Source organism: Haliotis rufescens, unplaced genomic scaffold (assembly GCF_023055435.1).
Source record: "Haliotis rufescens isolate VD_foot unplaced genomic scaffold, xgHalRufe1.0.p SCAF_30, whole genome shotgun sequence".
NCBI lineage: Eukaryota > Metazoa > Mollusca > Gastropoda > Lepetellida > Haliotidae > Haliotis > Haliotis rufescens.
The window spans coordinates 4,452,974-4,597,152 of NW_025964002.1; the positions used below are offsets into that span (position 1 = coordinate 4,452,974).

At 42.9% G+C, this 144,179-nt stretch overlaps 2 protein-coding genes across 2 annotated transcripts; one reads left to right on the top strand and one right to left on the bottom strand.

The window, feature by feature from the left end:
* Nucleotides 1–6,441: 6,441 nt before the first annotated feature.
* LOC124116295 (extensin-like) lies at nucleotides 6,442–67,953 on the bottom strand. The gene is made up of 2 exons (XM_048403998.1): nucleotides 67,660–67,953; nucleotides 6,442–8,970 (listed from the first exon to the last, which is right to left on the bottom strand). The coding sequence occupies exons 1-2, from the start codon at nucleotides 67,951–67,953 to the stop codon at nucleotides 6,442–6,444; spliced, it is 2,823 nt and encodes a 940-aa protein (XP_048259955.1).
* Nucleotides 67,954–67,986: 33 nt separating this feature from the next.
* On the top strand, nucleotides 67,987–71,001 carry LOC125384514 (serine-aspartate repeat-containing protein I-like). Its single transcript, XM_048403999.1, has one exon. The coding sequence runs from the start codon at nucleotides 67,987–67,989 to the stop codon at nucleotides 70,999–71,001; it is 3,015 nt and encodes a 1,004-aa protein (XP_048259956.1).
* Nucleotides 71,002–144,179: the final 73,178 nt, after the last annotated feature.

Below are 144,179 nucleotides of genomic sequence, written 5' to 3' on the forward strand. Positions count from 1 at the left end.
TCTGAGACACTGTGTGTAATTAGTGACTTGTGTCCATCTGGGACACTGTCTGTGTGTAATTAGTGGCTTGTGTCCATCTGAGACACTGTGTGTAATTAGTGACTTGTGTCCATCTGAGACACTGTCTGTGTGTAATTAGTGACTAATGTCCATCTGGGACACTGTGTCTAACCAGTGGCTTGTGTCCATCTGAGACACTGTCTGTGTGTAATTAGTGGCTTGTGTCCATCTGAGACACTGTGTGTAATTAGTGGCTTGTGTCCATCTGAGACACTGTCTGTGTGTAATTAGTGGCTTGTGTCCATCTGAGACACTGTGTGTAATTAGTGACTTGTGTCCATCTGAGACACTGTGTGTAATTAGTGGCTTGTGTCCATCTGAGACACTCTCTGTGTGTAATTAGTGGCTTGTGTCCACCTCAGACACTGTCTGTGTGTAATTAGTGACGTATGTCCACCTGAGACACTGTGTGTTATTAGTGGCTTGTGTCCACCTGAGACACTGTCTGTGTGGAATTAGTGACTTGTGTCCACCTCAGACACTGTGTGTAATTAGTGTCTTGTGTCCATCTGAGACACTGTCTGTGTGTAATTAGTGGCTTGTGTCCACCTCAGACACTGTCTGTGTGTAATTAGTGACGTATGTCCACCTGAGACACTGTGTGTTATTAGTGGCTTGTGTCCACCTGAGACACTGTCTGTGTGTAATTAGTGACTTGTGTCCACCTCAGACACTGTTTGTAATTAGTGGCTTGTGTCCATCTGAGACACTGTCTGTGTGTAATTAGTGGCTTGTGTCCACCTGAGACACTGTCTGTGTGTAATTAATAACTTGTGTATACCTGAGAAACTGTCTGTCTGTTACTAGTCACGTATGTCCACCTGAGACACTGTCTGTGTGTAATTAGTGACTTGTGTACACCTGAGACACTGTCTGAGTTATTAGTGACGTATGTCCACCTGAGACACTGTCTGTCTGTTATTAGTGACTTGTGTACACCTGAGACACTTCTGTGTTATTAGTGACGTATGTCCACCTGAGACACTGTCTGTCTGTTACTAGTGACGTATGTCCACCTGAGACACTGTCTGTAATTAGTGACGTGTGTACACCTGATATACTGTCTGTGTTATGAGTGACGTATGTCCACCTGAGACACTGTCTGTGTGTAATCAGTGGCTTGTGTCCATCTGAGACACTGTCTGTGTGTAATTAGTGGCTTGTGTCCATCTGAGACACTGTGTGTAATTAGTGGCTTGTGTCCATCTGAGACACTGTCTGTGTGTAATTAGTGACTTGTGTCCATCTGAGACACTGTGTGTAATTAGTGACTTGTGTCCATCTGAGACACTGTCTGTGTGTAATTAGTGGCTTGTGTCCACCTCAGACACTGTCTGTGTGTAATTAGTGACGTATGTCCACCTGAGACACTGTGTGTTATTAGTGGCTTGTGTCCACCTGAGACACTGTCTGTGTGTAATTAGTGACTTGTGTCCACCTCAGACACTGTTTGTAATTAGTGGCTTGTGTCCATCTGAGACACTGTCTGTGTGTAATTAGTGTCTTGTGTCCACCTGAGACACTGTCTGTGTGTAATTAATAACTTGTGTATACCTGAGAAACTGTCTGTCTGTTACTAGTCACGTATGTCCACCTGAGACACTGTCTGTGTGTAATGAGGGACTTGTGTACACCTGAGACACTGTCTGAGTTATGAGTGACGTATGTCCACCTGAGACACTGTCTGTCTGTTATTAGTGACTTGTGTACACCTGAGACACTTCTGTGTTATTAGTGACGTATGTCCACCTGAGACACTGTCTGTCTGTTACTAGTGACGTATGTCCACCTGAGACACTGTCTGTAATTAGTGACGTGTGTACACCTGATATACTGTCTGTGTTATGAGTGACGTATGTCCACCTGAGACACTGTCTGTCTGTAATTAGTGACTTGTGTACACCTGAGACACTGTCTGTGTATAATTAGAGCATTCATCAACTACCGAATTGATTCCACCCTAGAATACGAGTAAACTAGCAAGTCGTGAATCAAACTTGCTGGGGCTGACAATTGATCCCTCGTCTCGGTTTGAATATTTACCACAATATCAAGTTTAATGATACTTGAAGGTGTCAGCAGGATCTGTGAAACCAAATCGAGTATTAAGGTCTCACTTGTTTAGCCAAGTGTTCTTTATGTTAAACGCATGTTAAGAAAGGTTATATATTTCAGCGAACCTTTGTCTATTCAGAACGTATACAGGCTCGCTCAGGAATTTGCAAGACAGAGGCAAGTCCAAATACCTGCCGTGTTCGTGTTTCTACCGTACAGACAAGAACAGTAGTTTAATGTTTCATCATTGACATGTACATGACATGTATTCATAGACTCGGAATCAGTAGCACACGTGAAACTGACATCTTTTGAAATGTACAAGTGTCCGTGTATGTATATATCCAGTCAAACGGTGCAGTGATCTGTTCAAATAGACAAAATCCATCGGTTATGTGTTGGGACTTGACAGAACAAATATTGAACCAAATGCGATTGAAATAATTTGAAGCTATTTACCTCCATCAATAGAAAAAAACTGACATTATTTAGAATAGGTTTGTTGACACAACGCTATTGACATGCGTGGTATAAGGTGTACAGCTGTTTGACTGATAGCGCTATTGACGCACGTATCGCAGATGTTGCGGAGGACATTCCTGGCGCGTTTCACCTGCGCTGGTCAAAGCCAGTGACCATGTATCGGACAATAGGCCGTCGTGTCACAGTTGTTGGATGTTGGAGTGTGGTTCAGCATCCGCACACTCAGAGGGCTGACGTGTATGTCGTTTGATTGAACAGGGCTATGAATAAAATCACTCTCTGGAAAATAGTGTTGTGTAGGTGAAGAAATACAATGGTGTTGATCTATTAAGCTTCGACCTTATGTTGTCGTATGAAGTATTGAATCAATCGGCTGACAGTTTTGGTTAGAAACGAAAGTGATGAAATAGAGTCAAGTCGATAACTGGAGCTCTGAAATAGGTTACGGAGAAAACCATGTTTAAACAGGTAGTGGTTAGATTTATTTATAGATCTTGAAATAAAGCGTATCGATACGATAAAGCGTGTCGGGTTTTAGTTAGGTAGCGCGAGTAATGGTTACAAAGTTTAAATGAGGAAATATATGCTGATTTTAAAACCTGCTTAAACTTTATCAATACGTACATGAGTCTGAACTTCTCGGGGTGATCTGTTATCAGAGGTGTGTGTGTGTGTGTGTGTGTGTGTGTGTGTGTGTGTGTGTGTGTGTGTGTGTGTGTACTAGTCCGGAGTAATTCCGATTATATAGTGCTAGCCCACTGAGATATCATGCCGCAGTTTACCATGAATACCCCACTCAGACACAGTACACTGTCTCCGAGCCGACCACTCCTTGTTTTAGCCCCTTAATGTCGATCGCCAGAGAGGGTAACAACAAGTACCATCTTATAACGTCTTTTGGTATGACGCGACCGGTGATCGAACCCCGGACCTTCCGCTCTCCGGGCGGACGCTCTACCACTAGACCACGGAAGTTGTCTTGTTATCTGTTCAGCGGACAGAGTGATGGTGACACCTCGCCATTGTGGTTCGTGTTAGTGCGTACGTGATGGTGGTTATACATCTTATCGTGTATGTGTTTTGTTTGTTTGTTGTTTTACACCAATGTCAACCACATTCTGGCCACATCACGGCGCCATGTAGATTATCGAGTCTTGATCAGTCCAACCAGTGATTGGTATTATAAGCAACTTCCCACACCGTTGGGTTAAGGTGACGCGCTATTAATCAAGGCACCACTCGATCCATCCCGTCGCCTGTTAACGACAAGGACAGTTTGCTGGGTGTATATTCTAATATGTATTCCATCACGGGTCTCCGTCATTTCATGATCAGCTGTTTAGTATACAGAATAACGGTGAAATATATCCGATAGGTAATTTGTTGCAGTTGATTCTTTTGTCTGTTTGTGATTTCCCTCGTTATGTGTTCTTCCCTCGTAATGTGTTCTTCCCTCGTTCATGTGTTCTTCCCTCGTTCATGTGTTCTTCCCTCGTTATGTGTTCTTCCCTCGTAATGTGTTCTTCCCTCGTTATGTGTTCTTCCCACGTTCATGTGTTCTTCCCTCGTAATGTGTTCTTCCCTCGTTATGTGTTCTTCCCTCGTTATGTGTTCTTCCCTCGTTATGTGTTCTTCCCTCGTTATGTGTTCTTCCCTCGTTATGTGTTCTTCCCTCGTTCTGTGTTCTTCCCTCGTTATGTGTTCTTCCCTCGTTCTGTGTTCTTCCCTCGTTCATGTGTTCTTCCCTCGTAATGTGTTCTTCCCTCGTTATGTGTTCTTCCCTCGTTATGTGTTCTTCCCACGTTCATGTGTTCTTCCCTCGTAATGTGTTCTTCCCTCGTTATGTGTTCTTCCCTCGTTATGTGTTCTTCCCTCGTTATGTGTTCTTCCCACGTTCATGTGTTCTTCCCTCGTTATGTGTTCTTCCCTCGTAATGTGTTCTTCCCTCGTTATGTGTTCTTCCCACGTTCATGTGTTCTTCCCTCGTAATGTGTTCTTCCCTCGTTATGTGTTCTTCCCTCGTTATGTGTTCTTCCCTCGTTATGTGTTCTTCCCTCGTTATGTGTTCTTCCCTCGTAATGTGTTCTGCCCTCGTTCATGTGTTCTTCCCTCGTTATGTGTTCTTCCCTCGTTATGTGTTCTTCCCTCGTTATGTGTTCTTCCCTCGTTCATGTGTTCTTCCCTCGTAATGTGTTCTTCCCTCGTTATGTGTTCTTCCCTCGTTATGTGTTCTTCCCTCGTTATGTGTTCTTCCCTCGTTATGTGTTCTTCCCTCGTAATGTGTTCTGCCCTCGTTCATGTGTTCTTCCCTCGTTATGTGTTCTTCCCTCGTTATGTGTTCTTCCCTCGTTCTGTGTTCTTCCCTCGTTCATGTGTTCTTCCCTCGTTCATGTGTTCTTCCCTCGTTCATGTGTTCTGCCCTCGTTCATGTGTTCTTCCCTCGTTCTGTGTTCTTCTCTCCTTCATGTGTTCTTCCCTCGTTATGTGTTCTTCCCTCGTTATGTGTTCTTCCCTCGTTATGTGTTCTTCCCTCGTTATGTGTTCTTCCCTCGTAATGTGTTCTTCCCTCGTTATGTGTTCTTCCCTCGTTATGTGTTCTTCCCTCGTAATGTGTTCTTCCCTCGTTATGTGTTCTTCTCAAGTTCATGTGTTCTTGCCCCGTTCATGTATATCCATATCCATGTATATCCATAGATGTATTTCCCTCGATTCATGTGTTTCCCTGACCTGTGAAGATCCGGGGTAGAATAGGTCATCAGCAACCCATGCTTGCCGTAAAAGCCGACTATGCTTGTCGCAAAAGGCGACTAACGGGATCGGGTGGTCAGGCTCGCTGACTTGGTTGATGCATGTCATCGTATCCAAATTTCATGGATTGATGCTTATGATACGGGTACGTTAATGTAGTGAACTGAGGCCTTACTCAAGTTATCTCCCTTGGATACTTTGAATCACAGGATTGTCTGGTCAGACTCGATTAGTTGCAGTCCGTCGTCATATAGCTGGAATACTGTTGAGTGAGGAGTTAAACAACAAACAAACAAACTTTCACTGATTTGAATAACTCCCCTGTGTATTTTCTTAATATGTTACTGTATTAGTTTAGATGTGTCTACCCCGACGACCTGGGTCACTGCTCACAATATCAATCACTGGTTCGTCCGCTCCAGATTTGATTAACTACAGGCCGACATAATTTTGACTGGAATAAATTCAAGTTCACCGCTTAAACATTACCAAACAGACCCTCCTGTCTATTTCTTCTCGCCAACTGAGTTTTATCATGAGCCCCATTAATGCCGGTCCTCGCAGTAGTATTGGGGAGAAAACCGCACTCACTCACTCACTCAACTAGAGAGCGTTGGACGCGTGCAACATCGACCTTGTGTGCCTCTGGTGTAGGCCTGGTTTACATTAAGCAGGTGTACCGCAAGTCTATCGACAACCTCGAAGTGAGATGCCACACTGGGATGTGTTTTGTAATGAACAGAGGCCGCAGTTAACACAATACCATCACCGTTGGAAACAACAAACAACTTCAACGCTGCTAGTGTCATAACAAGGGATAGATAGCACCCATGGAATTGCACTGCGCACATCCATTGTCCAACGATCCTTGGCGAGGAGCTTTGCGTGGATAAACCCTCTAAACCCTCCCGCCGTTAGCGCATACCTCGACGACGAAATCGCATGTTAACAAGGCCAAACATTTTAGCGATGCGTTTTATTGTTGTAATAAAAATGAAGTCGGTTCGGTTAGACAAAGTGGGTGGTCGAATGACCTTTGTCTCTGTCCCGACAAACACAATGACCAGTGTTAGTTCAAAGGGCACGGCTTATAGATTATGGAGAGGGGATATTACGGACAATTAAAGGGATTTCGAGATGCCATTTTTCCAGACTTTCACGGCGAAAGAAAGGTAGGGCAATCCGGGTAGGTGGATAACGGTAGTGTTTAAGATGGGGATGAGGCGGGGTGCAGGGTGGTGGGGGTGTAGGGTTGTGGGGGTGTAGGGGTGTAGGGGGTGGGGGTGTAGAGGGGTGGGGATGTTGGGTGGTGGGCGTGCGGGGTGATGGTGCTGTAGGGCGGTGGGGGTGTAGGGCGGTGGGGGTGTAGGGTGGTGGGGTGTAGGGATGTTGGGGTGTAGGGCGGTGGGGGTGTAGGGCGGTGGGGATGTAGGGTGGTGGGGTGTAGGGATGTTGGGGTGTAGGGCGGTGGGGGTGTAGGGCGGTGGGGATGTAGGGTGGTGGGGTGTAGGGATGTTGGGGTGTAGGGCGGTGGGGGTGTAGGGCGGTGGGGGTGTAGGGTGGTGGGGGTGTAGGGCGGTGGGGATGTAGGGTGGTGGGGTGTAGGGATGTTGGGGTGTAGGGCGGTGGGGGTGTAGGGCGGTGGGGATGTAGGGTGGTGGGGGTGTAGGGCGGTGGGGATGTAGGGTGGTGGGGTGTAGGGATGTTGGGGTGTAGGGCGGTGGGGGTGTAGGGCGGTGGGGATGTAGGGTGGTGGGGGTGTAGGGCGGTGGGGGTGTAGGGTGGTGGGGATGTAGGGTGGTTGGGGTGTAGGGCGGTGGGGGTGTAGGGTGGTGGGGGTGTAGGGCGGTGGGCGTGTAGGGTGGTGGGGGTGTAGGGTGGTGGGGGTGTAGGGCGGTGGGGGTGTAGGGCGGTGGGGGTGTAGGGTGGTGGGGTGTAGGGCGGTGGGGGTGTAGGGCGATGGGGGTCTAGGGTGGTGTGCGTGTAGGGCGGTGGGGATGTAGGGTGGTGGGGTCTAGGGTCGTGGGGTGTAGGGCGGTGGGGGTGTAGGGCGATGGGGGTGTAGGGTGGTGGGGTGTAGGGATGTTGGGGTGTAGGGCGGTGGGGATGTAGGGCGGTGGGGGTGTAGGGTGGTGGGGGTGTAGGGCGGTGGGGGTGTAGGGTGGTGGGGTGTAGGGCGGTGGGGGTGTAGGGCGATGGGGGTCTAGGGTGGTGGGCGTGTAGGGCGGTGGGGATGTAGGGTGGTGGGGTGTAGGGATGTTGGGGTGTAGGGCGGTGGGGGTGTAGGGCGATGGGGGTGTAGGGTGGTGGGGTGTAGGGATGTTGGGGTGTAGGGCGGTGGGGGTGTAGGGCGGTGGGGATGTAGGGTGGTGGGGGTGTAGGGCGGTGGGGGTGTAGGGCGGTGGGGGTGTAGGGATGTTGGGATGTAGGGTGGTGGGGATGTAGGGCGGTGGGGGTGTAGGGTGGTGGGGGTGTAGGGCGGTGGGGGTGTAGGGTGGTGGGGTGTAGGGCGGTGGGGGTGTAGGGCGATGGGGGTCTAGGGTGGTGGGCGTGTAGGGCGGTGGGGTTGTAGGGCGGTGGAGTGTGTAGGGTGATGGGGGTGTAGGGTGGTGGGCGTGTAGGGTGTGGGGATGTAGGGTGGTGGGGGTGTAGGGGGGTACAGGGTGGGGGGGTGAAGGGCGGTTGGGATGTAGGGTGGTGGGCGTATAGGGCGGTGGGGTTGTAGGGCGGTGGTGTGTGTAGGGTGATGGGGGTGTAGGGTGATGGGGTGTAGGGTGGTGGGCGTGTAGGGTGTGGGGATGTAGGGTGGTTGGGGTGCAGGGTGGTGGGGGTGTAGGGTGGTTGGGGTGTAGAGTGGTGGGGGTGTAGGGTGGTGGGAGTGCAGGGTGGTGGAGTGCAGGGCGGTGGGCGTGTAGGGTGGTGGGGGTGTAGAGTGGTGGGCGTGTAGGGTGGTGGGGGTGCAGGGTGGTGGGGGTGTAGGGTGGTGGGAGTGCAGGGTGGTGGAGTGCAGGGCGGTGGGCGTGTAGGGTGGTGGGGGTGTAGAGTGGTGGGCGTGTAGGGTGGTGGGGGTGTAGAGTGGTGGGCGTGTAGAGTGGTGGGGGTGTAGGGTGGTGGGGGTGCAGGGTGGTGGAGTGCAGGGCGGTGGGCGTGTAGAGTGGTGGGCGTGTAGGGTGGAGGGGGTGTAGAGTGGTGGGCGTGTAGGGTGGTGGGGGTGTAGAGTGGTGGGCGTGTAGGGTGGTGGGGGTGTAGAGTGGTGGAGTGCAGGGCGGTGGGCGTGTAGAGTGGTGGGCGTGTAGGGTGGTGGGGGTGTAGAGTGGTGGGCGTGTAGGGTGGTGGGGGTGTAGGGTGGTGGGCGTGTAGGGTGGTGGGGGTGCAGGGTGGTGGGGTGCAGGGCGGTGGGGTGCAGGGCGATGGGCGTGTAGGGTGGTGGGGGTGTAGGGTGGTGGGGGTGCAGGATGGTGGGTGCAGGGCGGTGGGCGTGTAGGGTGGTGGGGGTGTAGGGTGATTGGGGTGCAGGGTGGTGGGGGTGTAGGGTGATGGGGGTGCAGGGTGGTGGGGGTGTAGGGTGGTGGGGGTGTAGGGTGATGGGGGTGTAGGGTGGTGGGGGTGTAGGAGGGGGCTGAGCTAAAGATGGAATGTAAGAGCGTGAGGGATAACCCTGAGACAATGATCCTTCTGCACGTATGTACCATTCAACATTCTGTGTCAAACATGAAAGGTAGGCGGACTGTGGAATGTTTTGTTCTTTGTTCCGAAAAGTAAAAAAATGGACATATATATGTTTAATATTTCATAAAACGTTTGTGTATTTACTGTCTGAAATTCTTTTTCAACAATTCTGTCCTTTTTTTCTTCGGTTTGCAGCAAAGAAGAGTATAATAATAGGATGGCAGCCGAGTTTTCATTTTCAACAATTGAACATCAATCCTAGAACAGTAATAGTATTATTAATATTTTTGGCTTATTTAACTCGAACAATGACAAAGACTTTTTTATATGTAATAAGTGATGAAATACTGTATAAGCTATAATAATCTGGATAGATGAAGGTATAAATATATACTCACCATAGTGAATCTAAGTTTAAGCTCTTCGAAAATCCTACGACTTTACATACTCGTGGTGTTTATTATTATTTAACAAAAATATAATTATGTAAGCGGAAAATATAAAAAATAAAATAAAGTTTCCTAAAAATAAATTCCATCCGCGCAACACGCCTTTATCGCTATGCTGTGTCCTAGCCGCGGTAAACGAATGTTTGTTTTACGGCTGTACAGCAGTGGGTCGACTAGGGCTGTTTGGCTGATTGGTAGATATGAATATTAAAGGGGCGCCGAAACCTGTTTGGGCATACACAGCCTTTAATAACACATGGCTTACTGGCGCGCGGGTGCGTGTGTGTGGTGTGTGGAGGGCAGGGGGCTTGCATGTGTCGGGAGAAGATGGTGTTGGGGGCAGTGCGGTGTAGAGTGCTAGGGGTATTTCAGAGATATAATTAACGTTGGTAACGAATGTTATGTGTTTGGCTTACAAATGAAATTACTGCTTTGAGTGTTGGTTGACAACGTGAATACATTTTTACATCCTTTATTAATATTTTTAAAATGTTGTGGACTTGTAAAATGTGTCAACACAACTATCTGTGTGATATTGTAAGATCACCGAATCACTGTCTGATGACGCAATCATAAAGACATGTTGAGTTTACTTATTACGTAACGTTGTATCTTATCCTTATGTGGCATTTTCAGAAACTGCAGTTTCAGTGAGTGAGTGAGTTTGATTTTACGCCGCTTTTAGCAATATTCCAGCAATATCACGGCAGGGGAAACCAGAAATGGGCCTCACAAATTTTACCCATGTCGGGAATCGAACCTGGGTCTTCGGTGAGACGAGCGAACGCTTTAACCACTAGGCTACCCGACCGCCCCAGAGTTTCAGTTAAGACAGTTTCAACTTCTTTCTTCTTTGGATACGATGATTCTGTATATGATAGATCCTTTATCAAGTACACTTGTTTATGGTACACACATCTCTACCGAAGCCTCACAATGAAAGAGTATAGATTGTGAAATCCAATTCACTTGTCTTGGTCAACATAAAAGCTAGTTTTCCTTCCTCGCTTTTTTTTTGAAAACTAAAAAAGACACGATTTTACAGTTAGAATTACAGTACATTGCCGCGTGGTGGGGCTTAGGGTAAATGGTGTCATACAGTTCAGTACAAGATATTTTTATGCACAAGTTTTAACAGTATCATACTTTAAAATTCTATCATAACAAACCATGAGACTACAAAGGTTACAACATATTCCTATCATTGTGCTATCTGTATTGGTGTATTACTGCCAGTTAACAAAGCATAGCATAAGACTCCTTATTTAACGATATAGCTGTTTATATTTTAATGTTGTAATTTTCCGAGTGTCCCGGCTAGTTCTTTTCATCGTTAGAGTCATTTAAAACCAATACTCTAATCAAGATTGAAAAATAATGTTTCACTATATTTTAATGTCAAATTATGATACAAACATTAAACGATTCTCATATGTTTATTTCAAAGACTGTTAAACATTTGCTCTCTAAAAATATAATGATGTGGAATTATTCAGAAATGATTTAAGCTCTGTACATAGTGTAGATTATGAGAAGAATACTCAACAAGCGATAAATGTCGAAAAGTACAAGATCTCAAATTTTAGCAGTAAACATAAAAAAAACGAGTCCTTGTCACGTTGTGACCCCTGAATAACTTCGGTAAAACAACCCAGCATATCTGCAGCCTAGAATGCCCCGAGAAACCACAGGCTGAACACATAGGGACTTGTTGAAGGTAACTCGCCAAGTCGACCATAGTGTATATCCCTCTCATCGCTCTAAGTAAAGAAATACCTCAAAGGTTTCCCACAACCGTTTTATCTGAAAGCCAATCTCTATTTATACAGTTTCTGTCTCCAAACCACAATCATTCTTGGGTTCGCCCAACCTCCGCCCAAAGTTCGTATTAATACAGTCTTGTGGTATCATTGTGTGCCCATCTTTTCATGTCGGCCTCAGTGTGGTGAAGAAAAAATCCTTAAAGACGCGAGTTTTCGTAAACAAACCCCCAAGCAACGGACTCCGCCATCGTGTTCTTTTCTTTTAATTACGAAACCTGATTACGACTTTGCGGTCGGAGTACATCTCCGCCGTCTGCGATATAGTTCTCGCATTTCAGGCTTCTCCTAAGTTGGTTGCACTGTAGACAGGCCACTGCGTCTGAAGTGATCGAATTCTTCCAACATGGCATTCTGTATCTGCACCGCTTAACCTAACCCCATCCGCCGAGTGCAAATAGATCCATACTGGCCTGCGGAGTGATTTCTCGCATGAAGCACGCGCTTTTTCCAAGGATATCGCCGACGCTTACTTTATACAGGTGGTTTTAACATGACAGAGGTTTAAATTAAATCAGGAACAGAAATCTTTAAATTGTGTGGGCGCAACCAGGAAAAAATGCAATGAATCTAAACATACGCTTCTCTCTGTGGGGCGCAGATAAGACGGGCGCAGCCTTATTCAACAGGTGTCGAGAGAAGATGGTGTTTGTGGGAATGTTGTGCGCGATGCTGGGTTATTTCAAGCAAATGATTAATGTTGGTAACGAAAATAATGTGTTTGGCTTTCAAATGAAATCACTTCCTGGCAATGTTATGTGTTTCGGAGCATGTACACACTTTACACCAAGAGTTAGTTTTTTAAAGATTTATATTCATGTAAACTGTTTTTTTTCACAACTATGTGTATAATATTGTTATATCAGAATCAATCTTTAATATCATTGAAATATTACTGATTTGGAGAATATTCGAACCTAACATTTTTTTTTCAGAGTGGTTGAATTATTTACGAAACGGTTATTAAACTGTTTGAACAAGTACATTAACGTAGCCAATTTACCTCTGACTCCGATGACGTGGATCAATGCTCGTGGTATCAATCACTGGATTGTCTGGTCCAGACCCGAATACTCACAGACCGACGTCATATATAGCTGGAATATTGCGGAGTGCGGCGTTAAACAACAAACCAACCAACAACCTCTGATTCCAGCGTCGAGTTCTTGTGTATGTTTCATTAAACTCCTGAACCTGGAATCCTTCTCACTAATTAGCTCGCGCATCATATTACCCAAACATGATCATTAAAAACAAACTGAAATATTGAACAGAGCATCCATCAGTTTAAAATGCCACCAAAAATTCTTTAACATAAAATAAGCAATTATATATCTGCAATTAGCTGAGGGGACCAAAAAAATACAACGAAATAGACAGCAGCATATGCTGCGGGGATCACGTGATCTCAATCAGTGATCCCCGAACTCATCACGTGACTCACCAAACTCACCACGTGACTCACCAATAGGGAAGGGACGAGCGACGGGGGTTGTACTGTCGCCACCACAGAAGCGCCCACAACGGGAGACTTTTGAAAAGTTATATCTGCTGAGTGAGTGAGTGAGTGAGTGAGTGAGTGAGTGAGTGAGTGAGTGAGTGAGTGAGTGAGTGAGTGAGTGAGTGAGTGAGTGAGTGAGTGAGTGAGTGAGTGAGTGAGTGAGTGAGTGAGTGAGTGAGGTTTAACGCCGTTTCGCACAGTATTTCAGCTACGTCACGGCGTGTCAGGTTGATGTTGGGAAGTGTGATGCAGGTCTCAGGTAACTGAGTGAAGAAGAGAGGACTGGATGTAGACTGTTTCTCTCCGTTGCATGTAAGGAATAGGACAACTGCAACAGATACTCGGTGGGTTTGTGAAGGGATTGACGCCGTGTTGTGTTGGCCTGGCGTGGGAGGCAGCGTTGCACGTGCTACATGTAAATATGTAACAGATGGGGACAAGTAAACAGACAGGACCGCTTCATAACTTGTGTCCGAGATACCTGCCTCCACAACAACTTTTACATAATAAACCATGTTTTCATAAGTATTGGGTGTTCACATGGGAGGGGCGGGGACGAAGTGGCTTCATTTAGTGTTGGGGTGAAATGGGGGCGGGGGGGGGGGGTGAACGAGAATCAATTCAGGGTGATGAAAGTAAGGACGAGTGAAAGGGTGGGTGTTCAAAGTGAGGACGAGGGAGGGGGTGGGTGTTCAAAGTGAGGACGAGGGAGGGGGTGGTGGTGAAAGTGAGGACAGGGAGGGGGTGGGTTGTGAAAGTGAGGACGAGGGAGGGGGTGGGTGTTGAAAGTGAGGACGAGGGAGGGGGTGGGTGTTGAAAGTGAGGACGAGGGAGGGGGTGGGTTGTGAAAGTGAGGACAGGGAGGGGTGGGTGGTGAAAGTGAGGACGAGGGAGGGGGTGGGTGGTGAAAGTGAGGACGAGGGAGGGGGTGGGTTGTGAAAGTGAGGACGAGGGAGGGGGTGGGTTGTGAAAGTGAGGACAGGGAGGGGGTGGGTGGTGAAAGTGAGGACGAGGGAGGGGGTGGGTGGTGAAAGTGAGGACGAGGGAGGGGGTGGGTGTTGAAAGTGAGGACAGGGAGGGGGTGGTGGTGAAAGTGAGGACGAGGGAGGGGGTGGGTGGTGAAAGTGAGGACGAGGGAGGGGGTGGGTTGTGAAAGTGAGGACAGGGAGGGGGTGGTGGTGAAAGTGAGGACGAGGGAGGGGGTGGGTTGTGAAAGTGAGGACAGGGAGGGGGTGGGTGGTGAAAGTGAGGACGAGGGAGGGGGTGGGTGTTGAAAGTGAGGACGAGGGAGGGGGTGGGTGTTGAAAGTGAGGACGAGGGAGGGGGTGGGTGGTGAAAGTGAGGACGAGGGAGGGGGTGGGTTGTGAAAGTGAGGACAGGGAGGGGGTGGTGGTGAAAGTGAGGACGAGGGAGGGGGTGGGTGTTGAAAGTGAGGACGAGGGAGGGGTGGTGGTGAAAGGGAGGACGAGGGAGGGGTGGGTTGTGAAAGTGAGGACGAGGGAGGGGTGGTGGTGAAAGTGAGGACGAGGGAGGGGGTGGGTGTTGAAAGTGAGGACGAGGGAGGGGGTGGGTGTTGAAAGTGAGGACAGGGAGGGGGTGGGTGTTGAAAGTGAGGACAGGGAGGGGGTGGGTGGTGAAAGTGAGGACAGGGAGGGGGTGGGTGGTGAAAGTGAGGACGAGGGAGGGGGTGGGTGGTGAAAGTGAGGACAGGGAGGGGGTGGGTGGTGAAAGTGAGGACAGGGAGGGGGTGGGTGTTGAAAGTGAGGACAGGGAGGGGGTGGGTGGTGAAAGTGAGGACAGGGAGGGGGTGGGTGTTGAAAGTGAGGACAGGGAGGGGGTGGGTGTTGAAAGTGAGGACAGGGAGGGGGTGGGTGGTGAAAGTGAGGACAGGGAGGGGGTGGGTGGTGAAAGTGAGGACGAGGGAGGGGTTGGGTTGTGAAAGTGAGGACGGGGGAGGGGGTGGGTTGTGAAAGTGAGGACGAGGGAGGGGGTGGGTGTTGAAAGTGAGGACAGGGAGGGGTGGGTGGTGAAAGTGAGGACGAGGGAGGGGGTGGGTGGTGAAAGTGAGGACAGGGAGGGGTGGGTCGTGAAAGTGAGGACGAGGGAGGGGTGGGTGTTGAAAGTGAGGACAGGGATGGGGTGGTGGTGAAAGTGAGGACAGGGAGGGGGTGGTGGTGAAAGTGAGGACAGGGAGGGGGTGGGTGTTGAAAGTGAGGACGGGTGAGGGGGTGGGTTGTGAAAGTGAGGACAGGGAGGGGTGGTGGTGAAAGTGAGGACGAGGGAGGGGTGGTGGTGAAAGTGAGGACAGGGAGGGGTGGTGGTGAAAGTGAGGACGAGGGAGGGGTGGTGGTGAAAGTGAGGACAGGGAGGGGGTGGTGGTGAAAGTGAGGACGAGGGAGGGAGTGGTGGTGGTGAAAGTGAGGACGAGGGAGGGGTGGTGGTGAAAGTGAGGACGAGGGAGGGGGTGGGTGTTGAAAGTGAGGACGAGGAAGGGGGTGGGTGGTGAAAGTGAGGACGGGGAAGGGGGTGGTGGTGAAAGTGAGGACAGGGAGGGGGTGGTGGTGAAAGTGAGGACAGGGAGGGGGTGGGTGGTGAAAGTGAGGACGAGGAAGGGGGTGGGTGTTGAAAGTGAGGACAGGGAGGGGGTGGTGGTGAAAGTGAGGACGAGGAAGGGGGTGGGTGTTGAAAGTGAGGACGGGGAAGGGGGTGGTGGTGAAAGTGAGGACGAGGAAGGGGGTGGGTGTTGAAAGTGAGGACGAGGGAGGGGTGGGTGTTAAAAGTGAGGACGAGGGAGGGGTGGGTGTTAAAAGTGAGGACAACGATGGGGTGTGTGTGTGTGTGAAAGTGAGGATAACTTAGGGGTGGGTGGTGAATGTGAGGACGGGGGTGTGTGAATGTGAGGACGGGGGTGAATGTGAGGACGGGGGGTGAATGTGAGGACGGGGGGGTGAATGTGAGGACGAGGGAGGGGTGAATGTGAGGATGAGGGAGGGGTGAATGTTAGGACGGGGGGTGAATGTGAGGACGAGGGAGGGGGTGAATGTGAGGACGGGGGGGGTGAATGTGAGGACGAGGGAGGGGGGGTGAAAGTGAGGACGAGGGAGGTCGTGGGTTGTGAAAGTGAGTACGGAGGGGGGGGGGGGTGAATGTGAGGACGAGGGAGGGGGTGGTGGTGAAAGTGAGGACGGGTGGGGGTGGGGGGGGTTGAATGTGAGGACGAGGGAGGGGGTGGGTGGTGAAAATGAGGACGGGGGGGGGGGAGAATGTGAGGACGAGGGAGGGGGTTGGTGGTGAAGGTGAAGATCGATGAAGTATGATGCGAGTGGTCAAAGTGAGGGGGAGTTAGTTTTTCAGTTGATGTTTTGATAATCGCTCGGCCATCTTGTGGAGAACTTAGTATGTTTTCTATGAGTATTCTTCAAATCGTCTGATACACAAATTACAACCACGGAGGGCTGCGCGGAACAGAAAAAAAGACGTTCTTGTTGGTGGGGAGATGTAGGGTAACCTCTTCCGAGTTCAAGAGGACACCATTTAAAATCCGGGCATACCTTCGTGTCGTATTTTTTTGTTACCATGGTGATAGATTTGCCTGTAAATGGCTCCTACGTATGTATAAATTACGCGGTCAGTAAACTTTATATGGGTTAGTGGTGCATCGACGGAGAAGTTATAAAACAACTCTGAACATACCGGGTTATAAAAAATGCAGCAATAAACTGTTTCAATTGGTAAATAAATGTTATCAGGAATGCCGTTACGACACCATAGGAGTGTCCGTTTATAGTCCTCTGCGAGGCACCGACGATGCTCCAGTTGAAGCGTCTCAAGAGCGTTACCGTTATGGCATGCATCTGTAGAGGGATGTTTAGGAGAGCTTTGAGACTGACGTGCTTCTATCTCCTGCCATAAGAACCTTCCTGTCAAGTAAATTTTATTTATGACCTGACTGACAGTCCACGAGGCGAACTCACGCCATCTTTCTATACGACATCCGTCGCTATTTTACTTTTATATTTTCAGCAGTCAAAACATTAATGACGTCGGACAGAAGCCTTGGATTCGCTCCACAGAGCGATAGTTGCGCTCCGAAAATTATGACTGTGTTAAGGACACCCGTTGTGCTGAGATCGTTTTGCGGAACCAAACCCTGTATAGTGGGTGGGTTGGGTGGAACTGGACGTGGTAGGAGAGCCCGAAGTGGTGCAGGTCTGAGACTCGTTGTCGTTGTCCACTCGTTCTAACCTGGAAACATCACCAAGGCGACTATGGGACTGGAACAATCTCATTAAAATCAGATTTTAGTTCTCACTACCGCTAAACAAAGATCTGAAGAACTTTGACCGACCAATGGAATGACCAATCAGAAGGCAGCTTTCTAGTGCTTTACCGCACTAATTTCAAATTGGCTACTACGCTTCGAAACATATTTTGACAAAATTCTCGATTACAAATTTGAAACCTGAACAAAAGCACATTCTGGAATGGCTTATAGATGGTCTAGATTGTATGGATTCAGTCGTTAAACCCGTAACTATCGTTCGGAATACCTCGTGTTAAAGTTTTCGAGGTTGCATGATTAGAAATCACATTCCGACTGCCTATTTCATGATCTTGTAAGCGACGCTCTGATTGGTCGGATGAGCGGTCGTTCTGACGTGACCCCTAATGGGATGTCTTAAGATCTTTGTTTAGCGGTAGCGAGAACTGAAGTCTGATTTTAATGAGATTGGGATTGGAACCAACGATCATCGTTACCTGATGCGTCCAAGGGACGCAAATCTGTACAGAGAATTGTGATGCCTTGGACAACTAGGCCATCCGTGCCCCTTCTTTAGGAGGTGTTTGAGTCTGGTTGGTGAGCTGTTTAAACGTTACTGCAGATTTCTTACGATTGGTATCCAATGGGAATGAGCGTCAAAAGCATGTCCTCTGTGTGGCCAGAGAATACGTGCTTGACTTGTTCGGACACATAAGAAAATTAGTTTTTATAAGATAGGCTACAGACCCCAAGTACTATATCACATGTAGAACAGCGATAAACCTTTTCCACAGACTAACATCTTTTCTCAGGAAATGAACATATCGTACAGAAAAAAAACAGTTGTTAAATTATCTTAGTAAAAAGGATCCCAGAGACTCTCTGCAGTAATCTAGACTTGCCAAACATTTTAGACCTGCATGGGCTGTTTTTGATATATTTGTATCAGGGTCTGTAAGACAGACTGACATTTCCATAACTACGAAATTAGAAGTGAGAGTCCATTGTACGATTCCGTCTTCATCCACAGCATCAGCATGTGTATCTTCATCATCTTCACCCAACGGCGCAATTATGTAATCTGTTAGGTTATAGCTTTTCGTGTGGAAAGATAAGTTTCACGAATTATATATGTTTTGCCAGAATGTGTTACATTTCTTCTTACATGTATCAACCGCTTTATCACTGGAGACCGTTTTAGATTAAACTGCACTTTAAGAATAGTCTCTCACATTTGCTTTGGGCAAAATAAGCACTCGGTGTTGGTTCTTGTCATGATAGAAATAATCATGTTTCAACTACTATTCCTTGACCCGACAACGTGTGTTATTTACAAGGACATCTTATGTGCAAGAGTGGTTGAGTTAAAAACTAACGTCGCACCAGCAATGTTTCATCTGTGCCCCACGCCATACAGCATCGCTACAACAGTCCCATGAACAGAGACAACGATCGTCGCTACACTAAAATCGCATTGGGAAACAAACAAAACCGGGATTCGAATCCACAACCGTAGGTTTTGGGTGTGCCCAAGGGACGCAACTCTGCACAGCGAATTGCGGCGCCTCAGACAACTGGCCCACCCGTGCTCCCTACTGCAGTCAGACAGGAGTACGGATCACCGTAATCTATACCGATGCACCAAGGAAGCTTTTGCTGAACTGGGTTTGTGCAAGCTTCACAGAATTACGATGCGCTACGGTGGTCATGTGATGGGGTTATCCGGGCAAACCCTCCTTTGCTTGATTTATAAAACACTCCTATCAGATTACAAAGAACAGCTTACCTTCGCACACTTACGGATAGAATGTTGGTAAATATCATAATCCCCACTAAAGCTACGCACCACTTTCAATGAAAACGTTCCCAAAATACTTTGTGGTATGAAACGTTCATGGTGAGAGTAATGCTTGAAAACAATATTGTGGTTAGATAAGTACTGTGGAATTTGCCCTCAAGTTGTGTATAATGTACATGGTAATTATGTAGTAATTTGTAGAAACAACAATATTAGCAGCAGGAGATACACTTCGTTCCCTACAACCCGGGGTCGGGCGGGGATCACCAGTTACCAAGGACTTTAGCAGTTAAGGGACGGTTCAGTCCGTCTGTATCCTCAACATAATGGGGCGGTCGGGTAGCCTAGTGGTTAAAGCGTTCGCTCGTCACGCCGAAGATCCGGGCTCGATTCCCGACATGGGTACAATGTGTGAAGCCCATTTCTGGTGTCCCTCGCGGTGATATTGCTGGAATATTGCTAAAAGCGGCGTAAAACCATACTCACTCACTCACTCCTCAACATAATCGTTGGCTTGGTGAAACTGTCAAACTGTACTTTCACGCATCCCACCTTAGTAGGCGTGTAGATTTTAATGTGTTGGTGTTTGACATGGACCTTGGCAATTTGTGCTCCAAGACGTAATTCACGTACAAAACTATAGTTTCAATCACAAATATGTAACTTGTATTTAGTTAGTTTCACCCGTTATATACTATGGATGGACGGCAGGGTACGTCCGTCTCCAAACCTGTTTTCTAACCGAAATGATACGGAGATCTCTAATATGCTTTCTAATCGTGTGACAATTTGGGTTGAAATCAATCTCATTAAAATCAGATATCAGTTCTCCCCATCGCTAAACAATGATCTGAGGTCATTAGGGTTCACGTCAGAACGACCTTCAGCGACCTTTGACCGACCAATGAAATGACTAACAAGAAGTCGGCGTTAGCCAATCAGAAAGCAGCTTTCTCGGGCATTACGGCGCTTGTTTCAAGCTGGCGGCTTCCATTCCAGACTTCGCTTTGAAAAATATTAAATTTTGAAAACTAAACAAAAGAAAATTCTGGAATGTCTGATAGATTGTCGATATTGTATGGCAGTACTTCCCACTAGCTATGGAAAATCTCTTCCGTTTCAGCATGTTTATCTCATTGAAGCGAGAGAGAGACGCACAGCCCGTGACTGTCGTTCGGAATACTCCGTGTTCACCTTTTCGAGCTTGCATGATAAGAATACACACGACTGTCACTTTCCCCGATCTGGTAAGCGACGCTCTGATTGGTCGGATGAAGGCAGCAGCATGCAGTTCCCCGATGTTTATCCAGATGATGTATACTCGAGGAAAAAAGTAACTGTGGTTCTTATGAAGTGCTGTACATGTTATGTTATTGAAAATAACAGCAATATTTGGTCATTCGTCTGATCAATGTTCTATCATAACAAATTCCCACTACACGCCCTTAAAGAGGGACGGTGTAACAAATCAATTAATGTCAATATCGGATGTGACTACCAATTGCGTTGATACGGGCGAGGAAGCGGCGGTGCATTGAAGCCAGCAGGCAATTGAAAACAGCCTATGGGTTGTTGAGCTTGCATTACCGGCTAGTTCTGGTCCTGTCGTAGACGTCGTTCCTTCTCATCCCAGACAGGTTCTGTGGGGGAGGGGTTGGAGAAACAGCCGGTCTTGGCAGTACAGCAATGCTATGCTGACTCAAACAGCCCGTTCCAACACGCTCAAGATGTGGGCGGACATTGTCATGCTGCAACGTGACGTTACGTCCCTGCATTTTCACAAAGTTTGATCTCGAACGATGTCGTCCCGGTTGCGTACGCCATTCAAATTGCAATTAACTAGTGAGTGAGTGAGTGAGTGAGTATGGTTTTTACGCCTCTTTTAGCAATATTCCAGCAATATCACGGCGGGGGACACCAGAAATGGGCTTCACACATTGTACCCATGTCGGGAATCGAGCCCGGGTCTTCGGCGTGACGAGCGAACGCTTTAACCACTAGGCTACCCGACCGCCCTGCCATTAACTAGGATGAGTTGTGCTCTCCCATGAGTTGTGCAATCCCATACCATCACACCTCGACCGCCAAACTGATAACTTTGGGCAACTCAAGCGTCGCTAAAACGATGTCAGATGAAACGTGGACTCAACAAGGAACAGTATAATGTCCCCGTCTTGTCGTCTGGGCCTCAGATGCTGTCTATACCAAGCTAGGTGTACCTGACGGTGACATGAAAGCAAAACTGGGCGTTTCGCTTGTCTGCCACTCACTGGTCTCCATCTCGGAATTGTCCGAGCTATCAATATGGCAGTTTGATTAGGTAGATGCACCAACCGAATATGGTTGTCTTGATGTGACGTCACACATGGCCGATCCGTCCGTGGCAAATCATGAGTTGCCCTGTCGTAGATTACGTCTCTAGAGGGAAAGTATTGTGTGTGTTTCATTGATTTTGCAAGTCGTGGCTTTGCTTAAGCGTTTTTTGTTCCTGTGAAACAAAAGTGTTATTATTAGCACCTGATAGCTAAACAATCGGTGTGTTGTTCATATTCGTAAATTCCACATGTGTGAGTATCATGCTCCCAACAAACACGCAAACATATTTGAATTGGGCGCCATGCATCAACATGCACGTGCAAACTGTCAATCACGGCCTAAAGGTCAAGGAGATGTCTTCGTAAATATGTTTTAAAAGATGCATTGTGTAACTGTAGAATGTATTTATTTTTCTTGAACTTTATATGAAGCAGGCGACTATGCTTGTCGTAAGAGGCGACTAACGGGTGGTCAGGCTCGCTGATTTGGTTGATGCATGTCATCGATCCCAATTGCGTGGATCGATGCTCATGATATCAATCACTGGATTGTCTGGTCCAGACTCGATTATTTACAGACCGCCGTCATATAGCTGGAATATTGCTGAGTGCGGCGTTAAACAAACAAACAAACAAACCAATTATATGAAGCACGGTCACTTTCTTACTTTAGTATGTGTCACGAAAATAATATGACAGCTGAATTAGTCACGTGACACCTGACACATAAACGTGTGACACTGGAAAGACTGCCTTCGATTTTTCCTCCTGCTAAGATGTGTCAGCAATACACGCCTACAACACAAGAGAAGTGTGACAGTAATCCCGCTATGCTTGATCAGTATACCAGGGGCGATATCCCACTATTCCTGACACCCTCCCACCATTTGCTTGTTTGTTTGTTGTTTACTCGTGCACTCAGACATATTCCAGCTGTATGTCGGCGGTCTGTAAATAATCGAATCTGGACCAGACAATCCAGTGGTTGAAATCATGAGCATCGATCCACGCAATTGAGATACGATAACATGCATCAACCAAGTCAGCGAGCCTGACCACCCGATCTCGTTGTCGCCTCCTACGACAATCATAGTCGCCTCATACGACAGGCACGGGTTGCTGAAGACCTATTCTAGCACGGATCTTCACGGATGCCATCCCACCATTCCGGATGGGTATGTCTGGCACTGTCCCACTATACCTAACCCCACTATTCTTGATTAGGAAGGTTTACACTTTCTCGCTATTCCGGATCAGTATGTCTGACAATAGCATCACTAATCCAAACCGGCATGGCATCACTTGTCTTTGTGACGGTGCCACCGTGATCACCTGGTATCGTCACTATTTGATAGTGATTCATAAACACATGCTCGTGATATAGTCGAAATCGCACAATCGACTCTGCTTTTTGCAGAGATTTCTATTTAACATGTTACGGGTTTTGTCGAAGTTATTTAAACAATTCCCGAGAAGAAGTGAGTTAGTGAGTGAGTATGGTTTTACGCCGCTCTTAGCAATATTCCAGCAATATCACGGCGGGGGACACCAGAAATGGGCTTCACACATTGTACCCACCCGAGAAGGACCAAAGTGACCAAGAGCGACCAAAGTGACACTAGCCCCACATAAATGGTCAGCGCTAACTACGAGATGGTGCTGTGTGACAGAACAAAACTTTACTCGCTCAAGATTACATGAGAGCATCATAGTGACGTAGGACTCAGAGATCAATACACAATGCACACGTATACGGCGACAGTTTGCACATCACTTAAATTTATTGATTATTTGACAGCAACATCTAGAAAGTTTCTTTGATAAAACAGTATTTATACTTTTAAATAAATTCATCATATTGACCATAGAGGGCGTAACGGTACATTGACCGGGTACATCTGTTCACGCAGCACCGTCACGCACGAGCCCATATACAGCACTTCCACGCTTAGGGGTCATCGTCTCCTTATGGGTGTGCATTCTTTGGCCAACATGGCACTACTCGGGAACTACAACATCAGAACACAACACATTGCATCATATTATAACGAACCCTTTTTTCCCTGTGTTTACGGACCTGCTGTACATGTGGACTACCACATCACTTCCTCCTCGCTTTGATTATCAACCACAGGAGCTGTACTAACAAGTGGCATTTAGTAGGCCCTCGCGCTATGCAAACGTCTGTACCAATAGCTCGCAGAAGGTGCTATTTGACGAACGCTAAATAATGTTTTCTTTGTAAATTGCTCTTCGGGCTAACTAGTTATCAAACGTTTTCTCAAATAAAACGATAAAACGTTTTTTTACTTGAGCAGGAATCTCGACAGGTTCATCGTTGATGGCCGGGGATAGTGCAAAGCAAGTCGAACACTTCCAATTAAAGCTAGATTTGCACTAGCCCACTGTTGTCTTAAACGTGTAAGGTTGAACGTTTCAGTATATCTATTTTTATATTCAACATTTTTCATAGAGCGTCAATACGGGAACCACGAATGCACTCATTTATATCATAAAACTTGCCGGCTCAGGACAAGATGAAACCAATGCCTACAGTTCAGCAGTCGTTTACGTGTTTTGACAAACTTTATTGTGAACCCAAAGCACTCGGTTCAACTTGTTATATATACAAAGAGATAGCATACCTTTCCACCTATACTGTGAAAGACGTATTCAACACAAACACACAGGTGAGAGTCCCTGTTGGGGATAATTTCTTTATACTTTTTCTTTAAAGTGCCTATGATGAAATGACAAAACGGCTCACATCAAAGGCAGGGGAAATGTCCTCTTTGGTGTACCTATCGCGTTGGGGTTCTAAAGCGAAACAAGTTGAAGAACAAAAGGTATCCCTTAGCGGTGTGGAACCTCTATCAGTCTAATTGTCTGGTTGAGAGAGGAGCAAGGTGTTTGTTTACACTTGGAATAGCCCATACCATTCTTTATAGCACGTGCTGCACGTGTCTCGAGCTCATTTGAGGGACCTGTTCGGTAAGAAATCGGGCGGCAAGGAATTGAACAGGTTTGGGTAAATCAGTGACCATATTTGACGTAATAATATACAAATCATTTTGCATTGTTGAATGTGATGAGTTTGTTTTTGTAATGACGCGCACACGCACGCACACACACATAAACATACATACATATATGTAGGAAAGAATGCATTGGTGTTAAACGTATTTATTCTTACGGGTAATTCGACGTTAAACTGGCGGTCAATAGAATGAGCACCGAATAACTGCTTCTAGTATTTTAACATATTGTGGATCGTAAGCCGTATTCTTCAACTCGTTTATATTTAGTTAAGTTTCAAACTGTTAGTTTGTTGTTTAACGCCGCACTCAACAATATTCCAGCTATATGACGACGATCTGTAAATAATGAAGTCTGGACATGACAGTCCAGTGATTGACATCATGAGCATCGATCCACGCAATTGGTATACATGTACCATGACATGCGAGTCATGATCAACCAAGTCAGCGAGCCTGACCACCCAATCCCGTAAGTCGCCTTTTATGGCAAGCATGGGTTGCTGAAGACCTATTCTACTCCGGATCTTCACGGGTCAAGTTTCAAACTAAAGTTCTATACAGGAGCACACTACAGTGGAGGATGCAGAGGTGGGATGCGGTTATGGGGTTGGCCACACACGCCTCGTGAATGCAAAAATAAATTTAAAAATGTTACCTACCACGATAACATGTTCATTTGGTTCATAAAGTAAAATTAATAATGGTTCGCATATCATGTTTGTGATTTTTGGGATGAATTCCTCGACGCCTCCCTAACCCCCAAGTGAACTTTTTTTTTAAATCCTGGATCCGCCCTACTACTATTCCACGTGCGACATTTTAAGACGCCTACAAGTATTCTAATGCTGTGTTTATAATGAGGTGCAAGTACATATGCACCGATCCCCCGACTGCTCGTTATCTTTACATGGTGTCTCAAATGCCAAGTCTCAAGTGGTCAGTACTTATGGACGAGGGTCCGAGGAGCCGATAGCACCCCTGGGCACACTCTGCCACTTGTCTTGTAGACGGTCAAGCGCCGGTCAGCTTGTCCCCTCCGGCTGTCCGCCTAACAACATCAAAGACCAACCACGCCTTTGTTCAATAGATAGAATCGTAAAAGGCGACTGTGCTTGTCGTAAGAGGCGACTAACGGGATCGGGTGGTCAGGCTTGCTGACTTGGTTGATGCACGTATTCGTATCCCAGTTGGATCGATGCTCAGTCACTGGATTGTCTGGTCCAGACTCGATTATTTACAGACCGCCGTCATATAGCTGGAATATTGCTGAGTGCGGCGTTAACACACAAAGACAGAGTGAGTAAGTATTGTTTTGCGCCGCTTTTAGCAATATTACAGCAATATCACGGCGGGGAACACCAGAAAATGGGCTTCACACATTGTACCCATGCCGGGAATCGAACCCGGGTACAAAGACAATGACAATAGCTTGTATCGAGTATATGTGAGATCAGACTAAAGATGAACTGATATTCGCCTTAAAATAGTACATTTCATATTAGATTGCAATGTGTAGATTCATTGTGTAAATACCTTTAATACACATGGTCAGTTTGTTTGTTTTTAATTAAATTTATTTAATTGTTCGTTCGTTTTATCCATTTCTATTCTTATTCATATTTAAAACGTCCAGGGATATATATTTTACTTAATATACTTTTTATTCCACCTTTCCTTCTTACCTAATTGATTTATTTTGTTAACTTTTATTTATGGGTATAACAATATTTCTACACCATCAGAATGTGTTGCGCGCGTTGTTTAGCATGCTTAGCTGAACATTCGCACTTTAAGTGTTAACAGGTATGTGAAAAAGGCAGAATGCTAAGTATTGTGGGATACGCCAGCTCCCATGCATAAACAGTCGAACTTGTTAAAGACATTCCATGACTGCTTCTAAACAAAACCTTTTTGACACACAAGTTATTTCAAGAATGTTTAAAATTGCGCGAAAATCCCCTCGAACACGTGTCATAGAATTACTTACTGGCAAAACCTTTGGCGCCGTGCACTTTCCAGCGCTAAGTATGTTGAAGTGTGTTTCTCCAGCACAACAGAGAAACGCAGGACAGATTTAACAACTGTTAGAGCTCTCAAAGAAACAAGTGTATGCATTTTAAAGCTATCGTGAAAAGATTGCGGGGGTTAAATAGGTAGGAGTCAAAACAGCGGTCACATCTTCACATGGAATTCTAACCACTGGGCTCGCTTGGTAGATAGTCAAGTAAAACACACAAGCGAGAAAACATGCCTCGCACGAGCTGCACGGGCCAGGCATTTAGCACGTGCTGGATAAAGCGCCGACTTAACGCGCAAATCAACGGCATTAAGAGGCGTGTAAATCATGCTCACTAGGTAAGATCTACTTAAGTGTATATAAGAAATGAATAACGTGATATCCAAGTTCATAGAACGAGCAACGGGGTAATCAAACAAATTCTATGCACGTGCAAACACTATGGTAACACTCAAACAAAGTGCGTAAGAATCACATCATACTATCTACAACCCCGAGTAAAAGCAAATCTAGGAGGTTTTTAGTGTAAGCATTATTTTTGCCAATTATTGAGGATGTGTTTTTTAACGCGAGAACATGCCAAAAAAATTCTTAGCTGACGACAAAAATAGCACTATTCATGTGGCTTCATTTAGAGCAAGGATGCACGTGTTGCAGTGGTTAAACTGAAATATTTGTCGTTTTAGTCCCTCTAATATAATATGTAACATTAACATGTAATATTAACAAACCACCACTCAAGTTTCGCAGTGATCGTTTTTCTCACATTAAGTTATCATGCCGTGGTATAGCGGGGCACACTGTGAAAAACGGCAACAAGCCCCTCACTTGGAGATGGCCTCCCTAGTCTAGTAGATCGGGCGTCTGTCCGGAGAACAGACGGTCCGTGGGTCGATCCCTGGTTCGTCATACCAAAAGACGTTGAAAGATTGTACTTGTTATTTCCTTGTTTGGCGCTTCGCATTAAGAGGATAAAACAAGGACTAGTAGGCTCGCAGTCAGTAGATTTTGTGTCTGAGTTGGGTATTCATGTTTACCCGCGGCATGGTAACACACACACACGCACGCACGCACGCACGCACGCACGCACACACGCACGCACGCACGCACGCACGCACACACGCACGCGCGCACACACACGACTATGCCGTAAGAGGCGGCTGAGCTTGTAAGTGAGTGAGTGAGTGAGTATGGTTTTACGCCGCTTTTAGCAATATTCCAGCAATATCACGGCGGGGGACACCAGAAATGGGCTTCACACATTGTACCCATGTCGGGATTCGAACCCGGGTCTTCGGCGTGACGAGCGAACGCTTTAACCACTAGGCTACCCGACCGCCCCTGAGCTTGTAAGAGGCGACTAACGAAATCGAGTGGTCAGGCTCGCTGACTTGGTTGATGCATGTCATCATATCCCAATAGCGTGGATCGATGCTCATGATATCTATCACTGGATTGTCTGGTCCAGACTTTATTATTTACAGACCGCCGTTATATAGATGGAATATTGCTGAGTGCGGCGTTAAACAGCAAACAAACAAACAAACAAACAAACAAACGTAGCTTTATAAGTGAACTAACGATATTGAACACGACGTTAAATCCCACTTCGCCTGACTTCACTCTTGACTTTGATTGTGTTCAATGTTGACGAATCCATAAAGAAATGTCTTTCTAAAGCATTCTTGGAATAAAAATATCAATTATAAATTTAAATAATGAACTGTTAAATCCGAAATTTCAATGAGCACATTGATAACTGAAAATTAAATTATGGAAATTATGGTGATCTGTAGTCAGTTAGTTTGACCTTGGGCTGTTCTTGTAGCATGTGACCCCGGAAAGTCTGACATTCTCACCTGTTTCAAGGCCTCAGTAAAGCCTTAAAAAGGTTTTATGGGAAACATTTGGGGAACATTTCCAAATTTGACGCGTCAGTGACAAAAATGCACTCCGGTGCAATTCCATATTTCGACGTGTTTTTTCCCATGAACAATTGACTTGCCTTTGCATGTGTTTGTGACGGGTTCCACCGGTGGTTCAGGATACGCTCACCATATCGCGAACACCTGGTATCATTACTATTTGATAGTGATTCATAAACACATGCTCATGATAAAGTCGGAATCGTACAATCGACTGTGCTTTATGCAGAGATTTCTATTGGATATGGAAAGGGTTTTGTCCCTTTGTTCACACCAATTCAACACCCCCTACTGTTTCCTTAACCTGTTGGACCGCCTCCGTGGTCTAGTGGTAGAGCGTCCGCCCGGAGAGCAGAAGGTCCGGGGTTCGATCCCCTGCCGCGTCATGCCAAAAGACGTTAACCAATAGTACGTGTTGTTACCCTGTCTGGCGCTCGGCAATAAGGGGCTAAAACAAGGATTGGTCGGCTCGGAGTCAGTATACTGTGTCTGAGTGGGGTATTCATGTTAAACTGCGGCATGGTATCTCAGTGAGCTAGCACTATAAATCGGCATCAGTCCGGACTGATACAAGCAGCCACACAAACACACACACGTACATGCACGTCGCAATAATCCTGGACGCGACGTTAAACCCCATTTTACCTCACCTCACCTTAACCTGTTGTTACCGTTAGAACTGGTGGATTGTGTCGTCACGATGCCCAAATGGAGAGGCTCGACCATTGCGCGGAATGTCAACACGGCTTTGATTGGTCCCAGTTCTAGACTTCCGTGATAAAGCTGGCTTATCTCTCACTGCGGCCTAAAACTACATTTGCTCATCCTGCCTGTTAACCGACATTCCAATTGCGCACTTAGGTTGACGTGTAATTGGAATTTTCCCCCGTAATGGTTCAAACTGAGTTACCCGCAGAAATCGGTAATTGTCTTTCCGAAATTTCGATGGAACCACTAATATGGCACCATGGGGTTGAAGAAGAATGTGGCTGCATTTGCACTAGATAGCTGCACGCTACCCCAGGGGCAACAGAATGATCGTACATACACTTCAGCCAGGAATGCACATGCGTCAACTGCAAGTATTTCAGTAAATGCTCCTCGGGTTTTTTGTGGGACCTCATATTTGTTGGAAATGAATTTCATGACCTTTTCGTATGCCCGAGGCCCAACTCAGGCCTGTCAAGTTTGGGTACAGGTTTCCATGATGGCGGCGTTGGCAACGTGGCCAATAACAGGCTGTTCTCGTAGTGCCAAATTAAACCAGTTCTTGGAAAATGAAAAGGTCTGTGTGTTTAATTACAACCAGCTCAGGTGATTTAGTTTTTGTGGCATGTACTGACTTCAGAACGATGTTTAAACGATAATTCAGATATATGTATCCGTCAGTGGTCCATATCAGTATACTAGTCGATAGAGTGAGTTTACGTCAATAGAGTGAGTTTACGTCGAAAGAGTGGGTTAACGTCGAAAGAGTGGGTTAACGTCGAAAGAGTGGGTTAACGTCGAAAGGGTAGGTTAATGTTGAAAGGGCGGTGTGAATTGAGGCGATCTACGTGTCTGTAGAGGTTTGTCAAATGAGGATTGGGTGGTTATTATGGCGGATTGTGCATAATCACACCCTGATGACGTGGATTGTGTCTTGTGCTATCAACTCATGTTTTGTCCGTCAGGGCTCTATGAGGCCATCGTCGAAGGTCGATCTGAAATTCTGCTCCTGAAGGTGCGGTCGGGTAGCCGCGGTAGGTGGTTAAAGCGTTCGCTCGTCACGCCGAAGATCCGGGTTCGATTCCCGACATGGGTACAATGTGTTAAGCCCATTTCTGGTGTCCCCCACCGTGATATTGCTGGAATATTGCTAAAGGCGGCGTAAAACCATACTCACTCACTCACTCACTCTGCTCCTGTATATTGAACTGGCGCGCCGTACATACCTTGAATACTGTTCAAGATGCCGTTTTCTCTGTGCCAGAATTTCTGTTCAAGATGTTGTTAACGAACGTACCGAAAGAGCCGACTAACGGGATCTGGTGGTCAAGCTCGCTGACTTGGTTGATGCATGTCGTCGTATTCCAATTGCGTGGATCGATGCTCATGATGCCAATCACTGGATTGTCTGGTAGAAACTCGATTATTTACAGACCGCCGTCATATGGCTTGAATATTGCTGAGTTCGGCGATAAACAACAAATAAACAAACAAACAAATAATGAACATTGAACATCCTCAGCATTAAACTGGCGCTGACGGAAATTCTGTTCAAGGTGCCGTTAACCAACACGCTCCCCACACTGAACGGACGCGTCGTAATTATCAGAAATACTGTCCAAGATACCGTTAAACCAAACCCAGTGCCACAGTTGACTAAAGGTAACCTCGAATCCCTAATTTTTCCCAACAAATAATTCTGTAACATAGTTACCCGAAATCCGGCAAAAGCTATTCCGTGTACACACTTAACGATTTTCATGCATGTGCTTTTATCATCATTTAATTCAGTTTGTTTATGGTAAAGTAATTAATTCCAATGAGCATATGATCGCAGCGTGAGGCACCTTACGACTATGTACTGTGTAACCTAAAAATATATTTGATATACCTGCTAATACACTTTAACCAAAATATTTTCACGTGTCTATAATTAATTACCAACGTCCGCATCTTTGTACTGAGCCCTTAATGACACACTTGAACGATCCATTTTGGCACCATTAGTCAATTTCGAATTAAAATAACACTTAGACGCCAGGACATCAAAGCCGTTGGAACCTGCTACAAGACATGCTACAGGTTTTTGGCCCTTCCAAGACATTCCAACGACGACATTCTGTGAATACCGACCAATTCCAAGCGGGAGAACACCTGTGGAGGTAGAAAGCGCCATCCACGGGAAACTTATTAACCCATATCAGACTAATTACATCCTTGGCTCAAGAACAGGGCTACAAAACAAACAATAAGTTTCAATGACTTTGGCGGCAAATGTTAAGTTTTCCAGCGACGTGAATGATTTATTTTACCTGGGTATACTTTGTTTCGGTATGTGCACGTTAACATGGGTATTATGAGAGAAAAACATGGCCTTGTTCGCTTCATTTGAGATGAATTCCAACTGGTTTGGTAGTCATTGGTTGAGAAAGCTATACAGATTGAAATATTTACAAAACGATTTACTGACTTGGATGTACGTGAGGTTTATTTGTAGGTAATGAATGACCAACTTTTGGGGATTTTATGTTGAATTTATCTGAGTTAGCAGCAAAAAAGATTCTTAAACGTTTTACAGAATGTTTGAAATTGTTCCTGGAGCTTATATAATTCTCCTTGAATGATTTTCCTTCCTTGGGAAGCATAAAGTTCCCGTTATGACCCCGATGAAGCTGCACGTGGGAATTCGTGGCTCGGGGATCACAACGGTAAAATGTAGCCAGTCGATTTTCTTACAACACAAGTGACTTCATATCTCTTTAACATCTTCTTTTTTAAATGTCTGAGAAATGGGACAGCGGGTCTTTTTATAAACGCATGATCAGTGTTGCTGAATATAAAAGCCTCACGCCTACAGATCACATAGGGCCTCCCAGCGATACCAGACAATGACAATAAATACAGTGACACACACTCATTATACCAAGCAACTGTCCTTCTGTGCTCATAAGTTGGTCAATTTTCAGGGACAATGTTGATACAAATATCAACCTATAACAATTTTCGTCGAAATATGTTTTGACTTAATGGTTGAAAAACGCACAAATGCTTGCAAATCTTGGTTGCTAAAAACATTAATGACAGAACACCTTAGTTGATGAACACATGAATGTAAGATAATCTTGGTTGGTGAACACATGAATGTAAGAACACCATGGTTGATGAACGCATGAATGTAAGAACATCTTGGTTGATGAACACATAAATGTAAGAACATCTTGGTTGATGAACACATGAATGTAAGAACATCTTGGTTGATGAACACATAAATGTAAGAACATCTTGGTTGATGAACACATAAATGTAAGAACACCATGGTTGATGAACACATAAATGTAAGAACACCATGGTTGATGAACACATAAATGTAAGAACACCATGGTTGATGAACACATAAATGTAAGAACACCATGGTTGATGAACACATGAATGTAAGATAATCTTGGTTGATGAACACATGAATGTAAGGTAATCTTGGTTGATGAACACATAAATGTAAGATAATCTTGGTTGATGAACACATGAATGTAAGAACACCATGGTTGATGAATACATGAATGTAAGATAATCTTGGTTGATAAACACATGAATGTAAGATAATCTTGGTTGATGAACACATGAATGTAAGAACACCATGGTTGATGAACACATGAATGTAAGATAATCTTGGTTGATGAACATATGAATGTAAGAACACCATGGTTGATGAACACATGAATGTAAGATAATCTTGGTTGATGAACACATGAATGTAAGAACACCATGGTTGATGAATACATGAATGTAAGATAATCTTGGTTGATGAACACATGAATGTAAGATAATTTTGGTTGATGAACACATGAATGTAAGAACACCATGGTTGATGAACACATGAATGTAAGATAATCTTGGTTGATGAACATATGAATGTAAGAACACCATGGTTGATGAACACATGAATGTAAGATAATCTTGGTTGATGAACACATGAATGTAAGAACACCATGGTTGATGAATACATGAATGTAAGATAATCTTGGTTGATGAACACATGAATGTAAGATAATCTTGGTTGATGACCACATGAATGTAAGAACACCATGGTTGATGAACACATGAATGTAAGAACATCTTGGTTGATGAACACATGAATGTAAGAACACCATGGTTGATGAACACATGAATGTAAGATAATCTTGGTTGATGAACATATGAATGTAAGAACACCATGGTTGATGAACACATGAATGTAAGATAATCTTGGTTGATGAACATATGAATGTAAGATAATCTTGGTTGATGAACACATGAATGTAAGAACACATTGGTTGATGAACACATGAATGTTAGATAATCTTGGTTGATGAACACATGAATGTAAGAACACCATGGTTGATGAACACATGAATGTAAGAACACCATGGTTGATGAACACATGAATGTAAGATAATCTTGGTTGATGAACACATGAATGTAAGAACATCTTGGTTGATGAACACATGAATGTAAGATAATCTTGGTTGATGAACACATGAATGTAAGAACACCATGGTTGATGAACACATGAATGTAAGATAATCTTGGTTGATCAACACATGAATGTAAGAACACCATGGTTGATGAACACATGAATGTAAGATAATCTTGGTTGATGAACACATGAATGTAAGAACACCATGGTTGATGAACACATGAATGTAAGATAATCTTGGTTGATGAACATATGAATGTAAGATAATCTTGGTTGATGAACACATGAATGTAAGAACACCATGGTTGATGAACACATGAATGTAAGAACATCTTGGTTGATGAACACATGAATGTAAGAACACCATGGTTGATGAACACATGAATGTAAGCTGATCTTGGTTGATTCCACCTGTGAAGATCCGGGTAAGAATATGCCTTCAGCAACCCATGCTTGCTGTAAAAGGGGACTACCCTTGTCGTAAGAGTCGACTTACGGGATCGACTTGGTTGATTGCGTTGATCGATGCTTATGATGCCCATCACTGGATTGTCTGGTCCAGACTCGACTGATTACAGACCGCCGTCATATACTGAAACATACGGCGAAAAACAACAAAGAAACAAAAAAAGCTTGTTCATGGTGTGTCAGTATATAGCTATTAGCCATTTGGATTGGTTATATGTCACTACTACTTAATGAAAGAGCACAAATGCTTGATCGTCTCCTCGCACGACGTGTGTCAGTCGACATACGATCAACTCCTGACAGATCTCATATTAACATACAAGGCTTAGTGTTGTCCGGTAAGAGGTATCGACACGTTCAGTGGTGTGTCTGTGTACGTTTAACTATCAACGCTGTCAATACCTGCTTTATCAGCTCAATGAACCAACAAAACGATGATGTCTTAAGACATGCAAATCTCCTCACCAGAAGGTATTGACAATCTAATCAACCGCCAGTTAAGCCCTGACATAACGCTAACTAATACCCTGATATAACGCTAACTAATACCCTCATACATGGCGCTGACTAATGCCCTCATACATGGCGCTGACTGATGCCCTGGACGTTGGTGCATGCCAGGGTGTCATATGGGCAGTGTACAAGGCTGGCTGAAGACGGGAGAGTTCCCTGTGACCTTTCCTTGATCATTGTATGACATGAAATCTACATGGACCTAATTTGTCCATTCCATGTCAAACGGTATTATGTATGTAATGTAAGTACAGCGATATAATGAAATATTGCATGGAATAGGTTCGGTGGGAATGTTGGTGTCAGCATTTCTAGTTTGACAAGTTTCTGAGGTGAGGTGAAATGGGGTTTAACGTCGCGTCCAAGATTATTGCACTTATATAGCGACGTACATGTACGTGTGTGTGTTTGTGTGGCTGCTTGTACTAGTCCGGACTGATGCCGATTTATGGTGCTAGCTCACTGAGATACCATGCCGCAGTTTAACATGAATACCCCACTCAGACACAGTATACTGACTCCGAGCCTACCAGTCCTTGTTTTAGCCCCTTAATGCCGAGCGCCAGACAGGGTAACAACAAGTACCATCTTTTAACGTCTTTTGGTATGACGCGGCCGGAGATCGAACTCCAGACCTTCCGCTCTCCGGGCGGACGCTCTACCACTCGACCACGGAGGCGGTCTGACAAGTTTCTGATGTACTGGGCAAAATAGCACCTTTATCGCATCATACACAGAACCTGAGGTATATGAGTGTGTGCGTGAACGTGTCTGAATGTGGGTCTCTGTGTTTCTGTGTCTGTGTTTGTGTATCTGAGTGTGTATGTGTGTGCGCGCGCGCGTGCGTGCGTGCGCGCGTGTGTGTGTGTGTGTCTTTTTGTCTGCCTGTGCTGGGTGGGGCGGTGAGCCCCCTCCTGTTCTTGAAACATACTGATCGTTTATGCATTTCGACTGTTAACTTTGTATATGATGGAGTACATTTGCTTCCGTCGCTAATATCTTCATTTATGGTCATAAATTGCATCCCTCCTTTTCGAAAAGGCTGTGTCCGCGCTTGATCATGTTGACGTCCTCGTTTGAAGCGGAATATTTAAAGGAACTCAATTAACATCACACTAAACATTTTGGAGGTCTTTTACCAGCCACCTCACATGCAACTGTTAAAGGCTAACGGAGCAAACTAGTCAAGGCTATCGGAGCAAAGTAGTCAAGCCTATCGGAGCAAACAAGTCAAGGCTATCGGAGTAAACTAGTCAAGGCTATCGGAGCAAAGTAGTCAAGGCTATCGGAGCAAACAAGTCAAGGCTATCGGAGTAAACTAGTCAAGGCTATTGGAGCACACTAGTCAAGGCTATCGGAGCACACTAGTCAAGGCTATCGGAGCAAACTAGTCAAGGCTAACGTAGCAAACTAGCCAAGGCTAACGTAGCAAACTAGTCAAGGCTATCGGAGCAAAGTAGTCAAGGCTATCGGAGCAAACAAGTCAAGGCTATCGGAGTAAACTAGTCAAGGCTATTGGAGCACACTAGTCAAGGCTATCGGAGCACACTAGTCAAGGCTATCGGAGCAAACTAGTCAAGGCTAACGTAGCAAACTAGCCAAGGCTAACGTAGCAAACTAGTCAAGGCTATCGGAGCAAACTAGTCAAGGCTATCGGAACAAACTAGTCAAGGCTAACGGAGCAAACTAGTCAAGGCTATCGGAGTACACTAGTCAAGGCTATCGGAGCAAACTAGTCAAGGCTATCGGAGTACACTAGTCAAGGCTATCGGAGCAAACTAGTCAAGGCTATCGGAGTACAGTAATCAAGGCTATCGGAGCAAACAAGTCAAGGCTATCGGAGCAAACTAGTCAAGGCTATCGGAGCACACTAGTCAAGGCTATCGGAGCACACTAGTCAAGGCTATCGGAGCACACTAGTCAAGGCTATCGGAGCACACTAGTCAAGGCTATCGGAGCAAACAAGTCAAGGCTATCGGAGTAAACTAGTCAAGGCTATCGGAGTAAACTAGTCAAGGCTATCGGAGCACACTAGTCAAGGCTATCGGAGCACACCAGTCAAGGTTATCGGAGCACACTAGTCAAGGTTATCGGAGCACACTAGTCAAGGTTATCGGAGTAAACTAGTCAAGGTTATCGGAGCACACTAGTCAAGGCTATCGGAGCACACTAGTCAAGGCTATCGGAGCACACTAGTCAAGGTTATCGGAGCACACTAGTCAAGGTTATCGGAGTACAGTAATCAAGGCTATCGGAGCAAACAAGTCAAGGCTATCGGAGCAAACTAGTCAAGGCTATCGGAGCACACTAGTCAAGGCTATCGGAGCACACTAGTCAAGGCTATCGGAGCACACTAGTCAAGGCTATCGGAGCACACTAGTCAAGGCTATCGGAGCACACCAGTCAAGGCTATAGGAGCACACTAGTCAAGGCTATCGGAGCAAACTAGTCAAGGCTATCGGAGTACAGTAATCAAGGCTATCGGAGCAAACATGTCAAGGCTATCGGAGTAAACTAGTCAAGGCTATCGGAGCAAACCAGTCAAGGCTATTGGAGCACATTAGTCAAGGCTATCGGAGCAAACAAGTCAAGGCTATCGGAGTAAACTAGTCAAGGCTATCGGAGTAAACTAGTCAAGGCTATCGGAGCACACTAGTCAAGACTATCGGAGCACACTAGTCAAGGCTATCGGAGCACACCAGTCAAGGCTATCGGAGCACACCAGTCAAGGTTATCGGAGCACACCAGTCAAGGTTATCGGAGCACACCAGTCAAGGCTATAGGAGCACATCAGTCAAGGCTATCAGAGCATACTAGTCAAGGTAATTCACAGCCCAAGTATCGGTAGTTAATCAGCACCACTTGTGCTTGTTGGCCAGTGTGTACTTTCATCATACATTAAGCTGACGCTTAACTGACATATTGCTGTTTGTAATCATTCAGTAATACTTCCTCTCGATTGTTATTACCCTTCGATGTGATTCGAATCTGACTCTGTTTCCTTCTTCGTTTATCACAACGACGTATTTCTACATCACGGCTTGCATATGACAATGCCTTGGATTGATAGATTTGTTCAGATCTTCAGCGACCTGTCCTATCTAGAACTTGCCACTTGCGCGCTGCTGTCATGTATTGTCTCGCTGTGCTGACTATCGTAGCAACACATTCTCAGGAGTAAGCAGTAATTCCTTCCAGGCGTCATTGAATGTAACCACTATATAAAATCTTTATTCTCACGAACCCCTTCTTTTCCTAAGGGACGGTGGGGTAGCCTAGTGATCAAAGCGTTCGCTCGTCATGCCGAAGACCCGGGTTCGATTCCCCACATGGGTACAAAGTGTGAAGCCCATTTCTGGTGTCCCCCCGCCGTGATATTGCTGGAATATTGCTAAAAGCGGCAAAAAGAAACATACTGACTCAATTTTTATCTAAGAGTGGGTACATAACAAAAGCCAAATAAAAAATAAATCAAAAGATACCTGTATATGTTAGTTTCTGAACAAAGCTATGACACATAAAATACATTTTATTGTCCACTTATCAAAGACGTCTCACGTGTGCTTGACGCTAGTTGTTCCTACCCGTGGTTCTCACATCGTGGCCGACGGATGACAACAGCGGTAACGGAACTCGTGGGTATCCGACTCTACTCGGCTGTTTCCGTTACCAGCAACGAAGTCGTGACACTGCAAGAAATCCCTGTAATCTATATAACGCCAGACACGGCTAAATACACACAACCCGTTCTGTAAAGTTTCTGGATTAAGTATACATCATGGTATAGAATAGCATATTAATAGTGTCCGTGTCTGCTGCAAGAGGGTGGCGAGAAATGTGATAGTCACGCGAACTAGTAAAACTAGTTAATGCATATACTTATTGATATCGGAGTCAACAGATGCGGGCGATTCCTCGGAATTACACTATGCTATGATTAAAATAGAATTTCTCTATAATTTCACACAATCACCTATAGTTAAAATACGTCAGTTCTACTTGATTTAACTGCACGTTCAGAATGGCCAGTGAATTCCTGGGTCAGAATCAACTACAACAACAATAGCGTGACGTCATCACAATGGTTTATCTGTTGGAGGGGTGGAGTTGTTGGTTCCATGAAACCGACGTCCCGTGTATGTTAATGTACTGAACTGAGGTTTTGCTCAAGTTATCTCCCTTTAATACTTTGAATCACAGGATTGTCTGGTCCAGATTCGATTATTTACAGACTACCGTCATATAGCTTGAATATAGCCGAGCGCGGCTTTAAACACCAAACAAACAAACAAACTTTCACTGATTTGAATAACTCCCCTGTGTATTTTCTTCATGTGTTACAGTATTAGTTTAGATGAGCCTACCCCGACGACCTGGGTCGCTGCTCACAATATCAATCACTGGTTCGTCCGCTCCAGATCATAGTATTAGTGTAGGTGTACCTGCGATGGAAACGCTACACTTTACACAGCAAGAGTTTTGTATCACTAGCATAATATTGGGTTTGGATAAAACTGAAATGGTTTTCTGTGCCGCTTTACACGCGGTGACTGTAATGTTAACGTAATTGCATTCTATAGAGCCTTGGCCATGACTCTATTACATCTAATCAGATGGCAAGTCTATCTTTATGCTTATTTCTGATAACAATTTGAAAACAATATTGGAAAAGATCCTTTATCTAATATCAAAATCAATCATAGTTCCTAAAATATTTGTGAAGCATATAATGTAAAATAATGAAATACACACTTAAACCCACACAAAGAAAACTCTATTGATGCATGGGAAATACATTTGGCTCGTAACTACAAATCCCAGCAAAGAAAAAGTTTGGAAGTTAATTTTCGAGTGCATCCTCTCTTAAAATACAAGTATATTGCTCTTCATCACCTCTAAACCAGGCAAACTGAAACACCGTTTGCAATAAACTTCTCCAAACTTTGAAAGTTTGAAGAAAAACTAAGCGATGAGCACCGAGTGTCCTCGTCACAGAATTGATGCATGTTCAAGTGTTAAATTGATGTCAACACAGAAGAGGCCATCGCCGTGTTTCTGTATCTAATGGACCAAATCTTCACTTTCAGGAAAGATATTTCATGCTTATTTTAAGATGCTACAAATCCGTGACTTAATTGACAAAAAGTGAGCTGCACAGCGCACCGTTTAACACCCTAGGTAATAAACACGTCCATGTAATGCTCCATACTTCTGTTTATGTCTGTACCTCTTTAACCTTCTTGTCCGTTTAATAGTTTTATTAACCCTAAAAGCATTCTATCAAATATATATGACAATTAATTCCACTTTTCAAAAAGTTCTTTTTCTCGAGGTGTTACATGTTCTTATGTGGATCGGAGTCTGTGATTATTTCTCTTTTAAACGAATGGTTGCTCGTGCATCATTATTTCATGATATTGTGAACATTCAAACTCAAACAATGTTGAAGTTGTGTTAAGTATGGGTATCCTTGCATAGTTAGAGTTAAAAGTCAAACGTACCGTGGTCAAACCAACTGACACTTGGAAGCACTCTATGAATTCTCATTTCTTAAAGAATCTGTCAAAACTTTTTCGTGAGGAGAGTGTTGGCGTGTGCAGCGTTATTTCCAATGGTTGGTTAATGTAATGTGACGCAGAGATTGGAAAGGGGTTCGGGGTGAAAAACGTTACTTTTTGATGAATGTCGTCTGAATTCTGGCGTGGCTGGTTCAATCCCGCCATGGCCGTATAATCCGAAGTACAATCATATCAATTGTCTTGTATTCCGTCTTGCCCGGCTAACCGCGTTTTCAAACCATAATGTGCGAGAACACGCGTTGTATCTGCCAATCCCAACACATCAAGCGAAACCCTTAACCCTCATCTGTTCGAACGGCCGTGTCAAAATGAACAGTGGAAAAATACAACAGGGAGAAGACGGATGGCTTCGTCCTCGAAACCTCGTGGCCGATCGGAGTTCGCGGGTGTCTGATTGGTCCATTCCCAACTTAGTTACCGCATCCCCGTGGTCAATGAAGTAACAACCTCGGGATGAGGGTTGCTGAGTTCGGCCAGTGCCTTTCACACATTCCCCTGTGATTGATGAAGGAGTGAGGCGTCTTTAATGCATCTGGGATGCCGAGCCGGTGCAGGATACGGACACTGGAGGTTCATTTAGGTTCGGAACAAATGGAGTGAAGTGTGGATCTCTAGCCAACTCTGACCAACCTATAAGACAGGACACCCTCCCTCGTTCCGCCGTTTAATTGGCTGTGAACGATGATAAAATAATGGTTTATGGAGACAAAGAAACATCCACTGACAGTTCTCCTCTCTGGCCATGGCGGTATGAAAGGGTTAGTCGGTACGAGGCGGGTTGGACGAGTTTAATGTATTCTTTCAACTGTGCCCCGTTGCCAAAAGTTAGTAAACTTTTTCACGGTCCCTCCTTTGGGAACAAACGCTCGACTCCGCCCGAGAAGGCTAAGTTACCAATCAGAAAGATTTGATCACAAGTAGCGAGGGTGCTGTCGGCATTGGACGTGATAACAGAACGACTGTCTCTAGCAAAGCAGAGGTTGTACCTTACTAACAGGAACACGCGGTCTGGACGACGCCTGAAGTTGAAGCTAAGACCATATCACGCAATGGAAAATGCTTATATCTATATTGTCAGTCCTTTGATAGTGTTCTAACAATGCCAGGGCCGTTACGTGGGTGGGATGCATGGTTTTCAAACGATAATGTTCCGGAGACGAACCCGCTTTAAGACAGATACAAATTGATATTTTTATTTTCCTTTGGGCTTATGTGTGGGTGTGAGTGTGCGAGTGCGTGAAGGTTGATCGGGTACGAGGGGTTGTGGGTGGGTTATATCTATGTAAGCGTCAATGTAGTAATATGAAAGTACAAACTTTGAAAAACATGAGTTATTTAGAATAGTTATTAATACCTGATTATCACTCACTCACTCACTCGCCAATCTTCTCTCATTCCCTCACTCAAACCCACAGACCTATCCTCTCTCTCTCTCACTCACTCACTCACTCACACATCATCTCTCACTTACTCAAACCCACCCACCCACCCACTCTCTTTCTCTCTCACTCACTCAATCACTCACTCACTCACTCACCCATCCCCTCACTCACTTCCACCCACCCGGCTGGCTGGCTACAATATGTCTGATTGTAGAATGCACCTACTATCAACTCCTGGTTTGTCTGCTCCAACATTACAAGTCGCCTGGATATCTCTGTCTGTCAAGCCCTGGTTTGCCTGCTCCAACATTACAAGTCGCCTGGATATCTCTGTCTACCAAACCCTGGTTTGCCTGCTCCAATATTACAAGTCGCCTGGATATCTCTGTCTGTCAAGCCCTGGTTTGCCTGCTCAAATATTACAAGTCGCCTGGATATCTCTGTCTGTCAAGCCCTGGTTTGCCTGCTCCAATATTACAAGTCGCCTGGATATCTCTGTCTGTCAAGCCCTGGTTTGCCTGCTCAAATATTACAAGTCGCCTGGATATCTCTGTCTGTCAAGCCCTGGTTTGCCCGCTCCAACATTACAGGTCGCCTGGATATCTCTGTCTGTCAAGCCCTGGTTTGCCTGCTCCAACATTACAAGTCGCCTGGATATCTCTGTCTGTCAAGCCCTGGTTTTCCTGCTCCAACATTACAAGTCGCCTGGATATCTCTGTCTGTCAAGCCCTGGTTTGTCTGCTCCAACATTACAAGTCGCCTGGATATCTGTGACTGTCAAGCCCTGGTTTGCCTGCTCCAACATTACAAGTCGCCTGGGTATCTCTGTCCGTCAAGCCCTGGTTTGCCTGCTCCAACATTACACGTCGCCTGGATATCTCTGTCTGTCAAGCCCTGGTTTGTCTGCTCCAACATTACAAGTCGCCTGGATATCTCTGTCTGTCAAGCCCTGGTTTGCCTGCTCCAACATTACAAGTCGCCTGGATATCTCTGTCTGTCAAGCCCTGGTTTTCCTGCTCCAATATTACAAGTCGCCTGGATATCTCTGTCTGTCAAGCCCTGGTTTGCCTGCTCCAACATTACAGGTCGCCTGGATATCTCTGTCTGTCAAGCCCTGGTTTGCCTGCTCCAACATTACAAGTCGCCTGGATATCTCTGTCTATCAAGCCTTGTTTGCCTGCTCCAACATTACAAGTCGCCTGGATATCTGTGTCTGTCAAGCCCTGGTTTGCCTGCTCCAACATTACAAGTCGCCTGGGTATCTCTGTCCGTCAAGCCCTGGTTTGCCTGCTCCAACATTACAAGTCGCCTGGATATCTCTGTCTATCAAGCCTTGTTTGCCTGCTCCAACATTACAAGTCGCCTGGATATCTCTGTCTGTCAAGCCCTGGTTTGTCTGCTCCAACATTACAAGTCGCCTGGATATCTCTGTCTATCAAGCCTTGTTTGCCTGCTCGAACATTACAAGTCGCCTGGATATCTCTGTCTGTCAAGCCCTGGTTTGCCTGCTCCAACATTACAAGTCGCCTGGATATCTCTGTCTGTCAAGCCCTGGTTTGCCTGCTCCAACATTACAAGTCGCCTGGATATCTCTGTCTGTCAAGCCCTGGTTTGCGTGCTCGCCAGAAAGCGAGCCAGAATTTCCTTCATCGTTTCCCAGATCAGCTGACAAGCACTTACCTACCTTTGAAAACGAGTTATGCCTTCTGCCATCCCGACAGATATGCTGTAATTGATGAATATGCCCAGGTTCACGGGTAGTAGACAGTTCCCGTTTCTTTTCAAAGAATTAGTGGAATATGAATACCAGGTAGACATATTAACGAGTACAGACGGGAAAGCAAGGATAGCGTGTACTTGGTATTGAAAGGTTACAACAAGATGGAACGATAAGGTTGTAAACACTCTGACTCTAAATCACTAATTGTCTGCCGTGTTACCTTCTGCACAAACATCATCAGTGTGTGGGTTGTTCGTCAACTCTGTTGTGGGTTTCAGTGCACCTGTTTACGCTCCGCATGTAGTACCATGTAGTGCGAACAGAATTGTGTCCAGTCTGGTTTCCTGAGTATGCTGCGCTGGCGCTAAATTGAGTCAGCGCAGCATGCCAAGGGAACCAGTCTGAATAACGTATTGCGTCAGCGGTAATTTGAGTTTACGCCGATTAATCATTAGTCCAGCCATACCAAGAAATGAGCTTCACACATTGTACACATGTAGGGAATCGAACCCGGTCCTTCCACGTGACCAGCGAAAGCTTTAGCCACTAGGCCACACGCCGTCGCTTCGCTTCTTGACACTGACTGTATATCATGACACTAATGGGGTGGTGGTGGTGTAGCCTATGGCGAGATGGCCTGTTACACCGATACGTCTGCGTTATCCCCAACATGGGTAGGGTTTGGCTACTTGTAGATTTGGGGCGGTGGGGTAGCCTAGTGGTTAAAGTGTTCGCCAAATGGGTACAATGTGTGAAGCTAATTTCAGGTGTTCCCCGCCCTGATATTGCTAGAATATTTCTAAAAGCTCACTCACTCACTCACTCACTCACTCACTCACTCACTCACTCACTCACTCAGCGAATCGGCGAATCGGGGTTCGAACCCAGATCATTACGGTACTCACACGCCTTGGGGATGTAACTTTGCACGGCGGACATATAATATGTATAAGATATGTATAAAATTGTAGCAAATAATGCCGATGTGTATCGTCCCTAAGAGAATGAGTTATAGTAGAGTTAAAGCAGTCATGTTATAACGCGATCCTGACACGCCTAAGGGAAGCAACTCTGAATAGCGAGATTGCACTATCTGGAACAGCGCTCACGCCATGCACTTTATAACTCGAGCATTATCGAAAGTATGCGCGTTCTTAAATTCCGTAACGGTTATAAACATTATTTTCTCTTAAAACCTCTTAACTTGAAAGCTCATTTAACAATGGTATATCACTTGTTTTCGGGGCACATGAGTGGAGTCAACGTTGCAAGGATGACGTTATCCCCTGGAATGCAATTTGTGCTACTAATCTTGAAGTGTGCATGTTTGTTTGTCTCTTTAACAGTCTTAAAACACCAAAACCTGACCTTTTTCGGAAAATTAAATTGTCTAAGTATATTTAAGGAACCAACAATTGCTCAGGATAATGTATAAATCGCGTTTGTCATTCCGTCATGTTGTGTTTATGTCTATTGCTGTGTGTCGCTGTGGGTGGCTAATGAGAACGTGAAGATTGATTGATACTATTAATATGAAGTAGGCTCAAGAGCGTTCGAGGCATCGTGAGTTGGAGATGAGTGATGGAGGAATACCAAGTGATGCAGCCCGTCCGTGCTAACCAACCAGGAATCATAATCAAGGTCAATCTGGGATTCGAACCATGTTCTTCGGCTTCTGGGTCGACGGCGGGGTCACACTCCTCACAGCTAACTACGACCCCTCAGACGACGGGACACCCGTGCCAACAGGGACAACGAACAATCACATCTCTTTGAATATTCTCCAGATTGCACAGTCTATGTATAGAATGCTCATACTAATCTTTGATTGTGAGAGGTGAGGTGAGGTGAGGTGAGGTGAGGTGAGGTGAGGTGAGGTGAAATTGGATTTAACGTCGCGTTCCAGCTTATTTCACTTACATAGCGACGTACATGCACGCGCACGCGCGCGTGTGTGTGTATGTGTGGATGCCGGTTTTATAGTGCTAGCTCACTGAGACACCATGCCGCAGTTTAACATGAATACCCCACTCAGACACAGTATACTGACTCTGAGCCGACCAGTCCCTGTTTTAGCCCCTTCATGCCGAGCGCCAGACATCTAAGAATCCTTAAAATTTGCTGTACAGAGTTGCGCCCCTTAGGTGTGCCAGAAACCTAGGATAGTGGGTTCGATACCCAGGGGTATGTAGGTTTCTAAGCACCACACCCGTCCACCCATGCAAAGTGGTAGATGTCGAAGACCTTCAATTTCATCGTGATAAAACTGGAAACAAAACTCGCCACACATTAAGTAATACAAACATATCTGATTTTCCAGCATTCCTATAGTTATGAACACACAATACCATTTAGAAAGGGGCAAATGAGTGAGTGAGTGAGTGAGTGAATATGGTTTAACGCCGCTTTTAGCAATATTCCAGCGATATCACGGCGGGGGACACCAGAAATGAGCTTCACACATTGTTCCCATGTCGGAAATCGAACCCGGGTCTTTGGCGTGACGAGTGAACGCTTTGACCACTAGGCTACCCAACCGCCCCTGGTCAAATGTAATAAATGTTATAATTGTGATAACACTTTGTGTGCTGGAGATTTGGTGCCTCACTCTGGCAGTGTGGGTTCGAATCCCGGAGGCTGATAAACTTCACAAGAAGGAAATAACAAAATGTAAAAAAAACACAAAGACATTTATCATTCTTACGGTGAAATATTTGTAGGTAAAAATGACGGTATATTTCGTGTTGCAAAACAGTTGGTCGCGTTTCAGTTAATTACAATTGAAATCAAGAACCAGTGATCTCAAAACGCCATCAAACTCACTTCAAAATGAAACTGCGCGTAAAATTTCAGCTTTAGTCGGGAATAGTTAAACCGATATACTTGACGCCCCCGGTATCAGGCACATCTCACAGTTATAGTTTTAGTGGAAGAAACGTTTTATAGATGCCGCTAGTATATACCGCCAAACGTGATAGAGTTTATCGTTTCACCTGAAAACCTCGTACCAGTTGAACTCCCTGTGGCACTGACTGCTGAGGTTATCGCGTCGTTTTCTATGAATCTACGGTGAAAATGTTTAGGTTATTGTAAGTTCTGTCTGTGATGCTATCACCGTATCAGCCGTAAATTCACGTCAATGTCATCAATTGAGGGGATTTATTTGAATTTTGCCTGAAAGCTCGCTGAAATAATTGTGAAATTACTTGCATTTCATTGCTGCTGATGTCCGCCACTCATGGCACCCTTTCAACTTTATTGCCAATCACCTTTGATGGCTAAGATTTTTAATTCATATTTTTTTATTGGATTTGTGCAATATGACCTCCCTAGCTGTCGCACTGGGTGCACAATTCACATCGCTTTCATTGACACTGTGAGAAGATAATAGTAGACCCCGGGGAGGGATGGAGCGAGGAGTACGATTATTGCACCAGAACCACTTCCTTGACTGGTAAAAAAACAACTGATGTTTTTCCAGAGATTACTTTTAGGAGGACAAAGCAATAAATTTTTGCTTCTGTTATTCCAGTGTTGAAATTAGTTGGTTAATATTTCTGAATAATTACTATGCGTGCTTGTCGTGAGGACATTCACATAACGCGGGGCTGAGACAGAGAGTGAATGTTATTTAACGCCGCAGTAATTCAGCTTTCTATCACGGCGGTCTGTAAATATTCAAGTATGGACCAGACAAACCAGTGACTGTAATAAGAGCAACGATTCACGCCATCAGGGCATGATGATACACTATCACCGAGCCGGACCATCCAATCCCATTTAGTCGACTCTTGCTGGGATCTATCCTGTCAACCATTTTACAGCTTTATTTATAACCGACTTTTGATCAGACACACGAGTTCATGATATCATCAGCATCGACCGACACAAGGGAAGACATTCTTACCACCCGATCCACGCGAGGCAAATGGCACTGTGTCCCATTCCACAAAGCGGTCTTTTCACTACGACTGTGATAAGTCCATGTTAACGTATTGGAGTTACGATGCTCTGAGCGCTGCAACTGTCGTAAGTCTATGTTAACGTATGGGAGTTACGATGCTCTTAGCGGTACGACTGTCATAAGTCTATGTTAACGTATGAGAGTTACGATGCTCTTAGCTGTACGGCTGTCATAAGTCTATGTTAACGTATGAGAGTTACGATGCTCTTAGCGGTACGACTGTCATAAGTCTATGTTAACGTATGAGAGTTACGATGCTCTTAGCGGTACGACTGTCATAAGTCTATGTTAACGTATGGGACTTACGATTATCTGTTCACTACGGCTGTCATAAGTCTATGTTAACGTATGAGAGTTACGATGCTCTTAGCGGTACGACTGTCATAAGTCTATGTTAACGTATGAGAGTTACGATGCTCTAAGCGGTACGACTGTCATAAGTCTATGTTAACGTATGAGAGTTACGATGCTCTTAGCGGTACGACTGTCATAAGTCTATGTTAACGTATGAGAGTTACGATGCTCTAAGCGGTACGACTGTCATAAGTCTATGTTAACGTATGGGACTTACGATTATCTGTTCACTACGGCTGTCATAAGTCTATGTTAACGTATGAGAGTTACGATGCTCTTAGCGGTACGACTGTCATAAGTCTATGTTAACGTATGAGAGTTACGATGCTCTTAGCGGTACGACTGTCATAAGCCTATGTTAACGTATGAGAGTTACGATGCTCTTAGTGGTACGACTGTCATAAGTCTATGTTAACGTATGGGACTTACGATGCTCTTAGCGCTGCGACTGTCGTAAGTACATGTTAGCGTATGAGAATTACGATGGTCTTAGCGCTAAGATCTCTTTGTGAAACGAGGCCTGGGTACTAAGATGAGTACCATCCTGTTACATAGTAGACTTCCGATAGATCGCAGGCACTGGACCCTGGTTTCCCGGTTCACAAAGCGATCTTAACACTACGATTGTCGTAAGTCTATGATAAAGTATTGGAGTTACGATCGTCTTTGTGGAACAAGGACCAGCTCAGACCCTGATTCTGTCCAAACAACCAGTCCTGGGGTCGAATCCATTCATGGCTCCTTTTAACCCAGAATTTTCTTGGGTTCCTTTGAAGGTGATGTGGTACATTAAACAATTAGTGAATATATTTATTAAATTTCTCTAATTACAAATCGTATGTCCATATATCTAATGGTCTATACTTTCTGATGGAACTGTATTAATTGGTAATACGTAATAATTAGATTTAACGCATAGTTATCGGGTTGAGTAATATATGCTCTTACAAAAATATTTGCTCAACACAACGTGTCCCTGTGTGCATGACTTGTGTTTTACCATTGCAAGCGCAGCGACTTGATCAAAGAGATTATACAGAAGGAACTTTGGAAAGTATCCTTGTCTTGGGTGAATCCGGTGCAGTTCCGTGCACTGCGAACATGAAATGACATACGACTTTAATTTGAAATTCAATTTAAAAAGGCTCCAAGCAATTGTTCCAATCCGAGCGTTTGGTCTCACTCGGTTAGTACTCGAGTGCAATTGCACTTTAGACCTCGCAAGGTCACAGACAGCTCACACTATAAAAGAATTTATCGCAATTAACGGAAGAAAAGATTAATCCCTAAAAAAGCGATTCTGATTGCAGGCATCACGATGTTCTGAGCGTAAAGACCAAGAGATTCACAAGTTCGGCCGAATTAGTAATCAAGTGATGCCAATAGAATCACGTATGTCCTCGCTAACCCTACTCGGGGCACGCGTTATCATTGATTCAGAGGTTGAATGTGAATCGTGTCAATCAGTTTCACACCCGAGGAGGCACACGTCAATACAAGCACCGGCCATCTGTTCTTGAAACAATCATGTACCACATTGCTCAGAGCTATCCAGCTAGGCCACCTGGAGACTGGGTGCAAGTTCTTGGGGTCGTTTCTTACGAATTCCCTTTAATTCCGATCGGTCCCGACATCTTTGGTTCTGTTCGGGTGTGTGTGTGTGTGTGTGTGTGGGGGGGGGGGGGGGGGGGTTTGAAAAACCAAACAATGGCAGTGGTTGCTACACTAGATACCCACGAGAAGAGTTCTCCGAGATGTCTGAGAGCGGCAATGGGTTCGGTTTCGGCCCTGGCATTTAGGCCCGGGATTGGAGTAAAGGTTCTTCGTTGTAATGCGTAATTCCATTAACGAGTTCTTTCTTTCGCTGCTTCATGAAGCGTTCAGTGCAGATGATGGTAATCGGCATCTGTGTCCCATTGACCACAAATTGTCAGCCATTGTTCTAATCAATTGTATTTGCACCCAAATGCAGTTTTATAATTAACATAATAAATTTTCACTGATATCGCCCGGCATTTTCATATACTAATATTTCAAACAGGGTGGCCTAGTGGTTAAAGCGTTTTCGTGTCACGTTGAACACCCAGGGTCGATTCCCACATGGGTACAGTGCGTGAAGCCCCTTTCTGGTGTTTATGCTTTTAATCACTGGTTTGTCTGGCCGAGATTCGATTACTTACAGACCGGGGGCGGTCGGGTAGCCTAGTGGTTAACGCGTTCGCTCGTCACGCCGAAGACCCGGGTTCGATTCCCGACATGGGTACAATGTGTGAAGCCCATTTCTGGTGTCCCCCGCCGTGACATTGCTGGAATATTGCTAAAAGCGGCGTAAAACCATACTCACTCACTCACTTACAGACCGGCGTGATACAGGTTGGGCAATGCTAGCCTTGCTCCCAGGCTCTACTGAAAGAAAAGTCCATATATGTGTAGTAATTCTATCCTCCTATGAGTCAAGTCTAGATATTTGGACGGTACAAGGACTCCAGTCTCTTATAGGACATCTTGTTCTTATCATGTACATAATCTAGAAAGTATGATTCAGACTAACAATTATTGCTTAGAGACTTGTGCAAGTCTAGGACAATGCTTAATGTATCGATATTGAACACCCACCTCTTCCCACTTTAGTCAGACGTCGCTGTTCTATCTCGTTTGTGTCAACCTCTGCATAGGTCCCCGGAGAAGAAGAACAGCGGTCATTTTGAGAGGTTTTCATGCAATCAACCACTGTTTTTTCTCGATAACTTACAGGGTGCCGTAAAATAGCTCTTTCCGGATTTTCAAAACCTGGACACGCCGGGGGGGATTCAGGGTCAAAAGTGGTCCCAGTAACCAATGCTAGTCATTCATAGGAAGCGAACAACTGGATCAGGTGGTCAGGCTCGGCGACATGTTGGATGTCGTGTCATCGTACCCCGACGGCTTGGGTCATTGCTCATAATATCAATCACTGGGTTGTCGACTCCAGACTCCATTATTTACAGGCGGTCGCCGTATATTCGAAAAATGTGTTTAGATCCGAAACCTTAACCTAAACATTTTCCTTTTCCCATGATATAGGTCTAAATATGTTTAGGGTTGTTTTTAACAGCTTAATGACATGAACTTACTGAAACACGTTTTGACGATTAGGATAATTTTTATTGTTTTGCATTTTGTCGTAAACATGTTTAAATTCAAAGCAGTAAATCAAATCAGATTCAAGGGCACTTAAACAAGGGAAAATTAGAGGTGTTTACAATATAGGGATGTTGGGTTTAGGTGTTGTTTAGGCTGTTAGACGAAATCTCATTTCATGTGTTTAGACCCATCAACATGTTTAGATAGACCACACCAAATGTGTACTCCGCTTAGGGTTTAAACTCATCCCTAAACATGTTTAGATCTAAACATGTCTTGTATGTGTTGGCATTCTAAACACATTTTTACAGAGTAGCTGGAATATTGATGAGTGAGGCGTTCAACAACAAACAAAACCTGCACACGTGATCGAGTGTTAGACCACCATCCTGTTCCGTTAAATGATGAAAGTCCTCAGTTATAACGGATTAAGAGTGTGGTTATAATTTTGAACATATCATATTTCCCATAATTATTGAGTATCTTTGAATTATCATTTTATAATGGCATAACATCTCTACGACAGCACGCAGCTTGCAGATGCTTATCGCGACATCTGCTACAAACGCGCGAATATATGCAATTAACACATTTCTGCTTTCAGGGGGATCTAGGTCTGTTAAAATCATTAACTGTATGTGATCCATGTATTGCTCCATGCTACGGCTTGATGAATGCAGAGGTTCATTTAACTACACATATGTGCCACGGATGTCCTTAATTCTTCAAATAAGTTCGAAAATCAAACTCATTACACGCTAAATACACCAAGCTAAATTCCAGTATATACTACACAAAATAAGTTAAGGAACACCCACAATTGAAGGCTGTGTGTTGCGCTACCCACTGGCCATGCATCTTAACTATCATGTGGAAACGCGAGTGTTCCTTTCCTTATTTTGAGCAGTATATAAACGGCAATAACTACAATTAAAACTGCCAACAAGAAGACAGATGAGACTGTTGAGCACGCAATGGTCTCAAATATGTGAGAGAGAAAGCAGGCATCGACATGTGCCCAATCAGCACTGGTCATGTAAAACTATGTATGCATATTCCTGGTTCATGTGTGTGAACAAAATGCCCCGAACAAGAATAGGTGCACCGATGGTAGATAGAACTGTGTATGAAGTCTCGGTGTTGTGATCAGTGCGTTTCACTATAATACAATGCAAATAAAGTAGTCCTATTATCAAATAACAGATATCTTTGTTCGTCAGGCTAACGTGCCAAATATTATCCAAGTTTCATCAAACCCCCCATTGGTTGTTTCACAGATCGTCTCGGCAGGTGAGAAAACATGATACCTATCGCTAGTTTCACAATAGACCGAGATTGTATCGAAAACAGTTTCGAATCTCTCAAGAGACTGTTTGCGCGGACTGATCCACGTTTACAGTTTTCACTCGCTTTCATCATCATAATCATTCTCATTAATATTAATGTTGATATTATCCATCAGCATTATTGTTGATATCGTTCTTCTTCTTCATCTTTCCTTCTTCATCATCTTCATCTTTCCTTCTTCTTCTTTTTCTTCTTCTTCTTCATCATCTTTTCCTCTTCTTCATCATCTTCATCTTTTCTTCTTCCTCTTCTTCTTATACGAGAGTTCCTAACCATGGCTGATATTAATAAAATTGCCATACCAGATGAAACCCCCCGCAAAACCAAAACTGATTAATTTGGGAAAAAACTCTCAAAACATGATTGCTATTTACTGCTGCAAGAGACACGGTACTCTAGGCGATGTTCCGGGTTAATGAGGTTTCACTGGCCATTGAATTACTTCTTAGAACCCGTTAAGATCCGGGATAGAATAGGTCTTCAGCAACCCATGTTGGGTGGTCAGGCTCTCTGACTTGGCTGAGGCATGCCATCGTATTCCAATTGCGTGGATCGATGCTCATGATATCAATCACTGGATTGTCTGGTCCAGACTCGATTAGTTGCACTCCGCCGTCATACATTTGGAATATTGCTGAGTGAGGCGTTAAACAACTCGGATTTCCAGACATGTATTTTGATTTCCATTCAACAGATTGAGATGAAACTTGGGGCGCAGGCATATTATAATTCGCGTCGGTTCGTTGTATGACTGATGTAGAACAGGTACATGTCATAGGTTACAATATGTGTGCTTACCTGTTAAATTGGTCATCCCACTAATCCATCAGTTTATTTGGCCTGCGTAGGAGTGAAAGACGTTACAAGCGATTAAGTGTCATAGAGAGCTATCGAAGCGCTCATAAAAGTCCCATCCAGAAACTTTAAGCTTCACTCGACTTGACAATCGATACCTCGGCACACTCGGCAAACATTTCCGCCAACAGCACTCATGAAGTAATCGACACGTGTGGTTTAATTCACAAATAGATTATTTACAATATAGATCATCTGCTTCTACAAACATAGCTCACAAATTTAACAATTGACTGAAAAAACCCAACTGTTAACACGCCGCGAGATGACGAATTGATCTTTGAGGGATAACCCTTCAGCCATCCAATAGAATTAGCCGTATTTGAACCATATGTCACCCCCCACGTGGTTGTCGATTGCATCAATACATCTAACATACTTTCACGTGTAAGTTTCCCTGTCAACGAGTTCAAGAGAAAGATGAACCAACGCCGATCGACGCGAAGGTAGCAATGGATGAATAAGCTTGTTTGCACCTCTGATCGCCATAACAAATGTATACACTTTTCTACTCCAGTACCTTAGGATATATTGACGTAAAATGAATTGAGCTGGCTTGTGTCAACTTTTAAAAAAATGTATCGAACAAATGGTTGGAACGGTGGCACATGTGTTTACAGCTTATCATTGATTGATGACTTTTAAAACACGAATCTGCCAGTGCATTGTGGGATAACATTAATCGTGATTAATTTCACATAAAAAACCCAGTCCTTGAGAGTTGTGTAATGCATTGTTGGTATTTCTTAACATCGAATTATTTGGAGAGACTACTTTGAAAAAAATAATTAATAACAGATAGTTATTAACGTAGCTATATGTTGTAACAAATGTTATATTTTGGATAACACTTAGTAAAGTACAGATTCTTGTACTTTTTGGGGTTGAGTCCCGTCCGGGATTCGAACCCACACCTGCCAGGGTGAGGCACCTAATCGCCAGCACACAAAGTCAGCGATCTAATTAACCCACTCAGCCACCGAACCTTCCACTGTTATCCCAAATATAACATTTGTTACATTTGACCACTTTCTAAATGTCATTGTGTATTCATAGCTATATGTTAATTATTCTGCTAATTGAACCAAAATAATTAAAATTCCGAAAAAAGGTAACACGGGAACATTTGGCACTGCTTTAAATCAAAAGCAGTGTAAGGATGATACGTGTCTTATTATTGAATCTCAGTCGTGTGTCTCTTGTGTATGTGAAATGTACATGTATTCGCAACACCTGTGCTCATTCGTAATGACTTAACAAAATTCAGCCCCGCTGTCAACAAATTCACAACTTAAACTAATACCATAACGCAGTCGCCTCACGATCCAAACTGATACTAATATGTGACAATCAAGTACTACCGAAGGACGGCAGGGGCTTCGCGGAATTGTTCTGCTGGTCGACCGAGTCTCCGCGCTTGACGGCTTCTGGGTATCGCATTAAGCCCTACGTGGTATGTTTACCTTTATATACCCCGCGGATCTGTTCCAACCTTTTGTTGTGGTTTGTCATGTTTGTAAGACACCTCTTTCCAGCGCACGTGACGATCTGCAAATTACATAGTACGCCCATGAAGAGAATATAGATTAACGATACTTTTGAGCACAGGGTAATCGGGGAACATAGATATGTATACAAGCTTATATTGTTAGCATATGCTTGCATTGGGTTCTCATGCTTGTAGTCAGTGCTGGAGAACCTTTATATATGGAAATGTTTGTAAATGTACGTTTAGGATATTATGGAGATTTTTGCCGATCGGGTCACCCAGTACAGAATATTTTCAAATGTGACCGATTAACCGATCTGATTCGCGATCGTTGACCATTTACCATAAAATATGTGTGCTAAGGGGACTGTGATACAGATATAGTCATAACACCAGCCTTGTGTGTTTCGGTTGTTATTTACGTTACAGGGTGACGTCAATGAAGTACTTTAAAATGGGGTTTGACAGGGGCAGGACAACAAATTATCTCCACCGTCATCCCCGTATCGTATTTAAAGGGGGTATCCCCACCACCCCGTGTCTCTTGAAGATATTGTACTTAGTGACACGTGTGAAATAAGAAAAGTGACTCTGAGTAGAGTATAATTAACTGTTAGATTGGTATGTATGAAACAGAATTATTGAAGACAAGGGAAGTAGAGTTGAATCAAAATGGGACTACTAAATACCTGTTTAATTTTATATAATTTCAACATTTGAACTTCGTGAACTGTCATTATGTACTGTTACATATTTATGAGTAAGGCATAGGAATTTATCCATTCTGTGGGATCCATCTGTGGTGCTCATCTCTACGTTAGTTATTGACTCGGTATGCCCCATGGGCCGATGAACAATGGGTAAATAAATATGTAAGAGCAGGTGAATGTGTACGTTTAGACCACCACGGCTACGACAACGTTTACATCTACTCCACCACGACGATTGTTGTTGTGAAAGTAATCGACTAAAGTCATTAGGAGTCTTTGTTATTTCAAGATGGCCCAATTCAATGAAGTGGTGTCACTCTCCGCAGATAACGTGAAGACAATAGGGGGAAACAGAGAACCCTGCAGGAGTCCACTGCTTTATGATCGAGTACTACGTGAACCGTGACCCACCAAAAGCATATTTGTGAAACGTTAGAAAGACAGTGCTCATCTCCAAATGTTTATAGCTTAAGCCGAAGATTACAGTGCTGGGGACTTTTTTCTTTCAGTGCTCATCTTTTCATTAGCAACAAGTTACACCTCCCATGAATAGGATCTCTTAACACCAGGTTTATGACAAAACACGCAGTATTCCATTAAAGGGGGCGCTGTAGTCCTCCCGATTGACCGAATTTCGCAAGCTACTGAGATTTACCTGCCTGAGATGGCTACAGGTGCAAGCTGGTTGATCGCGGGGATAGGGAGATACCCCAAGCTTGTGACTGACAGTCAGGTTCCTTTTTGCTGCAAGGCAACCAATTCTATATACGCTATCTAGCTGCAAGAGTTTTAATATAAGCACCTTAATTTGGACTTGTATTAACATTCAGTTAGATTAGTAACTGTATTTAAATTACAAGAATATGTGATAGTGGAGCTAAGACTCTCTAATGCTGTGAAGTAGTTATGGCAGGGGTTAAACTACCAGTACCCAAACTGTTCGTTTTTAATGAAGTGAAACAACATTCTCATTATTAAAAAACAGCAATATATCACACTTATGTTTATCTCCAGAATAATAGCTGTTGGGTTCCTTCTAGTACAACTCTATGCCGATATAATATGTGCAGCTGACAAAACGTTCAAAACATTATTTATGGGGCTGAAACAATTGCGATGACCAACATAGGACACACAGGCTATGCGAGACAATATCAAGTGCTTCGTGTCATGTTTATCTTCCCTCAAGATGTTAAAATGTCAAGACTAGTTCTGTAAATATAAACAGCTGTACCATCCTCTTTACAGTGGTGTGAAATCGACACGGAAATGTCTCAACAATAGGCCTATTAATCAACATAAATAGATAAATTCATATGAATGAAGTTTGAAAATGGTTATGTTGGAAAGATATATGGCGTTTTTAACGAACAAGTGCTCTTCAAGTAATAGCCGTGTTCATATACGACCACCTTGCTGTACATCTCTACCGTGGTGTTTTGCATTCATGGCCTCAGTGATTATGTTTTTCTATCAAACGGCCCGTAGGAGTGAATGTACACTTATATTTTGTAGATGGATTTTAGCACAAATGAATATCAGAAGCGAGTTTGAGCTAAATGGTGTAAAAAAAATCATTTTATAAGTGAATGACTTATTTCCGTCAGTCCCGCAGGGCCACATGCCCGTAGTACAATGATATTGAAGTGGTAGGCTTTTAGCACTTGGACACTAATACCTAATGTGAACAGATGGCAAAAGGCATGTAAGTTGATCTAAAGTAGGAATTACCCAACCTGCCGACTAATATAGTAACTGCTAATAGTCATATTCATCACCAACTATGAAAAAATGGTAATAATTCCCAACTGCATTAAGTTACATTGTTCACAAATTCCCATTCCTCTTGGTTTGTCTGCATGCCTCGTGAGTATATCAAGGATATATGCCAGCGATATCGAAAGCGTATGCATTTCTACCTCCTGGCCGGCGATATTTATTGCAACGTTTAAAACAAATAGAGCTCTCAGATCGTTTGTCCCATCAAGCACCGTTCCCTTAAATGATTGTTAAGTCCTGCACTGGTTTAGTTTTGTCATGTCTACAAACTGTCAGCACTGTTCTGTGTACAGTGAATCCCCTTGCGGGTAATACAGTATTGCTGTTGTCAAATTGTGCGAGAGCCGTTCTTCACTTTGTGAAATAAATGTAAAGAAAGGTATCAGTCTTGTATTAAGACTGAATCCTTTGATAAATATCAACATGTGTTTGACAAGGAATGGGCAGTGACAACTTATTAGAGTGAAAACACGGGGGAAAAGTAATAACGAGGGAGACAGAGTGATAACAAGAGAAAAAAGAGTAATAACAAGGGAAGTGATAACAAGGTAGGCAGGGATAACAAGATAACATGATAGGTGATAGCAAGTTGACAAAGGATGAAAAGTGATAACAAGGAAATCAAAATGATACCAGGGGAAGGCGAAGATAGCAAGGAAGGAGGGTGATAACAAGGGAAGGAGAGTGATAGCAAGTGAATGGGGTGATAACATGGGAAGGCGGGTGATAACAAGGGAAGGAGAGTGATAACAAGTGCAGGAGAGTGATAACAAGGGAAGGAGAGGGATGACAAGTGAAGGGGAGTGATAACAAGTGAAGGAGGGTGATAACAAGTGAAGGGGAGTGATAACAAGGAAAGGAGAGTGATAACAAGTGAAGGAGAGTGATAACAAGTGAAGGGGGGTGATACCAAGGGAAGCAGAGTGATGGCAAGTGAAGGAAAGGATTCACAAGAGGAGAGTGCTAACAAGTGAAGGGGAGTGATAACAAGGAAATGAGGTGATGGAAAGTGAGGGAGGGAGATAACAAGGGAAGGAGGGTGATAACAAGGACAGGAGAGTGATAACAAGTGAAGGGGAGTGATAGCAAGTGAAGGGGGTGAGAACAAGGGAAGGAGGGTGATAACAAGGAATGGAGAGTGATAACAAGGGAAATAGGGTGTTAATAAGAGAAGGGGTGATAACAAGAGAAGCAGAGTGATGGCAAGTGAAGGGGGTGAGAACAAGGGAAGGAGAGTGCTAACAAGGGAAGGAGAGTGCTAACAAGGGAAGGAGAGTTGCTAACAAGGGAAGGAGAGTGCTAACAAGGGAAGGAGGGTGATAACAAGGAATGGAGAGTGATAACAAGGGAAATAGGGTGAGAACAAGGGAAGGAGAGTGATAACAAGGGAAACAGGGTGATAACAAGGGAAGGAGAGTGATAACAAGTGAAGGAGACTGATAACAAAGCTACTTGGTTGGTTGTTTGGTTGTTTAACGCCGCACTCAGCAATATTCCAGCTATATGACGGCGGTCTGTAAATAATCGAGCCTGGACCAGACAATCCATTGATTGATAGCATGAGCATCGATCCACGCAATTGGGAATGAGAGTGATAACAAAGGAAACAGAGTGATGACAAAGGACGGAGGGTGATAACAAGGGAACGAGAGTGATAGCAAGGAAAGGAAGTGATAATAACAAAGGAAGGAGAGTTATAACAAGAGAAGGATATTGACATCGAGTTAAGGCGTGTGATAACAAGGGAAAGATAGTGATACCAAGGTAAGGAAAAGGGTAACAAGTGAAGGAGAGTGATAACACGTGAAGGAGGTGATAACAAGGGAACAAAGGTCATAACAAGGGGATGAGATGATAACAAGAGAAGAAGTGATAACAAGTGAATGAGTGTGATAACGAGGGAAATAGAGGAATAACAAGCGAAGGAGTGTGATAACAAGGGAAGGAGAGAGGTATGAAAGTGTAGATATAAGTGATGGCCGACAAAGTCACTCTCGAACATTACACTGCAAAATCCACAGACGAACTTCCAAGCTCACGCAAATGGCTTAACAGATGAGGTTGTCATTTGAACCTGTTCTATCGATATCCGAAAATAACAGATGCTTGACAATTATTTTCAAAGAAAACTTGTATTTATTTCTTGAAATTCAACTTTATAAAAGTTGATAGGTAAGAGCGCAAGTCGGGACACGGAACAACCCCGGGTGGTCACATTCAGGGAAACCGTTCTCGGTGGTACTTTGCATAAAGACTTTTGCCCATAGGCCCGTGTCTCCTCAGATGCTGGTCTTATCAGCGAGAAGCTGATTATCACAGCCTATTATTCAAGTTGACCGAATTCCGAAGCAACTCTATTGACTGTGAGCACCGCTCTATAATTGCCACGTTAACTGTTGTCCCTTCCTTTAAGGAATAACAGATTAACTGTAATAATGCCATTGAGGTACTTCTTTATATTAGAGTAAGCCTCACCTTAGCACACCGCGTATGGAAATAGATTTTTTCTTATAATTGAAAGTTCAAACTAGTTTAAACCACTTAGCGAAACGCAACGAAAAAGAATCTACCTCAAAGTTCATGTCAGATGTTGTCAAGGTCACTATGACATTCTTTTTCACCTGAAAGGTAAAATGCGTGATCGATCATTTTACGACTTTAACCTGTTTCGGTAATTTACGAGTATGTCCAGCTTTTAAAGTTATGACAGGCATTCTACACATAGCGTCGTAAATTCACAAACAGTAAACGGCAAACGGCTTTTAATGTTTATCAAATTGTGTACCCGGAAAGTCAACGCGTGCATTGACATTCAATAGAATGATTTATTTGCAATCTTGTTTTGTATGCATTATATCTGCCCGACGTATGAATTCAAATGTGAGTTCTTCCTTTTATTGCGCCGATTGGTAACTGGAGCGAAGTCGGTCGGAGTTGTGTCAAAGAGTATATGCTACACTCCACCATACCGCGTCGTTGACGAAGATGTAACAGTCCACCACTTCGCGCCGTTCACCGACCTCCGTCGTTCACGAAGATGCTACACCCCACCACACCGTCGACGTGAACACACTCCCTTTTCTGTAGGGTTGGTATACGCCAAGGTCAATTGTTCCTAGCATTGGGAGATTTTATCCTAATGTAGTCCCGTGCTGGGATTCGAAACACGGACCTTCTGATCAGAGGTCGGACGCCTTGTCCATATGACCAAAAAGGTTAACCCCGTCAGCAAGCTGACAAGGTAAGGATGTCATCTGTGGATGACTCCACGCCCTGCTTCACTAACATTACGAAGTTGCTTTTGATGTAATGATAAAATTGTATGGAAAAGTATACTTATAACGGCCAAAGTGTTCATAGCAAACTACAGCAATGAAAAACTGATACTAAAGGGAAAACAATCAGGACATTTTAATGCACAACACAACGCAGCACAACACAACGCAGCACAGCACAACGTAGCACAGCACATCGCAACTCAAAGCAGCAATGTTCAATAGAGCAAAGCACAACATCTGCACAAGAACTGCACAGCAAGGCACAGCACAGCACAAAAAACCGCACAGCACACCTCAACGCAGTAAAGCTCAACGCAACGCAGCACTGCACAGCACGGCGCAAAGTAACGCAGCACAACACAGCACGGCGCAAAGTAACACAGCACAACACAGCACGGCGCAAAGTAACACAGCACAACACAACACGGCGTAAAGTAACACAGCACAACACAGCACGGCGCAAAGTAACACAGCACAACACAACACGGCGTAAAGTAACACAGCACTGCACAACACGGCGTAAAGTAACACAGCACAACACAGCACGGCGTAAAGTAACACAGCGCGGCGTAAAGTAACACAGCACTGCACAGCACGGCGCAAAGTAACACAGCACTGCACAACACGGCGTAAAGTAACACAGCACAACACAGCACGGCGTAAAGTAACACAGCACAACACAGCACGGCGTAAAGTAACACAGCACAACACAGCACGGCGTAAAGTAACACAGCACAACACAGCACGGCGTAAAGTAACACAGCACTGCACAGCACGGCGCAAAGTAACACAGCACAACACAGCACGGCGCAAAGTAACACAGCACAACACAGCACGGCGTAAAGTAACACAGCACAACACAGCACGGCGCAAAGTAACACAGCATAACACAGCACGGCGTAAAGTAACACAGCACAACACAGCACGGCGTAAAGTAACACAGCACAACACAGCACGGCGAAAAGGAACACAGCACAACACAGCACGGCGTAAAGTAACACAGCACAACACAGCACGGCGTAAAGTAACACAGCACAACACAGCACGGCGTAAAGTAACACAGCACAACACAGCACGGCGTAAAGTAACACAGCACAACACAGCACGGCGTAAAGTAACACAGCATAACACAGCACGGCGTAAAGTAACCCAGCATAACACAGCACGGCGTAAAGTAACACAGCACAGCAAAGCGGGGAAAAGAAATGCAATAAACCTGACGACTAGATCCTACGGGCAATCCAATCCTGATACCAAATTACCAATGCATAAACCTCACCGTACATTTTACATTTTACAGCGATTTTTGTCAAAATTCCTTGTGTGAAGATTGCAATTTCCAACTGACCCACACATAATCACACGTGCTCCTCCCACGTGACTAAGAAGGATTCCTTCGCCAGCCCAGGATGAACCAGTTGCAATTAATGTGACTGTTCACAACCTACATAAGGATCACTCAGAGACAGTTTAAAAAATAAACATTAGTGTACAGTTATATATATCCATAATGACATTAACATTCCAGGATATTAAACATGTAGATATGCCCATGCCATTAGCGACTATCTAAATATACAGGCATATAGCTTCTGACCGACTTAGAGACAAACACCAATCCCAGAGTCTCACCTTATTTCGGGTGCCAGTCTCGATAGCGATGTACGTAAATATGGATATCGAAATAAACACCACCTCCCACACTCAACACAAAAATACACGCAGTCTAGTTTTAAGAAGCAGGGTAATCAAATTCCACTATTTCTTAAATCTTAACGCTTGTGCCAAAATGAGATCCTCCTTCGTATCATTGCCGCATGTGGCGTCGGCAACACGATGTGAGCAGGTTGTTGGAACATTTATTTTAGAACAGCGCTGCCAGTGAATCAGTGACACAAGGTGTCCACGATCATGACACGCTCGTCTGTTGTCATTTCTGAATTACAGAAGATTCATTCTATGTCTTGCAAAGAGGATAAGGGCGTCATTGTCTCACTCACTGTCACACACACACACACACACTCTCTCTCTCTCTCTCTCTCGCTCTCTCTCTCTCTCTCTCTCACGCACACGCACGCACGCCCTCACGCACACACACGCACGCACTCACGCACGCATACACACACCACATACACACACACTCTCTCTCTCACGCACACGCTCGCACGCACGCACGCACGCACGCACGCACGCACGCACACATGTGAAGTCGCCGACCGAGTATGAACTGCCGGGCAAAAGTACATCACCATCGAATAACCCTTTCTTGTTTGTTTCAGTTTTAGCCATCATCAAACATGAATGTATGCTTATTTTTGTTTATATCAATACGCTCTGGAACAAAAAAATAACCAGTTTTCAGTTTCTTTATACAACGGTTGTATTGTATCTCCGGGATATTCGAAGAATTGAAGTGACTAACTAAAGCTTTTCCCGTCTCTCAACGCCAGCGACTGTTGCACTACGCATACAGCACAGTAACGCTGCCGTAACATGGTAAACAATTACACCCGTGGAGAATGCGTAACCTGAGGTCGTACGTTCCGAGGAACGAATGGGATCGGGTGGTCAGACTATTTTTCTAGCAATAACATGTTGATCGGGGTAGAATAGGTCTTCAGCAACCCAAAAATGCGACTATGATTGTCGAAGGAGGCGACAAACGGGATCGGGTGGTCAGGCTCGCCGACTTGGTTGATGCATGTTGTTATATCCCAACTACGTGGATCGATGCTCATGATGTCAATCACTGAATTGTCTGGTTCAGACTCGATTATTTACTGACCGCCGTCAAATTGCAGCGTTTAACAACAAACAACTAAGTACATATTGCAAGTATTTCAATTCATTTGTTTTAAGTTACTTTTTTCCTATTTTTTCAGCTGTACGCTCCCTCTGAAGCTGAACATGGAGATGAGAAATTAAACAGGTAATTGGTTAGCCCAAGCGTCACTGCTACTGATGTGCTGGTTTCGATTCTCCACATGGTACGTGTTATGTAGAATGAGCCGAGTGTAAAGTTAATGAAAATGCTAAGTTGGTTAACATGTCACGTCTATTTTATCCTTCACTAAGACAACACTGAATATGCTTCACCACCCACCTGTGCTGTGTATGACTGCCTAGAGAACAGCCAGGGACATGGCGGGTGTGACGTGGTATGACGTGGTGTGACGGGTGTGACGTGGTGTGACGGGTGTGACGTGGTATGACGGGGTGTGACGGGTGTGACGTGGTATGACGGGTGTGACGTGGTATGACGGGGTGTGACGTGGTATGACGGGGTGTGACGGGGTGTGACGTGGTGTGACGTGGTATGACGGAGTGTGACGTGGTGTGACGGGTGTGACGGGTGTGACGTGGTATGACGGGTGTGACGGGTGTGACGTGGTATGACGGGTGTGACGGGTGTGACGTGGTGTGACGTGGTATGACGGGTGTGACGGGTGTGACGTGGTATGACGGGTGCGACGGGTGTGACGTGGTATGACGGGTGTGACGGGTGTGACGTGGTGTGACGTGGTGTGACGGGGTGTGACGGGTGTGACGTGGTGTGACGGGGTGTGACGGGTGTTACGAGGCATGACGGGTGTGACGGGGTGTGCCGTAGTGTGACGTGTTGTGACGTGGCATGAGGGGTATAACGGGATACGACAGGATACACGTCTCCATATCCTACGCGTGGTCTCCGTCTGATCAAACGCATGTTGTGAGAGCCTGCAGCCTGACGGATGTCCACACCTGCTGCAATAAACAGACACATGAAACAAACTGCAATAATTTTGTTTTTGATTGATATGTTTTTGCATTTCAAACGACATAAACATATTGTTTACCATATCTTAATATAACTGACATTATTCTAATAAAATGACCACAATTGTACCACACAGGATTAATGAATAGAGATTATTACCCGAATGTGTTTCCGTATAATAAATATCCCACATTAGGAATACGAAGTGTATTATGCGAGCCTTGTTTCCCTAAATGATACTGAAGATACGGAAACACAGGAGGGCAATGAGTTCTTTATTATATATGTAAACCGATGTTTAAGACGTAATTCCAAAGGAAGTGACTTCAGAGTGTGAATACACTGTGTGAGTGAACCACCCAATTGATCATACACGATGCCTTTTAGAAAGTGGACAAATGTAACACATATTATGTTTGGGATAACACTTTCTCAGTAAAGTATAAATTCTAGTACTTTGGGGGTTGAGTTCCAAGCGGGATTGAGGGGTCTGTCCATCAGATCCACAGTTGGTATTCCTGTCTGGAATCACGTGACCGTAGAGGTGCTGGATATTGTGCTCAGGCGTTTATCCCCTCAATTCACAGGCCACAGATGCTGGGGCTATACCAGACAGAAAGACGGACAGACGGACAGACAGACAGACAGATTGTTTAATTTAGTCTCACCTAAAACAAATACATTAAGTATACAGTAAAAATGTCAAAAACATTTAAGCCACTCCTATATGGAGTTATGAGAGACTATTATATAAATTATAATAAACAATGATATTGGTCATGCATACATTCAGTTAAATAAAACTTATACATAGATACAAAAACATTATTAACGGCTATATATATATAGAGAGAGAGAGAGAGAGAGATAGAGAGAGAGAGAGAGAGAGAGAGAGAGAGAGAGAGAGAGAGAGAGAGAGAGAGAGAGAGAGAGAGAGAGATTTTCGCTTTATATAATATTATGATAAATGGTATGGCAGGTTTTCGGCAGTATTCGAAGGCAAACATCGGGGTAGGATAATACATAACTTAACTTTTGTAGGTCATCCAACTGTTTAAAATTATCACATTCTTCATCACTTTTAATGAGTGACAGAATTTTTTCTCTGGCAAACAACGGACAGTTTAATAGGATATCAGATTTATCCTCAACACCATTTTTACAAAACAGAGAGACTACCATTACATGGCGGTTACTGCACTTATTGCCATGTTTTGTCTGTATAAAGATAACCACTATTGTCATTCAAACTATAATCATCACGAATCGATGGTTGCGAAGTACATGACCGATATGTTTAAAAGAAAGATCGTGCATTCTGTATTTTTTTATTTCTAACTTTTAACGTCAAAACTTTATGTACGTGATTAATAAATGTCTCTTCATGGCGGGATCGGTCGCCTTTAGCATCATCAACAACGACAAACCAGAATGTCATACAACTCCATCACGTTGTCATTGTCACCGCCCTCACACCCGGATCTGTGTAGGAGACACCATATTCTGTCAGTCAAGTTGACTTCAGCAACAGCAGGGATGCTCATCAAGATTGCTCACCATATCCGGGAGTCAGTCACGCAGCCGCGTTGCTGGGTCAGTCCACGGTGTACCGGAATCATCCCAACGCCTACTGTTGAATCTAGGTGCTACATCCATATAATATCAGTGAAGCGTCTCCTGTTAATGAATGAGCATCCTCGCAAGATCGAATGATAAGTAGGATATTGGGGCATTTGCATCTGTCCGTATTTAAAACCCGTGTCGGTATCCGCTAAAATCTCTTTTGTGGAAAATACACTGAGGCACACAGACACACAGACACAGACACAGACACAGACACACAGACACAGACACACAAACTCACGCACACAGGCAGGCAGATGGATATATCTACATGTGTGTGTGTGTGTGTGTCTGTTGTGTGTGTGTGTGTGTGTGTGTGTGTGTGTGTGTGTGTGTGTGTGTGTGTGTGTGTGTGTGTGTGTGTGTGTGTGTGTGTGTGTGTGTGTGGTAAGCTGTGTTAATGCAAATATGAACGTCACTGTAGAATATTTAGATAATCAAACAAGATTATAATCGTCCAATATATAGTGTCAAAATAACACTCATCCGTATAACCTTAACGTCAATTAACCTTTCCGCATGTAAGCCACATACATACATACACACACACACACACACACACACACACACACACACACACACACACACACACACACACACACACACACACATACACGAGCGTCGGTTCACACAACATACACGTATGTTCGTGTGTGCATCAAGTCAATCTAATATCTCTTGAATATGAGTAATTCTTCAAATATCCGTACATTTTGGGTATGTGTGCCGCATCCGTTGTTTCCAATACCAGCTTGTTTGTGCGCATATGGATGGACCTGCGGGTGGAATAGCTCATGTTGTGACAGCATTATGCATAATGACTGGATTAAAGTATATGCATGACTGTGTGACATGGTGTGACTTGGGGCGTATATGGGTGTGTGCTAGGAAGGGTTGGGCAGATTGAATAAAGAATGGTTGAATGACACGGTTGAACTTGTGCATGATTGAATGCGTGTGGGTCATAATGAATAATGAGTGTGATTGAGTGACCGAGTTGAATTTTGGGGACTCGCTGATCTGGGACATGTATATGGGGGAAGGAGGGGGGTTGGAGGGGGGTGCTAAGGTGTGTGAACTGGTGACTAGGTTGAACTTGCGTGAGAGTATCATAGTGTGTCTGTGGAGTGGGGCGGGGGGAGGGGGGAGAGGGGAGGGGGGATTGCTGTATACATATGAAGATATTATTAGTTATGATGTTTTATTTATGTATTTTATTGATTGTATAATTTTAGGCCAGTAATGGCCAGGTGTATTATGTACACATGACACATTAATAAACTATATTATTATTATTATTATTATTAGTAGAAGTAGTAGTAGTAGTAGTAGTAGTATGGACATGGACATGGACTACGTGTGGTAATAACTGCGGACATGTGTACCCGGATACGGGGTGAAACAAACCGACAGTTGTGATTCCGGCTGAAATCTAATTCTATGTTAAGTTGACTCTCTGTATACAAGGGCGACGTTGAGGAAATGACTAACCCCATAGTGGACGATTGTTGTATTATTTCCGCTGTTGTCGGATTTGGTTTCCAATTCTCAGGAATACCAGTACAAATGCAAACGTATGTGATTTCGCGAAAACAGGATTTCAAATCAATAATCTAACCTGTTACATGTAGACATGTCCCCTTTTAACTACTGGTGTTGACTTGGAAACAGGTGTTTCCACCGAGATCCTTGCTCCCCTTGACAAGGGGGGCACGGGTGGCCCAGTCATCTGAGGCGCCGCGATTCGCTGTGCAGAGTTGCGTCCCTTGGACACGCCAGAAACCTATGATTGTGGGTTCGAATTCTGGTTCGCCCCGATTAAGTTTCTAGGTTTGTCAGCACCATACCCGTGCTCGTGGGTTTCACCGAAGTGGTAAACGTCTGAGACCTGCATCACTTCGGGCTTTCCTCCAACATTTAGCTGACACTCCGTGATATAACTAGAATTATGTTAAAAGCGGCGTTAAACCCAACTCAATCACTCACTTCTTTTGTCAGTGGTGAAGATAGTTGGAATATATAGGTGTTACATGGCTTTATATTTGTTAAATTACTTTGTATGTGTTATATGACTCTATAAATGTTATATTTAACTTTATATATGTTATATGACTTTATATGTGTTATTATTTACAAATAAATGACTCGCGGTCGTTGTTTATCGTACAATAAAAAACACTGCAGGGAGAATAAACCATGAGGGGCGCAGCTACCACGAGCTGTTTATTTTCTTTACGATTATATCAACATTTTGTACAGCTTGTTTAAGGATGTCATTAAATTGTACACGCTTAAAAAACATTTACCCGTATTTACATAATGATGACTCCCCGAATACATCCGGACAATTTCGGACAAGTCCATTTTTTGTGCAGGGGCCTAAAGTTTGGTATTCCAACAATCCTCACGTCGATTCACGGACACGGACACGGGCCACGACACGGACACGGATAATGACATGGACACGGACACGGATAGTGACATGGACACGGACACGGATAATGACATGGACACGGACACGGATAATGACATGGACACGGACACGGATAATGACATGGACACGGACACGGATAATGACATGGACACGGACACGGATAATGACATGGACACGGACACGGATAATGACATGGACACAGACACGGACAATGACATGGACACATACACGGACAATGATACGAACACGGACACGGACAATGACATGGACATAGACATGGACAATAAACGAACACGGACACGGACAATGACATGGACACGGACAATGACACGGACAACGACATGAACACGGACACGGACAATGACATGGACACGGACAATGACATGGACACGGACAATGACATGGACACGGACAATGACATGGACACGGACACGGACAAGGACACGAACAATGACATGGACACGGACAAGGACATGGACACGGACAATGACACAAACACGGACAATGACATGGACACGGACAAGGACATGGACACGGACAATGACACAAACACGGACAATGACATGGACACGGACAAGGACATGGACACGGACAATGACACAAACACGGACACGGACAATGACATGGACACAGACACAGACACGGACAATGACATGGAGAAAGACACGGACAATGACATGGACACAGACACAGACACGGACAATGACATGGAGAAAGACACGGACACGGACAATGACATGGACACGGACACGGACAAGGACACGAACAATGACATGGACACGGACAAGGACATGGACACGGACAATGACACAAACACGGACAATGACATGGACACGGACAAGGACATGGACACGGACAATGACACAAACACGGACAACGACATGGACACGGACAAGGACATGGACACGGACAATGACACAAACACGGACACGGACAATGACATGGACACAGACACAGACACGGACAATGACATGCAGAAAGACACGGACAATGACATGGACACAGACACAGACACGGACAATGACATGGAGAAAGACACGGACACGGACAATGACATGGACACAGACACAGACACGGACAATGACAAGGAGAAAGACACGGACACGGACAATGACATGGACACAGACACAGACACGGACAATGACATGGAGAAAGACAAGTACACGGACAATGACATGGACACAGACACAGACACAGACACGGACAATGACATGGAGAAAGACACGGACAATGACATGGACACAGACACAGACACGGACAATGACATGGAGAAAGACACGGACACGGACAATGACATGGACACAGACACAGACACGGACAATGACAAGGAGAAAGACACGGACATGGACAATGACATGGACACAGACACAGACACGGACAATGACATGGAGAAAGACAAGTACACGGACAATGACATGGACACAGACACAGACACGGACAATGACATGGAGAAAGACACGGACACGGACAATGACATGGACACAGACACGGACACGGACAATGACACGGACAATGACAAGGACACGGATAATGACAAGGACACGGACAATAACAAGGACACGGACACGATGATGGACATGGACACGGACACGAACACGGACAATAGCAAGGACACGGACGAGGACAAGGACACGTACACTGACACGAATACGGACAATGTTAAGGACTCGGACATGACGAATACGGACAATGACATGGACACGGACAATGACACGAACACGGACAATGACATGGACACGGACAATGACATGGACACGGACAAGGACAAGGACACGGACAATGACACGAATACGGACAATGACAAGGACACGGACAATGACAAGGACTCGGACAATAACACGAATACGGAAAATGACATGGACACGGACAATGACACGAACACGGACAATGACATGGACACGGACAATGACACGAATACGGACAATGACAAGGACACGGACAATGACATGGACACGGACAATGACACGAATACGGACAATGACAAGGACACGGGCAATGACATGGACTCGGACAATAACACGAATACGGAAAATGACATGGACACGGACAATGACACGAATACGGACAATGACAAGGACACGGACAATGACAAGGACTCGGACAATAACACGAATACGGAAAATGACATGGACACGGACAATGACATGGACACGGACAATGACACGAATACGGACAATGACATGGACACGGACAATGACACGAATACGGACAATGACATGGACACGGACAATGACATGGACACGGACAATGACATGGACACGGACAATGACACGAATACGGACAATGACATGGACACGGACAATGACACGAATACGGACAATGACATGGACACGGACAATGACATGGACACGGACAATGACACGAATACGGACAATGACATGGACACGGACAATGACATGGACACGGACAATGACATGGACACGGACAATGACACGAATACGGACAATGACATGGACACGGACAATGACACGGACAATGACAAGGACACGGACAATGACAAGGACACGGAGACGATGATGGACATGGACACGGACACGAACACGGACAAGGACAAGGACACGTACACTGACACGAATACGGACAATGACAAGGACACGGACAATGACACGAATACGGACAATGACATGGACACGGACAATGACACGAACACGGACAATGACATGGACACGGACAATGACATGGACACGGACAATGACACGAATACGGACAATGACATGGACACGGACAATGACACGAACACGGACAATGACACGAATACGGACAATGACATGGACACGGACAATGACATGGACACGGACAATGACACGAATACGGACAATGACATGGACACGGACAATGACATGGACACGGACAATGACATGGACACGGACAATGACAAGGACACGGACAATGACACGGACAATGACAAGGACACGGACAATGACAAGGACACGGAGACGATGATGGACATGGACACGGACACGAACACGGACAATGGCAAGGACACGGACAAGGACAAGGACACGTACACTGACACGAATACGGACAATGACAAGGACACGGACAATGACATGGACACGGACAATGACAAGAATACGGACAATGACATGGACACGGACAATGACACGAACACGGACAATGACACGGACACGGACACGGACACGGACACGGACACGGACAATGACACGAATACGGACAATGACAAGGACACGGACAATGACACGAATACGGACAATGACATGGACACGGACACGGACAATGATATAGACACGGACAATGGCAAGGACACGGACACGGACACGGACAATGATATAGACACGGACACTGACAAGGATCACAATTTCTGAAATCTAGGATTCACACCCAGGACCAGCGGATCCTGTTCCATGTTTCTCTATAATCTGGATCACCATGATACATCAGGATTCCACGTGCAGCGCCCAAGGTTGGCCTGACTTGACTGTGACCACCACGTACTGCATGTAGATGGGGGAAGAGAAAGAAAATGGACTTGAAGTTGCCCAAGCTTGAAATATAATCGTTTCTCAGCCTGACTCACAAGCTTCATTCATACACGAACGTTACTTTCCAAAACATCTAGGCACCGGTTTTGCTATTTATGACATACGATAAACAAACAATTTGACGGGATCACTGCAGAGAACTAAAATATCTTGTTAACCAAAACACGAACAACATGACGTAAGGTGTATGATGGTTTTCGCGTATATAATAAAACTGTTGATAAACACCAAATTGTTTTGCCAAATATATTCCTACCTGGTGTAAACCTAGTCGTACGAGATGAGATAGAACATTAGCGGGCCTAATATGATAACATACAGCAAGATCGGTGCTGTTTACATGGTGTGCTCCGAATGACGTGACGAGAGAAAAAAACTCAGCTAAAGACCTCATCAAATAATTAGCGAATTAAAACGAGAAGAAGCAGATTGCATGCGAGCTCTTTGCCTGTTTAACCCGAGATCAAAGAATGGGCATCGTTTCAAGCCATCTTTGATTGCTGGTGACAAGCGTTGTATAAAACATAGCTAACCGACCATACAGCTCAGATTGGCACTAATGTATCTTCAAGATTATTTTGGTTGTGGGCATTCAGACGCAATGAACATCTGAATGAATGGCAGCGGTGTAGATGGGTGCACGGCTCGCACTCGGAAACCTCGGGCCTGACAATCAGAGGTCCAGAAGTGCGCTTTGTTAATCTCGCCGATAAATCCGCGCCATGATGAGACAGTAACTGGTACTCCACTTGCGAGTTTAATAGTTCAACTCAGTTAGGGCTGCGTTGAAAAGGTCTGCCCTGGAAGCGGATTTGTTTTCATAAATTTAAGGAAGACGTTAGGAAGAGAAATATGGGGTCCAGGGTGGCTTGTATGTGTTACAGTGATCATCTAACCAGCTTCTTATGGCAATCAGCAGATGCATATACCATAAAACATGCCCTGAGAGGTATATGAATATACTAACTCGAGGTGTTGGGTAACCAGGTACTGAAGCGGAAAGTGAACTCACTCACTCACTCACTCACTCACTCACTGACCCAACCCTCCCACCCACTCACTCACTCACTCACCCACCCACCGACCCATCCACCCACCCTCACTCACTCACTCACTCACTCACTCACTCACCCACCCACCGACCCATCCACCCACCCACCCTCACTCACTCACTCACTCACTCACTCACTCACTCACTCACTCACTCACTCACCAACCCACCCACCCACTCACTCACTCACTCACTCACCCACCAACCCACTCACTCACTCACTCACCCGTCCCCCCACCAACACACCCACTCACTCACTCACTCACTCACTCACTAACTCACTCACCAACTCACTCACCCACCTACAAACCCACTCACTCACTCACTCACTCACACACTCACTCACCAACGCACTAACTCGAGGTGTTGGGTAACCAGGTACTGAGGCGGAAAGTGAACTCATTCACTCACTCACTCACCAACCCACTCACTCACTCACTCACTCACTCACTCACTCACTCACTCACTCACTCACTCACCAACCCACTCACTCACTCACTCACTACTCCACCCACAAACCCACCCGCTCACACACTCACTCACTCACTCACTCAACCACCAACCCACCCACCCAATCTTTCACTCACTCACTAACTCACTCACTCACTCACTCTCACTCTCACTCCTTCACTCACTCTCACTCACTCACTCACCCACTCACTCACTCACCAACTCACTCATTCACTCACTCACCCACCCACAAACCCACCCGCTCACTCACTCACTCACTCACTCACTCACTCAACCACCAACCCACCCACCCACTCTTTCACTCACTCACTCACTCACTCACTCACTCACTCACTCACTCACTCACTCACTCACTCACCCACCCACTCACTCACTCACTCACTCACTCACCAACTCACTCACTCACTCACTCACTCACCAACTCACTCACTCACTCAGCCCCGTCTTTGTTTTCCATGACAGAAATTTTGAATATTCAATATACCTGTAATTAACTCACAGACAAATTCGCAATGCAACAAGACACATTGGTAATCGTGCATATATCTCCTTTAATTAAATCCCCATGCCGCCATACTCGCAGTTTGCAAATATTCGCCGTTATCGCTACCTCTATGGCACAACTAATAAATAATTCCCTTGCCATTATCGTTGATTCACATTCTTATATTATAAATAGTCATTGCACACAATCTGTATCTTTCGACTATTAGACATTTTTATAACAATTAGAAACTGGGCCTCAGAGCAGCGTTCAGTTTATTCGAGCGACCCGTGCCTTCACAAAGTCACACTTTAACTCACGCAGCATGAGAGCGTTAATTTGATAACCTGTTTGAAAATGCGTTTTGATGTCGTGCAAAAATAGAAGCATTTATGAAATAATAAAGCGACAGGTTCATTTTTAGTCAGCGAATCAATGCCTTCCGCAAACCATTACGATCAATTCACCACGAATAATTCCCCGTGAGATAAAACTCAGTGAATCGAAACAGTTTAATCCGTGGACGCACCATCTTTTCATGTTTATTGACCGTAGATTTCATTCATAACTCTAGAAATAATTATTTCACGGTTATAATTACTACCTTTGACTGGGATGATCTATAAACGGAACCCAAACATCTCGTTAGGGTCGCGCAAAGAAAGGAGCACCTATGAACCTTGACCGTAGAGCGTAGGTTTCGTGGGAAGAGCAGATTTAACTTCATTGACAAACAGCAAATTATCTGATTAGTCTAAGTGTGGGATAGTTACTATATAGAGGCCCCAGAGAGTTTGATTCTCAACCAAGGAAATACCTTTGGCAATCAAAACTATTTTTATATTTGTTCTCATGCAGAATAGCGATCACTCCATGGAGACCTTTTACCGATACGCGACTAGGAGATATTGTATTCTCCATATTTAGTAGATAACCCAGACTTTTAAATTGTGATAGTGAAAAAATATGAATTATGAAACATTTTTGGTTACCGTTAAAGAATTATTCAAAAGGATACACACTCATTGTCAGTCTTCTTGTACTCTAACCCTGTCGGACAAAAAGAAACTTTATGACACAATTAGGACCTTATCGGACCCCATTAAACCCAGGCGATGTTAGTTATAACTTGCGCGCTATATCGAGGTCCAGCTGATACTGAATACACTGCCAGGCAAAAGAAAGTATACACGTGAAAATCGGTTTCGACCAAAAATCACAAAGGTTATCAAAACGTTACTAGGCTGAAAAAAAATGCAAACGTTAACACAGGAATGACACCTGTATCAAATACATCACCATTAAATAACCATTTTTTGTTTGTTTCATTTTTAGCCACCATCAAACATGCGAGGGTGGGTACTTTCTTTTGCCCGGCAGGTTAGTGATCAGTATAATCAATACCTCTGCGCCCCACTGTACACGGCAACCAGGAAGTAACTATGCAGCTGTGCTATATCACGCAGCTATTTCAGGGAAATTGAATGTCATTTTTAATAACCGCGAATTTAAATTGCAGTTGGATACAGTACATGTATCCATCGAATTCAAATATTTGATATTGTGTTTGCTTCAGTGAGAACATCTGTCGACCCATCAATGAAATCGACCTCTCCCATCTTGTCCCGTGTCAAGGTCACACGTATGTCCATATGCCATGCCTTGTTACAACCGACAGATGGCATACACCAACGGCAAAAACAATCCCATGCGCTAAATCTTAGCCCAATCAGCCCTTTTATTTCCAACCATCTTTAGCCTCTATGGCAATTGTTCCCTTTTCGTCAGCTCTATTGAAATAAAGATCCGGTGATCTTTGAACGCATTCTTTGAAACTTGAGACAAGACAAGCGAGAAAGGAACTATTGTACACCTGTCACGTGAGCTTCCTAAAAAATTACGGGGCAGGTGAAATGGATTCTTTACTCAGCTACGTATTCATGTGTTGGTTTACACGTTAATGCCCTTTGGCCCCAAATATGAATAATCTCTTATGGCATGTCGAAGATTACCTCGGGACAATTCTGTGTACGCAATGACCATGGTAAGTTCACTCGGTAAATGTACCCCGAAGCTTAAATTCCATGCTTTCTAGAAGCCACAAACGATATGATGGACGAACAACCTTACTTCGCTGGTTTTCAAAGAGGAAAAGATGAAGCAATATGGAGCAGGGATAAGGGGATGACAAAAGTCATTGTGTTCGACCGCTTCACTTTTAGTTGTTAAATATCACAGGATGGTGGGAGTTTTTTCGATACGTATTATGACGAGGCAGATTTGATTGAAATTTTAAAGACTTTTTTTCGCGATTATTCAAGCATGAGACATTTTCGGGTGGAAAGATTAGGGTATCTATCTGGGTAGAATACCTACCCGTAGTATGCCTCGCACTGAATGTAGGTGCTATTACATACACCGGTAATGGAGAAGGCTTTCAGAGTACATGTCACGGCTGATTCTGATCACTTTAAAGGTACTCATTGACCGCTGATTCCAAGCGCTGCTTAATGCTAAAACGAATTTTAAGTTGTATTCTCTTTTAGTGCCGCCGGATTTTCTATCCACAAATTATCATTTTGTGAGCTGTGTTCAATCAGTGTGTTGTAGTGGTAGCTATAACAAGACATTGTCTGCAAACCGTGACATCAATTGTAACATACATACACCTGGTCTCCAAGCCTTTGTGTATGGCTCGAATGCCTTCTTTAAGGTGGGATATATTATCCTACCCATATATTCCCCAATAGGTAAAATATTTCTACCCGTACGCGTGCGTGGAGTGAAGGCGGCAACATCCCTAACGTGTCCGAGTATTGACGGTGTTACGACATCATAAAATCCGGGTTCGAACCTAAGCACGGGTCTCGGTAATGTTATAACCGTTACATATTGTTGAAACGAGTTGGGTTTTGCTAAAGGAAGGGTTGTTTATTTTTTTAATTTCCAGCCTGTGCATGGTTGTTATTCACGAAACCTCTTGCCGATCCCCGGGGGCACGGGTGGCCCAGTCGTCTAAGGCGCCGCGATTCGCTGTGCAGAGTTGCGTCCCTTGGGCACGCCAGAAACCTATGATTGTGGGTTCGAATCCCGGTTCGCCCCGATTATGTTTCTAGGTTTGTCAGCACCATACCCGTGCTCGTGCGTTTCACCGAAGTGGTAAACGTCTGAGACTCGTATCACTTCGGGCTTTCCTCCCACATTAAGCTGACACGCCGTGATATAACTAGAATTCTTTTAAAAGCGGCGTTAAACCCAACTCACTCACTCACTTGCTGATCCAAGAATAAGGATTTGGAATTGCACTATTTGTTGGACAGGTAGCCTTGCTCCAAGGTCGTACTGAAAGATAGGTCAATGGATGTGTAGTATTTCTATCCTCCTAATAGGCAAGTCTAGATATGTGGACTTGCACAAGTCTCTAAGGCAATATTTATTATCTTAAATCATAATTTCTAGATTATATACATAATAAGAACAAGACGTCCCTATACGAGACTGGAGTCCTTAGTGTAATGTCCACACATCCATACTTGCCAGTAGAACAGAATTACTACATATCCAATGGTTTATCTTTCGAGGGTAATGATTCCAGTCTCTTATAGGGACAACTTGTTAAATTATTTACATAATCTAGAAAATAAAAGTACTTAAACTTATAATTACTGCCTTAGGGACTTGTGCAAATCTACTGGACAGTTAGCCAGTGTAGACGAGTCAATATTGGAGATATAAGCTCTCCGTGAGGTGTTCTTCTTCAAGAATGACATGTAATAATTATTACATTCCTGACATTCCTGACATTCACTCTGACATTTATCATATATGAGGTTGGGCACAGACAAGTTTTCCCCTTGTACTAACACGTGAACGAGTACCTTGCTTGAATGAACGTATGAATTACGTGAGAATGAACAAACTTTCTTCAGTGTTTGTTTTTAGACGTTTAACGCCGCAATCAGCAATATCCCAGCAATATCACGGCAGTCTGTAAATATTCGAGTCTGGACCAGGTAATCCAATGGTTGATATCATGAGCATTGATCCACGCAATTGAGATACAATGACATGCATCCCGGAGTCATAGAGCCTGACCACCCAATCCTTTGGGTCGCCTATTCCGACCAGGTTGCTGGGGACCTATATTTTTACCCGAAATCCCCACGGGGAGACAAGCATAGGTTGCTGGGGACCTATATTCTTACCCGGAATCTCCACGGGGAGACAAGCATAGGTTGCTGGGGACCTATATTCTTACCCGGGATCCCCACGGGGAGACAAGCATAGGTTGCTGGGGACCTATATTCTTACCCGGAATCCCCACGGGGAGACAAGCATAGGTTGCTGGGGACCTATATTCTTACCCGGGATCCCCACGGGGAGACAAGCATAGGTTGCTGGGGACCTATATTCTTACCCGGGATCCCCACGGGGAGACAAGCATAGGTTGCTGGGGACCTATATTCTTACCCGGAATCCCCACGGGGAGACAAGCATAGGTTGCTGGGGACCTATATTCTTACCCGGAATCTCCACGGGGAGACAAGCATAGGTTGCTGGGGACCTATATTCTTACCCTGGATCCCCACGGGGAGACAAGCATAGGTTGCTGGGGACCTATATTCTTACCCGGAATCCCCACGGGGAGACAAGCATAGGTTGCTGGGGACCTATATTCTTACCCGGAATCTCCACGGGGAGACAAGCATAGGTTGCTGGGGACCTATATTCTTACCCGGAATCCCCACGGGGAGACAAGCATAGGTTGCTGGGGACCTATATTCTTACCCGGAATCTCCACGGGGAGACAAGCATAGGTTGCTGGGGACCTATATTCTTACCCGGAATCCCCACGGGGAGACAAGCATAGGTTGCTGGGGACCTATATTCTTACCCGGAATCCCCACGGGGAGACAAGCATAGGTTGCTGGGGACCTATATTCTTACCCGGAATCTCCACGGGAAGACAAGCATAGGTTGCTGGGGACCTATATTCTTACCCGGGATCCCCACGGGGAGATAAGCATAGGTTGCTGGGGACCTATATTCTTACCCGGAATCCCCACGGGGAGACAAGCATAGGTTGCTGGGGACCTATATTCTTACCCGGAATCCCCACGGGGAGACAAGCATAGGTTGCTGGGGACCTATATTTTTACCCGGGATCCCCACGGGGAGACAAGAATAGGTTGCTGGGGACCTATGTTCTTACCAAGAATCTCCACGGGGAGACAAGCATAGGTTGCTGGGGACCTATATTCTTACCCGGGATCCCCACGGGGAGACAAGCATAGGTTGCTTTGGATCTATATTCTTACCCAGAATCCCCACGGGGAGACAAGCATAGATTGCTGGGGACTTATATTCTTACCAAGAATCTCCACGGGGAGACAAGCATAGGTTGCCAGGGAACTATATTCTTACCCGGAATCTCCACAGGACTTCCTTCGTTGTGTTAGACAATGATTATCTATGGGTAGACTTCATATTCTTATGGAAGAAATATATAACACCTGTTTTGGCACACAGAAGGTTGATTCTCAAACGTATAAAGCTCACGTCAATACGGAATGTCTCGGTAGACAGCTGTGCAATGACTCGTCACAGATGGGGACAGTTCAGTGTCCTTTGATTTTATTTGAGTCGCAAGACTGATCGCACTGAGGAATATCTCAACCATATGTTTCATCTATAACCTTAAACATCGTGTTGTTTGTGTAAGTCTGAATGTTGTAACTAAATTAGACACTGTTTGAAAGTGAAAACCGGCTAGGTGTCAGTCATGTACACACAATCTGCAAGTTTGTAAGAGAATAGTGGCTAATTGTGAGTCAGTCAACCATTCCTTTGTAAGGGCAATCAGCTTGTCAGTCATTTAAATAGAGCCTGTATGTTTATAAGGGAAGCCGACTGGCCCTTATGTTAACACCGAATGTACCCACTACGGTACCTAATATAGGACTCCCAAGCCTGCCGTGTCCTATATACATCTGTAATCAATGTATTCGTCTATTTTGGGTAAGAATGCACACCTCATTATATTATTAACAGTTCTTTGTACTATACTGCTCAACTTTAGAAAGGGGTATTGAAACATTGCATACTTTTACCAAACCCGGAGAACCACAATTTATACATTTGTTATTTAAACTTGAATGTAGCAGACATTTTCCGGTTCAGTGGGAACATCGAGGAATATTTTCATGACAACTTATTCAACTTGAAGCAGTAAGTCTCATTCCGACCCAATCTTGACACACAGAATATACCTTGGACTATACCACTCCTCCAACATGGGCCGATGGCCTACGTAACCTTGCTGACTAAACAACAGTGAATGACAACAGTGAATGACAACACTCAAATACAATGAAATATATAATAAAATCCAAATGGAGCGCAGAACAGAGTCTAGTTTCAGACTTTGGCAAAACTTTCCAGATTTGAGTTGGATTCCGTACTTAATTTATTCTATAGGTTCTGGGAGGCAGACTAAAAAACTATGAACAGTTGAGTAGTATATAATAGTTTCCAACTTAGTCATATCCTAATGTCTTGCGGTCGATTGACTGTCATTGAAAGTACCTCCGCCACTGGTCCGGAGTATGAACACTTCTCAGCAATTACATGTGTTTCCTTTTAGATTTTAAAAACATTCAAATTTGTTCACATCAAAGAGCGGAAAAACGCCCGTATACCTCGCAGTTTGTAGCATTGTTATAGTAATGATAGTTCATCGACACTAAACTATGTCAAGCACGAACAATAATATTTCCAGACAACCAAGGATATTGAACAGCGCTCGTTTAATTCCCTTGGGTGCGACAGAAAGATGAAAAATAAATAGCTTTTTCAAGTAAGGGGATTACGAATGTCGTAGAGTGTTAGATTGGCGTTCTGCATTCTGCGCATAAATTTGTTTTAGCGACCGAGCAATGGGATAATTCCTCCCAATGGTGCAGCCTCAATCTTTAATTCTCTCTTCAGCTTGTGTGCAATCCCTCAACTCCATGACAAGTTAATCCTTTCACGCCACACGACCAATCAGATTCAAGTTCAGAAGCTATCATCTTCCCGATAACCAGTTTAGTCTGTGCAGTAACCTTTTAAGGGATTAGCGGAAAGGGTCGTTCTCCAGCCATTGCGAGAGAATCAATGAAGACGCGATGATGTAGGTTATGAGTTTCCATACACCATGCAAATATTTCTTTGTAGTGGGCGATCTCAGCCTGACCTAGTTGGACGATAAAGAGATAGGTTTTCCGGTGATGCACATTTGTCGTGAGAGTTGAGACGTGATCAGCTGATTTGCCTAAGCTCGGCGTGATAATGATCTGATATTGGTAACATCTCGACTTTAATGAATTAGATTAGCTGTGTCTGCGACAGAAGGGGATAAGGTAACTGACTGTAGGCAGCAGAAAAACTGATAAATTTGTCACGTGTTTTTAAAACACATAAACGAAAGCTTTTGCTCCTTTTTATATTTTTAAAGTTAATGCCACGTGTTGGTGTATGTCATTTGAAATTGCAATCTTTGTGCGTCTGTAAGGTCAAAGTATGACGAGGTAAGATGAAATGTTGTTTAACGTTGCGTTGAAGATTGTTGCACCTAATTAGCGTGCGTGGTTTCATGTACTAGTCCAGACTTTCGCCGGTTTTATAGTGCTAGCCCACTGAGATACCATGCCGCAGTTTAACATGAATACCCCACTCAGACACAGTATACTGACTCCGAGCCGTCCAGTCCTTGTTTAAGCCTCTTAATGCCGAGCGCCAGGCAGGGTAACAACAAGTACCACCTTTTAACGTCTTTTGGTATGACGTGGCCAGGGGAGAGAATCCGACTTTCCGCACTCTCTCTCTCCAGCAGATGACGGAGGTGGTCTCTGTGAATGAAGAACCATCTATTTGAGAGTACGAGTGTTGTAATACGTCAGATTACCTCAGCACCAACGCGGCATGTATTGTATGGAGACTGAATGATTAAGTGAGTTGGGTTTTATATATGTATTCAATATTCCAGCAATATCACAGTGGGAGACACCAGACATGGGTTTCACACCTTGTACCCATGTGGGGAAACGAACCCGGGTCTTCGGTGAGAAGAGCGAACGCTTTAACAACAAGGCTACCCCACCGCCCCAAATCAAAACCGAACAAGACTAATGGTTGACACTATATATGAACAAAGGCCCACGCCATTAGAGTACTTAACATTTAAAAAACAGACTGCTCTGTGCCTTTATTGGTTTAACTAAAGCTTTCGATACAGTTTGGAGAAAAGGTCTTTGGCTTAAAATGGCGAAACATAATATTGGTGGTAAATGTTATCGAATTATTCATAGAATGTATCAACATAGGAAGGACTTTTGTGCTGTACATAATGGCATAATTATCACCGTTTTTCTCTTGCAATATTGGAGTACGACAAGGTGAAAACTTATCGCCTTTTTAATTTGCACTGGATCTAAACGATTTGGAGTCTTTTTTATAGAACATAATTTTGATGACATTAATTCTGTAGAAAATATTTCTTATGACCTATTTGGAATATATATGAAACTTTTCATCCTATTATATGTTGATGACACTGTTATATTTACTGAATCAGGGGACTATCTTTAAGATGCACCATTTTCTTTGAATATTGTAGAATGTGGAAACTTAAGGTATAAATGTCGCCAAATCTAAAATTGTAGTTTTCTCAAGTGGAAATTGTAATCTCGAGCTTTTAAATTTGAATACACTTGTACTGGTGTGGTCATGAAGTATTTATACCTAGGTATGCCATTCAGCAATAATAAAAGTCTTTGTAAAGGCATAAAGCGGCTTTTTGACCAAGAATCTACAGCAATGGATGCATTATTACGAAAGGTTAGACGTACCTATTGATTGCCAGTTAAAGTTATTTGGTCAGCTTGTACAACAGGTGTTACTGATTGGCTCGGAGGTGTGGTGGTTTCATAAGATAGAACGGATAGTACACTTACAAACTGAATTTTGTAAATATATACTGAATGTAACTCTCCACCTCTGACTACTTTGTATACGGTGAATGGGGCACATATCCCCAAAGCATTATTGTTAAAGTTAGAATGATCTCATTCTGGAGTAAAATGCTGCTAAAGTCTGTTCGCTTGCCATATAAGTTACATTCTCTCATGTATCACCTTCAAGCCTCATCTATGTATTAATTTAAGCTGCTAAACTTTGTTGAAATTTACGTGACACTGGTTTCCATAACGTCTCGACTTCCCAACATGAACCTGCCCAATACTGATTAAAGTTACATTACACGTGTCCTTATTGACCAGTGTATCCAGCACTGGAATGCATCTGTAAATAATTCATCAGAATGTCAGTACTATAAATTGTAAAAACAAATGTCACTGTTAGAATCCTATCTACTAATTCACATGTTTCGGCTGTCTAACAATAGATCGCCGGCAGACACCTGGAGGTGGCATAAAATTGACCATGCTAAAAGAACTTGTATGTTATGTAATTTAGCTATGGGCAATGAGCATCACTTTTAGTTAGAATGCCTTATCTTCCTTACTTAAAAGGGACGGTTGGGTAGCCTAGTGGTTTAAGCGTTCGCTCGTCACGCCGAAGATCCGGGTTCGAATCCCGACATGGGTACAATGTGTGAAGCCCATTTCTGGTGTCCCCCGCCGTACGGAATTATTTGATCATGTATTTTGTAACTCATCGAGCATCAGCTCCATTGTGGTATAGCGGCTAAGTGTCAAGAAAATGCCGAATTGTGCACTTTGAGTCAAAAACATGAAACTTGGTACAATAAAAACTTTAACCATGGTGGTTAATTTGGCGACAGGAATAAGCAAAATGGCCGCCATTTTCAATAATAAAAAATGTTTTGTTTGTTTGTTTTGTTTTGTTTGTTGTTTAACGCCGCACTCAGCAATATTCCAGCTATATGACGGTGGTCTGTAAATAATCGAGTCTGGTCCAAACAATCAAGTGATCGATATCATGCGCATCGATCCACGCAATTGGGATACGATGACATGCATCAACCAAGTCAGCGAGCCTGACCACCCGATCCCTTTAGTCGCCTTTGAACGACAAGCATGGGTTGCTGAAGACCTATTCTACCCGGAATCTTCATGGGTCAATACAAAATGTATGTCCTCTATGTCACTATCTGTGATTCTCGAGAATAAACTTCTTCTTCTTCTCTCTCCCTCCTTCCCTCCCTCACACCCTCCCTCCCTCCCTCACGCACTCACTCACTCACAATAGCCGTTGTGCTGAGGCCGCTTTGAACAACCAGGCCTTCCACAATCAAATTCTTCATGTCAAACGTCAATCAGCCTCAATACCCATACGAAACCGATCTATTTGGGAATGTGATAGAGAAAAGGAATAGTTAAACAGTTGTGTGTTAAGGAAACCTGTCAAAATAGACAATATTTGTTTTTCTAACCGCCGTTTGTGTTCTTTCTTCGCCGTTCACGTCACTTGTCAAGCAGGCACAAAGATAGCATTTTCCTCAAACTAATTATGTGTATTGGATTCCACTGATAGCCCGTCCCCCTTTCCTGCAAGTGTGTAGCCGGTCCCATCAATCACTGTATTCAATGTCATACAAGACTGAAATCGACAATTATATAACATTACGGCTGGCGTGACATCAGCTGCGTTTATTTACAACCCTGGTGGCTTCTGATGGAGACAATGTGTCCTTCAAGGGTCACTGCTGTTTTCAAACCGCGCCTACAGACATCCACCAACTACAAATGACTTAAAATAGCCCTGTGTGCATTCCGGTTGTCTGTCAAACCGATCCTGTATATCCAAAACAGCCCAGGCAAGTCTAAAATAACAGGCAAGTCTAGATTATTGCAGTTTCAGGCTGAAAATGAAGTGCGTCTGTAGGATCCTTTTAATTATATGATTTATTAAGATCATTTTTTTTTTTTTTTTTTTTTTGGGTATAATTAGCTTAATTCAGAGACTTGTGTTCCGAGTTAAAACTGGTTCGGAGGAAACTGTGCTGTCGTCAGAGGTGACCGTTGGGTCGGGTTGTCGGGCTCAGTGACTTTGCTGATGGTGTGCCATCGTGTCCGATCGTCGTATATCATTTTTCATATCAATCACTGGATTGTCTGGTTCAGACTTTATTATTTACAGGCCACCGTCATATAGCTGGTGAAATGGGGTTTAACGTCGCGTCCAAGATTATTGCACTTATATAGCGACGTGCATGTACGTGTGTGTGTTTGTGTGGCTGCTTGTACTAGTCCGGACTGATGCCGATTTATAGTGCTAGCTCACTGAGATACCATGCCGCAGTTTAACATGAATACCCCACAGTTTACTGACTCCAAGCCGACCAGCCCTGCGCCAGACAGGGTAACAACAAGTACCATCTTTGAACGTCTTTTGGTATGACGCGGCCGGGGATCGAACCCCGGATCTTCCGCTCTCCGGGCGGACGCTCTACCACTAGACCACGGAGGCGGTCTCATATAGCTGGACTGTTGCTGAGTTTCATTGCGATAAGGATGATGTTATGAGCTCTTGGCCCCGAAAGAATCCCGTCAACGTTTGGATTTATTCGGTCAGATCCAATTTTCAAGTGTTTACTTTCTGATTCCCGGCAGTTTATTTTCGATAATCGAGAAGATTTCAGGTTAATGACGCTTTACTGATTTTGATAATACTGTCACACATGCGGGGCTTTGTTCTGTATCGTGGTACACAAGGCATCTTTAAGAACTTACTTCACTATTTTTGGCGTTTATGGGGGTGTGAACGTTAAAAACGGCGTTCACATTGTGTAAATACGCATCAATTTTGTAAATAAATAAGTCAACAATAACAACTTCACCACAGCTAAGTTAACCGCTCACATAAACAGATCCTGTAGACAGCAGTGCCATTCAGCGCAATAATGCAGCACAAACACCGCCCACTCTGTTATAACATAATCAGAATTAATATTCCGCTTGTGGGCGTGTCCTTATTTATGTATGTCGCGATGATCGGGGAAGCGGGCCCGAGGGGCAAGAGTTCGCTGTTTACTACTTCAGGGGAGCTGTCTTTGTAACAGGATGTCATTCATGAAGTCGACGTTGATGATGAATCATATGACGATTCTCAATGGATTATTTAAATAGTAATACGAGAATATAAATGTAATCGTTTCAGCATATTGTGGTGCGTCTCCGAACAGAGCAATGTTTTTATCAATATATTGGCCTTATTTTAGCCCTACGTGTTTTATACGTGGGATGATGCCATATGTTTCGATTACCCGAATACCGATTTCGTGTTGCATTCGTTGCATGTGGGTGTGACGATTACAACATCAGCTTATGTGTAGTGGGTGAGTTGGGTTTAACGCCGCTTTTAACAGTATTCCAGTTATATCGCTGCGTGTCATCTTAATGTGGGAGGAAAGCCCGAAGTGATGCAGGTCTCAGACGTTTACCACTTCGGTGAAACCCGCGAGCACGGGTATGGTGCAGACAAACCTAGAAACATAATCGGGGCGAACCGGGATTCGAACCAGCTTATGGGTAACTTATATGTAGAGGCAACATCGGCTTGTCACAAGATCTGACGAATGAGTGAGGGGTTCAACGCTGTGCTCAGCGCACAGGTCACAGTTCAAGTGAAGGTAAGCAACGTCGGTCTCGGAGAGTAGTTGGAGGGGTGACCGCGTTCAGCAGCTTGACTCCTGAGAATTTCTTGGGCTTCGGTCCTGCCCCACACTGAAGCACATGTACCACATGTGGTGTCTCCTTGGGCAAGTGACTTTGTTCGAAATGTGCCTCTGTTCACCCAGCAGTGAGTGGGTACCCGGTAGGATGAGATGGTAATGTTAGAGTGAGCCTTAAAGTGCCTCAAAGGCCACTTAGGTTGTATACTCCCCAGGGAGCTGAGAATGAAAATCGAGTGCTCACTTATCCATTGACCGTGGTAATAATAGTGTAGCGTTATGAGCATCCACTCCATGAATGGAATTTGACGCTTTATAAATGCAACTATTAAATATCCGTGCATAGAATACTTACACTGCAAATCAGACAACGTGTTTATCGACAGCGTAAATACGAAAAGTTATCGGTTTCCGTGGCACTGAAACAGCAGCGAGGCGGGTTTAACGCCACTCTCAAACGATATGACGTCAGTGTATAATTGCTGACAAATATTTCGCCATGCCAGCAGAACACAACTGTTCTCCGTCAATATTAATAAACGCTGCATATAACGACATCCACGACGCCAGGCCGAAAGTCACTTACTATACTCTAAATCGGGTTTTAGGAATGCCCAGATGCTGACCGACCCGTAAAAGGATTCCGGGATAGAATAGGTCTTCAGCAACCCTTGCTTGCCGTAAAAGGCGACTATGCTTGTCGTAAAAGGCGACTAACGGGATCGGGTGGTTAGGCTCGATGACTTGGTTGATACATGTCATCGATCCCAATTGCGTGGATCGACGCTCATGATATCAATGACTGTATTGTCCGGTCCAGACTCGATTTTTTACAGACCGCTGTCATATAGCTGGAATATTGCTGAGTGCGGCGTTAAACAACAAACCAACCAACCAACCAATCCAGATGCTGACCAACCTAAAATCACGCCGGTGGATCGCGATTCTGTAGTTGATATGAGTGTAAGCTATACGTTATCTAATATCATGTGAATAAAGGCTTGAATCTCACGACTATAACAACACTGTCTGCAAGCCCTCTTCCCAGTGGCCAATATTTGACTTGATATTGTGAAAGATGTATTTGCCATCGGTTTCATGACGTATTGGCAACAAGGGTCACACCTTGCCAATATGAGGGTCTGAGGTTGTGTGTGCACATGTCAGAATCCTCCCTAAACAATTATTTACTCAATCGTCACTAAACGCAATTGCATGTTCTGTCAAACAGCGGTTTTACTTACAAACGTCGATAAGGATCGGTTTTACTCCCGATGCTCAGAGTAAGGAGGGGACTACTTGTTTGTATCAGTACGCCCCTTGTACGTGTGGGTAAAAAGAGTACTTGTCGAGGTGGGATCGCGGAGGTGGAAATTCTAGATGCCACATCGCTCTGGAACCTGCATGTTCAAAGATGAATGTCCTGATAGCGGGGTGATCTTTGTAGAAGGGATGACTTTGTGGTTTTCCTATAAGACATTAATAAACGGCTCGGGCACGCTATTTTCAAAAGAGTTGTGTACTCTAAGCCATGTTGGACGAGAACACATCTCAATCCGCTTTAAAGAGGAAAGCTGGATTTCACTCAAAGTGTCTTTGTTAAAGGTTTGGGCGTCCGAGAGGGTTGTTGATGTACTTCATAAACGGGCATGTCTTGGGTGTATGGGATTATTTGAAAACATTTTAGATAAAAATTCAAATCTTTCTCAAATGAACGAAAACGCTTAATCGAGGTTTAAGGAGTTCGTGTACACACAATGTAAACTTTTTTAATCAAACTTATTTTTTGTGATTTAGCTGATAGTCATGCATGATTCCAATATCATTGAGCTGTGGACAAATAACGACTTTTCTCTCTTTTTATAAGAAGAGAAAGTTGCGAAAGTCCCCGAGACAAACTTATGTAAAAGGTTGGATAAAATAAATATTTATTACCCATAAGGGTATATAGACGTCTGTAATAACGTTCCGATGTTTGTACATGTGCATTGTAGCGATTATCAATGCTGATTGGTTAATTAAAGCCAAACGTCACAGTGCCCCATTGAGAAAATTCGATATGATGTCATCCGTTATTCATGACATTACAAATTGATTGCATGACGTCATGTGAACAATACGCTGCCTTTAGTGAAATAGCGAAATCTGTAGGGTTGACATTTCATACGTTTCACTTCATTTTCTCTCTTATAATATCAATTAGTAATGTATGGAATAACCTCCTCGAATTTGGGAGTCCCAGTGAATGAATACTGGCCCCTCGCCGAGATGATCCGTAAGTCCTTGTACTTGTAGCTCGTTTGTTATCAGGGGCGGTCGGGTAGCCTAGTGGTTAAAGCGTTCGCTCGTCACGCCGAAGACCCGGGTTCGATTCCCGACATGGGCACAATGTGTGAAGCCCATTTCTGGTGTCCCCCGCCGTTATATTGCTGGAATATTGCTAAAAGCGGCGTAAAACCAAACTCACTCACTCACTCACGTTGGTTATCATCTAAGTATATAACAAACAGACCTTACCCGTGTCATTCCGGGACAAGCTGAATAGCGACTCGTGCTCCTCTCGCGGCCATTTTTGCGACTGGGTTCCGTCTTAGCGCAAACGGGCATATCTAAAACAATTGTCAACTCGTTGCGTAATGGTTCACATATATTTCCCCATATATTATCTATATATATATATTTCAGATACAATTTAAAGCACATCTGGACATGCGGAATTATACGAGGGGCGTTCAATAAGTTTTGCAACTTCAATATAAGACCATGTCGCAGAATATCTTTTGCACTTATATTTTTCAGTATAATCTCAATTCACCTCAATATACATCCGCAGATTGGCCCTCTAACCACGCCTCTGTGGCAGCCTTTATGTCCTCGTCATCCTGGAAGCGTCTTCCAAGGTGGGCAGATTTCATTTGCCGGAACAGGAAATAGTCACTGGGGGCTAAGTCTGGGCTGGACAGTTAAATCAACCACCCTACAGAATGGATATTATATTGATAAATAAAAGTGCAAAAGATATTCTGCGACTTTGTCTTATATTGAAGTTGCAAAACTTATTGAACGCCCCTCGTACAGTAAGATTGAACACATTTAACTGTGTCTTGGGTATATTTTTAGATGCAAGATATATGTAAAATCAAAAAAAATATTTCTGAGGGATTCTTTGATGAAGAACTTGCAATTATATGCGCATTCTGATTGGTTTGTCGTATTTTCGCACATAACATTCGTCTACAGGGGGACGAGTCTTCTTGCAGGTGACGGAAAGGGGCGAGTGGTGACAAATGGAGTGATGATGTGGGTATAGTTGTTTTATGAAATGCATACGCTCGTGTCAGAGGCTGCCGCACGGATATTCCATGCGCGATGACACCACGCCCTTCATCGTCAAGGGTATCTCAGGTTACGGCACTCTTGCTCTCCATCCATTGTGTCCTGGAATAACACAATTGTCGACAAACTCAATAAGTCGTAAAGATTAATTCATCAAAGACGTCAACTATCAGCCATTTATAACTTTCAATTTATTGCGCGTTCACTCCCCCCTATTAAAGCGAACGAGTAAATGGGTTTTGCTGCTTTTATAAATATGTTTCTTATTTCATGCTGGGACACCGACACTGGGCTTCACATAGTGTTTGTTTGTCTGTTTTTTTTGTTTAAGTCATTTTCTGGTGTTGCCCGCTGTGATATTGCTGAAATATTGTTGAAATTTGTAAGAGAACACAATAATTTCATCTTTGAAATTTTAGTCTTGTGGAATTGCCACAACATTAAATGTCAATTTTGATTTCAAAACATATGTAATCGTTGTATAAAACGAGGCTATAATGCGTTTTCCTAACATTCTTTTATCGCAGAGAACTTTCACTTACACAAGTCAACGACCGCAAAGCCTCTACTATATGGTTCATATATAGCATACGGTTTCCACAAACTGACGTAAACGTCGTTTAAAGTTGTTTTTTTTAAAAAGAAGCCCTTAGCATACATTTCTATCCTACAACTAGTGCATTTACACCTACCTCAGGAAATACTGAACACAGCATGTGTTCAGCCAACGATGTGTGTCTTTCGCCCATACTGGAATGGTTTGTGCATCCGAAATAAGTATCCTGATACCTAAATAGAAGGTTGACATACAAGACAAAAGGGAAATTAAACCGCAAATATTTGACCGTGTAATTTGATGTTTATGTATAGGACATACGAAAACGTCCCCATACGTGCTGTAGTTTTTAGACTGCCGACTTCTATTGTCACCGTTATCGCCGCGTGTTTATTTTCTTTCATATTCCCTCCGACGCTGACAAAGGCCACATGGCTCGCCAGTGTATTCTTACGTCACTCTGGCAAGTGAGTGCCAGGCGGATTAGGAGTCTTTCAGTGTTGACTAATATCCGCCAAAGAAAATAGTTCGTGCAGATTTGGCTGTTTTTTGTGTAGACGGGTATTAGCGTCTATGTGTGGAACAGATCTTTGAGCGCTTGGGGCTGTAGGTGTCTCGTTTTTGTCTCCGTAGCTGAAAATGTTAGCTAAGGTAAACACACAGTTTATAGTTTAAACCGCCGCTTCGCTGTCAGTACAGGGGTTGAACACGTATACGGAGGTATGTAGGTATGTCCGACTTAATACATACCGTACAAGTAATGCTTGTATCTATTGTACCAATGTACTGAACATACCCGAATTGTGTTCCCTGGCATGACAATAAAAGGCGATTTTGTCAACGAGATGTGCTGTGTTTATGTGTTGTACTTTAAATACACTTGATCTTCAAGTCGATCTTAGAAGTAGGGCATTCCTGAGTCCATGCAGCGATGTGGGAACTCGGTAATTGGGAACTATCATATGTTTTATTTGTTTTTTTGTTGTTTAACGCCCACTCAGCAATATATTATATGACGGCGGTCTGTAAATAATGGAGTCTGGACCAGACAATCCGCGGGATACGATGACATGCATGCATCAACCAAGTCAGCGAGCTGGACCCTCTGATCGCGTTAGTTGCCTCTTGCGACACGAAGAGTCACTTCTTACGAAAAGCATGGGTTGCTGAAGACCTATTCTGCCCCGGATCTTAACGGGTCAGAGAACCATGACTTTCGTAAGTCTATGCTTCGATGTCGGGGCTCGGTAATATTTTCGAATCATTAGGTTGTAACGTGTTGTATGTCATTCACTTGATACTTGTTGTGTGCCAAATATATGTGTTGATTGCTTAGTATGTATAAACTGTTAAAGTTGTGTAGATTGCTGAGTTCGCATACTTTGCTGAAGATGCGTAGTGCTGAGATGGTGATGCTCGACAACCCAGTGTATTATATATCTCCATTCTAGTACCATAGTTACCCAGCATCCATTTGCAAAGATGGCTTCGTTTGGAGTCCGATTCGAATGACACGACTAAAAGTATACGTAGTTGTCTAATCTTGCTCATGAGCCAGAGCAATTCTATGAAAGTTAATATAAGGGAGATGGAGACGGTGACGAAACAAAAGGAACCACGGTACTTATTACAATAGAAGATATTCTACCCTAGATAACCGAGGATGAAGTAGTGAAGACTGCCGTGCATGTTGCAATGTGGCCCTAACACAATCGGGAAACTCTTAAATTACCAACTTGTAATAGCCGGGCTAGTTGGTCACTGGCCACGGCGTGTTGTGGTGACACTTGATGCTTTGTGCTCTTAAATTTGTATAAAATAAATCAGACGTGTAAAATAGGCAACCAAATAAATATATAAAATATACATAAAATTTGTACGTGAATCAGACCCTGTCTAGGCAGTAGTCACAACATGGTAGATACGATCTTTAACAGACACACATTGAAAAACGCTCCATAGTTGCATGTCCGCATTACGGCCGTATCAAGACAAGTATCTCCCTAGTGCCAAACTTTGACAGTTTTACTTGGGTCTGCGTGAGATATGATCAAGGTATGAAAAACAAGGTCACCCTTCTCGCACTTCTGGCGACAGTGCTTTGGATAATGACTATGAGAGACAAGGTCCTTATTTATAATTCATCATTGTAATTGCCGTGTGAGGATGACCTTTAATAATGTTGAATAACATTGTATATCTACACGAAACCTATATGTTTCTCAGCGATTAGAGACACAACGTTTCGTTTGTGTTAAAAAGGTCATCTGTTTTAGATTACACTTAATCGGTGAAGGAACCGTTGTTTTTGGCTCCTGTGCCATGCAATGATAATTCCGATTCCGTTTTATCTTCCCCATCGATGTTATAGTTCTACTTTTGATACCTTCTAACGCCCACCGGGCATTTTTGGGATAACCTTTATAAAACATAATGCACACTGACATACGTAATTGATTTGTTTATCAGGTAGATCTGATACCTGGATAAGGTAACTAGGGCACTTCGAAGAGATAGGCGGTTAACACTGTCTGGCTTGTCTAACACGACCAGTTGGGGATGCGCTTAACAATTACATTCCATTATGATATTAAAACTAATTTCGTCCGAATAAAACTCGTACATTTCTTTTCTAGCTGAATATCAAAGGTGAAAGTATCATTTGATTTGATGTCATCATTTCTATTGAGTGCAATTGACATGTGCATGTTTATTTCACTTGACGAGAACTTCAAAGTGCCGCACTTTTGCAAAGGAATATATGCAGGCGTTCTGAAGCCCCGGGATACCATTATCAACATTGGAAGTAGAGTCTGACATATGGAATATAAAAATAGGTTTATACTTATATATAAATATTGATAAACAAAGATAACACTGACATTGGATAAAAGACAGGTCGGTCTGTTCAAGGCCGGGGAGAACCACGTGGCCTGACGATGCGGTTGCTATATTTAGCTCGTAAAGTTTATGGTATTTCTTCGGCTTTACGAATGTGACCCGATTACACTCCAAGAGGTGAGCTAGTGCTCTCCGTCGGTTACCGCAAATGTCCGAAACATTCCGAGGAGAGGCGGGATTCATCTTGCTTCAAAACCCCCGGTTCTTCCAAATGACACCCGTGTAATAGTGAGTGAGTGAGTGGTTTTACGCCGCTTGTAGCACTGTTCCAGCAAAATAACGACGGGGGACACTAGAAATGGGCTTCACACATTGTACCCATGCGGGGAATCGAACCAGGGCCTTCAGCGTGACGAGCTAACACTTTAACCACTATGCTACCTCACCGCCCTGTTTATATAGCTATATTAGTTCAGTCACAGGTGAAGGTATAAATAGTGTATGTGTTTATAGTAGTTTAGTATCTACCGGTTAATAATGTATATGGCCATATATAACTTTTTCAAAATGTCGTGAAACATAGCACTTCTGCAGTTATTGGAGTGGTTCAACACATATGTTCCATGTTGTTTTTTGGTTTGTTGTGTGGTGAGATCTATGCACTTTTGTCAATGTCCTTAAGTTTCTTCAAAATGCATTTCCTTGCACAGGCAAAATCAATTTTACATGTTTGTTCACACCACTGATTTCACACCTGAATTAATTTATGAGGTTTGAATCCGGTATTCAATATAGCTACAATGGCAGCCATATTTAAATGCGATTTATGGCCATCTGTCATTCAGTTTGTGTTAAAAATGTAGTGAAACTTAGCACATGTGTAGTTATTAGTGATGCTCAACATATATGTTCCGTTTTTTTGGATAGTGGAATGTCGACCTTCATTTAATCTTTGCAGTTTGGACTTACTCTTATTATTTAAAAAAACACCATTTCATCTTCTCAGAAGCCAGTGCATCAATGTCCCACTGTGAAGGGTTATCAGGATCAGAGTAGAAACTTTGTGCAAAGTTTATTTAACCACCGTGTATTGTAATAGTGTTCTACAATAGTACATTATTCTTTGCAGATTGGGAAATTTTTAGTTATATGGCTTATATAATTGGTAACTTATTTCATATATGTTAAAACGATGGTTCTCTGTAGTTATGTTGATGATAGTTGAGTAGTAATGCTGACAGCTGTCGTTGTTGACATTTCAGACTGTTGACTCCACGTCCAGGTGAGCTACAGTGCCTAAGGACTATCTTTTCTCAGTCCGCATAAAACTTATTATCCGTTGTTGACAATAGTTGTTGTATAGTGAAGTCAAGAAAAGATAAATCTTCTGTTAAAATCCGGAAAAAAGGCGTTCATATCGCAACCGAATGGTACTGAACAAAACCTGTCATCTTTGTACCAGGCATGTAATTACCTGGACGATTTGGCCGCCATGTAGCTAGAATATTGCTGAGTGGAACAAACAAACAAACAACCTGGACGATTTGAAGAATCATTCTTTATTTTGTCATGGTTTTATCTCACATATTTTGTATCATGTTACAATTGCGTAACACCATTTCTTAAAATATAAAAATTGTTTAATCATTTGATGTAATCGGATCGAATTACAATACAATCAACGATTGGTTATCTCCCGTTGTGTCACGAATCAAATCAAACAGTTTTACTACTCTGCATAAAACGTTTCCTATCGCACTAAGAACAACATTTTGGGAAAGAAAAACCTGTTCAATCAGTTGATAAAATGAGTTCGTTTCATAAACACAATCATGAGTTTACAAGTAGCAAGTGTGAAATGAACTGTGGGGTGGATTAATGAGATTCCCTGAAGCGTTCAAATAACACAGAGGTGAGAAAAAACATTAATGATTGAAAACTGTTGTGATTTGTTTGCGTGTGGGCGGGGATGGTATGAATGGAATGTCGGGATGTAGTCACGCTACCACTGACCACATCGTTTGTGCTGCTGCTGCTGCTGCTGCCGAAGATCACGTAGATTGTTATTGTGTTCGTGTCGGTCTTGGAAAGCCACGAATATACCAGAGTCAATACACGTCGGGTCATGCAGTAGGCTTTGTACTTCATTGACTGATATGCTGAGTGATCGTGACTGCGTGACAACCTTCTCAAAGTCCTTTTAATCGAACACCCGGTGTCGGTGTTATTAGTGAATGAGTGAGTTGAGTTTTGAACCAGGAAACTAGTTTTGCATTGCATTGAGTCCCCGTCTCAGGTAAATAAGCTACAGAATGATCATCTTCTGTATTAAATGATGAGTGAGTGAGTTGACATCTGACAGACATGAGGTCACAAGCAAGGTGAACATTTCTAGCCGTTACTGTCCTCGCTTTACTTGACTAACGCTTTGTATTTAAATCAGGAACCCGCATTTAAACCAGGAGTCGAAATCCAGCTATTGTTCAACGTAGTTTCACAAGGATAAACGTTTGTTTGCTTCCATTGCTTAGCCATGTGACGTTATAATATGCAAAACTTAATATTCACTCAAAGATCACGACTGACGCGATAAGTTCGTGCCGCTTCGCGATCGTGGGTCGTCTTTTTTAACAGTAAACAATTAGCGACTTCTATGCCGGGAACATGATGCGTTTCTAAAATAGATATGTCACCAAAGTTTTGCGTTAAAGTGCAAAAATATATTCCATCTAAAATGCATTACTATAAAATATCCATAACTTATGTAATAGAGTGAGTGAGTATGATTTAACGCGGCTTTTAGCAATATTCCAGCAATATCACGCCGCTTACACCAGCAATAGGCTTCACACATTGTGCCCATATGGGGAATCGAACTCGAGTCTTCGGCTTGACCAGCGAAGGCTTTAACCAACAGGCAGCCCCCTCTCATGTAGGGTAGCGCCGTATAATTTATTCACATTTTTTTTAACAAATCATGGGATTTTGAAACTTGAAAAGGCCCTGACATTGTCTTCTAAAGACATATAGTGTAAAATTTAAATATAACTCTCAATATCGGGTTTCTTGATGTATATATCACAGCCGTACACAAATCACTACAGTGTACACCCTTAGAGCGTGACGATCACTGTCCATACTTTTCGTCATGTATTATGAAAAAGGTTTGCACTGAATCCAGGCCATGTAAACCTATTTAATCAGATCTTTCTTAGTGAACTACTTTGCTTCTCCTTGACATATATCCATACAACCAACGCCTGTGGTTGTCAAACGTAAGGAAATGTTCTCTTGCGTTCTTATGGAAAATAAATATTTCTATAATTTTAAACTACATATTTAACATTACTCTGATATAGCTGATACAATGTCACTTGATTGAGTCCTTAGACACTGTGAATCCATCCTCGGTTAGCAAGGGTATTATATCCTCATATGTTATGATAAATACCCTGGACCCATTCGTTTGGTAACTGACGTCACCAGTGCCTTCTCCCGCACATTTTTGTTTATTGTTTAAAGGACGTCTGTTTGTGGCGAATTTTTGGTCGAATCGGAGTGAAAACAACAGCCGGGGTAGAATTGGTCTTTCGCAACCCATGCCTGCCGAAAAAGGCGACTATGCTTGTCGTAAGAGGCGACTAACGGGATCGGGTGGTCAGGCTCGCTGACTTGGTTGATGCATGTCATCGTATCCCTATTGCGTGGATCGATGCTCATGATGATCACTTGATTCTCTGGTCCAGACGTGATAATTTACAGACCGTGGTCATATAGCTGAAATATTGCTGAGTACAGCGTTAAATAAATAAAAAAAACTCTATAATTGGGATATATTACACTGGTAAATTGAGTTGTGGGTGGATGGGTAATTTATATGGCGTCGATGCGATGAAGGCATTAATCACATATATTGATCGTTCCTAGGCGACAACTCACTCACTCACTCACTCACTCACTCACTACTGCTGCTTTCCTTTCACCGCTAACAGTGTATCCCCACAATCTCGCCACAGCTACCGTCGCACAATCACATTGTATGCCAACAATTAATCTCACCTCAACTGCAACCGTCTCACTAAAAAGTATTCATATTGTTCACCCATAATCTCACCCAGGGTTCGACTGTACTCACGATACACGGCGATGAAGTTTTACGGTAGCTTTACGGTACACGAGGAAAGTAGGTCAGTGGGGTTCTGAAGGTGTTAAGAAAGCGGTCCTATTTCTTATCACGTATCACATTCCCGGTGACAATGGGTAGTTTTAATCTCTGTAAAGTACCGGGGTATATTATATTCCCTTACTTGGGGCACTAAAATACCGTGAAATAAGAAACGACGAAGAAAAAGGAGAAACTTGCCTTTTTTTAAAGGGAATGCTGATACAATTGCAGATGTAATTTAATTATTTGAAAAGGTTATATAAAACTGACACAACACTGAAGTGAATAGGACTATACTCATATATTCCTACGACCTCACAACGTACGCGAGGAATATCTCCATCGACGAGCCAGACCATCCAAACAGAAGATTCTCAATACCTGTAGTTCCTTTCTGAGTGAGGGTAGATCCTGAACTATTGTTGCATTTGTGATAGTTCAATTTAATCGACATACATAATATTGCAGTAAATTAATCATGCGTTAAAATCGGTCATGGAAGTGTAAAACTATCTTCAAATCATGAACTTGTGAATAATCTACGGTTAATCCTTACAGTACGACACATGGCCATACACTGGCCGCGATCACTTTGTCCGAACCGTTCGAACGAAAGTTTATCCAGTGAAATGCAATCAGTTTCAACCGTTTCAACAGTTTCAAGGCCAACCGCTGTCTATATCAAAGCAAAGTGTTTTCATGCAGGTTAAAACTTTTCCAACACGTCTGGCGTAAACAACATAAGGACTGAGGGACCTTGTCAATATCTCCTCAGCCTACATATTGGCGATGTTGGTCAACATGGGCTGGTACGTAGATGTCGTTGTTTATGCCGCCGGGAGACGGTCAAAGGTGAAGGTTACTATATCGACTGATACAATTTCTACAACTGATATTCCAGACGATGGTGATGCAGATAACGAGAAGTGTAGAGAGATACTGCATCCGGTCAATGTTCACTTAGTGATGCTAAATACAATAGAATGACGTCATGACATCTTTGCATATCTCCTGTATCGGTGATCAGATAGAGCAATGTGCGTCTAGCAAATGTGAATTAATATCATTAGAGTTGCATAGATAAAAGTAAACTGAATTAATACTCTTTATTGAACGTCTTTCCATATTACTCTATTTTCGATCAGTGAGGGAGTGAGTATGGTTTTACTCCGCTTTTAGAAATATTCCAGCAATATCACGGCGGGGGAAAACCAGAAATGGGATTCGAACCGGGTCTTCGGTGTGACGAGCGAACGCTTTTACCACTAGGCTACCCGACCGCCCCTCACCACGAAAACAATGCCTGGCAAATATGAACGTGCTACAAGATTTGAAAACTTGTGGAGTATTTACGATACTGTCAATGTTAACTCGTCCGAAATAAAACAAACATGAAACGAATCACGATTTATATGTATAAAGAAACAGACCAGCGGAGGTGAGGACAGTTGATGCCCATGGGGATGCCTACTTCTTGCTGCAATGTCTTACAAACTCTGCTAAAATGACCCCACTGTTTTAACTTCAAATGCTTTCAAACTCAATAGTCAAGGTGTTTAAATCAAGTAAGCTGATTATAGGCAGTTAGATGTTGTGTGTGTTCAACATCGTCCAAAAAAATTGATTGAAGATCAGTAATGATTGATTTCCCCTCAACTAATCCCAGCTGATTAAAGGGATCAAGAAGTACTCGTCGCGTCCGGAGTAGCCCTGCATCCGCCAGGCTAAGGAACGACCTTATCTGAGGGCAAACACCTTCAAGTTGTCAGTATACACTTATCGCTATCATAAGTGTGTTTGATAATACTACAACCCTGGCTTTGACTATCAGCTGGCTTGTACATTGCTTGTCCATTGCAAGGTCAGCGATGGATACTTTGCCCGACGGTGTAGAAAGGAGGACATGAGATATGGTATCAGGTGCATATGTTCAAGTCCTTTGTCACTGGTGTGATTGTGGTTTGGACAGGAGATAGTATAAACGTGAACCAGTGCATATTGATGCAAGTGTGCTTGTTATTTCAACACTAAATTCAATGCGATGTTTTGTTATTTTGCTTCCCATGTGACGTTTGGCGTTTGAAAGCAACGGATTAGGGCTGCGCTATTTGATAAGGTATGGTTCTGGCAGGATCATGAACGTTACCTACAGCAATGAAGATCCTGCCACGACCATCCGAGTTATTATTATAGTTATTATTATACCTATTACCTGTGTGCTTGTGGGGAATCGAACCCGGGTCTTCGATGTGACTAGAGAACGATTTTAGCTCAAGCCTACCCCATCGAGCCTAATAAATGAGTGAAAGGGCTGTGTATTATTTAAAAAAATATTTCATCCAGTTTACAAAAGAAGACACACGTGTACCAATTATGGCAAGCGAATACGGGTTTCAGACGGGTTTCGAGCGTTTGATTTGCTCGTACCCTACGCACCTTCCGAGACCGCCTCCGTGGTCTAGTGGTAGAGCGTCTGTCCGGAGAGGGGAAGATCCGGGGTTCCATCCCCCGCCGCATCATACCAAAAGACGATAAAAGATGGTACTTGTTGTTACCCTGTTACCCTGTCTGGCGCTCGACATTACGGGAATAAAACAAGGACTGGTCGGCTCGGAGACAGTATACTGTGTCTGAGTGGGGTATTCATGTTAAACATGCGCACCTTCCGAGACCGCCTCCGTGGTCTAGTGGTAGAGCGTCTGTCCGGAGAGGGGAAGATCCGGGGTTCCATCCCCCGCCGCATCATACCAAAAGACGATAAAAGATGGTACTTGTTGTTACCCTGTTACCCTGTCTGGCGCTCGACATTACGGGAATAAAACAAGGACTGGTCGGCTCGGAGACAGTATACTGTGTCTGAGTGGGGTATTCATGTTAAACATGCGCACCTTCCGAGACCGCCTCCGTGGTCTAGTGGTAGAGCGTCTGTCCGGAGAGGGGAAGATCCGGGGTTCCATCCCCCGCCGCATCATACCAAAAGACGATAAAAGATGGTACTTGTTGTTACCCTGTTACCCTGTCTGGCGCTCGACATTACGGGGCTAAAACAAGGACTGGTCGGCTCGGAGACAGTATACTGTGTCTGAGTGGGGTATTCATGTGGAACTGCGACGTGGTATCTCAGTGAGCTAGCACTATAAAATCGGCATTAGTCCGGTTGGTTGGTTGGTTGGTTGGTTGGTTTGGTGTTTAACGCTGCACTCAGCAATACCCAGCTATATGACGTCGGTCTGTAAATAATCACGTCTGGACCAGACAATCCAGTGATTGGCATCATGTGTATCGATCCACGCAATTGGGATACGATGACATGCATCAACCAAGTCAGCGAGCCTGACCACCCAATCCCGTTAGTCGCCTCTTACGACAAGCATGGTCGTCTTTTACAGCAAGCATGGGTTGCTGAAGATCAATTCTACCCCGAATCTTCACGGGTCACATTGGGAGGTACCAAACCTAAGGCACCGAGGCCAATGGGGAGACGGACAATTTGGTACTTGGGACTAGTCCGGACTAGTACAAGCAGCCACACATACACACGTGCATGCACGTCGCAATGTATGTCTTGGACGCGACGTTAAACCCCATCTCACCTCACCTCACCCTTCCTACGAGTTCTGTATCACAAAGGATTCAACATAAGCACCCGGTCGACGTCGTTCGTCCATAAATTTGGTATGACAAGCAGAATGTCACTGTACTTTGTTAAACTGCGGCATAGTATCTCAGTGGGCTAGTAGTCTAGCACAAGCAGCGTGCATGCACGTCATTACATACGCGCAATCATGTTGAACGCGACTTTAAAGCCCATCTCACCTCACCTCACCTCACCTCACCTCACCTCACCTCACCTCACCTCACCTCACCTCACCTCACCTCACCTCACCTCACATTTTCGAGCATAATCTCAAATATCCAGTACATGTACTCTGCCAATCGGAAACTTTTTTGATCAAGATATCAACAATAAATAGCTAACTGTATATACCGTCGTCGTGCGCAGATAAGGATTCAGATAATTGTTGCAGTTCGTTTTAATGAGGTTTTGTTAACGTTCATGATAATCGAACTGTCCCTACCACGGACACCACTTTGAAGTAATGACGATGTTGTTATAAGCAAGTGGACGTGATTACTGACATGCGCAGTGGGAACCTGGAGACCTTGAGGCTGAATAGAACACAAGGTCGAGTTAAGGAATCGGGTTACGTATCTCGTGAAAACCTGATCCTGCGTTACGGTGTGTAGTTTTCAAGGATAACTTTCTGGGGTTACAGGACAGTGCAGGCCAGGCAGCTATCTTGGTGGCAAGTTCACACACTCACACACCTATACTGGCGGGCGAAAGAAAGGATACATTCATGTTGGATTTTGTCTGAAAATGAAGTAAAGAAGAAATGGTTTATCCTCGCGAAGTTGTACAGACAGTATTACAACGTTTTGTACAGTTTACCTCGCGACGGAGCTCGAAGCACGTGCATCAGGAACAGAGAAACATTTTGCACGTGCATTAGTCAAAGGCGACTGACACAGTATAAACATAAACTACACAGCGTTCTTCAAACATTTACAAATATTACCACCATATACCGACCCATCAGGTTACACACACACACACACACACACACACACACACACACACACACACACACACACACACACACACACACACACACTTGACCATCTTGATACTTGGCCATACTTGACAATGTTGATACTTGGCCATGCGTGACGATCATGTTACTTGGCCATACTTGACAATCTTGATACTTGGCCATACTTGACAATGTTGAAACTTGGCCATATTTGACCATCTTGATACTTGGCCCTACCTGTCATCACCTCGTATATATATTGTTGCCATTAAAACCTCAATCTGGCACAGTCCAACAGTGTATGTGTGCTGATTTGTTACGAAGAAAATGGGTGCAATGCGGTTACATAGTCATGTTTAGACTGTTTCAAATCGTAACTGAATTACACCTTGTCTATTCATAATAACTTCAATATCCATATATCTAAGCATTAAAAGATGTTAAAGATTTCCACACTTCTATCATAACGACAGCGACAACCTTCAGAGCGTGTTCCAACTTCGTCCTTAACGAAGTTTCTTATTGTGTTTTTTTTAAAACAGGATTGTGAACATGTACATCTCCGTGAGAGACTCCCCACCCCTGATCAAACATCATACATGGCGCGCCTCTTGTCAGTGACAAATGGCTCCGTCGGTATCAGCGACACTTAATCTTGAAGCAGTATGTGAGATTACAATATCAATATATCTATCGGCTACCGAGATGATATCTGCAACTGTGGAATGCATAAATCATCACTAACTGAAAAAGCTCCCTTCAAGGATTATGTAGGTTTCTTATCGTGAAATAAGCAGTCAGAACAGCTGACGCTGCCACCTAGGACGAACACAATGCACTGTTGATCTGGTGTCGCCCGTATGTCATGTCATGGTGCTTACGTACCAGGAAGCTTTGTTTAAAGGGAAATCATATGTAAAGGGAAGCTATGTGTAGAGGGAAGTCATACGTACCAGGAAGCTTTGTTTAAAGGGAAATCATATGTAAAGGGAAGCTATGTGTAGAGGGAAGTCATACGTACCAGGAAGCTTTGTTTAAAGGGAAATCATATGTAAAGGGAAGCTATGTGTAGAGGGAAGTCATACGTACCAGGAAGCTTTGTTTAAAGGGAAATCATATGTAAAGGGAAGCTATGTGTAGAGGGAAGTCATACGTACCAGGAAGCTTTGTTTAAAGGGAAAACATATGTAAAGGGAAGCTATGTGTAGAGGGAAGTCATACGTACCAGGAAGCTTTGTTTAAAGGGAAATCATATGTAAAGGGAAGCTATGTGTAGAGGGAAGTCATACGTACCAGGAAGCTTTGTTTAAAGGGAAATCATATGTAAAGGGAAGCTATGTGTAGAGGGAAGTCATACGTACCAGGAAGCTTTGTTTAAAGGGAAATCATATGTAAAGGGAAGCTATGTGTAGAGGGAAGTCATACGTACCAGGAAGCTTTGTTTAAAGGGAAATCATATGTAAAGGGAAGCTATGTGTAGAGGGAAGTCATACGTACCAGGAAGCTTTGTTTAAAGGGAAATCATATGTAAAGGGAAGCTATGTGTAGAGGGAAGTCATACGTACCAGGAAGCTTTGTTTAAAGGGAAATCATATGTAAAGGGAAGTCATATGTAAAGGGAAGCTATGTGTAAAGGGAAGCTATGTGTAAAGGGAAGTCATATGTAAAGGGAAGCTATGTGTAAAGGGAAGTCATATGTAAAGGGAAGCTATGTGTAAAGGGAAGCTATGTGTCAAGGGAAGTCATATGTAAATGGAAGCTATGTGTAAAGGGAAGTCATATGTAAAGGGAAGCTATGTGTAAAGGGAAGTCATATGTAAAGGGAAGCTATGTGTAGAGGGAAGTCATACGTACCAGGAAGCTTTGTTTAAAGGGAAATCATATGTAAAGGGAAGTCATATGTAAAGGGAAGCTATGTGTAAAGGGAAGCTATGTGTAAAGGGAAGTCATATGTAAAGGGAAGCTATGTGTAAAGGGAAGTCATATGTAAAGGGAAGTCATATGTAAAGGGAAGCTATGTGTAAAGGGAAGCTATGTGTAAAGGGAAGTCATGTGTAAAGGGAAGCTATGTGTAAAGGGAAGTCATATGTAAAGGGAAGCTATGTGTAAAGGGAAGTCATATGTAAAGGAAAGCTATGTGTAAAGGGAAGTCATATGTAAAGGGAAGCTATGTGTAAAGGGAAGCTATGTGTCAAGGGAAGTCATATGTAAAGGGAAGCTATGTGTAGAGGGAAGTCATACGTACCAGGAAGCTTTGTTTAAAGGGAAATCATATGTAAAGGGAAGCTATGTGTAGAGGGAAGTCATACGTACCAGGAAGCTTTGTTTAAAGGGAAATCATATGTAAAGGGAAGTCATATGTAAAGGGAAGCTATGTGTAAAGGGAAGCTATGTGTAAAGGGAAGTCATATGTAAAGGGAAGCTATGTGTAAAGGGAAGTCATATGTAAAGGGAAGCTATGTGTAAAGGGAAGTCATTTGTAAAGGGAAGCTATGTGTAAAGGGAAGTCATATGTAAAGGGAAGCTATGTGTAAAGGGAAACCATATGTAAAGGGAAGCTATGTGTAAAGGGAAGTCATATGTAAAGGGAAGCTATGTATATGGGAAGTCATATGTAAAGGGAAGTCATATGTAAAGGGAAGCTATGTGTAAAGGGAAGCTTTGTGTAAAGGGAAGTCATATGTAAAGGGAAGCTATGTGTAGAGGGAAGTCATATGTAAAGGGAAGCTATGTGTAAAGGGAAGTCATATGTAAAGGGAAGCTATGTGTAAAGGGAAGCTATGTGTAAAGGGAAATCATATGTAAAGGAAAGTCATATGTAAAGGGAAGTCATATGTTAAGGGAAGTCATATGTAAAGGGAAGCTATGTGTAAAGGGAAGTCATATGTAAAGGGAAGCTATGTTTAAAGGGAAGTCATATGTAAAGGGAAGCAATGTGTAAAGGGAAGCTATGTGTAAAGGGAAGCTATGTGTAAAGGGAAGCAATGTGTAAAGGGAAGCTATGTGTAAAGGGAAGTCATATGTAAAGGGAAGCTATGTGTAGAGGGAAGTCATATGTAAAGGGAAGCTTTGTGTAAAGGGAAGTCATATGTGAAGGGAAGCAATTTGTAAAGGGAAGCAATGTGTAAAGGGAAGTCATATGTAAAGGGAAGCTATGTGTAGAGGGAAGTCATATGTAAAGGGAAGCTTTGTGTAAAGGGAAGTCATATGTGAATGGAGATCATGTTTACAGAGAAGTAATATGTAAACGTCATATGTAATTTGAAGTCATGTTATATGAGAAGTCATATGTAAAGGGAAGCCACGTGTCAAGAGAAATCATGTGTAAAAAGAAGCCATATGTAAAGTGGAGTGATACGTAAAGGGGAGCTTTGTGGGAAAGGACATCATAACTAAAAAGAAGAACATGTGGGGAGCCATGCGTAAATTGACGTCAGGTGTAAAGGGAAGCAATGTGTAAAAGGGAAGTCATATGTAAATGGGAGTCATATGTAAAAAGAAGCAATGTGTAAAGTAAAGTCATGTGTAACGGGAAGTCATATGTAAAAGGGAGTCATATGTAAAGGGGAGTCATATGTAAAAAGAAGCAATGTGTAAAGTAAAGTCATGTGTAAAGGGAAGTCATATGTAAAAGGGAGTCATATGTAAAAGGGAGTCATATGTAAAGGGGAGTCATATGTAAAAAGAAGCAATGTGTAAAGTAAAGTCATGCGTAACGGGAAGTCATATGTAAAAAGGAGTCATATATAAAAGGAAAAATCACATGTGAAGGGAGTCAAATAGTGAAATAGGAAGTCTAATTATAAATGGAAACATCATATGTAAATGGAAAGCATGTGTTAAGTAAAGTCATATGTAAAGGGAAGTCATTTGCAAAAGGCAGTCGATCATGTGTAAAGGGAAGTCATTTGCAAAAGGCAGTCGATCATGTGTAAAGGGAAGTCATTTGCAAAAGGCAGTCGATCATGTGTAAAGGGAAGTCATTTGCAAAAGGCAGTCGATCATGTGTAAAGGGAAGTCATTTGCAAAAGGCAGTCGATCATGTGTATAGGGAAGTCGTGTGCAAAGGGAAGTCGATCATGTGTATAGGGAAGTCGTGTGCAAAGGGAAGTCGATCATGTGTATAGGGAAGTCGTGTGCAAAGGGAAGTCGATCATGTGTATAGGGAAGTCGTGTGCAAAGGGAAGTCGATCATGCGTATAGGGAAGTCGTGTGCAAAGGGAAGTCGATCATGTGTATAGGAAAGCCACGAGGAAAGGGAAGTCATATGTAAAGGGAAGACTTCCTTTGCTTAATTCTGACTGGACCCAAGAATCCAGTCATTTGATATTATGAGCATCGGTCGACACTGTCGGTGTACGGCGGCACACAGCCAACGGAGTCAACGAGTCTGAACACCCAAGTCACTGAACACACGATCCACTAAGTCGCCTCTTACCACACGCATAGGTTGCTGAGAACAAGTTCCATCGTGAACCGCCATGGGGACTCGGACTTTGGGAGTATCTGCTGGTTTCGAGTGGCCTTGACCTTCACATCGGTTCCGACTCCGTAGGAACTGATATGTCCATATGTTTCGCCTCGACATCAGTGAAATATTGACTGAGATTTGTTTAAATGTATTCATACTCTTTCCTTTCTAACATGAAGGATTTAGAATTACGTCAGAGATGTAACTGTAAAAGAATATTATTCCAATGAAATGTCATTGAATTTTGTGATTCGTCCTTATTGGTTGTAGTGTGTCTTCCTCCAGTGTCTGCCATGAATCTCAACTTTGTGGGTAGAATAGGTCTTCAGCAACCCATGCTTGCCGTGAAATGTGTAAAATGGGATCGGGTGGTCAGGCTCGCTGACTTGGTTGATGCATGTCATCGTATCCCAATTGTGCAGATCGATGCTCCTGGTGTCAATCACTGGATTGTCTTGTCAGATTCTATTATTTACAGACCGCCGTCATATAGCTGGAATATTGCTGAGTGTGACGTTAAACAACAAACAAAACAAAAACAAAAAGTTACTCTCGCTTGCTGTCAACTGAGAAGGTTTAATCCCCACTGTGATGGAACGGATCGTAATCAATGTTGACTGTGATCCTTGTGACTTCTACTGTCGGGGCTTCTGTTGTGACCACTCGGGATATAATACACACAATAGTTACAAACTGCACCTCGTTTGTGTGGTGAGAGAGAACGCAATCCTACTCTACGTCAATACCTCAATACGTCAAGGAAGCATCATCTATATCTGTTCTATTTTCGTCAGTCATTATGCATTCCATTTGCTGTGTTTGGTTGTTCGTTTGTTGTTAAGCAATATTCCAACATGCCTGTAAATAATTGCGCCTGACAATCCAGTGGTTGATATTGTGAGCAAAGATTCAGGTCGACGGGGTAAGATGACACGCCAAGTCAGCCAAGCCACCGAACCTGACCACCCAATCCATTATCCTCCCACGGCCAACATAGGTTGCTGGAGACTCATTCTAACCTGGAAACCCCACAACACGGGGGTTCTTGGGAAAAGGTTGAAGATGTCATTAAAAATACGTGTCGGGTACAAATTGTGAAATATGTTTAACGACGTTTAACTCTCAAACACACGTATGGATACTGGAAAGCATTTAAACAAAAGAAAACAAGAGAATTTATGAAGTTCCTCTTCTTGATTATAGCAGAGACATCACGCTTTGTAAGAACACTGATCGTATTGTTTACGTAAACAAACCATTCATTGACATAAAACTCCTTGTTGTTTCCTGGTAACCTGTTTATGGACATTTCCCGTGGGGGAGGCAGTGCTTTAGCGCCACCATAACGCCATCACACGTGGCATCATATTAATCACACAAATACAAGTTCGCCGACAGATCGGCTACAACATATCCTGTATTAACTCCGTTAATCATAATGTCTATTATTTGGGATCTTCTGTTGATAAAGTTGTGTGAAGCCGTAAAACCTCGGTTTAAATAATTTCATGTGGTGTTATTCTGAACAATATAATGTGGTGTTATCCTGAATTATTTAATGTAGTGTTATCATGAACTATATGATGTGGTGTTATCCTGAACTATTTAATGTGGTGGTATCCTGAACTATATAATGTGGTGGTATCCTGAACTATATAATGTGGTGTTATCATGAGCTATATAATGTGGTGTTATCATGAACTATGTAATGTGTAGTTATCATGAACTATTTAATGTGGTGTTATCATGAACTATATAATGTGGTGTTATTCTGAACTATTTCATGTGGTGTTATCATGAACTATATATTGTGGTGTTATCCTGAACTATGTAATGTGGTGTTATTCTGAACTATATAATGTGGTGTTATCCTGAACTATATAATGTGGTGTTATCCTGAACTATTTAATGTGGTGTTATTCTGAACTATATAATGTGGTGTTATTCTGAACTATATAATGTGGTGTTATCCTGAACTATATAATGTGGTGTTATTCTGAACTATATAATGTGGTGTTATCCTGAACTATATAATGTGGTGTTATCATGACCTATATAATGTGGTGTTATCCTGAACTATGTAATGTGGTGTTATCCTGAACTATTTAATGTGGTGTAATTCTGAATATTTAATGTGGTGTTATCCTGAACTATATAATGTGGTGTTATTCTGAACTATTTCATGTGGTGTTATCATGAACTATATAATGTGGTGTTATTTTGAACTATTTCATGTGGTGTTATCATGAACTATATAATGTGGTGTTATCCTGAACTATTTAATGTGTAGTTATCATGAACTATATAATGTGGTGTTATCCCCAACTATTTCATGTGGTGTTATCATGAACTATATAATGTGGTGTTATCCTGAACTATTTAATGTGGTGTTATCATGAACAATATCGCGAATCACCACCGACCTCCTGGTGTATTTCAGAACAAAGTAGCATCCTGTTTCTCACGAGAAAATCACAGATTTCAGAAATTGCATTCACTGTTGACCTACATGCCCGTTGGAATGCCATTTTATCTTGCAGACTTGGGGTTTATCGCTGTATATTCTGTCCCTGTACATTCACAGCGATGACAGATGCGGTTCTGTTAAGTGGGGAAATGGAAAATCACAGAAATATGCCGAACAGTTGATGATGGTGTGCAAATGGAAATATGACAAGTGAAACGTAAACGCCCATCTGAACCCCATAACCCTAATCAGCGCCTCGTAAACCACGGGGAGATAGTTCAATTGCCTTGTTTATCGGGTTTATTAGCATGCTCAGGATTTCGTCTTCACTGTAGGTAAACTTCTACACCTGTTTTATGATATCGGAATAATAGAAATGTTGTGTTATTTGGAGAAAAAAAACTATTTGCAATGCTTACTTTGCACTCATAAACTCTTGTCGAGTTCGCGGTGCAGGCTTCCCACAGCGCGATTCATTGCTGTAGGGAGCTCATGCCATTTATCATCCACACGAAGGGACTGTTTTTATTCAGACAAAAATAATCATAGGTTGGTCTAGAATTTATGTATGGTTCATCAATAATTTCACGTAATAATGTATAATATTTCTTTTTTGGGCACCTTTCGACACCAGTCGGTCAATTCTTTATTTGTTTCTCCATACAACGCAGACGCTGGTGCAATGCAACACTACAGTATCTCATGGAGAGGATAGGATCAGAGTGAAGATCTGATGTCCACGATTGCTTTGAAGTATGGATGGTATCACATGGCGAGATCACCTCTCTCCTGGAAACTGTCACTGCATACTATGAGGGCGGTAGTTGATGCTCACGATGTCAACCACTTGTTTGTCGGATCCTGGTTCGCCCATACTCACGGCCCCGCTATGATTTTGCTGTAATGCTGCTTTCTGTATAGTACATACTCATTCATACATTTACCCAAATAAAAGTATTCGCCTAATTCTAGAAAAGCTTACTTTAACATAAACAACATAATTATTTTCTTTAGCTTTCTTGACAAATGTCTTTTTCAAAACAAATTTAAATCAAATAGTGGTTTCTCTTTGTACACATACATCACGGAATGACCGACAGCTGATTGACTGATTGATTGACTGGTTGATTGACTGTTTATGTTATCATTTAATGCATAACTATAAAAAACTTGTATACGTATTTACAAGAAGGAAATTTGCCAAAAACCTCAAAATTAATATCAACTGCCAAGTCTCCATCTGTACACAACCACTAGTGTAAACTGTTTACTTTTGTGTCAGTGTTTATCATGTTTAGTACAGTCGCGTTTACCGGAGCGGTCAGTGGGTGTGTTCAATCAATCCATTATTGATCAATATAACAGTTTCATTTCTTTCTCGTCTATGAAACCCACAAAACACATGTTTGCTTAATCTCTTTGTATAGACTAACTATAAATCAAGAAATAAAATACCTGACACTTGTGGAACTTCAATATGTCTAATTGGTCTCGGGTGGATGGCAGTGTACCTGTGAGGTGTATAAAGGTCACACACCATCTGACAGTGTCCACACGCTGTGTATTCAAAACGAGGGGATATGTACACAGAGACAGTTGGAAGCATAGAGTACACGACACTTGGTCCACACGATCTGTACTAAGGTCTTCCCGCATTTATAAAAATACAAGATAGCTCAATTATTACATGTATTGAAATGATAAGCACAATGTTTTCCCTACGTCATTTATCCTTGAAATACAACTCAAGTATCTTACCAAATGCGTGATTGTGACAGTTTTCAATGACTTGTTATGGATTAAGAGTTCCAATATTTGCTTCATGTTTTCACATACAGCGATACAGTGCCCGGTGCTCCATGCCCGTCTGACAGAACCTAGAGGAGCTGTACACTACATTGTGTTTCAACACGCGATGTACCGCCCTGAAATGAACCACAATGGTTAACTTTGTCTCACTGAAGGAAGAGGGGTCATGCAAAGACATATTCTCTGTCCCTTTCTTTTCCTGTCTTTCTCGGACAATACAAGTGACCCAATACAAACTCACCTCTCTACTTTCCCAGTAATCTCTTGTAATGGACTGCATTGGTGGTTAAGGTAGCCACGAATGCGGGTCCTCTGCCTAATGATCCAAGCGTGCAATTCTTGAAACGCGAGAGATTTGCAGCCACAATGGGGAAAAGACATTTATAATTCTGTTTTTATATCTGAACACGTGAAATATCTGACATGCGAGAGCCTCACTATGAATGAAGTGCTGAGAGAGTAGAGAGCTTTGTAGTAAAAAAACCCATCCTTTTGTTGGTTCCACACGTCGTTTCTTGCACAAGTACAATCTCTGTAGCCAAACTCTCTCTCTCTGTTTGTTTAGTACAGCCCCTGTATATTTGCTGGAAATGTAATGTGCCACATAATTTGACATATGAATGAAGTAGGTTGGTTAGAGCGTGAGAATGTGATAATGATTCAAAACTTGTATTTCATTAAACGCCATGATCAACACACTTAACTCCTGGGCGTGTTTCTAAGCATGTCAGCGGTTATGGTATTCAACCTGTGACTGTGTGATGCATAAACCTTTAGCGCTCCCATTGAAGAGCGCCAGTGACTGTACTACACACTGCTGAGTATTCAAACTATTCAGTAAATAGCCCTTTCTTTCAGCTCTGTGTTTACATGGTCCGCTCGATGGTTTTTGCCCATCTACAAAGCCGAGAAACTGCCCTCGATCTATAATATGAGGAACCGTTGATTTGAGAGGGTAGGGGTTGCTGTGATTAATATTTTGATTTGTTTGGCACTTTTAGATCTTGAGTAGAAATGTCTTGCGAAGAGATAGCAATTAGTCGTCCTCTGTCATTCAAGTCTAACACATTTAGCCAATTGTAAACGTTGACTATCATGCGAACTGTCTCTCCGGGCTTTATCGTCCAATCCATATCAAACATGACTCGTTATTTTCACGAAAAAGCTCATTTATAAAGAAAAAAGGCTGCTAAACGATTTTCTCCAGTAGCGACACTTCATCAGCCTGCCTATCAGCTATTGGTCATCGTGAGCATCTTCATCAGTGGGATGAGGGGCGCAACTCCTTCGCAAGGCCTCGCTCTAAGGGAGACCGCACCCACCCTGAGACTCTTAGACTTGAAGGCAGTCGAGGAATTGGTTTCAAGTCTACTTCAACAGAGGCTTCAAGTCAGAAGATTCTGAAAAGTTACAAAGGACGTGTAATTGCATGATCCTGATTTAGGCGTTTGGAGAAGTGGAGAGTGTGAAGAGATGCACGGTCGATGTGTGGAGGAGGATGTGAAGCCAAATCGATGTGGTGTTTAGAATGTGAGGTCAGTTGAATGAACAAGACGGCTCCGTTGAGTGACACTTCCGTTATTGGAGAACTATGATAGCTTTCTCCCCACGTGAGCTGATTCATCCTACGGATTCATAACAACTTCTCTTGTAAAACGTCAATTATAATGTAATAACGTCAAATCTATTAAACCTTTTGCTGAAGCTTGATGTGGGTCAAATAGAGTGATAGCGTTCCTTTCCATTGTATAGCTGATCGAGCTCGTGGCCAAGGTGGCCCCAGTGTCTAAGGCGCTGTACGATCTCCCTTTGTTTTTCCTGGGTTCGAATCCCAGATTAGCCCTGATTGTGACCCTTGATCTGTTCTCACCAACCCCATGGTAGCGGGTATCGCCAATCTGCCACACATATATGGCTTCCCTCCCATATTGTCCTGATACGTTGTGATATTCGATGTTGTTCAAAGCGGTGTTAGACACATTTACTACCCGTCATAATTCTGAGCGCTGTCCTCCAACTGAACATCTGGGGCTTTTGGAATTCTTAATCTGTTGAAACAGAGTACGCTGTAGGGTTGTGTGGTGACTCCAAGGCGTGCCAAGACATTTGCGATCGTGGTTCGAATCCCAGCTTCCCACATGAAGCCGTCACGCAAATGATACAACAGAAATATTGTTCAAAGCGGCGTTAAACCGAATTGTAACATAACTATTTATTTAATTCTTTAAATGTTATAAATAAAAATGATACAAAGCAACGCAGCATTTCTATTCAGCTGATGCAAGTTTGTAATATATATTTGCTGTGAGTGAGTGAAAGGTGTCACGGGGGGCACATGCTAGCTATATCAAGGAGACCTGTAAACAATGCAGGCTTCACCAGACAAACCAGAGGCCGAAAACATGAGCACTTCTCGGGGGTACGATGACACGCGGACATTGAACCTGACCATCCAACCGTTCATGTTATCTGAGTACGACTTGAGGACTTTCGTAGTATTGTTTGTTCCGTCCTTCGTTTGAATCTGCAAAATGAACGAACTCCATAAAATACTATAAAACAAATCTAAACGTAATTAAGGTTAAAGATGTGAAAACGTTTGATCACGGTTCACGTTTAACTTTATATATACAAACAGATTGGAATGCAACGTGGCAAGAGGATGTTTGCTTGTTTGGAGCATGGCCTTTCTGTAAAGATTTCAAAGAGGTAGTGGTGATGGTGATGGTGATTTGCTATTTAATCCGATCGTAGTTTCATAAGAATCAGTTTTCGGTGTTTTAATTATTGCGACTTTGCGTGAAATCGCATGGCAATACTTGCAACATAACCCATGTCGGTATGCGTGCACTAACAGTTAGAAGCCACGTTAATAAATGTGTAAAAAATATAAAACTTTAAAAGGTAGGTTTACATAATCACCACTGCAAGAGGAATCCACTCTGTGTGTAACAGTTCTACGGCATTTATATATTTACATTTACCCGCATATAGGCAGGTGTTAATGATGTGTGTGATGTGTCAACTAGAACTACATAAACAGACGTTAATGATGTGTGTGATGTGTCCACTAGTACAACATAAACAGACGTTAATGATGTGTGTGATGTGTCCACTAGTACAACATAAACAGGTGTTAATGATGTGTGTGATGTGTCCACTAGTACTACATAAGCAGGTGTTAATGATGTGTGTGATGTGTCCACTAGTACAACATAAGCAGGTGTTAATGATGTGTGTGATGTGTCCAATAGTACTACATAAGCAGGTGTTAATGATGTGTGTGAGGTGTCCACTAGTACTACATAAGCAGGTGTTAATGATGTGTGTGATGTGTCCACTAGTACTACATAAGCAGGTGTTAATGATGTGTGTGAGGTGTCCAATAGTACTACATAAGCAGGTGTTAATGATGTGTGTGATGTGTCCACTAGTACTACATAAGCAGGTGTTAATGATGTGTGTGATGTGTCCAATAGTACTACATAAGCAGGTGTTAATGATGTGTGTGATGTGTCCACTAGTACTACATAAGCAGGTGTTAATGATGTGTGTGATGTGTCCACTAGTACTACATAAGCAGGTGTTAATGATGTGTGTGATGTGTCCACTAGTACTACATAAGCAGGTGTTAATGATGTGTGTGATGTGTCCACTAGTACTACATAAGCAGGTGTTAATGATGTGTGTGATGTGTCCACTAGTACTACATAAGCAGGTGTTAATGATGTGTGTGATGTGTCCACTAGTACTACATAAGCAGGTGTTAATGATGTGTGTGATGTGTCCACTAGTACTACACAAGCAGGTGTTAATGATGTGTGTGATGTGTCATCTAGTACTACACAAGCAGGTGTTAATGATGTGTGTGATGTGTCCACTAGTACTACATAAGCAGATGTTAATGATGTGTGTGATGTGTCCACTAGTACAACATAAACAGACGTTAATGATGTGTGTGATGTGTCCACTAGTACAACATAAACAGACGTTAATGATGTGTGTGATGTGTCCACTAGTACAACATAAACAGACGTTAATGATGTGTGTGATGTGTCCACTAGTACAACATAAACAGACGTTAATGATGTGTGTGATGTGTCCACTAGTACAACATAAACAGACGTTAATGATGTGTGTGATGTGTCCACTAGTACAACATAAACAGACGTTAATGATGTGTGTGATGTGTCCACTAGTACAACATAAGCAGGTGTTAATGATGTGTGTGATGTGTCCACTAGTACTACATAAGCAGGTGTTAATGATGTGTGTGATGTGTCCACTAGTACAACATCAGCAAGTGTTAATGATGTGTGTGATGTGTCCACTAGTACTACATAAGCAGGTGTTAATGATGTGTGTGATGTGTCCACTAGTACAACATAAACAGACGTTAATGATGTGTGTGATGTGTCCAATAGTACTACATAAGCAGGTGTTAATGATGTGTGTGATGTGTCCACTAGTACTACATAAGCAGATGTTAATGATGTGTGTGATGTGTCCACTAGTACTACATAAGCAGGTGTTAATGATGTGTGTGATGTGTCCAATAGTACTACATAAGCAGGTGTTAATGATGTGTGTGATGTGTCCACTAGTACTACATAAGCAGGTGTTAATGATGTGTGTGATGTGTCCACTAGTACTACATAAGCAGGTGTTAATGATGTGTGTGATGTGTCCACTAGTACAACATCAGCAAGTGTTAATGATGTGTGTGATGTGTCCACTAGTACTACATAAGCAGGTGTTAATGATGTGTGTGATGTGTCCACTAGTACTACATAAGCAGGTGTTAATGATGTGTGTGATGTGTCCACTAGTACTACACAAGCAGGTGTTAATGATGTGTGTGATGTGTCCACTAGTACTACATAAGCAGGTGTTAATGATGTGTGTGATGTGTCCACTAGTACTACATAAGCAGGTGTTAATGATGTGTGTGATGTGTCCACTAGTACAACATCAGCAAGTGTTAATGATGTGTGTGATGTGTCCACTAGTACTACATAAGCAGGTGTTAATGATGTGTGTGATGTGTCCACTAGTACTACATAAGCAGGTGTTAATGATGTGTGTGATGTGTCCACTAGTACTACATAAGCAGATGTTAATGATGTGTGTGATGTGTCCACTAGTACTACATAAGCAGGTGTTAATGATGTGTGTGATGTGTCCACTAGTACTACATAAGCAGATGTTAATGATGTGTGTGATGTGTCCACTAGTACAACATAAGCAGGTGTTAATGATGTGTGTGATGTGTCCACTAGTACAACATAAGCAGGTGTTAATGATGTGTGTGATGTGTCCACTAGTACTACATAAGCAGGTGTTAATGATGTGTGTGATGTGTCCACTAGTACAACATAAGCAGGTGTTAATGATGTGTGTGATGTGTCCACTAGTACTACATAAGCAGGTGTTAATGATGTGTGTGATGTGTCCACTAGTACTACATAAGCAGGTGTTAATGATGTGTGTGATGTGTCCACTAGTACTACATAAGCAGGTGTTAATGATGTGTGTGATGTGTCCAATAGTACTACATAAGCAGGTGTTAATGATGTGTGTGATGTGTCCACTAGTACTACATAAGCAGGTGTTAATGATGTGTGTGATGTGTCCACTAGTACAACATAAACAGACGTTAATGATGTGTGTGATGTGTCCACTAGTACAACATAAACAGACGTTAATGATGTGTGTGATGTGTCCACTAGTACAACATAAACAGACGTTAATGATGTGTGTGATGTGTCCACTAGTACAACATAAACAGACGTTAATGATGTGTGTGATGTGTCCACTAGTACAACATAAACAGACGTTAATGATGTGTGTGATGTGTCCACTTGTACAACATAAACAGACGTTAATGATGTGTGTGATGTGTCCACTAGTACAACATAAGCAGGTGTTAATGATGTGTGTGATGTGTCCACTAGTACTACATAAGCAGGTGTTAATGATGTGTGTGATGTGTCCACTAGTACAACATCAGCAAGTGTTAATGATGTGTGTGATGTGTCCACTAGTACTACATAAGCAGGTGTTAATGATGTGTGTGATGTGTCCAATAGTACTACATAAGCAGGTGTTAATGATGTGTGTGATGTGTCCACTAGTACTACATAAGCAGGTGTTAATGATGTGTGTGATGTGTCCAATAGTACTACATAAGCAGGTGTTAATGATGTGTGTGATGTGTCCACTAGTACAACATAAACAGACGTTAATGATGTGTGTGATGTGTCCACTAGTACAACATAAACAGACGTTAATGATGTGTGTGATGTGTCCACTAGTACAACATAAACAGACGTTAATGATGTGTGTGATGTGTCCACTAGTACAACATAAACAGACGTTAATGATGTGTGTGATGTGTCCACTAGTACAACATAAACAGACGTTAATGATGTGTGTGATGTGTCCACTAGTACAACATAAACAGACGTTAATGATGTGTGTGATGTGTCCACTAGTACAACATAAGCAGGTGTTAATGATGTGTGTGATGTGTCCACTAGTACTACATAAACAGGTGTTAATGATGTGTGTGATGTGTCCACTAGTACAACATCAGCAAGTGTTAATGATGTGTGTGATGTGTCCACTAGTACTACATAAGCAGGTGTTAATGATGTGTGTGATGTGTCCACTAGTACTACATAAGCAGGTGTTAATGATGTGTGTGATGTGTCCACTAGTACTACATAAGCAGGTGTTAATGATGTGTGTGATGTGTCCACTAGTACAACATCAGCAAGTGTTAATGATGTGTGTGATGTGTCCACTAGTACTACATAAGCAGGTGTTAATGATGTGTGTGATGTGTCCAATAGTACTACATAAGCAGGTGTTAATGATGTGTGTGATGTGTCCACTAGTACTACATAAGCAGGTGTTAATGATGTGTGTGATGTGTCCACTAGTACTACATAAGCAGATGTTAATGATGTGTGTGATGTGTCCACTAGTACTACATAAGCAGGTGTTAATGATGTGTGTGATGTGTCCACTAGTACAACATAAGCAGGTGTTAATGATGTGTGTGATGTGTCCACTAGTACTACATAAGCAGGTGTTAATGATGTGTGTGATGTGTCCACTAGTACTACATAAGCAGGTGTTAATGATGTGTGTGATGTGTCCACTAGTACTACATAAGCAGGTGTTAATGATGTGTGTGATGTGTCCAATAGTACTACATAAGCAGGTGTTAATGATGTGTGTGATGTGTCCACTAGTACTACATAAGCAGGTGTTAATGATGTGTGTGATGTGTCCACTAGTACAACATAAACAGACGTTAATGATGTGTGTGATGTGTCCACTAGTACAACATAAACAGACGTTAATGATGTGTGTGATGTGTCCACTAGTACAACATAAACAGACGTTAATGATGTGTGTGATGTGTCCACTAGTACAACATAAACAGACGTTAATGATGTGTGTGATGTGTCCACTAGTACAACATAAACAGACGTTAATGATGTGTGTGATGTGTCCACTTGTACAACATAAACAGACGTTAATGATGTGTGTGATGTGTCCACTAGTACAACATAAGCAGGTGTTAATGATGTGTGTGATGTGTCCACTAGTACTACATAAGCAGGTGTTAATGATGTGTGTGATGTGTCCACTAGTACAACATCAGCAAGTGTTAATGATGTGTGTGATGTGTCCACTAGTACTACATAAGCAGGTGTTAATGATGTGTGTGATGTGTCCAATAGTACTACATAAGCAGGTGTTAATGATGTGTGTGATGTGTCCACTAGTACTACATAAGCAGGTGTTAATGATGTGTGTGATGTGTCCAATAGTACTACATAAGCAGGTGTTAATGATGTGTGTGATGTGTCCACTAGTACAACATAAACAGACGTTAATGATGTGTGTGATGTGTCCACTAGTACAACATAAACAGACGTTAATGATGTGTGTGATGTGTCCACTAGTACAACATAAACAGACGTTAATGATGTGTGTGATGTGTCCACTAGTACAACATAAACAGACGTTAATGATGTGTGTGATGTGTCCACTAGTACAACATAAACAGACGTTAATGATGTGTGTGATGTGTCCACTAGTACAACATAAACAGACGTTAATGATGTGTGTGATGTGTCCACTAGTACAACATAAGCAGGTGTTAATGATGTGTGTGATGTGTCCACTAGTACAACATAAACAGGTGTTAATGATGTGTGTGATGTGTCCACTAGTACTACATAAACAGGTGTTAATGATGTGTGTGATGTGTCCACTAGTACAACATCAGCAAGTGTTAATGATGTGTGTGATGTGTCCACTAGTACTACATAAGCAGGTGTTAATGATGTGTGTGATGTGTCCACTAGTACTACATAAGCAGGTGTTAATGATGTGTGTGATGTGTCCACTAGTACTACATAAGCAGGTGTTAATGATGTGTGTGATGTGTCCACTAGTACTACATAAACAGGTGTTAATGATGTGTGTGATGTGTCCACTAGTACAACATCAGCAAGTGTTAATGATGTGTGTGATGTGTCCACTAGTACTACATAAGCAGGTGTTAATGATGTGTGTGATGTGTCCACTAGTACTACATAAGCAGGTGTTAATGATGTGTGTGATGTGTCCACTAGTACTACATAAGCAGGTGTTAATGATGTGTGTGATGTGTCCACTAGTACAACATCAGCAAGTGTTAATGATGTGTGTGATGTGTCCACTAGTACTACATAAGCAGGTGTTAATGATGTGTGTGATGTGTCCAATAGTACTACATAAGCAGGTGTTAATGATGTGTGTGATGTGTCCACTAGTACTACATAAGCAGGTGTTAATGATGTGTGTGATGTGTCCACTAGTACTACATAAGCAGGTGTTAATGATGTGTGTGATGTGTCCACTAGTACTACATAAGCAGGTGTTAATGATGTGTGTGATGTGTCCACTAGTACTACATAAGCAGGTGTTAATGATGTGTGTGATGTGTCCACTAGTACTACATAAGCAGGTGTTAATGATGTGTGTGATGTGTCCACTAGTACTACATAAGCAGGTGTTAATGATGTGTGTGATGTGTCCAATAGTACTACATAAGCAGGTGTTAATGATGTGTGTGATGTGTCCACTAGTACTACATAAGCAGGTGTTAATGATGTGTGTGATGTGTCCACTAGTACTACATAAGCAGGTGTTAATGATGTGTGTGATGTGTCCACTAGTACAACATCAGCAAGTGTTAATGATGTGTGTGATGTGTCCACTAGTACTACATAAGCAGGTGTTAATGATGTGTGTGATGTGTCCACTAGTACTACATAAGCAGGTGTTAATGATGTGTGTGATGTGTCCACTAGTACTACATAAGCAGGTGTTAATGATGTGTGTGATGTGTCCACTAGTACTACATAAGCAGATGTTAATGATGTGTGTGATGTGTCCACTAGTACAACATAAGCAGGTGTTAATGATGTGTGTGATGTGTCCACTAGTACTACATAAGCAGATGTTAATGATGTGTGTGATGTGTCCACTAGTACTACACAAGCAGGTGTTAATGATGTGTGTGATGTGTCCACTAGTACTACATAAGCAGGTGTTCATGATGTGTGTGAGGTGTCCACCCGTCAAACCCGACGATCTAGACAACCTAAAGATTTAAATTGCTAACACGTTTTCAACTGATACTACTCGGATATTTTTTTTTATGAAACCTAAAACAGTGTACCTACTATTGGTAATTGATATGTTCCGTAATTTCATTCGATCAGTATATGTGATACATGGCTACCTCACGTGTCCCTGATTCACTCAAATTGACGAGTAAACGTGTAAGCTAAACCTCGATTTATGCCCCTGTGGAGTCAAGTTATTATTGTTACGAAAGTACGAAAGAGTTAAAAGGAGTTCATGACTAAGTGTCTGGTGCAAGTTTCATTCGTGACAATGGATTGCCAATTCAATATATGTAAGTAAGGGCGTGGTAAAATGGAAAAGGTGTCCTGCAAAATTCATTAAAAACACAAGGAATACCTCTAATCTCTATTAGAAGTGACATTACTGAATTTATTAGCTGTTTCATACTCTTTGTGGGAGATTGTGATTTAATGCATACAATATGAGCTTCGGTATTTTTTCAATTGAAAACGTGTTAAATAAATAGTCTAAATCTTTCTGTCTTTTACGTGATGTTTATGGCGACTTGCTGGGCTACTGATTTGGCTAAACTGTCAAACAAGGGTCAAAGGTCGTCTACTTTAAGTCTGTACCGCTTGACGCCACACAGAAAAAACTAAAACTGTCATTTTCAACTGATATTTTGGTGGCATGGCGTTAACCTCGGCGAGATTTCTCGAGAACAATCTCGGGTCCCGTTGGATCAGCGAGAGAACCGGTTAAAGTGAAAGGTACTAACAACGTTTGAATTCCTTGACTGGGAGTAATCATACTGATTGCTCTTGCCATCAACCACTATTTGGTGTGGATCCACTTGACTATTCAGATCTCATAACACTGCACTAATACGGTCGTTTTTACCACAACCTGAAAAAGTTCAAGGTCCAAGAGTCCAAATAAACATATTTTTGTCCAAACAGTGTGGCGTCAACTGCATGCTCCCCACACCGAGGTCAGACCGGTAGACTCCCAGTGGCGCCAAGTCGTATGTTTTGTTGTGCGTTTAATTTGAAATTTAAAGTTAACTAAACACATAATTATAATCCTGGGAAAATAGTACCGAAGGTTCTACATGTTATGTCCCTTTTACTACAGGGTGTCCATTTGCTCCTGGGCAAAAGCAAAAAGGAGACACAATAGGAGACCTATCCAGCTTCTCTCCGGCGCCAGCGTTGCTAGACGAACCTCACAAAGTATCCTACTTCTTGTCTCACAGGCTGAATGTTCGCCTGTGTCACTGCTCACTGGAAAAGCATGATGAATATAAATCATCTTATAAAAGCAAAATATGTTGTCATCAATTTCCTAAACAACAAAATGTAAAATTTATAATTGTTTTCCTCAGACTGCTGTTTGATACTTCCTGCTTTTTATGATAATTTATCTTACGTTTTCCTCTGATGTTGCACACTGAAAAACTGATAAAGCAAACTTTAACAACTACATGCTGTGCGATATGAAATGACCTTGAAGACGGGGTGACTGAATGCACAAGAAGATGATGACAGAGTGCCTGGGAAGATGAGTATATGAATGTCAATGGAAATGAGTGGCTGAATGTCCTTGTGACTAAAAACCCTTGAAGGTAAATCATTGAATGCCCGTGAAGATAAATGCATCAATGCCTGTGAAGATAAATGTATCATAGTCAGTGCCTGTGAAGATAAATGTATCAATGCATGTGAAGATAAATGTAGCAGTGCCTGTGAAGATAAATGTAGCAGTGTCAGTGCCTGTGAAGATAAATGTATCAATGCCTGTGAAGATAAATGTATCAGTGTCAGTGCCTGTGAAGATAAATGTATCAATGCATGTGAAGATAAATGTAGCAGTGCCTGTGAAGATAAATGCATCAGTGTCAGTGTCTGTGAAGATAAATGTATCAATGCCCGTGAAGATAAATGTATCATTGCCTGTGAAGATAGCTGTAGCAATGCCTGTGAAGATAAAAGTATCAATGCCAGTGACGATAAATGTATCAAAATCTGATGGAGCAGAAAGGAGCCAGAAAGGGATGTTGGGGTTGTAAGGATCAACTACTTGTTCAGAAAATAATCCTTGAAGAGGCTAAAACGTACCACCGTAACCTCTCAATGTGTTGGATAGACTACAGAAAAGCTTATGATTCTGTACCTCACGAATGGATTTTGAAGTCACTGGAATGTATTGACCTCCCCGAGCGACTACTTGTTTTACTCAAGTCTTTAAAGAATTCCTGGTCAACTCAACTTAAGATGTATTCGCAGGGGCAGGTGGTGACTTCGGAACCCATTTCTATCAGAAGAGGAATATTTCAGGGTGATTCTTTTAGCCCTTTGCTAAAGAGGAAGGTTATCATCCGGGACCTCCTCAGCACAGATCCCCAACACCCCTTACTCACCTCCTTTACATGAACGACCTTGAACTAATTGCCAATTGAGGATCTACACTCAAAAATCAGATTCTGCATGTCGAGTCCTTTTCTAATGATATCGACATGTCCTTTGGACTCGACAAATGCAACATTCTTCATCTGAAACGTGGCAAGGTATAAGAGGGAGGATCAGTCAGTTTACTTGGAGGAGGAGTTATTGACCATCTTGTGGAAGTTCAGGCCTACACGTACCTAAGGATGCAGATTAGGGACAAACTCCAGAATGCCCATATCAAGAACAAACTTGGGGCAGAGTACAAATGTAGATTAAAGAAAATCTGGAGTTCAGAGCTCAACGCTCGCAATAAAGCCAAAGCCAAAAATACGTATGCTGTGCCCGTCCTTTCGTATTCTTTTGGTGTTGTTGATTGGGCGAAACAAGAAATTCAGGTATTGACACCCTCACACGAAGAATCATGTCGGACAATAGATCCCACCACCCTATAATAATAATAATAATAATAATAATAATATAATCGCTCTAAATCATAATGACGTCATGCATGACGTAATAGGCATCACTGTTGACATTAGTTTTAGTGACGCAACAGTAGATGACATCATATTGTCATCATATTGATAACGTGAACTTTTCTACACGGTGCTCTCTACAGCTTTGTTTTAAGGATAATAAAGATATCAATCTATTTGTGTGTATGTAGTAAACTATTTCTCACGAATTCTGACACTGGTTTCATCAGAATGCCAATAAAGTAATATTGTGCTTATTGTGTTGATTTGTATAACTTACTGTTCAATATATTTAAACCTTTTACTTATACCGTACCGATCTTATCTGAAAACTGTTTCAGGAAGAGAAAGAAATACTTGTGGCTTGCGTTACGATTTCAAAGCATAACGGTGAATATGAAACGGTTTGATAAATATGTAACGCCACACTATACGACATGTGCTATGGAAATGTACACTACAAGTGTTATATAACAAGATGCGCCCAATGTACAAATATTAATTGCAAACAAGAATGGCTCCACTGTTATATCCTACACAAAGAACATTGCCTCCAACAAATCTACATAAAGGCATAAAATTGTTCCTATGTTATAATTTTCAAATGTTACATATGTTAATGATGTCGCAATGACTTATTACCCTGTGAAGGAAAGGTTTAAACATAGCTAAAAGCGTATTGGGTAAAACATATTGCAAGTTATCAGTTCGAATTCGTACGTAATAAGTAAAACAGTAAAATACCTTTTCTTTTCTTTCTTCACATGTTTCTTTAAAGCATTTGGATAAAATAGGGATTTGATAAAAGATGTTCTTTCAACTTAAGTATAAATGAGTTTACGAAGTGTTTTCAGAGCGCCTCTGTGTTTGAAGTTGAATCAATTATGGTAGATTCTGTATTTAATAATAGGTCTTGGTGTTTATTAAAACCTCCACTGTACAGTATTTTTCTTATCAATGCCCAAACCGGGCCAGGATAAATGTTAAACATATAAACAAAATAGTTTTAAGTATTTGAAGTTTAATTATCTGTAAATCCTCATTTTATTGCCGTTAAATTTGTTTCGCATAATTTGGGCCTTTAAGTATTGTTTTATGTCTTAAATATTGTTAATGACTTTCGCTTTTTGCTCTTTGAATAAGACGAATTAAGAGTAACTTAAAACTGAGAATTTTTTTAACCACGATTGTCTATGTATTTTGCAAAAACCTTTCCTTTGAACCCCTTTCAAGGAAGCACATAGTAAGTGGACATTCATAATTTGTTACAGTAGTATATTCAAAACGCATTCACCCATCGGATTAAGAGTTCGTTTCCGTATTTTAAACACTCCGACTTCAGTCTACCTCGCTATTATTGTCAAGACTGGTGCCAGGGGAACGTTGATGACTTCCGAATTTGTTAATGTACTCCATTTCTCAAATTATATCATCCACGTCTCCGTGACATCTTTGTCGTATGTGACATCAAGGACACATTATCCTATATCTTGTCTGGGCTATAGTCTGGGGAGGATTTATGACAATACGAAAGAGATATTGCATTAATTTCCTAAAATTCATTACCGGAAGATTTTATGTTCTTGGGACATTGACTTGGCTTAAGAGGACTATGTTATTATCAGTAGCATAAGAAATAGAAATTCGGCCTGAAAATTAAAAACGTTACAAATCGTCGACATATAAATAAATCGGGCCATATTCCATATTCCAGCACCCCTACCCTACATCTTACCCTACCCCATACCTTACCCTATCCCTAATTCTGTCCCACTGCTACACTTCCGCCTACCCCTTCTCATACCCCCTCCCAGCTTCCCAGTCATGCTGCAGCTAAGGCCACCCAACGTACAGTCATAGAATGACGTAATGCTCTCTTAATGTACGTGTTATCAAATAAGACAATTTCTACGCACATGTAGCCTTCCTTAGGGCCTCTATTCACTGATCATCGAAGTATAACATATGGGCCTTTCTCATGATAATGCTTGCTACCCTAGCTATTCGAGTTCAAGTGCATAAGTACTGATGAAGCGGGGACGCTGACGCAACTCCTGAACGTCCTCGCACACGGTGACCAGCTTCAGTGTCCTCACTGTCATCCAAGTCGTCGCTGTGTATTAATGATGTTCCGTCCATATTGGCTAGACTGCGTTACATGTGACAAAAAATATTAGTTTAATCCTCCGCCACGTTGACGTCAACGCGTAGATTTGAACAGTGAGTGAGTGTGATTTTACGCTGCTTTTAGTAATTATTCCAGAATAACACGACGGGGAATCAGAAAATGGTTTCAAACATTGTACTCCAGTGGCACTGGAACTCTTGTCTTCGGCGTGACGAGCTTACACTTTAACCACTTGGCTACCCCATTGCCTCTCTGAATAGTATATTTATGTACGGCGTAACAGAACGTCCTTAAACATCTGTCTCTGAACATCTCTACTCTTTCTCGCAAATATTAATTTCCTATGTGACAATTCTACTTTAATTCCATTTGTCGACTTGTTTTGTTAGTGTAAAATATAAAATTTTGTATTTTGAAACTTTCTTTCTGAAGAATTGTAAGGGCGTTGAGTAGCGTCGTGGTTACTCCAAAGTCCCGAGTTCGATTTCATACGTGGGTACAATATATGAAGCCCATATGATAAACATATCGTACAAAACATACTCACTCATTGACGGTAAATAGCTTTGATTCTTTCATCACATCGCGGCCTTAAACAACGTTCATTTACAATGAATATGGTTATACTATACGCACAATAGGTGATTAACATTACCGTCAAAAGATCTTCATTTATCAAGCATGTTTAGTTCATAACTGCGATAAATCGGCCGACAGCCTCACAGCGGTGTTAAGAGTCCAAGGGATTAACTCCGAGTCATGAATGGCAAGGCCCGTTTAGGACGTCACGTGGCTGTACTTCAACATAAAAGATTCGGTAAGATTGACGCACACAGCTACATATGAAGTTAACGTCATGAGTTTGACGTCAGCGTGACAGTCATGTCAACGCTACACTACGGTACAATTGCCGTCATACGACCGTCGTTGGGAATTGGTGATAGTTCACCGCCCTTTATAAGCTAATTAATGGGAGAGAAGGGTTGACGTCACAGCCATGTCAAGGTTGAGGACACCATTTTGTTTGTTTGTTTATTTGTTTGTTTTTTTAACGCCATAGTCAATATTCCAGCTGTGTGGCTGCGGTCTGTAAATAATTGAGTCTGAACCAGACAATCCAGTGATTGGCATCATGAGCATCGATACACGCATTTAGGATACGATGACATGCATCAACCAAGTCAACGCGCCTCACTACCCGACTCATTTGGTCGCCTTTTACGACCAGCACGTGTTTATTGGGACGTACCTAACCAGTAATGCAAACGGGACCCCCATGTGCTTGGTCTTATCATAATGATAAGCAATTGAAAAGGTAATCTTTGAAATAACTGTTGCCAGAGAACAGTTATAAAACAATTTCGATTTCAGGTAGTGTATTTCAACATGTGTATGTCAATTTGTAAACATAAATAAATGTGTCATCCGTCCTCCGTGTTCAAATATACAGATGGTGACCGATAGTGGATCGTTGGTTTAACGGTGACCTTTGCAGCGAGTAAGCATGGCTTGCATCGGAGTAACGACAATTTTTTTCTTCTCTTGGAGTAACGACATCTTTTTTTCTTCTTTTGGAGTAACGACATCGGTCAGCGGACCATGGACGAGTAGTGACCACATTGACCACACGGCCATCACAGACATATGTCACAAGGTGTCTTCACACTGACCACACGGCCATCACAGACACATGTCACAAGGTGTCTTCACACTGACCACACGGCCATCACAGACACATGTCACAAGGTGTCTTCACACTGACCACACGGCCATCACAGACACATGTCACAAGGTGTCTTAACACTGACCACACGGCCATCACAGACATATGTCACAAGGTGTCTTCACACTGACCACACGGTAATCTCAGACACATGTCACAAGGTGTCTTCACACTGACCACACGGCCATCACAGACACATGTCACAAGGTGTCTTCACACTGACCACACGGCCATCACAGACACATGTCACAAGGTGTCTTCACACTGACCACACGGTAATCTCAGACACATGTCACAAGGTGTCTTCACACTGACCACACGGCTATCACAGACACATGTCACAAGGTGTCTTCACACTGACCACACGGCCATCACAGACACATGTCACAAGGTGTCTTCACACTGACCACACGGTAATCTCAGACACATGTCACAAGGTGTCTTCACACTGACCACACGGCCATCACAGACATATGTCACAAGGTGTCTTCACACTGACCACACGGCCATCACAGACACATGTCACAAGGTGTCTTCACACTGACCACACGGTAATTTCAGACACATGTCACAAGGTGTCTTCACACTGACCACACGGTAATCTCAGACACATGTCACAAGGTGTCTTCACACTGACCACACGGCCATCACAGACACATGTCACAAGGTGTCTTCACACTGACCACACGGTAATCTCAGACACATGTCACAAGGTGTCTTCACACTGACCACACGGCCATCACAGACACATGTCACAAGGTGTCTTCACACTGACCACACGGTAATTTCAGACACATGTCACAAGGTGTCTTCACACTGACCACACGGTAATCTCAGACACATGTCACAAGGTGTCTTCACACTGACCACACGGCCATCACAGACACATGTCACAAGGTGTCTTCACACTGACCACACGGCCATCACAGACACATGTCACAAGGTGTCTTCACACTGACCACACGGTAATCTCAGACACATGTCACAAGGTGTCTTCACGAGATGCTGTGTTCTGTGTGTTGACTGTACACTGAACGGAAGACTCGAGTTCGCGTCTTAATCTTGAACCAAGTACTACCGTGTGTTCAATTTGATTCAGCGTCAGTATTGTAATACGGAGTCCCTACCAAGGATCCTCTTAACCCATTGTCAAGGTCAGCCCCACAAAGCAAATACTGCCGTACATGGGGTTTCAAGCCATGGCTTACTGAAGGGCGGGTCAGCGGGGACGGAGAGACCTAGTTCTGTCCCCAGGTCGGTCGGTGTTAGTAACAGTACTTCTGTTGCGGCTATCTTCGTCAGGATCTCACCGTGTTTTCTGTTTTTAACAAACGTCGACATGTGGAGTTCTTATGTTATATTCTGATCTTAATGATTGTTCTGGAGCAGACTTCGTAATTTGGGACGATATATAAACATCACCTCACACACTCTCACACACACACGTATTCATACACTCACTCACGCCCACACGCACGCACGAGCACACACACAACCACACGCACGCACACACACATGCACACACATACTCACGCCCACACGCACGCACGAACACACACACACAACCACACGCACGCACGAACACACACAACCACACGCACGCCCACACACATGCACACACACACTCACGCTCATACGCGCGCTAGCACGAACGCACACACACATGCATGGACCCACACACACGCACACACACACACGTATTCATACACACACTCACATACACACATGTACACACATAAACACACACACACAAACAAACACACACGTATTCGTACATACACACGCACACACAAACAAAAATACACACACATGCATTCACATACCCACACACTCACACACACACACAAACATATACGTATTCATACACACACTCACATGCATTCACATGTACACACACGCCCCCCACCCATCCACACACACACAAATGTACACACAAACGTACACACAAAATACACATGCCTATTCATACACACATGCACAGATGTACACACACACGTATTCATACACACACATGTACACACACACACACACACTCGCACATACACACACTCACATGTACACACACTCACACATTACACACATGCTCACATGCACACACACACACATTCGCACATACACACACTCACATGTACATACACTAACACACACACACTCGCACACAGACACTTTCACATGTACACAGACTCACGCATATATACTTATATGTACACTCACATACACACACTCGCACATATACATACTCACATGTACACACACTTGCACACAAACATACTCACATGTACACACACTCGCACAAACACATACTCACATGTACACACACACATTACACAGATACTAAGATGCACACACACACATTCGCACATACACACTCTCACATAAACACACACTCGCACATACATACTCATATGTACACACACACACATACGCACATGTACACACACTCACACACACATACTCACATGTACACACACACACACTTAAATGTACACACACATACACACTCACATGTACACACACTCACACACACATACTCACATGTACACACACACTCGCATGTACACACACACATACTCACATGTACACACACACATACTCACATGTACACACACACACATACACACTCATTCACACATACTCACATGTACACACACACATACACACTCACATGTACACACACACATACTCACATGTACACACACACACACATACACACTCACTCACATATACTCACATGTACACACACACACACATACTCACATGTACACACACACATACTCACATGTACACACACACACACACACACATACACACTCACTCACACATACTCACATGTACACACACACATACACACTCACATGTACACACACACATACACACTCACATGTACACACACTCACACACATAATCACATGTACACACACATTCGCATGTACACACACTCGCACATACACACTCCCATGTACACACACATGTACACACACATACACATTCACATGTACACACACACACTCGCACATACTCACATGTACACACGCACACACACTCGCATGTACACACACTCGCACATACACACTCCTATGTACACACACATGTACACACACATACACATTCACATGTACACACACACACACTCGCACATACTCACATGTACACACGCACACACACTCGCATGTACACACACTCGCACATACACACTCCCATGTACACACACATGTACACACACATACACATTCACATGTACACACACTCACACACACATACTCACATGTACACACACACATACACACTCACATGTACACACACACATACTCACATGTACACACAGTCACACACATAATCACATGTACACACACATTCGCACATACACACTCACATGTGCATACGCAAACTTACAAGTACACACACACACTCGCACATACACTCTCACATGCACACACACACACATGTACACACACATTCGCACATACACTTTCACATGTACACACACATGTATACACACACATCACTCTCCGAAATTAATGGAGGAAATAAAGATCATTCATTCATTCATTCACACACACTTGCACATACACACTCAAATGTAAACACACATACATGTAAACACACATTACATGTACACACACATACACACTCACATATACACACACTCACACACACATACTCACATGTACACACACACTCGCACATACACTCTCACATGTATACACACACACATGTACACACACGCTTACATGTACACACACTCAAACACATACTCACATGTACACACGCACACACACTCGCATGTACACACACTCGCACATACACACTCCCATGTACACACACATGTACACACACATACACATTCACATGTACACACACACACTCGCACATACACACATGTACACACACACACATGTACACACACATACACATTCACATGTACACACACTCACACACACATACTCACATGTACACACACACACACTCGGATGTACACACACATAATCACATGTACACACACACACTCGCACATACACACACACCTGTACACACACACATGTACACACACACACTCGCACATACACTCTCACATGTACACACACACACTCACATGTACACACACACACTCACATGTACACACACACACTCGTACACACACACTCGCACATACACTCTCACATGTACACACACACACACTCACATGTACACACACACACATGTACACACACACTCGCACATATACTCTCACATGTACACACACACACTCACATGTACACACACACATGTACACACACACACTCACATGTACACACACACATGTACACATACACACTCACATGTACACACACACACTCGCACATACACGCTCACATGTACACACACACACACTCGCACATACACGCTCACATGTACACACACACACACTCGCACATACACGCTCACATGTACACACACATGTACACACACACTCACATGTACACACACATACACACTCACATGTACACCACACACACTCGCACATACACTCTCACATACACACACACACATGTACATATACATACACTCACATGTACACACACACACACACTCGCACATACACGCTCACATGTACACACGAACACTCGCACATACACTCTCACATGTACACACACATGTTCACACACACTCACATGTACACACACATACACACTCACATGTACACACAATCACACACATACTCACATGTACACACACACTCTCACATTTACACACACTCACATGTACACACACACACACACACACACACACACACACACTCGCACATACACACATTCACATGTACACACACTCACATGTACACACACTCACATGTACACACACTCACATGTACACACACACACACTCACATGTACACACACTCACATACACACACTCACATGCACACACACTCACATGTACACACACACACACTCACATGTACACACACTCACATACACACACTCACATGTACACACACACACACTCACATGTACACACACGGTTGCAGAAATACAAACATTCGGGTTAATCTTACGTGTCATGCTATAAAATTTGCAGGAAACAATTAAGGACTTATAAATATTCACCAGTCCTAATTTCAAGTGTTTTGGTTGAAATTTACGATCTAACAAAAATGCAAATCCCGTCTCATGATGCTAGCAGACGTACGAAAATCAAACATGGCGCGATTCGCCCGACCTCAGTATAATTTATTGCTATTTTAATATAAAAAAAAGATTACATTGCCCTCATGAATATGCCTTGGTGAAAGTTGACGATCTTCTCAGTCGAAGAATGTTTCATTTGTCATTTTCCGTTTAATATGACGAGAGAAAAACGAAAATAAACATCGTGAATTCTGACAGCAATATTTCAGTAAGTGCAAAGGTCACCGGATGTGATGTCACAGACAGGGGTCGTCTGCTGATAATCTTTCGTAATAACACAATTGCAGTAAATTTTGAAATAGTTCACCTGTCACATACAGAATAAACACAAACCAATGCATACTATCAGTAAACACCACTAATATGAAATAACAAATGTAACTGACGACATAATTGGCGTATTATTTACACCGTTTGACCTTGCATGCTCCCGTGACCCGGAAATGGTAGACGATGAAGGTCTTATTTTGAATAGTTTGTCAAGCCTTGGATCCTCTCTGGGGAAGTCTTTGGCATTGTCATTTGAATGAAAAAACATAAGCATCTGCATAAACCTACCCCTGGACATAACAGCTTTGAACCCTTTACATTCAATAACTGGGTCACTTGACCAGTACGATTCATGATATGACTTCTTTGACAGCCCCATCACAAACAAGATAGAAATGAAAGCCCTCATTTCGGAAGTGTCGACGTTTTTCCAATTATTCGCACGTGATTGTACTTTCAACGTGTCGATCTTATCGACTAAACATTGAGCCGCATACCTGTTGGTTTCAGTGACAAGTATATCAAACTCTTCTTCGCTTAAAAAAAGTGAGAAAGCATCATACTCACTCAAATTTTCGCCTATATTTCTAGGCCCCGATGGGGCACGGGTGGCCCAGTCGTCTAAGGCGCCGTGATTCGCTGTGCAGAGTTGCGTCCCTTGGGCACGCCAGAAACCTATGATTGTTGGTTCGAATCCCGGTTCACCCTGATTATGTTGCTAGGTTTGTCAGCACCATACCCGTGCTCGTGGGTTTCACCGAAGTGGTAAACGTCTGAGACCTGCATCACTTCGGGCTTTTCTCCCACATTAAGCTGACACGCCGTGATATAACTGTAATACTGTTAAAAGCGGCGTTAAAACCAAATTCAGTCAGTCAGTCAGTCTAGACCCCGACCGGTCGACAAAATCTCGTAGCCACGGTGTTTCACTTGCTCCGACTTAAGGATCCTCCAAAATATCTTCTTCAGCGTCTTCAATGTCCAAATTGTCCACTTTTTCCAAATTTAGATCATCGAACCCCTCGCTATCCGAATTTCCGAAAATTTCTCGAAAATCTCCGATCGCAGAAGCCATTATGTAACTTCAAACGTTTTCTTGCGATACAGTAAATATCAACATTTCTATCAAACGTGACTACCCAGGTCAATCAAAAATAAACAAGTGAAGATGTTCAAATTAGAATACGTCATTTCCTTATAATTTGGCGGGAAAACAATATTCCGGAACTTTCTCGATGCCAACTCATATCTCGACGTATTTTCATTTATTAACTGAGAAATTAGCTTATAGTTGCTCGTGTTTCAACAAAACAAATCGCGAGTTATACCACGCCCACACGTGTCACTTACACTCGTTATCAGCTTAGATGGTCACACGAAAGTTGTCTAACGAAACCATTTTCAAACTCGTCTTATATTAGATAGTTTTTAAAAAGACTGATAAACGCATTGATATTTAGAAAATTAAGTTTAATATTGGGCTAAAGTTAAATGGACTGTTATGGTATTACGGGATCGCGGTACATGTCGAGTTGTTTGTTTACCAAAGTTACAATGATCGTGTCCGTCTCATCCAGTCGATGATGTAACGCCCCAGATTGTTTTTGTTTATAATTAATTAAACCGCAAGCTGTTGAATTTTACAAATTAAGGTACTTTGGTGTTTTTAATTAAAAAAAGAACAAAATGTTATGATCAAATTAAAAAAAATATAACATTAAAAAGAAAATATCGGACTGCATGCTGTCCAACGTGAAGTGCCTGGAGTTAACAATTGCCGTTACTCGTGGATTCATGCGAGTAATTTGACCAATACTTTTTTAACTCGCGGGATTTTCTTTTTGAGGTAAATGAACTACGAAAAGTTTTGATATTGAGCAAGCTGAGCATTTATGCATGTCATGCGTAATTTAAATGTTATGCAAAGCCTTCTTGGTAAATAGATATGGCGTGTTTTATTTTGGGGTGTCGTTATGCTATTCGCCTGTCGAATGGGTTCGACATCAGATTCACGGGAAGTGACACCTCTGTCGAATGGGTTCGACATTAGCGCTGAGAGCTTTAAAGACTCGATTTGGGCATAATATCTAACTCAAGATCCCCGTCATGGCGGTGCTAGCTATCAACTGGCACTGGACGGCAAAGGTTGCTATGCCGAACACATCGTCAAATGAAGTATATGTTGTTCTACGTCGCACTCAGCACAATGGTGGTCTATAAATAATATAGTCTGGACCAGACAATCCAATGGATGATACTTTGAGCAACGTCGTCGGGATGCGATGACACGCAATCACCGACACCGACCACCCCCTCCATTTGGTCGCCTGACATGGCTAGCATAGGCAGCTGGGGGTCTGTTTTAGCCCGGAGTCTCCACACGACAGGACGTTGTCAGTTGCTGATGGTGGCCACTTCGATTTTGGTTTCACATCTGATGGTTGAATAAACTACCGGGCAGAAGAAGAGAGCAAACGTTTGGTGGAGACTGAAACCGAAACAAACATGGTTATTCGATGGTGATGTATTTCATCGTAGAAGTGCTTAAGTTGTTTCGACGACTGTTTTCAGACTAGTAACGGTTTGATAACGTTACTAGTCTGGTTTGGTCACAGTGTATACTTTCTTTTGCCCGGCAGTGTATCTATAAGCTGCATCCTCATCGACCAACAGGGCGGTCGGGTAGCCTAGTGGTTAAAGCGTTCGCTCGTCACGCCGAAGACCCGGGTTCGAATCCCGACATGGGTACAATGTGTGAAGCCAATTTCTGGTGTCCGCAGCCGTGATATTACTGGAATATTGCTAAAAGCGGCGTAAAACCAAACTCACTCACTCACTCATCGACCAACAATCGGATAATAAGATAACGTTAAGATAAACACCTATTGTACGAGCGTGTGTGCTATACTGGTTTTATGAAACGAGTATCAGAATTCTTGTATGCCCGAGCAAGAGCAAGGGTAATACAGGAATTCTTATTTGATTTTCGTAAAATCAGAAGGACATTCATGCGAGTGTAATAATTTCTTTATTACCCAGTATTTCTTGCACTTTTTGAGCTCCCCATTTGAAAACAAGATGCACCTATCATTGTCTTAGAAACCACAATTGTCGAATGGCGTCAGCTATGACGTCTTTTCTGGTCTGACGTCATTCCAACCCTATGTCACAATAAGTTTCGAATGACGTCAACAATACATGATTTAACTCTGTTACTAGTATTTCTGACCCGATGGTAATGAATACAGAGTACCACGTTTGGGGTTGGTAAATATCCTGTAATAGGAATACACATTGTATTTAACGAGCCTTGGCGAGTTTTTATCATATGATCTCATTCTTCAATTCTGTAAACGAAAAATCTCTTCCCGTCTCTCATAAACATTCACAAAACATTGCATTTTTTCCTGAAACGTGCGCATTAATACAGATAACGTCAGAAGGTTATGACAATGACAACAGTCAATATAGTTCCAACTGAAACCTGTTTCTTATACAGTGGCGTAACTACATATAGGCAAAACAAATATTGCCTACACAAACTGTTTCTACTTGCCTTTAGCGGCAATCCATCGGTCTGTCCGCTAAAGTAACTGCCCTTTATCAAAGGGAAGCTACTCTAACCATTGTCCATGAAACGTCACGTTTGTTTAGAGTTTGCCTGTCCTGTCATAACGTTTCGAAGTGCAGTCAGATGTCCATACAGCGACATAATGAAACAAGGTAACAGTTCGGTCATATTTCTGCCAAATCAAACTGTTTTTTGTGGGGAAAAGGTTCCAAGCCGCAGAGGTCTACAAGCACAAACCGCAAAGTTGCAAAAACATGTCAAATGCCTTAGCTTCGTCAAAGGTAGACACTTTTTTCAGTATATTGGACAAATCTTTTGATAATGCTAGCACTTATCTCAGAAGTTTCTCCAGATTCCCGATGGTTAATTCTGACTCGATCGCCGAATGACAAGGGTGACGCCATGTTTGTTTATAAACACTGAAAGTAGTCCCTACTTGACCTTTCATATTTGCATCATTATCAGCATATGACGCCAACGGATATCGTTTTTATCCCCTGGCTTTATCCTGCCGATAATCCCACCCATAATATGATAAACCCATATATCCAGAGACAAGGCGGCTTTGAAACCTAGACGCCATGCTGTTTGATCAATCTCGGAGCAGACAAACTAGTGGTGGATAGCGTGAGCATCGACATACAGCTACTTGGGACTAAGCAAACCTACATTGTACTTAAAGATGCTCTTAACAGAACTTACACACAATTTAGTGGAGCCAGAGCGGAAACGATCAAAACAGACGGTAAACTAAAAACAATCTCCTCACCATCTTTCAAATTATTCGACCTCCATACAGTTTATACAACCTGGTTTGTTATCAGAAAGAGTAATGTGAACGATCAGCAAGGGGTACACATATCTTAACGGGTATGAAAAGACCTTTAAAACCACATCGTATAATCTGGTCCTACAACTGCATGTTCACATGCGACATAATGTCGCCAACACATCGGCGCTGCAGCTTCCAACGCAGGCTGCCGTTTAGTTGAATACAGTCTGCATGCAGGTTCGATGCTACAAGGCCCTTATATACCCAACGAAATCCCAGCATGAGCTTCCATTTGAAATTTTAAATCTGTCATTTATCGCTTCGTGATAATAGTCCAATTGTCAGCACGAGAGAGATACAGTTCATTTGGACACAGTGGATCATGATGGGGCTTGTTTGCAGGAGTAGGCAATTGGTTAGCAAGATTGTATTTATATTCAAAACATATCACCGGACATATCTGGAGTGCCATCTTCTCAGTTTTTATCAGCCCCGTAGGCTTTTGTTTGTCAAAAGCATTATGGCTTGAATATAAATTTCTAAATTCGAGGTCTGCTTGACAAAAGGACTCTTGACTATGGTAAACGAAGCTGAAACGTTAGCAGCTATTTTGCATTTTTAATGTAGTGATGGTTCTCGCCGCCACAATAACGACCCTCAATTACCTGGCCCCTTCAATAGCGAGGGCTGTAGTGGTGGGACTCCTATGTTATCCAGACTTATACCCACACAGTTTAGGGGATGCTTTGACACTTTAGGGACACATTTAAGGCATGCTTTGATGCCGACTAAAATCGTATTTTCCAGCTTGTTAGAAAGTGTACTTTACACACCAAGATTACTTGACAATACCGAACTCTTATCTCAGCCAATTCTCATCAGAGATTTTTATATTCACATTTTATTGAGATTTATAAGTCTCAGCGGAGCTTAACGTGAATAGTTCACAGGTGTTCATTACGAATTTGAGTCTGAAGCAATGTGATCATGCGAAGAAACTGCGTACATATAGTCAGGTTTATTCAAAGGATGAGTTTGTGTATAGTTCGTTGAACTGTCAGCTTATACGAACGCTAGATGTATATAGGCCAGGTTCCATGTGTTGAACTGAGGAGAGGATGAACTATTTAAATATAATTATACAAGCATTACACAACAGTTATTTGGCGACAGAATCCTTCATCTGCACATTTAATTTTATGTACCAGTTATAATATCCGAGACAAATTTAAACCTACTAACTGCAATATTTACTAGTCCTGCACCATGACTGTGGAATTTATATTTTTTAGGTATTTTTTTTACTAAAAGCCTAGGCAAGTCTAGATCAAACTAACCACGTCTAGTTTGCTTGATTCCACAAACAGCAGAAGAGGAAATGTTCTTTCGAAGAAAACAAAATTATTTTAAAGACATTTTTTCATTGACTATGTATGAAAACAGCAGAAGAGGAAAGATTCTTTCGAAGACAAAAATATATTTTAAAGACATGTTTTCATTGACTAAGTGTTAGTCTACAATATTTACATGTGGTACCAATGTACCATTTTTATTTCACTCGCCTACGAGAGCATGAGAATATGTCATTACTGGAATGCATTTCACACGTACGTCGCTTGCTGCTCCAACCTGTTGACCACAATGTAAATGTCCATTATAGGGACATACTTCACATTATAGGGACATACTTCACATTATAGGGACATACTTCACATGCTCCCACTAATTCACCTGGTGTTGTTGGTCGTACGATAGCTATGCCATGTCAAGGTCATTGTGACCTCGGCTTTTTTCGGAGTGGCTTCTGTATTTATAAAAGGATAATATGCCCTGACCTCTGACCTCAAATACCTTCAACCTGGGAGGGGTAAGGTAAACCCGACACTTTTCTATGAAGATAAATTCCTTGAATTACAGAAGCAGTGAATCACATTTCCTTGAGGATGTGAAGTATTGTAATATTAATAATGAGCATTAGACCGTGGTCCTTCTCGATCCAATGTTAACAGTCGGTTTGATGACTTCATAAAACTACTATTTATCTGATTTGGGTGTATCAAATATGGACGTTATTTTATTCGCGAACACCTGGTGTCTAATTGTTTTGAAGGGATCCATTCATATAATTTTCACCGCTTTTTTGCCTTTTGCGCTAAATGGAATCTGTTTCGGCGGATAATCGAGACTGGGTATTCCCTGGAGTTTACATTTTCTATTTTATGAAATATGGGTTTCCAATTGAACCATGAGTGGGATGGTGGTGCTGCTCAAATGTGCAAACATAGGTCGAATCATAATATCAGCCCCTGTATTCTGTCCCAGACTTATTTATCTTGAATATTTCTAACTGCGGCATAAACCACCTTTTAAAATAATTCTCACGATTGACATTGTTGTTTGTCTTTTGTAACTGTGTGATGTATGTTTTCCGGTAGGGTGTTGCGTGCTGGGTTTACGCGGTATATCACATTACACGTAGCGATCGTTGTTCGTCACGTGCATCGCCTCACTCACAAGGCCGTGTAACTGGGTGTTCCAAGGGGCATGGTCACGACAAATTCATATTTCACATCCCATATCGTGACTCCTTCAACCTCTTTCCATTTATCACACGTGAACGCGTCATAACAACAAACATAGAAATACAGCATTAAGCTCGTATGAAAGTACTTCATAACTAAAGAAATATTGTCCATATCAAAGTATTATACATTAAATAACTAATAAAAACTTCAGTTGGACCACCAACGAAAAGGGACAAGAATGCTCGATCAGGGCGCAAGTGAATTAACGTCAAGCCCCGACAATGTATTTTGGTGGTTATTTGTATAAGCTAAGCTGTTTCGATGCATGACGCAATTTATCGCCGGCAATGGGAGCCGGATGATGAGTTTCATGACGCTTTTTGTCCACCCCTGATTGTTTGGCGTATTTACATTCACATATCACCCAAATTTAACATCTGAGTTGTGAATGAATGTCAGTCGAGGAGGTGTGTGGATGCTGTATGATGGGCCCGACCTTTCTTCTTTTGCAGGATACTTGGCGCCACGACTGACGTGGGAATATATCATATGTTTCCTGAAAGTGACATGAAGTGAAATACATTTTGAAATGGACATATGTCTGTATTTTTATGTTTTTTTCCTGTTTGATGTCTTTTTTACTTTTATTATCCTTAACAAGGGATTACATGCGGAAGTTAATTGACGCTGAGGACATACGAAGGTGTGTTATTTTGAAAAATAGATTGATAAACTATATATTACATAGCACGTGATAATCGTGTTTGATTATCTAATTATTCTACCGCACTGAAATTCATATTTACATTAACATGATGGCTTACCAAAAAACATTCAAAGTCATACATATATACGTACGTACATCATGTGACACAGTTCAGGGTATATTAGTTTCTGATGAAGAGAAATGTGTGCATAATAAATTATGCATACACACAACAACAATAAAACAAGTTGAAGCAGTAACGTATGTTGTCATGAACCAATCACCCACTGCTTGTGTTGGGAGACACATCGTCTACGTTAATTGTAATGTGTAGTAATTAACGCTGGTGTATACAGAGGTGAAGCTATTAACGGTATGGTTGTGACAGATACTCAACTTAAAAGGTCGCAAAGATTTACATACACCCGGGCCATGACCTCACTAAACGTGCATGAAATTACCACCACATGACCTCATAAACGTGCATTTAATTAGCATCACATGACCTCATAAACGTGAATGTAATTACCATCACATGACCTGGTAAACGTGCATGCCATTACGATCATATGACTTCATAAACGTGAATGTAATTAGCATCACATGACCACAATATGGTGAAATATATGTATGTCCCGGAGCCTTGTCAAGGAACATAACCACATGCAGATCTGATCGAACACAGTCACTGTTGAATAAACTACACATACATGACTGCAGTCGTTTCGTGTTGAAGTGCATTTTTATGAAATGATTAGATTATCCTGAATTGAGAATTTGTTTTGCATGACCATTTCTTAAATTGACCTCGTGTTAAACACATTAAACCTGTTAAACCACAAACATAAAACGTATGAGTGAGTGAGTTGTGTTTAATGCCGCTGTGAACATTTATTTCATCGTAATTTGGAGGAAAGCCTTAAATTATCACGAACAAGTGTAACCACTTTTGGTAAAACAAGCGAGCCAGCGTAAGGTGCTGACAGACCAAGAATCATAAACGAGGCGAATCTTGGATTCGAACCCACGACCATTCGACTTACGACCATTCGACTGACGACCATTCGACCCGCGACCATTCGACTCACGACCATTCGACTCACGACCAATCGACTGACGACCATTTGACCCACGACCATTCGACCCACGACCATTCGACCCACGACCAATCGACTCACGACCATTTGACCCACGACCATTCGACCCACGATCATTCGACCCACGACCATTCGACCCACGAAAATTTGACTCACGACCATTTGACCCACGACCATTTGACCCACGACCATTCGACTCACGACCATTCACTCACGACCATTCGACCCACGACCACTCGACCCACGATCATTTGACAAACGAACCCGTGACCATTCGACCCACGAACCCACGAACATTTGACCCACGAACCCGTGACCATTCGACCCACGAACCCACGAACATTTGACCCACGAACCCACGTAACCCTGTGCATATGGTGAAAACATGTGCCTGTATAATTCATATTGGAACCTCTTTCCTGATAGTTGAATATTGCTTGTGTATTGGTCTGTAAGTCCGGAATATATTCCATACCTTGAGCTGCTTCTCAGCCGATTCGCTTAGAACCTGTCTTGTATGCAGTCGTAGGTGAGTGAGTGAGTGAGTATGGTTTTACGCCGCTTTTAGCAATATTCCAGCAATATCACGGCGGGGGACACCAGAAATGGGCTTCACACATTGTACCCATGTCGGGATTCGAACCCGGGTCTATGGCGTGACGAGCGAACGCTCTAACCACTAGGCTACCCGACCGCCCTAGTCGTAGGTGAGTCCACCTTTGAACGTACCGCTGTACCATGAAAACACTGTCCCGCATTGGATGTAGACTGTACCGTTCTTTTCGTTGAAATTTGGCAAGATTTAAGAACCATAATGAGTGCGAATCTGAGATTCGAACCCAGGAGTATTAGTCTTAGACACGACTAAGAGACGTAATTAGGCTCAGCGAACTGCTTCCCCTGGACGCTTGGGCCAAGATGAAATATAATCAGGACACTCTAGAATTGGAACCCACGAACTGGTTCCTGGCACAGTCAAGGGACACAACTCTGTAAAGCGATTTGCGTCGTCTAAGATGTCAGGGCCACCCGTAATCTAATACGCTTTGTTTGTATAGAAGTATGAAATTGTCCTGTCCGTTATCAATAGGAATAGGAATCCCAATACGTGACATGTTTACTGGATGCGGAGTGAGGGTAGTGAATGAAGTGTCTGTATGAATGTAGTGAATAATTTATGTTAAACGGTTGCAATCTATTTCCTACATAAGCTATTATATATACATATACATATACCTGACATGGACATAAACTACCGGGCAAGAGAACGAATACGTTAAGGTTTGATGATGGCCGAAAAGGACACAAACAAAAAATGGTTATTCGATGGTGATGTGATGTGATGTGATGTGATGGTGTAACATAGCTGTGTTTTCGACCTTTCAGTTTATCGCTAACAGTTCTCAGCCAAGTAACGTTTTGATAACGTGTGTGATTTTTCGGTCATATCCAATTTTCAAGTATGCACTTTGATTTGCACGTCTTTCATATCAAGCAACAGGGACAATTAGAAGCAAGGGGACACAACATCAAACGACTGTACATAGTTGAGGATGCCAGGTGTCTGAGAATATGGTGAGCTTCACCATAAGCCCTAAAGCCCCAATTTTATATACACGAACTTACTGTTTTGGTCCCGACTACTTGCTGTAGTTATGCTGTATATATGCTTATAACGAACTGCGGTTGTAAGGAACTAAAATTAGTAGTCCCTTTGAGTTCGTTATAACCGTACTTGACTGTAGTACTCTATGAAAATACCAAATTGATGAAGCTTGACATTGAATCTGCAGCAGCACCCGTGATGAATCCGAAAGATTTCTCCAACGCCGTAGGCATCATTAATGGATGGTCTTCATCAGGTACGGATGTCCGTAAAAACCTCCCGGTAACCGTACGTCTGGTGGAACCCGGTGACCTCTATTGATCCTCATTCCTGTCTAACACTCTGCCCTTATCGCTAAGCTCCTGGAATGCACTTTAATTTTAATCCGTGTTGTATATTTTATGGTTTGTTTCCTCGATTAACTCTTCTGACATTCATTCCTCGTGATTCGAACTCATTGCCCCCGAAATGTTCTAAAATAAATGCCACTTCTCAACAAGGACTCGATTATCGATTTTACATGCTGCGGTTACAGAGTAACATCTGTTCGGAAGAAATGTCATATTTGAAGGCGATCGATTTCACTATGACCTACTTCCGTTAAGATCACACGATCACATCGTGTTGTGCACTCAATGACATTAACCTTTCAAATATTTTATTGTAGATAGACAAAACTCATCGTGACCACACAAGTATATGAGATATATTCATAGTAAAGCGTATTGTTGTATTTTTTTAAAATATTAACAGTTTGAAATATACATCAACTTCAGTGAAATGTACAAGACACGTGGAGACCCTGATGTAATGCACACCTATCCACAATAGTTTGAATACTTCCCAGCTACTGATGCAGGAATAAACCTGTATTAACAACGTGTTGACATACACCGTACTTATATGATCGTCGTTTTATGTACGACTACAGTATTAGCATAAATATACTTAAACATGTCAATACCATGTTGAGTGTCAATACAGTGGGTTCGGTAATACACTGACCGTCTAAATGTCTCCACACAACACTCCTCAGGTCGATCAACCGAAACAATCCTACCCCTTATACAGTCCGTCCATGCCTTTGTGTTGGAATAACGGTAAGGCCAGATTCATACAACACAGAAACACAAACCAACTCGAATCACAATAGCTTAGTTGTAGTCAAGTTTTCATGAAATGACTTGTCATCAAAACGTTTGATTACGTTCCAAGTTTGAGTTCGTAGATCATAGGCTCTGTATTTACGCCTATAGGTACATCTAACGGCTTTTGCCAGGATGACAGATTTATTACTAGCTTTAATATCACATCATTGATTGTGTTTATTAAATGTCATCACAACTATAGATGCGTGTGTGATGAATAATTATTTTCTTCATTGATCGTAAATTGCTTAATTAGATCTTACCAGAGACGCCCTCTTATGGGTAATAGGTAGTTTCGATACACGAAGTGCCAATTATCCGGCTTTTGTGGGTCCGTCATATGGTATGTCAGATATCGAGGGTGGTACTCAACCAAATAGTTCAAATATGTGCTTTAGGTACTTCTGTCCTCTGTGGCCAACAAGGCAGCACAGTGTTCCCTGTCGTCTGTAACAAGTCGATACACGGTGGAGAACTCCGTACTGGACATGTAACATTAAATTTCTTGTTTCCAATGGCGCCGCTAAATTTGTCCCCTCTCATCTTTTGTTTAAATTTTGAAGTATTGTTAATTACGTTTTCAATTCAATTGTCGTTTTTACGCTGGATTCCGAATTTTTGGAAACGCCATGCCATTTGACAGTGTGTAATATTCAGTATGGCCATCGTGACCTTGCGCCCGTCCCTTTACACTTCATGACGAAGGGGGCGTGTCGAACAGAGGTCACTTGGTACACACGAATCAAGTTCACATTTAAAGATTTGTTACC

Bases quoted from the DNA above. Each gene is read 5' to 3' on its own strand.
- LOC125384514 (XM_048403999.1), top strand. From the start codon at position 67,987: ATGGACACGGACAATGACACGGACAACGACATGAACACGGACACGGAC.
- LOC124116295 (XM_048403998.1), bottom strand. From the start codon at position 67,953: ATGTCTATGTCCATGTCATTGTCCGTGTCCGTGTTCGTATCATTGTCC. The intron at 8,971-67,659 runs GTGAATCGACGT...TTCCATCTTTAG, and splicing joins CGTGGCCCGTGTCCGTGTCC to CTCAGCCCCCTCCTACACCC.